The following is a 121896-nucleotide window of genomic DNA, read 5'->3' on the forward strand; positions in this document are numbered from 1 at the left end:
CCAGACACAGACGCCACCGATTAAAAAAGTAATTACAACGTTGAACACAGCCTTAAATATAAAGGAGAATGCAGAGGACGGGAGGGAAAGCAAAATCATAAATCGGGAAAAGGCTGCTTTCCCCAGACAACGCTGTTTGGTAACATTCACAGCCTGTCTTTATTGGCAGCCTGCCTGGGCGCATCCGGAGGGGAGGGGTCGGTGGCTGTGTCCTGTGAAGAGGTGGCACAAAGTTCCCAACTATCAGAGAGCATCTGACTTTTATTTTATTTTATTTTATTTTTAGTTGTAGATGGACACAGTTTCTTTTTTTATTTTTATGTGGTGCTGAGGATCAAACCCAGGGCCTCACACATGCTAGGCAAGTGCTCTACCACTGAGCTACAGCCCCAGCCCCGAACATCTGTCTTTTTGTTTGACGTCTTTCTCCAGTGAGAACTTCTTATCCTCATATTACGACAAGAGACCCACACTCAACCCAACTCAAACTGACTTAAGTGTAAAATGGGTCAGTTCCGGCTCATGATGGTCATCAGTAGCACAAGCTTCAAGCACAGTTGTATCCAGGTGCTCAATATCATGTAGAATCTCTGTCCCTTGGCTCTGATATCCACAGAGTTGACTTTGTTTCCAGTAACACTTTCTCTACCCAGTTCCTAATATAGAATCCTAGCTGCTTACACCCTACCAGATTAGCATCCCCAACAGAAAGGAAGTGATTCTTCTGCCAAAGTTCTAGCAAACATCTCAGGCCAGCCTCTCATTGGCCCTGCTCAGGTCATGTGCTGATCCTTGAACCAATCACTGTAGCCAGGGTGTTTCAATCCACTGATTGGCTAGACCTGGATCAGAGTCCCTCCCCTTTAGAACAGGACAATCCCTACCCAAAGAGTAAGACTGAGAGGTGGGTGAGGTGATCCCCCCAAAATGATCTAGGATCTGTTGAGAGCTGAATGAAAAATTAGACCAATATCTGCCACAGGTATGAATGACTTCTGCCTGTTTCCAGGACCTGCCCTCCCCACATCATCTCCTGACCCCATTCTTAGACTTGTGGGTATAGCAAGGCCCTCTGTGCCCCGTTGTTGAGAGTAGAATAGGATCATCCATTCCCCTGTGGAATATCAAACTTGTGGGTTCCTCCCTCGGCTTTATTAAAAGGATCTGTCGACCACAGCAGAGCATAACTGGGGACAGATGGCATTTTGTAATCACTGGGGGTAGCCTCAGGACAGGTCAAAACAAGTGGCCCAGGATTTACTTCATGATGGCTGACGGAAGTCACAAGGGCTTTCAGGTTTGTGGAATAACTTGTCACATTGTCTAACAGTTGGACCACAAGGAAGACAGGAAGCAGTAGGTATCAGCCTGTCATGTAGCCTGACCTTGGAACTGACCCCAGACCCATGCTCCTGGGTGCCGCTCACAGCCAGGGAGTGACTGTGCTTGTAGACTGACAGAGAAAATTGCAGAAACTGAGATCGGAGGCCAAAGGTGCATCCCTCTGGCCAAGCTCAGCCCCGAAGGAGTCGGCACAGCCTCTCTCAACAGAGAGCCAGAACCTGGGCCAGCACAGAATCAGGCGTTCACAAGACTGCGCCGAACTGAGCTTCCACAGCGACCCCTTTGGCAACAAGAAGCCACTGCAGCCGTGGCCGCCACAGACTCCTGCTCTCGGCTGTATCTGGGCTCTGGGTAGACAGACAGACTCCCTTCTGACTCAGAAAGCCTCATAGACAATTCAAGCTCCACAGATCACCCCAGGGTGCAAGGGGGGAGCATTGGGAGACAGGTAATCAATGGCCTAGTAAGGCAGGAGGTACCAAAGCAATCGATCAGAAAAACGGAAGGGCTTCATCTTTATTGATGCTTCAAGTTTGTGGGCTCCTAGATGAAGACCAGGGGCACGGGCTCCTGGGAACCATTTCTGATACATAGTAAATGCTGTTGCGGTTGTTTCTTTCCGGGTAGCATGGATCATCTTCTGCTCAAAGAAAGCTTGCCTGTGATTCAGTTCTTTCAGAAATCCTGTGAGACAGATAGCAAGGTCATTCATTCCCACATTATAATTTTTTTTAAAAAATAAAGGTTCAGAAAGTTAATATGTCTTGCTATGGTTTGTCCCCCACGTGTTCCTTTGCAGGAGGCTTTGTCCCCAGTGTGATGGTTTTGAGTGAGGGCTCAGTGGGAGGTGACACTGTGGATGCTGCCGTTGGAAGAGATTAACGTGGTGCTCTCAGGACGCCTGTCAGTTCTCACAAGAGTGGCTTGTTGTAAAGTGAGCCCACCCTACATGTGTGGCCTTCTCTGCCCATGACCTTTTCCCTCCCACTTATCTGCCATGTTGTGATGTAACCAGAGTCCAGACAGATGATGCCACCCAATCTTGGACTTTCATCCCCCCAAACTATGAACTACATAAAACTTTTTTCTTTATAAAGCACTCGGCCTCAGGTATTTTGTTGTAGCATCAAAACACAGACTAACACATGCCCAAGGTAACATTATGGTGGAACGAGGACTTACAGCTCAGACTTCCTGCTTCCCCATACTTCCCACACCTGCTATTTTCACAAAGGCCTTTTGTTCTCAAAAACAGGAGTCAAAAAGAGATAGGAATTTATGTTCACTGCACACTTGTTATGGCCAGGCATGGTGCTCAGCCCTGGCACAGGTAACAACTCATTCAATCCTCCGCCGAGTTCCACGGGGCTGCTGTGATATTGCCCTATTTTGGTAGGAGAGAACTGGATGTGTAAAAAGGTGAGGCACATTTCCCTCGGTCACAGCTCCAGCTGGATCCTCCGAAGAGGCTCAGCATAAGGAGGAGCCTGGCTCTTCTCCAGGAGCAGAGCTCCCCGCTCAGCAGGGATGGTGAGCCTCCCCGTCACACTGTCACCAGACTCACTCTCGGGAGACACTGCGGAGCCTGCCCTTCATTTCCCAGGCAGCAGAGTCTGGGCACACTCCAGGGCTCTCAAAGAGGCTCCCATCCCAGAGCAGAGATGAATGGGCTCAAATCGTGACTCCAGGCTTCGCAGCGGTAAAGAGAAGGCACAGAGACGGGGGACACAGAGGAACCAGGAGGACTTGGACAGAACAGGGGAGAGAGAGGGAAAGGGCGGGGTCGCAATGGCGAGGGAGACAGAGGAAGAAGGGAGGAGGCACCTGGGGTGTGAAGATGCGTGACTTAAGGTGGAAGGAAACGTTAAACCGCTTTGTTAGATGAACTCGGTTCCTAATCTGCCCCATCTCTGTAGCAAACATGGCACAACTGAAATATGACCTCTCCGGCATGTACATGAGTAGCTGTTAAATGACGCAGAATCAATGCTCTGATGTGGAGGATCCAAGGTCCCCGGACATCAGATGGGTCTTCCTCTAGCTGTGGGTCGGGGACCGAGAGGGAGCAACACTTCCCCGTGTGGACCTGGGGGAGAGGAATTCTAGACAAAGGGGGCAGCCCGTCCAAGGCCGTGGGACGCTAAGAGAGTGGGCAGAGTTTAGGGACGTCATGGAGCTGGGTTGAAGCTGCCTTGAGACAGGACAGGACCAGAAACAGGTCGGGCTGGAGATGGTTCCTGGGTTGAAGACCATAGTCCCGTTGGCATTGAAGGACCCTGAGAATTTGCTGAGCTACACTTAGGAACTCATGAGTTAGCAAGAACTGAGTAAATGTGGGCGTGCTCGCTAAATAAATGGCGCATCCTGGATCATTTCTCTGACCACCAGCATTGGAATCCATGTGATGTTCATGTGGGCCATCACTTTGGGGTCTAGGGGAAATGTGTCAATTGTCCCAGGACAGGGGGAAAACAAGATGGCGGCAGTGGGGATAGTGCAGCGATGGTGGTAATGGTAGGTACATGTAAGACATGACGATGGGTTTGTGCCACACCAAAGCCATTGATTCATGGCTAACACGGCCAGTTACAGTTCTCAGTAAGGAAGGGGGGAAACTGAGGCTCTCCACCACCCCCAGAAACAAAGGCAATGGAGCGCCACCCTGCGCTAGAGCAGCAATGCACTTGGAGTAAGTGGCAGTTAAGTTTTAGCAAACCAACATCGTCTATCACCTTAAAAAGAGAATGCTAATTTGAATTTAATTACTTTTTGTTGCTTCATTTCTAATTTGTTTTAGTCTTATAGTTGCTTATGAACTCTTCTCCTTGATACTAAACAATTTTTTCACATTTTGACCCTGAAATTGGCATGCATGTTAACGTACACAGCCTCTTACAATTACACCCGACAGCACTGTTGCCCTCTTAATGCACCTAAAATAATAATGCATCTTATAATCGATGGCATTGTAGATTTGGAGTGTGCACGAAATGAGTTAATATCTATTTTTTGTAAATAAGTGACATTGAAATTAAAAACGTCAACATGGCGGTCCACGGGATGCTTTCCACCAAAACTCTCTCTATCACACTGAAGCTGGAGTGTCCCTGATGACAGTAGGGCAATGAGGCTTCATCACAGACGTGACGTGGACAGAAGGTCTTGTCACTCAGATGCTCTAGCACTATTTTGGACTGAAACAGAGACAAGTTTGTGGTAGACCGAGTGAGGAATTGTGAGGGTCTAACTGGAGAAAATCCAGGGAAGATGAGGACAGAACTTACAGGGACACAGAGATGGAGGGAGCAGCATCCCTAAAGCACAGAAGGGTGACAAAGGTTGAGGTGGTGTGGTGTGGCCATGATGATCCTGGCAATGATACAGGTATTGAAAGATGGTGATGGTGGTGATGGTGGTGGTGATGGAGGTGATGGTGATGGTGGTGGTGGTGATGGCGGTGATGATGGTGATGGTGGTAGTGATGGAGGTGATGGAGGTGGTGATGTGGTGGTGATGATGGTGATGGTGGTGGTGGTGGTGGTGGTGATGGTGGTGATGGTGGTGGTGGTGATGAAGGTGGTGGTGGTGGTGATGGTGGTGATGGTGATGGTGGTGGTGGTGATGGTGGTGATGATGGTGATGGTGGTGGTGATGGTGGTGATGGAGGTGGTGATGGTGACGATGATGGTGGTGATCATCATGTTTGGCCTGTGTCTTTATAAGCTAATCGTCCTTATAAGGCAATTAGCTTATAAAGACACAGGCCAAACACCCCCACCCAGAAGACAGCTAGCTACATAACAAGACAAGATCCAGAAAGTTTCTCTCTCCCCAGATGCTTCCTTAATTACTGAGAGGAGACTTTGGCCCTGGCTCATGGAGCTGGATTGCCAATCCCAGAATCCTCTGCACCATTTCTCCCAGGGATCCATGGTGATGATGGTGGTGATGGTGGTGATGGCGGTGATGGTGGTGATGGAGGTGGTGATGGTGGTGGTAACAATGAGCCATGTAAGCATACACCATGGTGATGGTAGTAGTGGAAATGGTGGTGATGATGGTGGTGGTGATCATGGTTGAGGTAGCAATGGTGGTGATGAGGGTGAAGATGATGGTGGTGGTGATGCTGGTGATCATAACGGTGATAATGATGGGTCGCATTAGCATATATAATAGTGATGGTGGTAAATGGTGGTGACTGTGGTGATAATAGTTGAGGTAACAATGGTGGTGATGATGGATGATGGTTTTGATGATGGTGATGGTGGTGGTGATGCTGGTGATACTGGTGATGATACTGGTGGCAATAATGGGTCACATAAGCCTATATCATGGTGATAGTGGTAGTGGTAATTAATGATGGTGATGGTGACAGTGGTGATATTGGTTGAGGCAGTGATGGTGGTGGGGATAATGGTGGTCATATAAGCACATATCACAGTGATGGAGGTGGTGGTAATGGTGTGACGATGGCGGTAGTGATGGTGGTAATGGTAATAGTGGTGCAAACAGTGGTGATGTTGATGGTGGTGTTGATAGTGCTGCATGATGTGATGGCAATATAACTGTCTCGAGTATTGATAAAGATATTGGCGGTGGTGATGGTGTTTTTGGTGGAATTAATGAGGATAATGACAACAATCGAAAAATCATCCTATTTTAACCAGGAGGCCTAGAATAAAGCTAGCCACCCAGGCCCGACCCCGTCATGAAGCACCTGCTAGGGTACATCCTACCACCTCCAGGCCTCGACCCGGAAACGCATCTCCCCCTCCCTTCCTATCAGGACTCTGGTTATCACTCTAATCACTTGATGGAAACTAAATTAGAAGCAAATGCTGAAATCATTGGACTCCCCCACCCCACAGCAGGAAATTCCCATTATTTACCCATAAAAATATTTCAAGGGTTATTAACATGTAAACTGTGATTAATTAAATTCACAAAAAAATCGTTTCTGATGCATGTAAATGAGGTGGCTCCTGCTGGGCGCGACAGAGGCGCCTCCTCCCTCCTGCTGCCGGCGGAGACAATGGGGGAGGTTACTCCATTCTGGTCTCAGCCCCACAAACTTTTTAAAAATAGGACCATAGGACCTACCTCCAATGGGGTCCTACCCTGAGCTCTTCCAGATACACCCTTCTAGGTCAAGTCTACACAATTCAGAATATAAGTCTAGGTGGTGGTTTTTCTGTTTGGGAATTTCTTCACACCCACGTGTTCTGAGAGTCTGGAGATCGTGGAGATAGAAAGAAGACAATGAGCTTTTAGTCCACCCTGACCTCTAAGCCCAGGAAGGTCCATGACGTGCTCAAGGTCACTCTGACACATTTCCAGAAGTATCTGTAGGCCACCCTAAGTTCCGACATGTTTGTCATGAGGTCAACAAGAACGTGAGTTGCACGCTCCAAGGAAGCTGACCCAGAACTTGTGGCCGGAGCAGAGGAGCTCAGGGAGGCTAAGGAACCCGATGGGGTAGAGTGGCCTCCAAGATCTGAAGCTTTGGGCCATTGTCTCTGTCTTTGACTTCTTCAGCAATCCGCCTGGTGGAATCCTTGGGCTCATGAGGGTTATCGTGGACATGTCCCATTATCCTGAGCCCCTGTGCCCACCTGGTGTAGAAGCAGTTCTCAGCGGAGGTCATCCTCCCGACAGCCTCTACAGCCCCAACTGGGGCGGTTCCTTTGGTCATTTACTACAATGATCCCTTAAGCCCATCTCTCCCCTGAACTTTGCATATGGCTGCCCACTGGCCATTTCTACCTGAAGGTCCCCTGGGTTCAACCAACCTCACGATTTTCTGTTGACTTTCACTAGCTTCTCCCCGGCTCCCCGCCTTGTCCACTCAGTTGCCCAAAGACCACCCAGGGCTCTCCTTGGCTCCACCCCCTTCTCCCCGACTTCTGATCACCAAGTCCCCTTGATTCGGTCTCCACCCTCTGACCCACACGGCTACCATCTGACTCCAGTCAACCTCCTCTTTGACTTGAGTGACCAGAGCAGCCTCCTAACTGGACTCTGGGACTCCACATTCACCTTCCCCCTGTTTACCCTTCACAGCACCCTCTGGGGTCATCTCCCCCTCCCCAGCACCTGGCTCTCAGGTCTTTGGTCTCCAGCTCAGTGGCACCACTGGCCTTCATTCTCCAGCTAGAAGACAGCCCAAGGTAGAAGACTCCTCAGCTCCGTCACCACGTGAGTCCGTCCCCAAAAGAAATCCCTTCGGAGAGATCCTCTCTGTTCTGTTCTCTGATGTATTTCTCAAACAGAGAACTCTGGTCTATGAACCCCAGGACCCTGGAGCACCCACTCGGGACGGCCTCCACACAGCTGCAGGGGTCTGCCGCAAAGGAACCTGGACTAGTTCATGTGGTAGACGCCCAACATTCACCACAGGGAGGCCTCATAGTTCAGGGAATGGGAATAAACATGGCGGACCAAGGCAGGAGGCCACTCCAATCTCTCTGTACCCCCGCTGCTCACTCTCTGACATCTTCTCCACGCAGAGGAGCTTCGGGAGTCTTAGAATTGCATCCCGCGTTTCCTCTGGACCCTCTGGGGCCCAGCCAACCTCCTGTCTCCCCAGGTCATTCCCACCCACAGGTCTCGGAGTCCTCTGCTGGAAACCCAGCTCCCTTAATATGGGGGTAACCTGGGATCCTCGCAAACTCAACCCTGAAGTTGACTGAGCTGGTGACGTGGGTGTGGATGGTGGTTCAGAACCTGAGGGTGCCCACGAATCACTCAGTGGTATTTTTTTTTTCTGTTATCCACAAACACAGTATCCATAAGAGACGTCCAGTAGTAAATTAGAGCAATATCAGAGGGCAGAGAGTCAAAAACTAACTTCCACCTGGTTCAGCCTCATTTCCAGTCCCCACCATAACAGTTTTTAGGGGAATCCCTTCTATTGAGAGTCCTGAGGTACAGACGTCCCCTGACTCAAAGATGGTCCAAACTGAGATTGGTTGTTCTCTTTTGTTTTGTTTTGTTTTTACTTTATGGTGGTGTGAAACTGTCCACATACATTCTTTTTTCCGATTTCAGGACAATAGCCAATAAACAACATGAAATACTCAATTCTTTATTACGAAATAAACGTCATGTCGGACGATTCTTCTCAGCCGTAAGCATTCTGGGCCTGCTTAAGCGAGACCGGCTAAGCTCTGGTTCTCAGGAGATCCAGTGTACGGAATGCATTTTCTACTCGTGATATTTTTAATATATAATGGATTTATCAGAGTGTGATCCCATCAAGTGGCATCCGTACGGGCCTACATGTTCATATCCCCCACTTCCCCTCCTCCAACAGACACCACAGGCTCACTCTCCTGAATATTTATTGGAGACTCAACCCCAGTGATCTGTGTAAACCTGTCTCATCACTTTTTGGAATCACAGGTGAGTCACAGCGGGATTAACGGGTCTCCTTCATGATGGACCTATCCCGAGTCACTGGACGCCATGCCTAACCTCCACAGCAGCCCCCAGGACACACCTGTCCCTCCCAGCACGGTGCCACCTACAGTGACGAGACTAGGAGTGGGGACCCTCCATCCTGGCTGAACCCTAGAATGCCCCAGGGGAGCCAGGCTGCACCCCCACCCCGAGGTGCCATCAGAGTGACAGCCTCCCCACTCTCGGTGGCCTCAGCGGCCACCTAAGCAACTCGAAGCCTGCAGAAGGCACCACCGGGTTTTGAAGGAACCCATCCACAAGTTTCTAATTTGTACTGAAGTCTCGATCCCTGACGGCCACCACTACCTCCAGGCCATTTCTCAGGACATTAACCTTTATGGTCTTCATCTGCCATCATCCCTCAGGACTGTATTTGACTCCGCTCGTAGGACCTGGGGACACAGCTGCTACCGCAAGAGTAACTGGGCAGTTAAAACTCCAGGACCCACAAAGGGCTACCCTTCCCAGAGGGACTGGTGGCTTTCGGTTCAGCCCCAAGACTGTGTCCTGAAGCTGGTCACAAATGCAGAGAAGGATAGAGGGAATGGAGACTCGAACTGAGAAAAACAGAGAGAAGAGAGAAGGAAATAGAAAAGGGAGCTATGCCCTCATCCCCAAGTGCCTTTGTCTATTTTGTGCTGCTATAACAAAATACCTCAGGCTAGGTAACCTATAAAGTAAAGAGGTTTGTTCAACTCACAATTCTGATGGCCGGAGGTCCAAACACCATTGCATGGCTTCCTAGCAATGATGTGTGCCACAACACAACAAAGAAACAGAAAAGGAACAGGTCCCACGCAAAAGGGGCCCAGGGATAGTGTTACAACAATCTGCTCTTTCAAGAACTAATCCAGCCTCAGGAGACCTGACCCACTCCCACCAGACAGCATTAATCCACTCATGAGGGTAAAGCCCCCAAGACCTAATTACCAGGTCCCACCTTGTAAAAGTTCCACCACCTTGACACTGCTACCCTGGAGACCAAGTTTCCAGTACATGAATCTTTGAGAGACAAACCACATCCAAACTATATAAAGATGATATGTGTGGATTGGTTCAAGATCATTCTATATCAAATAAATAAATCATGGATTAAGGCACTGCTATCAATAATACTAGCTACAATTGTTAAATGCCTACCATGTGCCAAAGAAAACACGCAGACATCATTTCTGGTCCTCTCTGAATCTCTACAAGGAGATATTGTGGGAAGAAACTACAACTCAGAGAACTAAGTGCGTTTGCCCAGGTGTATCAGTCAGCATAAGTTAGGTCATGCTGCAGCGACAAATATCCCCAGATATCTTGGTGGCATAAAACAAGAGAAGGCAGAAGATTAACTCTCACTTATGTTCTGTGGAGGGCTGGCAGGGACTGTTCCACTGAGCTTCTTTAATGGCCACTGTTCTCCACCACTGAGAAAACCCCTGAAAGACTGAAGGATCTGGTCTATTCCACGGCTGATAAATGTTGATAACAATCTCCTAGGGGAAAACTCTGTGTGTGTGTCTGTGTGTGTGTGTGTGTGTGTTTATTATACATTTTACTGATTTAAAGGATGCACAGTGCATAGATCATACGTAGTAAAATAAACAATAGTCTTCATCATGCATTCAATACAGCCAAAGCGTTTTTACAAAATGCTCTCGTTGGTTTGCACTGAACTCCTGCAGCCATAGGAGTTCAACTCTGGCCCAACAAATCACTTTTTTGTCTGTCACAGCGTAACAGGTTCCAGTTTGGCACTCCTCAGTTTAATGTGTCCTTTTTCCATGTCTTTCTCAGGTCTGAACAACTATCCAAATAGCAAACACAGTCCTCAGTTGTACACGTGCCAATTGCCGCGGTGTAAATGCTTCATGGTGGTCAATTTCAAGCTGTGAAGATGGCTGCAAGCAGAGCTAAAGGAGTGGGACCCACCCTCGGGATCTGGTGGCCTTAAATAAGCTCAAGGACACAAGTTAGGGGGAAATGTAATCAAAACAATTAGCAAGTGATGTGTTTGGGGTATTTGCTTTTCCCTTTGCTTTACATCTTCTAGGTTTTGATGGTGGCCGTATTTAGTGGCTGGCTCACAGAGTCCCCAGCATTCAATGACTTCCTCCCCTGGGCTGAGGGCGGCCAACTCCAGGCCCCTGCGAGCCTCCCCCTCCTGGACTCGCCCCCCACTGAAGAGCTGCGACTCACCCAGCCCTAAGGCACTTCCCCGCAGGAGGTCACACCCATGGAGTGGCTGGCGGGGACACAGGAGCTCAGGCGGGCACCGCAGCTGGGCGTGGCACAGAGCCTCCTCCCCGTCTGCCTCCCCTGCTGGCCTCCCCCCCACACGGGAGTGGGTCCCAGGGGCACTGCCTAGTGTCCCTCATGCAGCTCAGTCTCTATCTAGGGGCTCCCGACCAGGGAGCCCCCCGGGGCCCTTTCCTGTGGGTCCCCAGGCTGACAAAGCAGCAGTACCTAGAACTTTCCAGTTGGTCTTCATAGGAGAGAGACAGAGAGAGGTCTGACGGGCCTCACTTCCGCTCACATGATCCTACCCAAGGCTCCTACCTCATGGTCCCGTACCCGGTCCCCAGCTGGGGAACAGCACTTCTGAGATGGAGCGCCAGGGCTCGCCGACCACCCATCTCTGCTTCTCCCTCCAGGCCACCTGTGGGTTGAGAACCTCCCGGGCCCTAGAGGACACGAAGATGAGTGACGTTCCTTCCCCACCCCGAGCTTCGCCCTGAAGCACTCACAACACTAAAGCTGACATATAGACGGGTCGGGTCGGAAATCCACAAAGCTGCCTAATCTGAGTATCTACAGGAGACCCCTAAAAGGCCATTTGTCAGGGTCAGCAAACACTCTCCACTTCTTTAGCTCACACACATTGCAGACGTCAGTAGTAAATCATGGCACTTTGTCCTCATGAGCCTGGGCCGGGCAAGAATCTCAATCCACTGCTCCGGACAGACATGACCAAACTGAGAAGATGCACGACTTAAAAAACCATTTGCCATTCTGAAACCCGTTGGTTTTACAGATGGAAAAAAAAGTGGGGCCAAAGAAGAAAAGCATAGAGGCCACCCGGTCAGTCTGTTTGGCCACACAACTGACCTTGGGGTACACACATATGTGTAGGCAGAAACCCCAGGTTGCTCACTGCCAAGAGGGAGAAAGCTAACCTTAGCCCAGAAGCCTGCCCAGGCCATCCAACTTGATTGGTTGGTACGAATATTAATAACAAAAAGCAATGACGTTTGCCACTTACAAGAGTGTCAGTCAGTTTCCTGTTACTATAACAAATACTGAAGATGATCAACTTATTAAGAGAAAAGGTTTATGTCGGCTCACAGTTTGGGAGGTTTCAGTCCACGATCAGTTAGTCCCATGGCTTTGGACCTGTGGCGGCACATCATGGTGGGACACATGGAAGAGCACCTCCCTCACTTCCTAAACAGGAAGTGAAAACAAGAGGAAGAGGAAGGGGCGGAGTCCTGCTATGCCCTTCCAGGGAACACCCCCAATGACCTAGTTAAAGGTTCCACCATCTCCTATGAGCATCTTGGGATGGGAAACAAGCCTTTAACACATGGACTGGAAATCCAGACCGTGTCTGTAGGGCACCTCCCATGTGTGACGTCCAGTGCTGGAACACATTTATTGTGTCTTATTCTGAAGTGGCTGTGAGTATCAGGTGGCATAATGTCTGCCCATTTCCAAGATGGAGAGACCGAGACACAGAGAGGTAAAGTGATTTTCCCAACATCACACAGCCAGGAGCGATGCTACTCGGTCACAGTGAGTGAGTGTTTGTGACAGGGAGCTCTTGAAGGAAGGATTTACGTGTCCTGTCTCTAGGGATGGGATGCCTCACCTCCAGTCTCCGGAGAGGAAACTTGGGACTTCGAGAGATCATCTCTCCATGTCTCTTCCTACCAGGTCAGTGATCTCATTCACCAGGACTCGACCCTCCACGTTGCCTAACCATCTCCTAAAGTCCAGCTCCGACAGCTCGACATTAGGTCTGAGGGCTTCACCGCGTGACGTGGTGGGGACACAAACATCCCACCCACGGGCATCGCCGCTTCACAGCACTAAGTGCCGGAGAAGCGAGGACTCCGACACCCTGTTGGTCTGACGCCATCGACCACCAAATGTCCCCACCTTTGAGGCGAGGATAGTCCAGCCGAGCAGGGGCCACGCAGCCAGCAGGAAGCGGAGACCAGGAGGAGGACGGCCTGGACCTCAGGCCCAGCCCTTCCCCTGCACCCAGGCCAAGCGCAGGCCTGGAGCACGTGGGCTCAGACGCGTGGACACACTGCCGACCGCCCAGCGGGTCACCCAGAATACAGTGGCTTCAATCCACGGGCTCTGCGGGTGGCTCACGAGTCCACGGGTTTGCTGGGCTGGCTCCTGGGTTGGAGGTTCCAGGGGCCATCGGCTGGGACACCATCAGAGCACAGGTCCTGTGTCACCCGCAGGCTAGCCCAGGCTCCTCACACAGAGGCCCAGGGGGGCAAGAGGGCACCAGTGTCCAGGGGCAGGTAAGGACTTCGCACGTCCTGTCCCTGGATCCCGCCATCCTGTGGGTGGCGTCCACAGACAGGACACCTGGGACGTCACTCCCCACCGCGGGGTTTGCCGACATCCCGTTGGCCAAGGGCTGACCTGTCACTCGGTCAAAATCACCATTTGGAAAACCAAACTCTACTTCCTGGGGGGAGGAAAGAGACGGCACCCAGCCTGGGGGGGAGTCTGTGCCCATCTTGGGGACGGAGTAAAGGGGTAGCTGAAGCAGCCAAGGCAGAAAGGAAGTGCCGGAGGGTGACGTCAAGGTGAGCCCTTGAGTTCCGCGTGACCTCAGAACCTCTCTTACTACCAGACAGAGAGAGAGAGAGAGAGACCCTCTGTCCATGGCAACAGGGTGCCGTGGTGCAGGCCTATAACCCCAGCAGCTCGGGAGGCTGAGGCAGGAGGATCGCCAAGTTCAAAGCCAGCCTCAGCAAAAGTGAGGCTCTAAGCAGCTCAGGGAGACCCTGTCTCTAAGTAAAATACAAAACAGGGCTGGGGACGTCCCTCAATGGTCGAGTGCCCCTGAGTTCAATCCCCAGCACCCACCCCAACCCCCAAAAACTGAGACTAAGTGACCAGAAAGAAGTCAGCAGAGGCCGTAAGCTGGGAGGTCCATGGGCTCCCTTGAACCTGGACCCTGTGAACTCTTCCCAGAGGCCGGCCCCGGGCGAGACCAGAGAGGCCCATGGAGCCAGCGGGGTCGCCCAGGTCCCTCTGTCCGGAGGCGCACTGCCTGGCTCCTGCGCTGCCCTCCGCCCCCGGGAGGTGGGTGCTGGGTGTCGTCGCCGTCGATTACCCACAGCCATTACATTAAGTTTTAAAATGTTCCCTTCAAATTGAACAATGTTTTTTCAAAGTCAACAGCTGGTTCACAGCTTGAATGCCACCGTTAGGATAAATTAAATAAAAAGGGTAATAAAATCACAGTCTAAATTTAATTTCTGAAGAGTGCACAGGCTCAAAAAAAAAAAAAAGAAAGCCTTTTTTAAATGCCTTTAAAATACAGCCAGAAAAGCAGAAGTGGATCCCCTCCCGATGGCTTCCGCTAATGGACACAGCGGCGCAATTAACCCCTCAGGGCCCTGCCCCAGACACAGCCCTGGGCTGGCTCCTGGGGTTCTGGGGTTCAGACCTCGGGGTCCAGGGGGGAGGGGATTGCTGGACGGGGACTTGTGCAGATGTCCCACGGATGGGCTCAGGAAGGAAGCTCCCGTCCCCTGAAACACAATCATGACACAGGCTATGAGCCAGGCAGCCCCGCCCCAGCGAGTCTCCGCACTGCCTGTGGCCACCTGCAGCCACCTCCACCTCCATGGCAGGGTGGCAGGGTGACAGGAGCCTCTTCACATGTGCTTGTGCGGACTGCAAAGATCGACTTCTGCCCCAAATCAGTGCACTGTGAGATCCACTTAAAAAGACCAGGCAACCCTGCCCTCCCGACTGGATCCCACATCAGCCGTTTATTTGCACCGTGACCCTAGACAGGTGACTGGCTCATTTCTCTGAACCTCTGTGAAAAGGGAACTCGAGTTCAATTGACGGGTACCAAGCACCTGCCCTAAGGGAAGCACTGCACCTGGGAGATGGCAGTGAACCAGCTTGATCTTGTTCCTTATTCCCCTGTTCTGTTCTCATTACTTCCTGATCTTGTTCATTATTCATCCAGCCTACTGGTATACACACTCCTACAGGCAGGATTTCCTGTAGTCCTGACTGTAGGAGTGTATATACCAGGAGGAGAGATGAATAATAAACAAGATCAGGAAGTAACGAGTACAGAACAGGAGAAGATAATTAATGCTTTGGGGAAAATAAAATAGGGAAAGGGAATAAGGAAGGAGGCATAATATGATTTTAAATAAGATGTTCAGGAAACATCTTGTTGAGAAGGCAGGTTAAAGAAGAGTTCTGAAGGAAAGGGAAGCAGCAAGTCACCAAAGTATCTGAGCTAAGAGTGTACAGGTAAAGGGAATGTGCAAAGGTCCTGAGGCAGAAGTATGCCTGGAATGGTCCCCAAATACACAATAAGTGCCCCATAAGGTGTGCCTGCAGCACAGTGATCTGGGAGACTAGCAAGAAATGAAGGCAGAAAGCTAACAGGGAAATATAGTACTCAACTTTTATATGTGGTTTCACTTCCCACAGTCTCAGTTACCCATGGTCAGCTGCAGTCTGAAAATACAGAAGATAATATTCCAGAAATAAACAATTCACAAGTTTTTGGTCACGTGGCATTCTGAGAAGCATGAAGAAATCTCACTCCATCACACCCCATCCTGCCCAGGACAAGAATCAACCCTTTGTTCAATGTATCCATGCTGTATATGGTACCCACCCGTTAGTCACTAAGGAACATCTCAGATTAAGTCACATTTTTAGAGCAACTGCTGTGGTGTCACATTGCTCATGTTTAATAACCCTTATTTTAGTTAATAATGACTCCAAAGTGAAAGAGTAGTATGCCAAGGAGGCACCAGGGCATAAAACAGGCAGAGGAAATCTAGTACTCTGTGACAATGCCAAGGTAGAATAGTCTACATGGAGTTTGATGCCACCGTTTCAGGCATCCACTGGGGTCTTGGGAAGTGTCTCCTGCAGGTAAGTACAGACTACTGTGATAATACCCAGTTCAAAGGCTTCTCCATCAGACAGAGGGTTGTTGTGCCGATTAAATCAAGAGAGAAAGCAAAGTCAGTTTCTGATAGTGCCCCATAGTGTTAGCTGTCAGAGGTGGACTCCCAGCAAGTGGGAACGTGGGCGCTGTTCAGAAGAACCCAGATGCTGGCTCTGCTCTCTTCCCTGGGTGACGATGCCCTGGGAGAATCTGGTTCCAAAACCATCACTGCCCAGGGTGGCAACAGTCTCTTCAACAGAAGTTCCCGGATCATCGGGGTAAGCTCTTCCGGATGTCCATCTGCGCTGTAAGGTCTAGGCCACGGCAAGGACACTGCTGTCCTCTCAGCTCTGGCAGGACCATAACTGCATGGAAAGGGGCCCAGGAAGGGACTCCCATGGAGACCAGGGAAAGTCATGGCAAATAAGTCAAATGTGCTCTGGGGCCCCACATTGGTGTGGCCTTGGCAAAAGAATAGGACACTTTGGGCAGGGTATGCATGCATGTGCGTCTGCATGTGTGTGTGCGCAGGGGTGGGGTGGGGGAGTGGGGGGTGGTATGTAGCCCCTCCGCAGCCTGCAATTATCTCCTTATTTCCTGGGTTACCCCTGCAACCCAAGCGCCTTTCTACTCAGTACCCAGGTGGGCCACCAGGGGGCGCCGCGGCTCCGCTTCCTCTCCCTCCCAGCCAGGCGCTGTGGCCCAGGGGACTGGGTGGACCACAGGATGCAAACCTTCGCCTTCCATAAAACCGGCCTCCCAGCCCGCTCCTCGCCACACACACACCCTGGCTCCTCCTCTCCCAGTCCTGACTCTTTCAAGTCCTGGCTCCTAGACTAGCTTGCTAAGAGGTAGCCTGGGTCCCCTGCTTTGGGGCATCGTGGGGTGGGTGACTTTGTATTTTTCAAAGGCGAGACTAGTTTCAAGTGAGCAATGGGTGACATGTCTCTACTGATGTGCTCACACCCATGTACCACGCCCCTGACAGCCAATGCCCTTTGGGATGAGTGACAGCGAGGGGCCAAGTGATTCTTTTCCCACGACTGTCCCTGGAGGCTGCCTCCCCTCCACTGGGTGACAGGACCTTGAAGAGTCACAGAGACGCCTCTCCTCTGAGGTTCAGGGTGGGTGAGACTCCCTCTTGCCGCCCAGGAGGGAAGTGCCACTCAAACTTTTCAGTGCCTAGGAACTGGGGGGCGGGGGGGGGGTGCTGTTCAATGCAGACTCAAATGCAGCGGGCGTGGGGCCTGAGACGCTGGATGGGTCCAGGGTGGGGACTTATGTGCAGTTTCCATCCTGGTGGCTGCGACAGGATCCATTTCCTTTCCCTTTAGTGATGCACTGAAGACGGCCCATTTATATAAATATACACATGTGCATATATGTTTCAGACAACTCTAGAACTCGAGGATAAAACCCTAGTGCAGAGGCTCCCTCACTTACCCTAGGGTTACCCCCTGATCAACCCATAGTTGTAAACATCTAAAGTCAAAAATGCATTGAGTATGGCCCAGAGCCAGCCACGGCAGTAAAGGACAGAACATGATGTCTGTTGCTCGTATTTGCATAAAGAGCCCCTGGAAGAAAATACAAAAAAGCATTGCACGTGAGCCGGGCGGGGTTGCGCACGCCTGTCGTCCCAGCAGCTCGGGAGGCTGAGGCAGGAGGATCGAGAGTTCGAAGCCAGCCTCAGCAACTTAGCAAGGTCCTAAACAACTCATCGAGACCCTGTCTCAAATTTTAAAAATAAATAAATAAAAGAAGGCTGGGGATGTGGCTCAGTGGCTAAGCACCCCTGGATTCAATCCCTGCTACCCACCCCCCAAAAAAAAAGTGGGGAGAGAGGAAGAGGGAGGAAGACAACAGATGAAGAAAAAGGAGCGGTTGTGCTTTTATAGACGCGCCCGTGGGTATTGTTTTGATTTTCAAACTATGCACATAGAGCCTCGCACTTATTCCAATAAAACTAAATTAAAAAGAATGCATATCAAAATATAATCAGGAGCCCTGGACATTCTTACTGGGGCCACAGGGATGGATGGCCCTAGAGCTCCTGGGGAGCCAGAGAGGCCCCATTTTCTTATATTTCTACATCGACTCACAGCCCCGTTAGTGCGGGCAGTGAAGGCAATCCAGGCTGCTCCGAGTTCTCTCCTCTCTGTGGATCTTACACACATCCCAGGATTTGGTCCAAACTAATTAGAAAGGGCTCAGGCTTCAGTTCTGTGGTCAGCATCCTTCCAGTTTCTGCCTGAGGCTGTAGAGAGGCACGGAGCCAAGAACAGACTGACAGCTCCCTGCCTACACCCAAAGCCTGCCTCTGCCTGTCACTGGCTGTGTGACTTTGAACAAGTTGCTAAACATCTCTGTGCTTCTGCTTCCTCATCTGTAAAACAGGGTCCATAACAAGTGAGAGTAGTTTCAAGTGAGCAATTGGGGACATGTCTCTACTGATGTGCTCACATCGACGTACAATGCCCCCCGACAGCAAACGGGGACCCTTTCCTGGTAGGGTCCCATGCCCAAGAGAGAAAAAGGGAAAACAGACACCAATTAATTTTTCAATAATTCACGCCGGTCCCTGGAATGACTCTGAAATCAGCTGCAATTTTGTTAAAGCAAATCATTCTTCAATGTTGACACATTAACCACTTTTAACACCTAATGACCGTGACCAGCCACCTCTGATGCAGCCACACCGCAGACTTGGGAGGCAAGTACTAGGCTGCAATTTTTTTTTTTTTAATCTCAGAAACCTTCCCGTCCACCCAAGCGTCTCTACGACCCCCCTCCAAAACGGCACATCCCAGTCTAGGCAAATTTGCATGATGTGATTTGGAAATGGGGCGATTTAAAAATATTCATAGAGCCTCTCTGTATGCTCAGATTTTGAAATAATACAGATCTTGCTTTACATTCATCCCTCTGGGAAATGTAGTCTTAAATAATGCAGAGCTTCAAGAAGGAAGTCCGGGTGTAAATTTGAAAGCTGATCTGCTTCGTGGGGAGACGTGGGGCGGGGGGCACCAGATACCCCTCTCTGTCCTGGCTGCCTCATTGTCCCATAGGAAATTGGACCCTGAATATTGCTGGGCTGTTCGCTCCATTTGGGGGTTAGGGGGAGGTGGGTACCCGGGGATTGAACTCAGGGGCACTCAACCACGGAGCCCCATCCCCAGCCCTATTTGGTATTTTATTTAGAGACAGGGTCTCACAGAGTGGCTGAGCGCCTCCTTAAGTGGCTGAGGCTGGCTTTGAACCCGCGATCCTCCTGCCTCAGCCTCCCGCGCCGCTGAGAGCACAGGTGTGCGCCTCTGCGCCGGGTATTCATTCTATTTTTAAGCCAGATTTCCTGGACGTGTCACTCTGCTAAGACCTGTACAAGTGCTCACTGCATACAGACCTGTTAAGCGCCTACTGTGTGCCCTCACTGTGAGGCGGGGAGAAAGGTCAGCAAGTTCTGGCCTCGCGGCAGGTCCGTGGTGCTCTGGACTTTGCTGTTCTGTTCCCAGGCTTGAGGTCACACCTCCAGCCTATTTTTTTGTGCAAGAGCCCAGCTTGAACCCAGATTGCCTGAGTCCAAAGCCCCATCTGCAGGGGGAGGAGGAAACCAGATCCCGACCCCCATCCCTCCCCTCTGCCCCAGGCGTCTCCTGGCTCCAGACGGTTCGCCGGGCGGGAGGGGAAGGGACAGCCGCGCTCGCGTCTCATTGGCCGGGTCTGCATCACGTGCCCCCCTCCCCCTGAGCTCAGGCAGGTTCAGCTGAGCATCTCGCCCACTTCCCTCCCCCCGCCCTACCACTCTGGCTTCAGAAGCGGAAATGGACCCTGGATAGGCACCCCAGAGGGGCTGTCAGAGAGGAGGGATGTGCTGGAATGTTCCAGATGGACAAGGGCGTGGGAAAGACCAAAGGGTGCTGAGAAGCAGGAGGAGGCATCTGGTGACTTTGGAGATCCAGAAAAGGAAGAGGGTGACTGCAGGCTACAGGCAAGACCACAGGAAGGACCGGAAGCTAAGGGTCTTGGGCAGCTCTCTGAGGAATCCTTAGGGGACACTCCCCTTCCCATCAGGCGGGGGCTGGAGAAGGAGGGAAGCCAGTCCAGGGCTCTCCTTGCACGCCCACGTGACTCCTCCTACCAGCGCGTGCACATCAGCGTGATCAGGGCACACGGGCCACCCGGAGGGAGTGGATGCTTAGTGGAGAGGCGAGGATGTTGGGTCAGGGCCGTCCCCAGGCCAGTGAGGCACGGTCAAGCCTCCTCTTCATCAGAGCAGGTGCCTCTCCCTCAGGAAACTCGAGATCTGTGAAAAGCCACGTTCGCTCTGCAAGTTCCCGCTTGGGACTCTCCGCCGACATAGAGCCCAGAACACCATTAAGGGTCAAAAAAAGTGGCCATCTGCCCTGATCTGGCATTTGGGGACAGCGGGGCTTCTCCAGCCCACACCTGGTTGGATGTAGAGTAAGTGGCAATGTGACCTGGAGTCCCCAGCCCTGGTGGCCTGATCAGCGGCCGTGACTCCAATTTACTTTCTTTTAAAAGCACCTCTGGCCTCCGGAGTTCTAATGCTTCCCATCAGAGGCACTCTGGGGTCTCTCCGGGTGCTCACGTCAACTCGAAGGCCCCCCAGAGTCCCCGGGAGCAGCTGGGACCTCGCCAGGCACATGCCCACATCAGACCCCCAATGTCACCGGTGAGTGGTGTTCTGGGGTGGCGAGGGGGGCGCAGAGAAGGAAACTGATTCTCCCTTGAATTTGCCATGTCACTGTGCCCTCGGATCAGAGCCACGGGGCCCAGCGCGGGTCAGGATCTTCCCTTTGGGCCCTTTCCAGACACAGAGTGGAGCCACCAAAAAGATCCCAGTGGCCTCTCTGGCTCTGGAGATAGAAATGTGCGTGGCCAAGGCCGCCTCGGGGGCATGTCCGCCCAGCTGGCCATGAACCCTTCCCTGGAAACCACCCAAGGGACGGGAGGGGACCCACCATCTGGAACTGGGAGGGGGGGGGAGGCGGATGTCATAAAAATTCCAAGAGAGCACATCTGGGGGGTGGAGCACATCTGGGGGGTCCAGGACCAGCTCACGGATGGCTCTCCGCTTACCCACTGCCCCCCGGCTCACGGCTCGGGCACATTCCTGCCCTGAGAGGCCCCTCATGTTGCCTGTGCTGATAAGATTCTTGGTGGCCAGCAACGGGACCCACCACGGCTGGTTTAGGTCACAAGACGAGCCCAGGCATCAAGGTCGGCGTCCCCGAGACCAGGAACGGTCCCCAAATCACACTGCAAGGAGAATATTCCAGCCAAGACCACGGCCACCGGTCACTGCCAGGCCCTCCCTCGCCCCGTGCCCGGGGTCCAGGTCCTGCACCCCAGCTGGAGGGAAGCCTGAGCAACCTCCTGCCTCTAGAGTGGGAAGGAAGGGCCCCAAGGAGAAGGAGGGTTCAGGGAGCTCACGTAGAGCCCTTGCCCAGCAGGGGAGAGGCCCTGGGCGCGCCCGAGCACCAGATAAAGAGACGCAGAGCACTGACATGTCGCTCACCCCTCTCAGGGGCCCCCACAGGGGTCTTGTGATGGGACTGCTCGGCCTGTGACCCCGGAGCAGCCTGGACACTCCTGGCTTCTGAGGAACCAAGGTGACACAGAAGAGCCCCTCACCCTCGGGTTGGTGACAGTGCTGTCCCCTTTTCTGCCTCAGTGGCCTCTCCCTGCTCCAGGCCCCGCTTCCTGTGGTACCCCTGGTTTTCCTAGCACAGAGAGGTTGTACATCTTGCCCAAGGTCACACAGCTAGTAAGCAGCAAAGCTAGGATTTGGACCTCAGTCTCCCCACTGCCCTGTCGGGCCCTCCCAGAGCTCTGGGAGCGGTGGAAAGGACCGTCGTTAACTCATTCAAGACATGTCAGAACGGCCACGGGGCCACTGAATCCCGCCCCTGCATCCGCTGACGATTGTCACGATTAGCACTGGGGTGTTGGCGCTGGTGCAGTCACGATGACCAGGACTGTGAGCAGATTGGGGAAACCGAGGCACCAAAGTCAGCTATGCAGCTGGGTAGTGGGAAAGCAGGTCAGTACCCAGCGGTGGGCAGAGGCATAGGGCAGGGACGAGAGGGGAGCAGGCCAGGAAGGGTCCACCCCGCACCTCCAACCCTCAGCTGCAAGCTCTTGAGATGGCCCAGGCTCAGGCGCGGGCTGGGCTCGGCCCCTCTCCCCTCTGCAGCCCGGGTGGGAGGTCACTTGCTTTCCTCAGAATCCCCACCAGTCCCCCAAAGACAGTGGCCTTCCAGAGGCCCACACAACCTGGGCCGTGGGAAGCACATTCTTCCCATCTTGTGTTTGGAGCCAAGAGGCGTTTACTTAATGAAGGCTCGTACCCCCACGCACATGTGCTAATGATTAGTGACGTCACCGGGCAGGGAGGCCCTGAAGCCAGGAGCAGGACGGCCAACGACAGGCTTCAAAGATCTGGGAAGGAAGGGGCCCGGACGGTGCTGACCCCAAGCAGAGCCCAAGGGGTCTGTCTGCAGGCTCCGCCCCCTGGGGACAATGGGGACGGCAGCAGCAGGGTCCTGTGGCATGTCTGGGTGTTGAGTGACTCAGACATCTCACAAGCTTCTGTGCCACCCAAAGCCACCAGCAGGGAGTGTCCACGAATACATCATTAAAGAGGGCCACCAGCAAGTGGCCTTGGGAATGATGGTGGCCCAGTCCCAGGCTCCATTCACACACTGGACATTCAGCACCAGCCTCGAGTTGCAGAAGAGACTCAAGACTTCCGCCACTTGAGTTGTTTTGGTGACGATCAAATATCAGCCATGGTGGCGTGGCAGAGGGGGTGGGCCGCTCAGCGTTCTGTTGCTGTGACAAAATGCCTGAGAAAAGCCCCTTAGAGCAGGAAGGTGGGCTGGGCTCAGGGCTGCAGAGTTTCCGTCCCTGCTCGGGGGCTCCGTTGTTCCTGGGCCCAAGTGAAGGAGGACGTGATGGCGGAGGGGAAGCCAGTGCACAGGAGGCTGGTCAGCTCCCGGCTGAGGGAGGGAAGGGAAAGGACCAGGGGCAGGAAACGCCTTCCCAGGCCACCTGGGTGTCCCCAGGGACACCCTCCCTCCCGCCCCCTCCCACAGGAGCCCTCCAGTGGATTAACCGCTGCTGAGGTCGCCTTCCAAAGGCCACCTCTAGCCCCGCGGCACCGGGGACCAGGCCTTCCACACAGGAGCCTCTGGGGACCGTCCAGATCCAAACCCTAGCAGCCGAGGTGGCCGCAGTGACCATGGGCAGAGCAGACGGGCAGCGCTGTGAAGGGCGCGGTGAGCCAGAGGGCCGCGGGTTGGTGCTGTGAGGGACAGTGAGGGCCGTGTGCCGGGCTCCCGGGGACACGGAGTGGAGTGAGGGGTCCCAGTGGCACCGACAGCCTGGCCACGGCTTGGTGCTGGTGGTGCTGCTGCCCAGGGTCATTGATGGGCAGCGTCCTGGTCATGACGTAAGGACGGTGAGCCAGCGGTGACCACGGGGACCATGGTGAGCAGGAGGTTATAAAGGACGGGGTGGGGGTGCAGCGATGACCACAGTAAGCAAAACAAATAAGGAGGGTGACAAAGGGGGAGGGGACACTGTGTCACCAGCCTTGTGTTTTATTTTTTTTTTAGTACCAGGGATTGAACCCAGGGTCACTTAACCACTGAGCCACCTCCCCAGCCCCTTTGATATTTTATTTAGAGAGAGGGGGTCTCACTGAGGTGCTTAGGGCCTCGCTAAGTTGCTGAGGCTGACCTCAAACTTTCGATCCTCCTGCCTCAGCCTCCCAAGCCGCTGGATGACAGGCATGCGTCACTCTGCCGGGCTCTTTCCTCAGCCTATGGACAGGAGCTCAGTCTGTTTCTTTCCCTTTGATCACTAGAGAGCAAATGCTTATATTCTCCAGCCCAGGGATCTCTCCACTGCCACCACGCCAGCTGGGATGCACAACCTTGAACAATACACTTCTTAGTAGGAAGATTGGGCCAAATCGAGTGTCATAAATGCCCAGGTGCCCTCCCTCCTTCCAGTGTCTAAATCAGCAAGTGCCCACAGGGGTAAAGAGCTCAGTTAAAGAGTCTGGGCTCTGCAATCCACATAGATTTGAATCTTTGGTTGTGCTGTGTGACCTTGGGTGAGCTAATTAACCTCTCTGAGGCTTGGTTTCTTCATATGTAAAATAAAACTCATATTTTTAGGAGTTTTATCTTATAAAAATCCTACCTCCCAGGATTGTCATGGGGATGAGAGTCATAGGTGACCTGTTCGGACTGTTCTCAGGGCCCCTTGAGGGATTCAACAGTGTTGGTCACCATTATTACAATTGCTATTATTCACCAGCGCTGCTAGACAAGCAGAACTGGGCCTGGACCCAGGGCCAGACTCCAGGTTCTGGGGGGCAAAGGGCGTTGGCCACCGGCTCTCCCCACCCACCCCTGTGCTCCTCGGCGCCCTCTGTCGGTGGGGACACGCCCCACAGGTCAGGAGAGGCCGCGGCTTTCCTCGCAGTTGCCCAGAGATGGCCCCGGGAAACCCGCACCAGGGCCCCGTGAGCCCGGCTGGGTCGCCCCTGGCTGCAGAGGGTAGGAACAGGTGTCCACCTGAGCATGTGGCGGTGGGCCACCTGCCTGGACAGCCCTGGTCTGGCTGCAGCGCTCTAGAACCCGGCCACCTGCCCAGCCATTGTCGTCTCTCTTCCCTAGGGAGCTGGCCGCGCGGGGTTCGCAGGGGACCCTTGGCCCACATGTCTGGACTCGCAGCTTCCGGTCTGTCTCCTCGGACCAGTCGCTGGCCTGGTCCACGCCTTAGGGCTTCCCCTTGGCCCTGGACCCTCCCCAGGCACCGCCCAGGACAGAGGATGGGCCCGGGCAGCGCTTCGTCCAGAATGTCCCCGAGAGCCGGGTCCTCAAGTGCCCGGCCCAGCGCTGGAGAGGGGCTTCCACGGCCACGTGTCACACAAGCTGTGACCAGAGCAGTGACCGAACAGGGAGGCCAGGGCTGGGGTGCAGCTCGGTGGCCGAGCACTTGACTGGCACACAAGACAGACAGACAGACAGAGAGGACCTGACGAGGACGTCGCGTGACCTTGCTGAGCCCCGCCTGCAGCAGGTGCCCTTCCTAAGTCTCCTGATTTACCTTATTCCCACACCACACCATGGGGGGGACCGGATCCTGATTCCCATTTTCCAGATGAGGAATCTGAGGCCGAGGGGAGTGCGTCACTGACCACTTCCAAGTGGTCACTCAACCAGGACTTGAAGCCTCGCAGCCTGACCCAAGCTCAGCTCCTGTCCACGGAGCTCTGCTGACCAAGGCTATTTGGGGACGGATAACAGAACACCCCGTGTTGAGGGACAGAGAGGAAGGGGACTTTGCCCAGAAGCACTGTTGGCCACCCCCCAAGACCCCCAAGAGTCCCAGGGGTCAGTGAACCCAAGAAAAAGGGAAAGAATGTTCTCGGCGGAAGAAACAGCGGCTGTGTGCGAGGCGTGGATGTGGAAGCCAGGCAGCCCTGAGCCACTCCAAGTGTGACTGCGACGGTTTGGATCTGGATGTCACCCAGGGCCCACGCGGTAAAGGCTTGGTCCTGGGCCATGCGTCCCAGCACAGCCCTGGGGACTGAGGCAGGAGGAGGAGGGTCAAGGCCAGCCTGGGCAACTTAGCAAGACCCCACTCAAAGCACCAAACAAAACCCTCTCAGTCCTCAGCTCAGTACAACCGGAAGGTGGTGTGGTTTGCGAGATCGGGCTAAGGAGGTCAGAGGTCACTGGGGGTATGCCCCGCAAAGACATAATGGGAGTCATCCCCCTTCCTGTCTCTCACTTGGCTTCCTGGCTGCCACGAGGCGAAGCTTCCTTCACCCCGCATTCCCTCCATGATGTGCTGTCTCACCACAGGCCCAACAGTATATGAGCCAACCGAAAGTGGCCTGAAACTTCCAAACCATGAGGCCAAAGAAACCTTTTCTCTTTATAAGTTTATCATCATCTCAGCCATCTGTCATAGTAACAGAAAGCTGACTGATACCACGAGAGCATACCGTGAGTATAAAACTACAGCGTCGGGGAAGGAGTTATCATCTGCTTGCTCACAACCTGCCAGGCGTTATATTCATTGCCATAAATAATACCGGTTGCCTTAGTAAGTAAACCACAAGACATCAAAGATTTACATGAAAAAACATGGACTTCTTGCAGCTGGAGACGCCTGGCTGCCACGCAGCCTTCTGGGTGTTACTCAGAACCAGCTCCTCTATCTTCCAGGGCACATTTTTCCTGCAGAGTCACATGGTAAATATGTTTGCTTCTGTGGTCTCTGTCACAGTTGTTTAGCTCTGTGTTGTTTGACGGCAGCAAGAGCAACAGGAAGGACTGGGCGTGTCTACGTTCCCGTGAAACTTCGCTTACAAATACAAGTGGGGGCAGGATCCAGCCCAGGGGCCACAGTTTTCCAGCCCCTGTCTAGGGTGTGATTGCCTGTGCCGCCCTGCACGCAGCCAGCAGACAGGGAGTGAGAAGGAGCAGCTCACGCCCGAGGACGTACCCAGTGACTTAGCAGGAAGTCATGGAATCACTCAAGTTCAGTAACAAGGCCACCTTTACGAGAAGGGGAACATGCTGAAGCCTGGTGCCTCCCCTCCCCTCACCAGTACAGCTCCTGGGTCCAGGCAAGTGGGGCTCACCCTTTAGAGACGTGCACAGTTCTCCTCTGACCAGCCTGCTCCAGCATGGACCCCTGACGCGAGGCTGGCCTTCTGGGTCACTACAAAGAGATACCCCCCAGGTCAGTATAACAGAAGGTGTTTATTCTGTGGGGAGTGAGGGGGCACCAGGGATTGAACTCAGGGGCACTCGACCACTGAACCCCATCCCCAGCCCTATTTTGTATTTTATTTAGAGACAGGGTCTCACTGAGTTGCTTAGCACCTTGATTTTTGCTGAGGCTGGCTTTGAACTCGCGATCCTCCTGCCTCAGCCTCCCAAGCTTCTGGGATGACAGGTGTGTGCCACTGCGCCCAGCAGAACATGTTTCTTTGAATAGCATTGCAAGCTTGAATTATGACTTCTAAATATGAACAGAGGGCATATGAACTTCCAATTCATACACCCTAACAAGTGGGGACAGGGGACTGGTGGTCTCCCTAGGCATTGCGCAGTGACCTTAAAGCCAGATGACCTGGATCTGAATCCCAGCTCTGCCCCACACCAGCCATGGGGTCTTGAGCATTTGGTTTAGCCTCCTCTGTGCCTCAGTTTTCCCATCTGTAACATGGAGATGACTACCTTATCAGGTTATGGCAAGGATTTAATTGAGTTAAAATCTGTAAAACACTCAGAACTGTGCCTGGCTCACAGTGAATATCCTGTTAAATAAATAGATTGTCCCCAGCTTCTTCTTGCTGCCGCAAAGCCCAGTCTCTCCTCACCTCCAGGGAAATACCGCATGAATAACCAGAGTCATCAGCTTGTAGCTTTCCTTCTCTCTCTGAAAGTAATAGCCCCAAGGTGGCAGTTACTGTCTCTTGCTGTTCCTGTAAAGCGACCTGTTCAAATGCCAACTGCCACATGTCACCTTAGCTGGCAGAAAGTTGTTCCACCTGGTAATCACTCAGAAATTATCATGCTTCCCTGTTCTGCATGGAGGCAGGGGCCAGGGCTATCTGTCAGCTTTGGCGCCGTCCACCCTTGGCAGAGCAGAGACAAAACTGCAGGACCAGGCAGGATGGCGAAGAGCTGGCCTTCCGCACAGCGGCACTTTTCCCTGAGATGCACCCGAAGTGTATGGAGCCTTCCCTGCCGCAAACCACGGATGCAATGGGAGGGGTAGGGGGTGACCCAGGAAGGGGCTCAAGGTCAACCTCACCCCCAGCCCAACCTTAGAAGCCTCCTCCCACATTAGAGATCTTGGAACCCTTCCCTCAAAATAAAGGAGAAGCTATTCATTGCTGCATTCTACTAATCGGTTGGGGTTTTTTGTTCTGTTTGTTTGGGTGCTAGGGGTCGAACCCTGGGTGCTTAACCACTTAGCCACCCCTCAGATTTTTTTTTTTTTTTTTTTTTTTTTGATTTTTTTTTGAGACAGGGTCTCACTAAGTTGCTTAGGGCCTCATTAGGTTGCTGAGGCTGGCTGTGAACTTGCAATCCTCCCGCCTCCGCCTCCCGAGTGGCTGGCATCATGGGTCCATTCTGATTGAAAGTCAAAGTCATCGAGGGTGGATCTCAAGCTTGGCAGCACATTAGAGAGACCTGGGAATTTATATGAAATACCCACCTGTGCTCGGACTTCACCTCTATCAAATGAATCAGACCCTTAGGATGGAGACCGGACACGGACCGCGGGTGCAGCGGTGGGTGCGAAGCCCGGACTCGGACGCTCGTTCAGACTGACCCTGCTCGGCCCACGGGGTAGATGATTTTCTCCTTCAAATAACCTGCAAGACCCATGTCACCATCTTGGTATTAGAAGAAACCAAGGCTCGGAGACAAGGGATTGCCCGGGTCGTGCGGCCGACGTGGCAGCCCCCAGTCCAGGGCCGCAGAGCCCGGTCCAGGGCCGGCCGCCATCCAAAGCTGCTCCCGACCTGGGCCCTTCGACACCGTCCGCCTTCCTGCCCTTGATTTCCCCGCTCTTCCCCGGGAGGATGGGAAGCATCGTGCCCAGGGCCAGGAGGCCCGCGCGCACCCAGCTCGGCAGTCCAGCCGCGGTGCTAGCACCTCCTAGAGGTTTAATGACAACCCCGCTCTCGAAAACCCTAGGGAGAGGCCTGGTGTGGCCCGCCAGCCCCACTTCAGGTTTCCACCGGGTACACCTCCCAGGGTCCCTTGCGGTTAGCTGTGCTCACGTGACTGAATTCTGGCCAATGGGACTGAGCAGAAGTGATGTCACCATCTCCAGGCCCCGCCCACTGAAACCTCCCGGATGAGGAGGCTCCTGTCTTCCCTGCTGCTGTCGTGATAGGGTAGAGGGGGCTGTTGTGTGAGGGTCCCGCATGTACAATGAGGACTTAGCGCATGCCACCTCATGAGCCCCATAAAAATGCAAACGCTCCCTCTGTTCTCTGCTCAGGGCTGTGAGGTCAGGGATGTGCTCATGGGTGGGCTGGGCCTCGCTGGAAAGGCACAGGGAGTGGGCCGTGGTTGGGAGCTGGGGTGGACAGACCTACGTCCAAACCTGCTGTGCCACTCAGGGCTCTGTGACCTTGAGCAAGTTAACCTTTTTGGCTTTTTTCTTCTTAAAAAATGACCAATTTTGCATAAGAAGAGTAGAAAAACTAAGAGGATTCTCTATAAAAGAGTGTTTCTTAAAGTGTGGTCCGCAGACCTCATTCAAATGAGGCAAGGGGTCAGGTTTCAGGGGTTGAGTCTAGCTTCATGATGTCTACTGTCAGCAGGTTGACTGACATCTAGGGAGGCCACACCCAAGGGCAGAGCAAGAGAAGGGGACAAACAAAGGGTATTTCCATGGAACATTCTACTCCAAACAGGGCAAAGGGGTAATATCACAAAGGAACAGGTGAGCGTAGCTCAATCCATGGGGCCACACGCCTACGTCTGAAGATGTGTCCTCAACCTCCGTGACTAGGGCAATGTCCAGGTCACTCCAAGATGTAGTGATGGTCAGAGCCTCGCCGCTCAGGGAAGGAGAATGCGAAATCATTCAGCCTGGCTGCCACAGTAATGTATGGCAACAGCCCTGCACGTTGTTTTAGTCAGCTTTTTCACTGTGGAATGTAAAGGAGGAAGAGTTATTTGGGGGCTCCTGGTTTCAGAGGTCTCAATCCACAGACAGCTGGCTCCATTCCTCAGGACTCGAGGTGAGGCAGGACATCATGGCCGAGAGTGCTTTAGAGGGAAGTGGGTCACATGATGGTCAGGAAGCAGAGACTCCACTCCTCAATACAAAAAGTATATCCTACAGCCACGCCCCCCAGTGCCCCACCTTGAACACTGTTGCGTGTCAATTTGGGTCATTCAGTCTTCTCTTTATTGAGCACCTACTATGTGCCAGTCACTGGGATAAGTCCTGGGGAGCTACAGCAATTAGGAAATGGGGTGGTGTCCAGGCAGCTACCCTCAAAGACCTGGGCTTTCTGTGACCCCCAAATTTCAGAAGGGGGAGGAGCAAAAATGGGACAGTGTGTTCCCCCAAAAGAAAAATCCATGCACTGATTCAGTAAATAGTGAAGCACCTACTGTGGGCCAAGCAAGGTTCCACAGGGAGCAGGACAGATGAGACCCCCCATCGTGAAGCTTCCATGAGACAGAAAATCATCCAGGGGGGGAAAGTTGTGTATTGTTAGAAAGGCTGCGAGTGCATTTGAGTATGGATTTGAAAGGGGGTGAGGGTGTGAGCAGCACAGGAGAGGGACAGCGGAGGCCCTGAGGAGGGGTCCTGCCTGGCCTGATCCAGGAGCCGCAGAAACCCTGGGGCAGGAACAGTGAGAGAGGACAGGGCCCCCGCACCATGGGGAGGACTTTGGCTTTCACCCTGGGTGACACTGGGACTCATCAGAGGGCCACCTAGGCAGGGCCCCCTGTCCTCAGCGGCTGCCTCCCTGGGTGCGTCGGTGCCCTTAGGTCCCTGGGGGCTTGGGAGCGACACGCCCGTGGGCCTCTCTCTGGGCCAGCAGCGCCAGCCTCTCCCGGGTTCTGTGTCGGGGCAGCTGTCCCCTTTACTGCCTCCGGCTGGCCGCGGTGCCCCTTCCCAGATCCAGTCGCCGCCTCCCGCCCCGCCAATCCCGACAGCCGGTCAGTGCCGGCGACGCCCCTGCCGCAGTCGCCAAGGGAAGAATTCAAGGCAAATGCGCACAGACGGATGCTGCCGCTTAAAGGACCGATTCATCTCGCAAAATGCCCCACTTAGGACTGAAGTGGCTCGCCGCAGAGCGGGTGTCTTGGTGGCATGTTAATGAAATCGGGAAAACACTGGTGGAGCTGGCTGGGGGGGTCCAAAGGAGCCAGTGGACAAGGACAAGGCGGGGACTCCCGGCCTCCAGGACCAAGAGCCTGTCCTCGCACCTGCCCTCCCACGTCTCCTCCACCTGACGATGGCATCAAATCAGATCCACCCATTCTTACTCTGTGAGACTCGTAAGCCGTGGGATATACTGCGGCCCACTTCATGGTGTCTAGAAAACTAAGGGCTCACAACTGGACACTTCTCCCAGCCTTCCTCGCGGTCAGGAATGTGCTGAGGGGTCAAAATGGGGACAGAAGTGGCCACTGGGAGGCCTGGCCCAGAAAACCTCCCTTATGAGGTGGGTGCCCTGGCTCACCTGTCACTCAGAGACTCAGGAGGCTGAGGCAGGAGGATGGAAAGTTCAAGGCTAGCCTTGGCCATTGAGTGAGACCTTGTCTCAAAAAAAAAAAAAAAAAATTTTTAAAGGGCTGTGGGGCTGGGACTGGCGCTGGGGCTCAGGAGTAGCACACTTGCCTGGCATGTGTGAGGCACTGGGTTGGATTCTCAGCACCACATATAAATAAATAAAGGTCTATCAACAACTAAAAATATATATATGTATATTAAAAAATAACAATAAATAATAATAAAAGGGGCTGGGGATGTAGCTCAGTGGTAGATTATCCCTGGATTCAATCCCTAATACCACAAAAATTGATTAATTAATTAATTATTAAATAATAAATAAAATTTAGCTGAGCAACTACAAAGTTAAGACTACTTGCTCTTTTGATCCCAAAAAGGAGTCTCTAATAAAAAGTTAATTACATTGCATCTTAAAATACCAGCTCATCTCAAAATAGGCCAGCCTTAGAGAACTCAAACCATACATACACACACACACACTTCATAAAGGTTAAAACCATTCCATCAAAATAAAGCATATGGTCACCCACATCTGCATTTATTACGTCTAATTGGAAGAGACACAGTCAAGTACATGAATATTTTAGCAGTTTCCAACCTGCAAATCACCGAGCCAAGACCCAATTGCTTGCTAATCAGCACACGCCCAGCTTTGCTACATCAGGTTGGAACCATGCCCCACCGCTCCCTCGTGGCTGCAGTGTTCCATGGGCTTTCGTTCTAAGTCCCTTGTCATTTGTGCAGCCTTTCAAGAGCACCCCATGCTCAGAAAGATTTGAAAAGCCCCTTCTCGCCAGGTTTATGCCCTTGATTGATGTCTGTGGAACACTATGGGCAACCGCACGTTGTTGGGCCATAAAATCAAATAGAAAATCTGAATCTCTTGATGTAACCTCTGACTGATCAGCTTTAATAAAGAGATTTTGGTGATTGTTGTTTAACCCACTGAATGTACGGTGAACACATGGGAATGAGAAGAGATTTATTTTCTGAGCAATTCTGAAGAAGTCCAGAGTTCTCCTACAGAGAGTAAGATGAGAACAGGATGGTAGTTATTTTCCAAAATATTGGTCATGTGGGTCTTTATGCTCAGTATTTCCACCATGTCAGAATATCACCTATCAAATTATGCCCCTTGGTGTTTTTTTTTCTTTTAAATCAACTCACTTTTTAATTTTTTGGCAAATTTGGCATCATTACATATATGAATAAGTCTAGTATCACTTGCCTTATTTAGCAGGTGTGTTAGTCAGGAAAGGCTAAGCAATGCTGCAATAACGACCAGTCCCAAGAGTTCAGAGGTTTAATATATAATCAATGTTTCATATTCAGTGTCCACTTAGAGAGTTGGGTAGAGGGAGGTGAGGCCATTTTAGGAAATGTGGCCTCCTTGGTCACTGAACAGCAGATGAGAACATTAGAGGGTGATTCACTGGTTTTTAAATCATGTACCCAGAACCCAATGGCCAAGATTAGTCACATGATCCTGCCTAAGGGCACCAGGACCAGGAGATGTGGAGGTGCACCAACAGATGTCTGTGCTGCAGAGGGTGACCACAGAGTCAATCAGACAATGTGACTAAGTTCTCCCCAGAAAGCTTTATGAGAACGCTCTGGGCCAGAACATTAAAAAAGAAGAAATAGCAAGAGACACAAATACGTTCAAGACGTGCGTAGCCCCAAGCTGAAACTTTCTCCTTGACCCACATGAAAGGATTTAGGAAAGCATCAAAACGGAAATGACTTCCTCACCGTGTGACTCAGGGTGATTTAATGTGTGTCCCTGACTCAATTTAAAAATACCTTCAAGAAAACCCAAACCATGGAAAGAGTGTCTCTGCAGCAAAACAGAAACCAGACAAGGATGACAGATGTGTTAAGATAAGAATCCCCGGGAGGATGTGCTGTGCTGCTATGAGAAGATGGCTTCCCTCTCTGTGCCCTTCCTCCCCATCATTCCAGTCTAATAGGGAGAAAAACATTCCAAAAGTTTCCTACTGAGGGACATTCTACAAAACAAAGGGTTTCTAAGAGACTCTCACAGCCTTCCTAAGAGACTGGAGGACCAAATGCCATACGGGTCCTGGACAACGGTAAAAACTAAGGAGGGCTGAAGAAAGCACGCCTGTGGGGTAACTCTGTCTCCATTCTGGTTTGTTAACTGTGACCTGTGAACAAAGCAGAAGCTGAATTTCCTCCCATGGTCCAGCTCCGAGGTCCCACGCATCACCTCTGCCATGTTCTGTTGGCTGAAGCAGCCGCAGCCTGCCGAGCTCAGGGGAGGCATGGAGGCTGCACCTTTCACGGGGAGGCCCTGTCCAGGGTTCCTGGCCATCTTTAACTCTGCGCTGACCTGTGATGTGAGCTCGTGGTTCCTGCTGGGAAAAAAAATCGCAGGAGGCACGGTCTGGACTAAGTTCTTCACCAGGCACCAACCCACCGGGCTAAAAATCAACATGGAGCCACTCACGCCCCAGTTCAGCTCTCCAGGCTGAAAGGAAGCTCTCCTCTGATCTCACGAGAATCAAGGTTCCCAACAGCCCAGTTTCACTGGCACCATGATGAAGTCCCTCTGCTTTAATCCTGATGTCCACCACCAGCGGCTGGGGTCTCCTCTCCCCGTCCCAGCTTGCAGGACAGCGGCTTTGACACGCAGTGACCAACCACTCTTTGCTATTTGCTTCTGCTTTCTCCAGCCTTTCTGTCTATAAAACCAAACTCCTCCTCAGAACATGTGTTCTATCTTAGGGAAGGAAGAGTGGCCCGATTCTAAATGGCAGATGAAGCCAACGAAGGTCTTTAAACGAATTTGTTCTGATTTCATCTTTAGACATTCCCCTTACGTCACCTGCCGGAACAACGCTCGCAGGTATTGCTATTTATGACTCTTTTATTAAGTATCCCTGTACCTGGCTTCTCCTCCACACTGTGAACTCCTCACACCTGCGGTGATGTTGCTCTTCTCTCCCAAACTCCACGTGGCCTCAGCTTCCCGGCCCATCCCCAGGGCTCTCCCAGGTCCTCTTCCAACCTTCGTAGCCTCTGTGCTGTGCCTTTAGACGCCCAGTGAATGTCCTTCTGTTCCCTTGGCCGGAGTCTTTCTTCCCACAGATGAGCACGTGGCTCAGGCTCTCCCTGCCTCAGTCTCTGCTCAGGTGTCACCTTATCAGAGAGGTTTTGAGCGTCCTGTGTAGTGAGTGCAGTTCCCCGACCCACCTGACACGACTGACCTCCCTTCCCACCTTATTTATAATATGGCCAGCCTCCATTATCTAAGGGTTCTGTTTGGTTTTGGTACCAGGGATGGAACCCAGGGGCACTTAACCACTGAGCCACATCCTCAACTCTTTTTATATCTTATTTTAAGACAGGGTCTCACTGAGTTGCTTAGGGCCTTGCTAAGTTGCTGAGACTGGCTTTGAACTCGTGATCCTCCTGCCTCAGCCTCCCAAATTGCTGGGATTACAGGCATGTGTCACCACGTCCGGCCCCCTATCTATGGGTTCTGCGTGCACAAACCAACCTCAGGTAGAAAACCTCATGAAGGAGGTTTTCAGGGGGAAAATAATTGCATCCATACTGAACAAATTCTTTTCTTGTTGTTATTCCCTGAGCAATGTAGAATAATAACTCTTTGCATAACATTTACATTGCATTGGGTGTTTTAAGTAATCTAGAAACGATTTAAAATATGCTGGAGGGGTGTATAAGGAGTATGCAAGTCCTACACCATTTTATATAAAGAACTAGGGCAACATGGATTTTGGTATCTGGTGAAGGGGGTCCCTGGAACCAATCTCCCGCAGATACCAAGAGATGACTGTGTAGATAATTATACATATAATTACGATTTTTTAAAAAATTCTGTTTCCCGGGCTGCAGCTGTAGCTCAGTGGTAGAGTGCTTGCCTGGCTTGTGAGAGGCACTGGGTTCCATCCTCAGCACCACATATAAGTAAATAAATAAAATAAAGTTCCATTGACAACTAAAAAAAAATTTTTTTTAACTTTCTGTTCCCATTGCCAGAATGTGGGCAGGGATGTGTCTGTTTGCTCACTGTGATCATAGCAAAATTTGTCATGACTCTTCAACTTCTCTGTAGCTAAGATTCTTGCGTTGTGACTTCGCGTCTCTGCTCTTCAGCAGTGGATTCTCTTTTAACATTGTGCTAGAGTTTGGATCCTGAATATTCCTAGTGGCACATGTGTTGAAGGGTTAGTCCTAGTTTGGGCTACTGAGAGTCATGGAACAGTTAGGAGGTGGGGCCTAGAGGGACATCTTTGAGTTACTGGGGAGGGGCGTGTCCCCAGCTCTTCCTCTTGACTTCCTGGCTGGCCTGACGTGAACATCGCTGCTGCACCAGGTGCTTCCCCGCCATAGCGTGCTCCCTCACCACAAGCCCCAAGGCAACAGGGCCGACTGACCATGGACTTAAACCTCTCAAAATGTAAGCCAAAACAAACCCTTCTTTCTAAGAGTTGATTCATTTCAGGTATTTGCACAGTGGTGGAAAGTTGGCTAACACACCCTTGTGACTTGTCCGTCCAGTAGAATGTGATTTGATTTAGCCAACAGAAGTAGTTCAAATCATGGATGAGTTAAGAGGCATATAGCACCTGTTCCTTCTTTGAAATCCTGCCACACTTATGTGAACACGTCCTTCGGGTGATAACAGGCTCATGACTCATCGCCTTAGCCAACAACTAGCTGGCCACTCATGTGAGCAAGTCCCACCAAGATCAGCCAAGCCTGCCACAAAGGTTATCTGTAGATTTATTGTTTTAAACCATTGAGTTTGGGAATGGTTTGTTACCCAGCATCACCTGTGGTCCTAGATAACTGATACAAACACTTAGCCCCATTCCTGGTATAGAATCATGCTCAATAAAAATTTGCAACACAGATGAATCAATGAATGAGGAGAAGGAATACATTCACCTTATTGGTCATTATTACTCCAACACCATATACAGTCTTTGATAAATATTTGTTGAATGAATGAGTAGAGAATGATTACAGGGTTCTACTGTGGGGTGGGGTGGGGATGAGAGAGATCAAAGAAGATCCGTCTTTCAAGGGCTTAAAATAGTATCTGAGTGGAGAAAGGCAGTGTCATTCATCTAGAAGGGAACTAATGCTTGTGCCTGTCTGACCAGGAGCTTTGGGCCAGCTGTGGCCCAGGTAAGGGCTCTGTGTGCAACACGAAGAGGTACTACCTGAGAAGTTTTCGAAACAGGAAGAGCTAGGAGCCAGCCCTGGCCACGAGGCTCCAGGCCTGAACCTCAGGTCAGTTTGATGCAGTAGCCAGACCCTCTAGACCCTCTGACTCCCCCTCTCTGGACCTCTATAATCCCCTGGGCTATTTCTCAAGATATGGTTGCCATCCATCTCTGAGCTTCCTAAAATGTTAGTGAAAATTCAGAATCCTGGGTCTGACTTTAGAGCTCCTGAATCAAAATCTCCAGAGGAGATGCCCAAGAACCTGTATTTTAGGAAGCTCTGCACTTGCTTGGGGGTCCTTGAACTTGGAACAGGAAGGGCAGACTGCCGCTACCAGCAGGTGAATGGAGGTTTGGATCATGTGAATTCTGGGACAGGCAGAGCAAGGAGAAGAGCTGGTCTTATCTAACCCTCACAACGTCCTTAGGAGGTAGTGGTCAAACCCATTTCAGGAAGATACTGAGCCCCAGAGACATAGCAAGTATCCCATTTGGAAGGTCTTGCTTGCACCCTAGAGGAATCCACACAATATGGTACCTTGTGTAATAAACTAAGGTCATTTTAGGTCACCAGATCCTAGCTCAAGCAGGGATGGTCACATGCCACAGAGGAATTAAGGCACAGAATAGGTGAGCCACGCCCTGCTGTGTGCAATGGAAGGTCTGGGTGGAGTAGCTGGAGGATCCCGGAGGTGGGAGGTCTCACTCTCCTCTTTAAGCAATTGGAATAAATCCAATGTCTCTTCCGTGGCAAGCTAAATGTTGTTTTTGAGTCTGGAGCCTTGTTTGTATATTTTGAATAAATTTGATAATTAAGCCACACATGCTCCCAGCACACTTGGATATATTTAAATTACAAGCTTTTGATCTAATGAAGAAAAATCACAAATATGGGCCAAAGCAATGGCTCTTTGTGTGTGTGGTGCCTTTCACAACACTCAAATGGGTCCGTGAGCTTAATGGCCAATTCCAAAGCCACCAGGAATGGGGGGAAGGGGTGGGGTGGGGGTGGCAACAAGACTGTGGGAAGTGAAACCCAACCGTGAAAAATCGTGGTTCTTTTCTATTAAGAAAACATCTCTCTTGTGCCCATGATTCATCTCACCAAGCCACTCTTGGAAACAAGCAACCCCGGGGGCGGAGCTCGGTGGTGGGGCAGGCTCAGCCTGCCTGAGGTCCTCTTCAGTCCCCAGCACCAGAAAAACAAAACAAAAACACAAAAGAAATCCGCAAAAGGGTTTGTCTCTGTAAATAGCTGGGCTCCATTCCTGAGCACGGTGGAAGGAGGCCCTGGAAGCAGGGTCCTGGGTTCAAACCTCCTGTGGCCCCCATCGTGGGGCTTGTCTCGGCAACTTGGGGGCCAATGTGCACCCGACTGGGTAATCTCTGAAAAGTAAAAGCCCATGAACTGTCCAGTACACACCAAATTCAGACTCAGCAAAGAGAGATTTCTATTTGAGAGGATTACTAGGAGGAGGAAAGGGTCTATGCTTTGGGGGAGGGAAACTTGGAATAGCGACACTATTGTGGCCATTGCGAATGCAAGCACCCTAGGAATTAGGCAAGAAAAACTTTGCTTTTATAGGGAATAGGCTAGTGGGATTAAACAGAAGAACAGGAGAGGTAAGGAGGTGTGGGCTAGAAAGCCATGAATACTTTATCCTGAGAGCTAAAACATTTGAGGCTGCTTGCTGTCCCAGGCTGAGGGTGGGCCAACTTCCAGGGGCCTGGAGGAAGGGGAGGAGCTAAACCAGAGTTTGGTGCACAAGCACTTTGTTCTGACTTGTGGGGACAAGTAGTTCTGTGCATCACTTGTGAGATACAGTGTTATGGTTTGGATGTGAGGTGTCCCCCAAAAGCTCAGGGGAGAGGCAATGCAAGAAGGTTCAGAAGTGAAATGATCAGGCTACGGGAGCTGTAACCTCATCACTGGATTAATCCACTGATAGGATTAACTGGGTGGTGACTGTAGGCAGGTAGGGTGTAGGCAGAGGAAGCAGGTCACCGGGGTATATATTTACATTTCATTCCTGGCAAGCTGAGCTCTCTGCTTTCTGGCTGTCACATCCTGAGCTGCTTCCCACCATCACACCCTTCTGCCATGATGTTCTGCCTCCCCTTAGGCCAGGGCCATGCAGTCAACCAACAGTGGACCGAACCTCTGAAAACCCATGAGCCAAAGATGAACTTTCCCTCCTGTACATTGCTCTTGCCAGGTCTTCTGCTCACAGTAACAAAAAAAGCTAACTAAACCCGAAGTGTGGTGATCGCGATGGTCTGTGTCTGCCCTTGATGCAGGAAGGTTAGCCCGGGGGGGGGGGGGGGGGGGGGGGGTGCTTCCCGGGTTATCACCAAAATCCTACGAGGAACAATGTTGTGCTTTCAGCGAGTCCTCTGGCTCGCAGACGGCTGAGAGCACTTCCTTTTTGCCTGCACTGTTTTCCAGGGGCACCGAGCAACACTGCGCCGCTCAATGGTGGGGTCATCCCCCGGGGACTCTGGATGTATGACCCTGGAATCAGTCCCCAGCTCCCAGTGAGCCTGACAGGTTATGGGGACGTGCTTCTGGGAGGCCCTGATGACAACAGCTCTCTGACCACATACACACCCCCTGACCACCTCCCAGCCTGTTCTCGGACAAGGTCTCCCTAATTTCCGAGGCTGGCTTTGAACTTGAACTCCTCCTGCCTCCGCCTCCGAAGCCCCTGGACGGCAGGACTGCGCCACCGTCCCGGCTGATTTGGACACTTCCGAGGTGTCCTGAGGCGGTGGCGGCTGCGCTGGCCTGGAGCCTCGGCTCCCCGTTGCTAGATAAGGCTCGGTAACCCACCTCTCGGGTGGGCAGCCGGCGTGGTGAAGGGTCCCCGTGCGGACCGGCCCCAACCCAGGGAGGGCCGCGCTCTGAGCCGCCTCTGCTCACAGGGAGCGCGCCCGAGGCCGAGCGGGGCTCAGGTCCCAGGCCATCTGCCGGGTCCTTCCCGCGGAACCGCCGCGGACGCAGCCTCATTGAGGGTCCAGATTCTAGCGCTATGGCCACTTTATTTCACCCAGCCTGTTTACTTTTCTATAAAATGGAGAATACTCCTCGTTGCGGGAGTCAGAGTAAACGGAGGGTGTGAACCCGGCGGTACGACGCCGCACCTCGGGCCCAAAGGCGCCCTCCCGCCTTCCGTAGGGAGGGCGGGGCCGCCGCATCCATCGCTCGGCGCTCTCCTAGGCAGTCGGTCGTGATCAGACGAGCAGTGAGCGATCGATAGTCCGTGTGCCGGCCTGACCACTGAGAGAGGGCCGCAGTGTCCCGACCAAAGAGGACAAGACATCGTTTACATGTGAGAGAGGTGAGTTTGAGCAATTGGGAAGCGCCGGCACCTCCGGCTTCTAAGAAATGGGGTCGGGAAAGACTGCGCAGGCGTCCAGATAAGGAACCGAAGGGGGGGAGAGGTACGGCATTACGCACGCGAAGCCTCTGGACGCAGCGCGTGCTTTCTGAGAACGCAGTTTAGCTTGCTCGTCCTGCTGTCCTGTGCTGCGGGAGGATTGGGGAAAAACCAAGGCATGCGCAGTGTGCGTCCCGTGGCAGTCTAATTGCACATGCGCCAGACCGACCTCGCGACTGCATTGTTGTGCGCCTGCGCTGTTCTTGAAGCGGTGTGGGTTGCTTTGGTGGAACGCCAGTGCGCCTGCGCGGCTGTTTGTTAGCGTCTATAGAAACGGGTCTTCGCGGTGCTGGGCGGTGGCTGTCCGCGTGGAGATAGGCCCACTGAAGACCCTGCGCTCGGCCCCGAGGACTAGCCACGAGCAGTGCAGCCGCGGGAAGGCGCTGGGGAGCGGGAGGCGGACGGTTGCTGTGGAGCCCGCCTGCAGCCCCGGGAGGAAAGACAACAGTCTGTCACTCGATAGGGTTAATCCAGCATCGTGTCGCCCTGCCCACTCAAGACCCAGCAAAGGGAGGCCCCTGCCCTCGAGTGTCAGGTAGCAAGGTCAAGGCAGGTGTTAGGGCCAGGACGACAACATGGCACACCCGAGACGTCTGCGTGGCCCTTAGAGAGCCGGAGGTGCCCCGTGCAGTGCAGACCTCCCTGCAGGGTGTCACAGAGCTCTTCCTGTGCGATGCTGCCTGGAACTGAAGAAGTTACCAAACTGACCGGCGCCTGGAAAGCCGGACGGAGGCTGGAGGGAGGCTGAGGCAGGAGGATCACAAGTTCAATGTGATCTGGAAGTCCCCCTTCGGAGGCTTCCTCATGGCCCGCGTGGTGCTGGCTATTGCATAAGGCCGGCCTGAGACCTCCGGAACCTTGGTGGGCTTCTCCCCGCACCCCCACCCAGGCCGTCTCACCAGCCTGCTTCAAGGCTGCTGGGGGCGGGGGTGCTCCAGAGCAGTGGGGTTTTAAAAATAATGGCCCCAGTGGTTTCCTAGAAGGCTGTGCCTTATAACCAACCGGAACTTGCTTTGACTGTGTTCCCGCAGCACCATGAACTCTGGATGGCGGGTTTAGGAAGCCGAGACCTGCCCTTGGCTCCTTGGTTTAGTACAAAGCCCCACTGTTTATAAAGCCAAGTAAAACCACTCAGGCTAGCTCACACAATCTTTATCTGACCCTCTTAACAAAAAGGTTTGTACGCCAACAAGCTTTTATTTAAGGCCTTTTAGGGGCTGAATTATTAAGTCTACTGAGAAAAATTGTTGATGCAGCCCGTACCTGACCTTTCCCTATTACATGTGGCACCTGCAGGCCAGTGTGCAAAGCCAGGACACAGGACCACTCAGGTTATTTCTATAACAGAAACCACCACTGCCAAAAAAAAAAAAAAAAAAAAAAACCGAAAGAGGTATTGAAGGCCACTACCTGTTAAGTTCTGGGAGACCGACTTGTTAAGCGAGGACATGGGACCACTGCTGCTTTTTCATAGGTTACATTCTTGGGTGATGGAGGTATCATTTTGCCTGGAGTAACCGCAGCTCTTTCCTTTTCCAGACACTTAAATGAATAACATCCTGGTTTAGATGATGAGTCTTACGTATAGTTAGTGTGCACCTGGCTGTTTATGCAACTCACAGTAAACCCTTTGATGTGAAGCTCTGGGAAGCCAGTCCGCACTGCCATTCTAAAAAGACTTCCACATCTTACACTTGTCTCCCTCCTAGGGAGGGCTGTTGGGTGACTATGACCTTTTCTAAAAGGATCTCACTGAGAAATTCCAGGAAGCCGATCCATGAGGCCAGCTCACCAGGCTACTCAGGCTGGTGCCTTCTGGAAAACGGCTTCAACCATCAAGAAATCTTTTTACCAGATCCACACATGGAGACTGCTCAAAGTTTGTCTCTAAAGCCTGCACAAAAGGCTGTTCAGAACTCTAGCTCCACTGAGCCTGGACTGCCCTGCCCTGCCCTATGGGGCCAGTCCAAGCAGCTGCCTGTGCAGAGCCTGTTTCTTGCAGCCCACATGGGAGACTCTCAGAGCCAACAAAAAAGTGTTGAACCCTATAGTCTAAGGCTCCTCCTTTTTTGGGGGGTGGTACCAGGGATTGAACTCAGGGCCACCCAGCCACTGAGCCACACCCCCAGCCCTATTTTGTATTTTATTTAGAGACAGGGTCTCACTGAGTTGCTTAGCACCTCACTTTTGCTGAGGCTGGCTTTGAACTTGTGATCCTCCTGCCTCAGCCTCCCGAGCTGCGGGGATCACAGATGTGTGCCACCTTGCCCGTCAGGCTCCTCCTCTTGTAAGGCCGTCCGCTAAGCTGACTGGAGCCAACACGAGGCTGCTTCCTGGAGACTCAATAGGTAAAATCAAATGGCACATTTCAGGTGTTTGATTATAAAGCAACCATGAAAGAGTGATTTGTAAAGTGAAGACAAAATCCGATGACACCTGGTCCTCAAGCCTCAATCTATAAGGAGGCTAGTTTTAAAAACAGGTCACAATGCCACTTTGGAAGAGTTCCACTGACCAGGCTTTGGCGCCTCTTGATGTGGCAACATGAGAGCTTGTGGGAAGGCCCTGGAAGCAGACTGGCAAGTCCAGCGTGTCACTTGACTGTGACCGTCTCCTCGTGCTGCCAACAGACAGCCCTGGCTGGGGGTCAAGGGTTCCGTCATCCGTGAGGCCTGTTGGGAGACCTCCAGGTAGCCACAGAGGTGCTCTGAAAGCCATTTTGACTCACCTGGCCTGGAGCTCTGGGCTAATGCCCAACAGGGCTGACCGCTGGCAGACACCACCTCTGCGACTCCACAAGACAAAGACTATCTTATTTGGTCCAGAGGAGACCTGTACGGCCAGCTCGGGACCCCTGTCCCAGAGGGCTGTTCGCGTGGTCTGCAAGCTCCTCCCAGAGGCCAAGGAGCACAGGACACCTGGGGAGGACCAGTGAGAAGACACACGGGCCCCTGGGAAGCTGGCTTTGTAAGGCCCATTGTGACCCTGTAAGGGGCCATTTCAGAATCCACCGTGACACCAGTATACACAGCCCGTAGTCTGCATCCAGGAGACTAGTCCTAGCCCATTGGAAGCCCTCCAGAGACCATTCACGGTGGCTCTGCAGAGCAGCTCACAGAGCTGCCAGGGACGTCCCCAGTGGGGCCGATTTTGTAGTCAGGCGGGGTCTCCTGGGGACCTTCTCACAGACGTGTAGGAGAAGCCGGGGGTGGGGCCTCTGGGATCTTGGGCCCAAGGTGAGGCTTGTGTGAGGCGCTCAGGCCGTGAGTCAGGAGGCCCTGGGGAGGCCAGCTGGTGGGTCCCCTTGTCATGCCAGGGGACGCCATATTGGAGGTTTGGGTGTGACTCTCCTCAAGAAAGCTGAATGGGACCAGCACTAGACCCCCAGGAACTTCCTAGGGGGCTGGCAGTAAGACCCATCCTGGTGGCTTGGCCAGGCCAGCGGGGCTCCCCAAGTCCCCCATCCAGCCACGCCAGCTAGAGGCCCATCCCCTGTGAGCCCAGGACGGCGACAGGCCCTGGTGCAGGTGCCCCGACGCTGACACCCCTGAGGCCGAGGGCTGCTGTGGGCCGTCACTGCCCCTCCTAGTCTTGGACCTCAGACCTCGCTGCCGCTCTGCGGGTGTCACCACAGGGCTGCGGGCTGTGCCACGGTGTCCACGCACTGCTGGCCGGGCAGCGCCATGTCGCTTCTTGCTGGCTTTAGTTCCCTCCTCAGCACGGTGACGGGGTGGGGACGTGAGCACGGCCTCTCCATCTCCCGCTGCACGGGGAGCAAGACCCGAGGGAAGGGCTCGGAGCCGGGGTGCGGGCCGCAGAACCCCAGCAACCTGACGCCACCTGTGACTGGGACAGGAGGAGGGACTGCAGAACACGGAGGCCTTGCGGTGAGGAGCGGGGTGCCCCGTGTGCAGCTGACCCCCGCGCCTCAGATTCCTCGACTCGGTTTCCTCATCCGCAAGGTCGCGGGTCCACGTGCCACCTGGGTGGAGTCTCTGCGGCCCCGGGTCCTTCTCCGCCTCAGCTGATCTGGGACGTGGGGACCATCATTCTCCTCAGGGCTTCAGCGAGTGCTCCGAGTCCCTGGCCTGTGTGTGTCATCAGCTGGGGTCACAGTGAGGGGGTCACGGTGAGGGCTGAACGAGGACATCTGCCGCACTCAGAACCCTGCCCGCGGCGGCTGCTCTCCTTGTCCCCGTCTGCTGCTGGCTGCACTAGTCACATGTGAGCTGAAGGGGGCCATGCCTTCCCGAGCTTCTGTGAGTGGCCCACGAGGCCCAGGCTGCTGCGGAGGATGTGGCTGGGCTGGGTGCAGCAGCGCCGTGGGCGAGCGTTCCCCTGGTGCACAAGGCCCTGGGTTCTGTCCCCAGCACCATAGGGGAAAAAAATGTCTCTGAAAGTCCACGTGTTGGAGACGTGGTCCCAGCGCAGCCGTGTGGAAGTGGGGACCTCTCATGGGGGCTGGCTCACAAAAGCTCTGCACTCGTGGACAGAGTGACCCACTCGTGGACTCTGGGGTTAACGGGTCAGGGAGGGAGCGGGCAGTCACCTCCAGAGCGGGTTTGCTACAAAAGCCAGTTGGCTGTGGCTGGTGGCCTTGTCCTACCCCCAGGTGGAGGAAGTCCCCAGTGGCAGGACAGCCCTCTGCAGGCTGTTCATTTTTTGCTCACCTGGACCTTCTAACCACCGAAGCCATGAGCTAAATGCACCCCTAGTTATAAATGTCCTGTCCTATGATCAGTCACCGCGACAGAACACGAAGACCAGGTGTCCCTGAAATCTGGACCAGCTCTGTCGCTGCACAGCAAGTCACAACTGGGTGGCCTGAAACAGCAACCATTGGGACTTCGGTGTGTGGGGGTCGGGAGTGTGGCATGGTCAGCGAGGTCCTCTGCACGGGGAGCGCTGGCAGAGCTACAGTCATGTGTCAGTCAAGGCCAGTTCCCACCCAAAGGCTCAACTGGACAGGGGTCCAGCTCCTAGTCTGTGCCGTTCCTGCAGGTCTGCTGGGCAGAGGCCTCAGCGCCTCACTGTTGACCATAGGTTCCCCCAGTTGTGGCCACCCAGGCGCCTCCAGCATGGCCTCTGTGTCATCAATGTGTGCAAGCCCAGTGGGCAGAGGGTCTGCTGACAGGGTGCCCCTCAGTCTCATGGAACCTCATCACGGAAGTGGTGCCCCCAGCTTCACCCAGTCCTGTTGGTTAACACGAGTCGTACTGTCCACGACTGCTGGGCAGATCACCACAAGCCTGGAGCTGCCAACAGCACAGATTCATCAGCTGTCACACCTGTGGGTTAGAAGTGTGCCGTGGGTCTCACTGGGCTAAAATCAAGGACTCAGCAGGACCTCCTTTCTGCAGGCCCCAGGGACAATCCATTTCTTTGATTTTCCCAGCATCTGAAAGTTGCTCACGTTCCTGTGGGGAGTGGCCTCTCCCTGTGTTCCCAGCCAGTGCTGCTAGGTACCCCTGTTAGAGACCCTGAGCATGTTTCCAAAATCACAGTTAAAGAAACCATTCCTTAAGGCCTCATGTATTAGGATGGCCTCATCCAAATAACCCAGAATAGTTGCCCCATCTCCAGGTCATTATTCTTAATCACCTACAGAGGCCTTCATGGGTTATAGGGAGTCGGGTGTGGACATCTGCAGGGGGCCATTTTCAGAAATAATAAGCCTGTATCAGGGCAGGGTTACTGTTGTAACAAGCATCACCAGCACCTTCGTGCCTAAACAAGTTTATTTTTTGCTCACGAACCATTCCAGCCTGTCTGTTCCTGGCTGGGTGGCCTTCCCAGGCTTCTTTTCTTAATGTGCCAACTTCCTGCCATCCTGTGGCTCTCTCAGGGAACTTCACTTGCAGCCAGAGGACAGGTAAAGTGTGTGGGATCCTGTGGGAGCTGTTTCTGGGCCAGACCTGGGAGCGGCATACATCCCTGCATTCATAGTCACCAGCACACAGCAGGTGACAACTAATTGCAGGTGAGCCTGGGAGACACAGCCTAACTCTGTGCCTGAAGAAGATGAAGGACTTTGCAGCATACAGGAGGGGTTGGCAAGCCACATCTAGCCCACCATCTGCTTTTGCAAATAAAGTTTTATTGGAACACAGTGATGCCTATCGGTTCATAAATGGTGTATGGCCATTTATATGCTGCTGTGGCAGAGGAGCAGCAACAGCACGTGGCACCCCTAGCCTAAAACATTCTGCAAAGAGCATCATGGCCCCTGTCACTTAGCTCAAATGAGATGAGGGATGCGTCTCATTCTGTTTTGTGTTGCTGTAACAGAATACCTGACACCAGGGAATGTATGAAGAAAAAAGTTTTCATTTGGCTCACTATGCTGGTGACTCTACGTCCAAACAACATGGTGCCAGCATCTGGTGAGGGTCCCTGGCTGCATCACAGCATGGTGGACAAGTGAAGGGGAAGCAGGTGCAGGAGGCCAAACGCAGGGGACCTCACTTAACAACCTGCCCCGTGGTGATGGGCCCACCTTGCAATGGGAGTCCCAGTGACCTTCTCACCTCCCACGGAGCCCCGCCTCTTAAAGGTCCACCACCTGAGCATCGCCACACAGGGACCACGCTGCCTGCAGGGGACCTCTGGGAGGTGGACTCATGCCAATCACGCACAGGAACTGAGGGAGGACTGCAGTCCCGGGGGGGTCTTGTGCTAGCGCCCAGGGGGCTCAAGGCCTGGCGGTGGAGGGGGCTAAGCAAGCGCGAGGGCAGTGGGGACCGGGGACCTGGAGAGCCCTGCAGTCCTCACAGGGGTCGTGGAGGTGGGCCTGAGGTGGGTGGGGGTTTGCCAGGTGTGGGGGGGCTGGGGATCCAGGCTCCGCAGCATCCACCCTCCCTGAGCGTGCACTTATGTAGTGCTGACTGCATACCAGGCCCTGGAAATCGCACACCTGGACGGGGGGCTGCAGAGCCATGGCTAGCAGAGAAGGCCGCTCTGAAGAGGGCCCCTGTGGGCTGCGGGCCAGGCCCCTCCTGGTCCCTAACGCTGGTTTTGTCCCTGTCAGGTGCTGATCTGACCCCGCTGGATGGCCCAGATGACAGAAGGCACCCAGAGTCACGGAGGCCCCGGGGTGGCAGCTGGCGCCCTCTGGGAAGCCCTCAGGGCTCTGCTGCCGGGCACTCAGGAGGAGCTGAGGCTGGAGCTCGGGGACGCGGTGGACAGGAGCGTCGTGCTGCTGCTGCGGCAGGCCACCGCGCACTTGTACGGGGACCGGCGGGCCGAGTGCCTGCAGGACAGCGAGGCGCTCCTGGACGTCGCCTGGGAGAGGCTCAACACGGGGCCCTGGCGGGACGTGCACAAGGACTGGCGGCGGGTCTACGCCTTCGGCTGCCTCCTGAAGGCCCTGTGCCTGTGCCGGGCGCCCCGCGAGGCCACCGCGGTCACTGAGGCCCTGCGGGTGTGCGACATGGGCCTGCTGATGGGGGCGGCCATCCTGGGGGACGCCCTCCTCAGGGCCGCCGCGGTCCTCCAGGCGCACCTCGGCTCTGGAAAGAGGCCCGCCCGCCCCAGCCCGGAGCCGCCCGGCGCCAAGGTACAGGGATGTCCACCCTGCCCCGCTCTCCCTGTCCGCTTCTGCCCCTGGGTGAGGCCCCCCACGGGGACCTGGGCGCCCCGACAGTAGCCTCTCGGCTGATGTGAACGAGCCCCTGGGTTTGTTTTGTCAAAAACCCTTTTTCCCATTTCTGCCAGAGCAGCGCCCTGTGGAGCCGGGGTGGGGACCCTGTGGTGGGAGAAGCAGCTGAGGGGGCCGAGGGGGGCTGGGCGACGTCCCCCAGGCCCAGCGCGGTTGAGTTTACGCAGCAGGCGTCAGAGCCCAGCCCCTCCCAGACCCCGGGCCACCTTGGATGAGCCAGGACGGCTCCGCTCTCAGCCTCCGTCCCCTCCTGGCTGTGACGGGGCAGTTAGGGTCCTGAGCCCCAGAAGGGAAAGGCCAGCTTGTCAGCCACCAGGAGGGGCCTCGTGGCTGTCCCTGTGGCCTGGACATTCCCCACGTGAGCAGGGTTTTACACCAGGTAAGTGAGTGGATGTCCTTGTCACACAGCCCAACGAAAAGGAGATCCCACTGGGAAGAGAGAGGGACCGTCCCTGTCACCCGCCAAGTTAGGTCAGCAGGGCGCGGGAGCCTGCTGGACACCAGGCAGGGGACACACTGCTGATGGCAGGACCGGAGCCGTGGAACCATGCGCCAGCAAGGGGTGACTCCACCTCTGGTTAAAGAGGAGAGAGACGCGGCCGGCACAGCAGCCGGGCAGCCGCAGGCTCCTCCTCAGCCGCAAGGCCACGCAGGTCCCAGTGTCCCTGAGGGTGCCAGGGGCCAAGGGCTGGGCATGGCACCTGGCCTCGAGACAGCAGGACAGGTGCACAGATCAGGAACCAGTATCTGTCCCCTGGATTCCGGGTGCAGCCCCCAGTCCACCATGTGTCCCACGCGAAGGTGGAGGTGACCTGGCCCAAGGTCGTCCTGCTGGGGGGGCGGTGTGTGGCTGAAGGAGCCGGGAGCCGCGTGTGCCCCAGCTGGCCTGGGCACTGTGACCTTGCCCAGCAGATGTGGACAGAGGCCCAGGGACCCAACACTCCTGTCAGGTCCCCAGGTGGGAGAGGCCAAGGAAAGCTGCGTGGCCACATGCTAGTGACCAGGTGCTGGTGACAGGGGACTCTTCATCATGCTGTCACCATGCGGTTCCCAGGGGTGGCTGTGAGGACGGGACACGGTGGTTAAGGTGGCGTCCACGTGGGCAGCACAGCCTGCGAGTCCACAGACGTTTGTCCTGAGATGCGAGGGGCCGGCGGCGCTGGGTCTCCTGGTGGCCACGGCGGCAGCAGCGATCAGGGCTGTGTGGCTGTGGTGTCACCGAGGCCACCTCAGCCGCTGCTACTGTGTGGGTTCCTGGCCGCCGCCTGAGCTGGTGCCTTGTGTTCTGACTTTGAGCAGAGAGCCAGGCGCCACCGCGTCCCCACTCCAGAGCTGGAGCCCGAGAGGGCCGTGCCCCGGCTGCGCCGCCCGTCCCTGCAGCACTTCCGGGAGCAGTTCTTGGTTCCCGAGAGGCCCGTGATCCTGGAAGGCGTGGCTGACCACTGGCCGTGCATGAAGAAGTGGAGGTGGGTGGTCACCGCGGATCACGAGGACTCCCCTCCCTCCCACCCAGTGTCCCCAGGCCTCCCTGAAATCCTCCGGCCACCCACAGGTCACCAGAGTCCCCACAGACACTCACTAGCAAGCCCCCGGGATGGACGACAGGAGGCTCGAGGGGCCGCCAGAGGCCGTGCCACGTCCCTGCCACAGCTCGCTCTGCCCTGAGCCGAGTTTCACAGGGTCCAGGTGGCGGTCTCCAGATAGGTCCACTCTGCCCCTGCAGGGTCCAGGAGTCCCGCAGCCTCCTCAGGGCCCCGAGGCCCAGCCCAGAATAGCCCAGAGACAGCCGCTCCCCAGACTCAGGCCGCTGGACAGTGACCGCGCCCTGGCTGGGCCTGCCCTGGGAAATGAGGTGGCACAGTGGGCCCTCATGGCCGCGGGTTCCGCTCCTCAGTGTCCACCAACCACGGGTCAGGACTGGACGCAGAGCTACCGTGTCGCCTCTGTTGATCACACACAGACTTATTTTCTTGTCACTGTTCCCTAAGCCAGGCAGTGGGACAACTACCCACAGCTTTTACACCACATGCCGTGTGTTGAGTAGTGAGGAAGTGACAGGTCTATGCTGGGTTGTTGTTTTTGTTTTGTTTTGTGCCAGGGATTGAACTCGGGGGCGCTTGACCACTGAGCCACACCCCAGCCCTGTTTTGTATTTTATTTAGAGACAGCATCTCACTCTCCCTTTTGCTGAGGCTGGCTTTGAACTTTCCATCCTCCTGCCTCAGCCTCCCAAGCTGCTGGGATTACACTGTTTTTGTTTTTTAAATAAGGAACTTGAGCATCACTGGATTTTTGGCATCTGCAGGGGACCTGGAACCAATCCCCTGTGGTGCACAGGTCCAACTGTGTAGCTCAAGGGAAGTGGACTGGGGCAGCTTTCCATCACTGTGACAGAACAGCTGAGAAAATCAACCTAAAGGAGAAAAAAAAATGTTTTTTATGGTTCCAGTCCGTGGTCACTTGTCTCTGTTGTTTCTGGGCCTGTGGGGAGGCAGGACATCGTGCAGGGGAGGCAGGACATCGTGCAGGGACACGTGGTGGAGCAGGAAGCAGAGCGAGCCAGCAGGGGGCTGGGGACAAAATACAAATGACCGCTTCCTCCGACCGCCCCTCCTGGCCTCCACCACCCCCAGCAGCCCATTAACACTGCGGATCCCCCCGGGGAATCACCCACTGATGAGGTCGTAGCCCTCAGAGTCCAGTCACCACGGCGTCCGTGGGGGCCAGGCCTTCAGTGCCCTGAGCTTTGAGGTCCAGTCAGCACAGTGGGCACTGAGGGAGTCCGGGGGGACACTGAGGCTGGCGAGGGGGGCGGGGCTGCCGGAGCCGTCGCACAGCAGGCCTCCTGGGTGCTGTCCCTCGGTCCCTGTGCCAGGACAGGCACGTGGCGTGTTGTGCCTGATCTCACTCCCTGTGGGTCAGGCACTGTTGTCACCTCCACCTTGCATGGGCACAGGGACTCAGAGAGGCTGGGCAAATTGCCAAAGGTCCCCTGGTCTGTCATGGTGAGGCCCGGACTCCACCTCAGGCCACCAGAGTTCAGAGCCAGGCACCTCACCCCCACCGCCACCTCATACTGCCCACCATTTGTTAGCTCAGTGACAAGATGAGCAGAGGGAGATTCAGAGGGACCACAACCCACAGGGGAGCGGAGCGGCCCAGCAGACCTGGCTCTGTGCATTTGCTGTGTGACCTTTGGCAAGTAACCTTGCCTCTCTGTGCCTGAGTAGTCTCTGCCTCATGAGGTTTTGTGGGAACTAAAGGAAACCACGGCTGAAGTTTGCTCTGTACCATGCCCAGCAGTCGGTAGTGATGGTGACAGTGACAAGGACAATGCTTGTGTCTCTGACAGTTTGGAGTACATCCAGGAGGTGGCTGGCTGCCGGACGGTGCCCGTGGAAGTTGGCTCCCGGTACACAGACGAGGAATGGTCCCAGAGGCTCATGACCGTTGGGGACTTCATCAGCAAGCACGTCGTGAGCGAGGTGTGCACGGCTGTCCCTGGGGTGCGGCGGTGGGAGGAGCGTCCCTGGGCTGTGGCGGGGCTTGGCCAGAGCAGGCCGGTGGGCTGCGGTGGCACCGGGGCCCCTCTTTCCAGGCCACCTTGTCCTGCTGGTGCCCTGGGGGTCATGCCCCCCCAGGCCCCCCCTCCCCTTCCAGAAGTCTCCCGCCCTGGGGACGCCCCTGCACATTGGTGTCCTTTCCCGTCTCCCTTCCCCCACCCCCGTGACCTCCAGTCGGCTCCCTGTCCCTGTGCATGCGTCCATTCTCTGCACTTCACACCAAGGGATGGCACAGCGCGTGGCCGCTGGGGTGGCCTCTGTCCCTCTCCCTCACTCCTCAAGGCCCTGGGCTGTGCCGTTCCCAGCCGTGGTCCCTGAGAGTGGCTGGGAATCCCATCGTGTGGCCACGTCGGGTTCGCCCTCCACCCGCTGGTGGGCTCCGGGCCGGGTCCCTTCCTCGTTGGCGGGCGGGTTCCTGGGGGTCGTCACTTCCACCCCCGTCGGTGGGTGCACTGGGAGGGGAGTCGAGGCTCACGCCGTGAATCCCACAGGTGACACTCGCACAGGGGCCAGTCAGGGTTCCCAGCCAGCTGTCCCCAGTTCCCACTGGAGATTCGTGGCAGTGAGGCCCGTGGGTGGCAGAGAGTGTGACTGTGGCCTCGTGTGGGCTGAGATCAGGGCCGAGACCCTTAGAGTGAGGGGACAGCTGTGGCCTGTGGGCCTCGGCCTGCATGGAGGGGCTGCGGGGCTGTGCTTCACGTGCCACCAGCCCCCGTCCCCAGCAGCCCGGGCCCAGCCTCTGCCTCTGGAGCAGACTGGATCGTGGATCCTCTCAGAGAAGCCTGCAGACCTGTGGTCGCATGGCCCCCTCCCCGCTGTCCATCTCAGCTGCTCACTGTGAACTCCTGGGGGACCCCAGGGCCCCTCCTCGGTGCCCTTCCTGCCCCATCTTCTCAACCGGGGCCCCAGCCTCATCTGCGGGCACTTGGGGACTCGGCCGCCTTGGCAGCCCGCCTCCTGCTCTCCCTGAGGCCTGGGAGGCAGCATGGGCTAGAGAAGCCCCGTGACACCGGGCACCTGGGTTTCAGGGTCAGCCTGGCCGGGAAGGCCGTGGCTAGGCCCAGGGCAGAGGCAGCACCAGCGCGGGGTTAGACAGGCTGTCCCTCGCTGGCCTGGGCCTCGGCAGTGTCCTGGGCCTCGCCTGTCCTCGGGGCCCGACTTTGGGAAGCTCAGCTTTAGTGTGGTGGGTGACTCAGGGCTGCGGGTGACGATGCCTGTGTCCCCGTGGGGATTAGAGCTCAGTGCTCGGCACCGTGTGGCCAGCATTCACCCGGTGTCCTCCCGACCCGCTGTCCAGGATGGAGATGGCGTCAGGGCTGCTGTGTGTGCTCAGCCTGGGGTCTGGCTTGTTGTAGGGCTCGGTGGTGTTTGTGGAGAGGACGGAAGGACGGAGGCTCTGGGGGCCTCCTGAAGAGGGGCCCCCCTGCTCCGTCACTGCCCGGCCTCAGCTCCCCAGCACCCACTGGCTCCACTCTGCCTGCAGGGGGGTGAGAGGTGCCCTGAGTCCCGTCCCTCCCCTGTTGTGGGACCCCTGAAGAGCTTGGCATCTGAGCAGAACCCCGAGCCCTGGGGGCCCGGGCTGCGAAGGCCTCATCTCCAGCTCATTGGCAAAATTGTCACAGCGTGATGACCCCCAGCGTGGGCCGACTGTCGGGCGACAGGAGCAGGAAGAGTCTAACTTGGGGAAAGAACCTGGCGGAAGTGTGGAGATTTAAATGCACGCACGCGTGCCTAACGGTGCTTTTGGAAGCGCACGTCCCATGAACATGAGCACAGTGTTTGGGGGCTGTTAGTCGAACTGCTATAGCAAAACACCCTGGATGTCCCCGAACGGGCAAACAGTTGAATGCATGCCCTCAAATCCTGTTTATAAAACATCGTGGAGTCTTTAAGAGAAGGAGCCGTTGCCTGCGTGTTGACCTGGGAGAGATTCACGTGGGGTCCAGGTTCTCATCAGTGGGCCAAAAAAATGTAAAAAGGAAACGTCAAGGTCGGGAGGCTGGGGCAGGAGGACGGAGAATTCAAAGCCAGCCTCAGCAATTTAGCGAGTCACTAAGCAACCCATTGAGACCCTGTCTCTAAATAAAACACACAGTAGGACTGGGGACGTGGCTCTGTGGTCTAATGCCCCAGTGTTTCCTGAGTGTCGGGTTCCACCCAGCAAGGTAGAGAAGGTTCAGAGGTGGGTGGTGGCCCTGGCTGTGCAGCGAGGTAGGTGTGCTTAACACCAGGACCGTGTGCCTTAAAGGGATTAAAATACAAATTATGTGTATTTATCAGTTTTTTAAAATGATTTTTTAAACGGAAAAACAAAAATCCTTGTATCCATGGTGGCCTCCATTTTCCCACCAGCAGCCGCCCTGGGGACCAGGTGCTCAGATGGGGCGGAGCCTCGTGGGGAGGGGAGGGGCCTCGTGGGGGCGGGGCCTGGGGCAGCCTCCAGAAGAAGCCCCAGGCTCATGCTAACAGCGCTTTCTCTTGCTCCATGTCTGTCCAGGCCAGTGACATCGGGTACCTTGCGCAGCACCAGCTCTTTGACCAGGTGAGTGAGGCTGGGCCCCTGTCCTTCACCCTCTCCCCATCCCCCAGGGAAGCCTGCTGGCTCACTGCTGCCCACTAGTGCGGGTTCTTGCCCCTCCTCACCAGGGCCAGCAGGAGGCAGGTGAGGCTGCAGGCCTGAGTCCCAGGACCCCCAGTGAGGAGGGGCTCCAGCCTGCAGCAAGGGGAGAGGGAAGCCACTGGCAGTCCCCGGGGGTGGGACACTGTCAGAAGTCCAGGTGCGGCCAGAGCCGAGGAACATGTCCCAAAGGACCAGCGAGGCCTCAAGGCCATGGGACCTGAGCCCCCCAAGAGGGGGAGAGTTGCCGCCTTCATCCGCCCCCACCTGGCCTGCTGCTTCTGGGTCCAGCCCTGGCAGGCCAGATAGATAGACCCTGAGCGCAGACTTGCTGAAGACCAGAGAGGGCAGGACGGTCCCAGTGACAGGTGCCCCCCATATGGGGGCAGCGGGGCCCAGCGCCAGCAGTAGCAGGTGTCTGACAGTTCAGCAGCGGAGGCCCGGGGCAGGCAGAGTGGCGCAGACTGTTCTGGAACCTCTTGGCTTCCGTGCTGCTCAGCAGCTCCCCCCAGGTTCCTGCCCCAGGACCTTGCACTGGTTTCCTCGCAGGGACTGGTTTCTAGGCTTGGCCACCTCTGCAGGCCTGTCTCCAACTGCTTGTCACATCATGAAATCTTTGTTCTCTTGGGGTCTTTGGTCAGTGATTCGGATTGCAGGATCGGTTCAACCAATCACCTCTCAGAAATCCTGATGATGTCATCAGGAACCAATCAGAGTTCTGCTGAGTGTCCCACAGGGCCAGGGCTGGTGCCACCCCAGCCAGAAGCAGCAGTGTGATGTGACGGGGAGCCTGAGGTTACTGGAGGCATTTGAGAATCCTGCAAATGGCCCGAGACCCCCCTGTGGCACTGGGGGGCCTCAGTGCAAGAATCTGTGTCTTAGCTCAAAGCATGGGACACCACTACTCCAGGTCTCTACGCTGGCCCCGGGAGATGGGCTCTCACAGGACAGAAGGGCAGCGTCTGGGCCCAGCTCCCTGCAGGGGGACATTCCTGCCTTCCCAGGTGCTGCTGGCCAAGTGGCAGGTGACGCCCCTGCTTCATTCCTCTCAAGCGGGAAAAATACCAGCAGCTCCAACGGGGTCTGGGGTCGGAGCCTCCAGGGACGGCTGGCCTCTCCCTTGGGCCCTGCCCTGAGCTGGCCCAGTGCCTGCTGAGGGCTGGTCAGGCTGCGGTTGCCTCTGAGCGAGTGGCTTTTCACTCTGAGGCCCTGGGCCGGCGAGGCGACCCTGAGTGCTGGCGACAGTCCTGTGGGGCTCTGGGAAGTCCACCCGATGGTGCTGTGCTCACCCCAGGCCCCTTTCCCCGGAGGCCAGGCCTCGGCTAGGGGCGCCTCGCTGTCCCAGAGGGCGCAGGGGCTGTGGGGGGGGGCTCACGAGGAAGCGCCACAGGGACAGCTTGTGGCCTTGGCCAGCTCTGCCAGGGACGTGTTCAGCACTGCCTGTCCTGGGGCCACCAGGCAAGTGCACTGACAGTGTGGCCCCGTGCACCTGGAAGCCCTCCTATCACGGGCTCCTCCATGTCCCACTGGCCACGAGGGGCCGGGCACCAAGCCACTCCCACTGGTCAGATGCAGACGCTCTTTAGCCCTGATCACGAGCCTGTCGCCGTCACACAGGTTTACCACTCCTTCCACTCCGTGCCCACACGCCAGACGCCACGTCCCGCCACGGCTGGGTTATCATGCTTTCAATCTTTCTTATTTGATTAACGGGGAACGATGACTCATTCTTGGTTTCACTTGGATTTATTTGCTGAGACGGAAGCCCTCTGTCATATTTGTGTCCATCTGCTTCTGTCTTTTGATTTATTTGTGTGACATATGTACTGAGGTCTTCGTGTCTTCTGCACTGTGTCCTGACCTCCCACCTCAGCCAGCAGGGAGGGGCTCTGGCGTTTCAGTCTTTAGAGCCGTTAATTTATAAAATGTAACATAGGGTTTTTGTTTGTTTGAGGCACTTTACTAATGAGCTACATCCCCAGCCCTTTTTATTTTAAGAAAGGGTCTCACCAAGTTGCTGAGGCTGGCCTTAAATTTGTAATCCTCCTGCCTCAGCCTCCTGAATAGCTGAGATTACAGGCAGGCACCACCGCACCTAGCCAATAGGGATTTGTTTACCAGTAGTGAATTTTAGGAAATCCTCTCTGGATTTCCTAAAACTATTTTCTTTTTGTTTTCCTTTTTTTTTTTTTTAACTTTAATGCTAGAGTATGAAAGCTGTTGTGTGTTTTTTGGTTTTAGTATAAAGCATTAATATCAGGTTTTTAAAAGAGAAATAAATAAGAAATCCGTAGACATGGCAAAAGATATGAAAATAAGACTACAACTATTATCTGCTGATTACATATTTGTTTTTTCATTGTTTTTAAATTCTTTTCCATTAAAATATGGCCCTAGCTAGGAGTGGCGTGTGCCCACCTGTCAGGCACTTCCGGCAGCAGGTGCCGGCCTGTCCTCGACCCCCCATCTCTCTCTGACACCCGCAGATCCCGGAGCTGAAACAGGACATCGGCATCCCTGATTACTGCTGCCTGGGCGACGGGGAGGAGGACGAGATCACCATCAATGCCTGGTTCGGTCCCCAAGGAACCGTGTCCCCACTGCACCAGGACCCGCAGCAAAACTTCCTGGTGCAGGTAGGAGCTGCCACCAGACCAGTGGCTCTGCCTCCTGCTGGCCCAGGCACAGGGCTGACCTCAGGGTCCACCTTCAAACTCCAGCTCCTCAAAGAGATGCAGGGACCCTGAAAGGGAGGAGAGCCCAGGCCTGAGGAGGGTCCCCTCCAGGGAGGACAGTCTCCACCTGGGGCCCTGGCGGAGGGGCTGGTCCTGGGAGGTCCCGCAAGGGGAGGGGCACACGGTGCTGCCCAGGAAGCCCCCCTGGCTCTGACGGGCTGAATGAGTGGGAAGGTCGGCATTGCCCGGGGAAGGTGGACAGCCCGCCTAGCAGCCACCAGTGCCATCCCCAGGCAGGTGGCTTTGTGACCCTGGGCTGTTGGTTTAATCTCTCAGTGCTTCATTTTCCTCACCTGGAAATCGGGGGTGCCGATGAACCCCCGAGGCCTGTGTGGGCTAGCCAAGGTGACGCGCTGTGAGCAGCAGCCAGGCTTGAGCCACAGCCACGAGCTGCCCCCCACCGTGTGCTCCGAGGACAACAGCTCTTGGCCTCTGGGCACCTAAGCAGGTGCGGGTCAGGAGGGGCAGTGCAGGCCCAAGGAGCAGTGCGGGGAGGGTCAGGGAGACAGGGACCAAGGGGCCTGCAGCGCGGTGAGGCCACTTAGCAGCCCCGGGCCTTTCCAGGTGATGGGGAGGAAGTACATCCGGCTCTACTCCCCACGGGACTCGGCAGCTTTGTACCCACACGAAACGCACCTTCTTCACAACACCAGCCAGGTGGGCGCGCGGGCACCGGGGTGATGTGGCGGTCCCTGCTGCCGTCCCCAGACTCCAGCAAAATGACATCTTTTGCTTTCTTCAGGTGGACGTGGAGGATCCCGACCTGGAGAAGTTCCCCCGGTTTGCCAAGGCGCCCTTCCTGGCCTGCACCCTGTCCCCTGGAGAGATGCTCTTCATCCCCGCCAAACACTGGCACTACGTGCGGGCCCTGGACCTGAGCTTCTCCGTCAGCTTCTGGTGGTCGTAGCCAGGAGCCACTCGGCGTCCGCTGACCGCTCGCTCGCTCCTGGGCCTGGGCCTGGTGTGGTTCCAGCCCCGGGCTCTGGACGAGCAGAGCTGTGCCCCGGGCCCATTGTGGCACGGGAGGCGAGAGGAGCCCAGGAGGACATTCTGGACTGTCCACCCACATGGAGCTGCCGCGTCAGAAAGCTGGACACGTCTGGGAAAGGGCAGGCGGTGTGTCCAGTGGAAAGCGTGGGGGTGAGCGCAGCTGCAGGGTCCCAGCCGGCCCACTGCTGCACCTCCATGGTGGCCAAGACGCCTGGCCCTGGTGCCCGCCCCTCTAGAACACAGAGCGGTGGTGGCCTCTTCCAGAGGCCGCAGAGGCTCACGCAGTGGCCAGAGCTCCTGGCACTCATCTCAGCTGTGATGTGGACTTCATCATGGCCAGGCCCGGGGAGCACCACAGCCTGCAGGCTCTGGAGAGGTGGGTGAGGCCCTGGGTACAGGGGAGGGTCCTTGTCACCTGCATAGCAGCCTAAACCCAGTGGCAGACTTCTGTCCTCCTTACTGAAGCACAGACTGCTGCCAGTGTCGGTGCTAGGTGGCGGATTTTCCTGAGCACACACCCAGGACAGGTGCCCAGGGAAGGACCAGGGCTGCACCCCTAGGAGAACCTGCTCTCCCTCGGGCCTTCAGGTCAGCAGAGCCGGGCCTCCCGCCTGTGTGGGCCGCCAACTTCCCGCCTCCTACTGCAGACAGGAGAAGGGCAGAGGGTGGGCGTCGTGCAGCAGGGTCTGGACCTGGACAGCATCCATCCACCAGGTGACCATGAGGTGGAGGATCCGCTCCAAACCAATCATAAGAGGAAACTTAAAAACCAAGGAACCTTTATGTAAAACATCTCATTCCTTCAACTAAAAACCTCCAGGTGTTATGCCAACATGTTAATCATATTCAGTTTGGGGTGGCAATATGTGGGGGGTGTTAAAACAAATACAGGGCTGGTTGTGACTGAGTGGTGGAGCACATGCCTAGCACGTGTGAGGCACTGGGGTAAATAAAGGTCCATACATCTAAAAAAGTATTTTGCAAAAATACAACTAATGCTCAGACGTGCAAATTAGACTAAATCAGCACCTCGCGCTCAGTGCTGGGAGGGACAGCGCCCGTGGTGGGCCTTAGCAGGAGGTCAGCAAAAGCAAGCGGCTCCGACACTCAGGCCCACCGTGGGCGGCCCGCCCCACGCTGGGAACCCGCCCTGAGGAAGCAGCAGGAGGATGGAGGTGTACGGCCTGCGGTGGCGTGAGAGACGTGACATCATGGGGTAGAGTGGCCTTCAGGGAAGGAGTGTTGTTCACCCCTGGAACCTAGGACGGTTTTTCTTTTTAATTTTGTTGGTCTTTTTTTTTTCATTTTTGGGTTTTTTTTTTTTTGTTGTTCTGAACAGTTAGAATTGTTAAGGCCATGGAGAGGGGCTGTCCTGTTAAGTGAAATGCATGTTCTTCATTTTTAGCTAGTGACCTCACGTGCATACCTGTCTAGGTGTGCGTCTGTGGGCATGACAGTGTGACTGTGTGCGTGTGCGCATGTGCGCGTGTCCCAAGGGAAAGGCTCCAGGTGAACTGTGGGCACGTCGGGGCCGGCAGGAAGACTATGGGCGTTTACTTTTTATAACATTTCTCAGTGAATCAGTTTTTTTCAATAATATAAATAAACAAGAAAAATATAATTATATTTTAAAAATCATTTGTTCAACCAAATTCCTGTGTGGGCAGGGTGGGCAGCAGAGGAGGCCCCGGGAGGGAAAAGCGGGAGCCCGTCCCTGCCACCAGGGGGCGCGTGGCGTGGGAGCCCTGCATGTCTGTGGCCCCCAGTGCTGGGTGGGGAGCCACAGGAGAGCCCCACAGAGGGAGGAAGGCGGGAAGCAGGGCCAGGGCAGGGAGCATGGATGGAACGATGGGTGGGTCAGGGCCACCGAGCCCAGGACAGGGTGAGGGACGCGGCTGGAGGCCGGGGGCTGTAATCCCAGCGACTCGGGAGGCTGAGGCAGGAGGATCAGGAGTCGGGGCCAGCCTGGGCAAATTAGCAAGATCCTGTCTCAGAATAAAGAGGGCTGGGATGCGGCTCTGTGGGAAAGCGCAGTGTCCCCAGGACTGAAAAATAAACACAAAAGCAATTAAAGATCCAGTAAGTGTAGATGGCGAGGCCGGGCGGGCGCCAGGGTGTCTGGAACCCATCTGGTCGGGATGGAACCCAACTGGAACTGGTTTAGGCAAAAACAAAGAAAAATGGTCCAAATGGACCAGCAGGGCGGCTGGGAACAGGCCTGGCGCAAGGCCTCCACCCGCCCTGCTTCCGGCTTCCCCCTCCCGGGCTCTCTCCTCGGTGCCATTCTTCCCTTTCGCCGGGGAGGGTGGCCCTAGCAGGGTGGACACCCTGACCCTTATGCACTGAGACGCCAGGCTCAGCAGCTGGTCCTGCTAACCAGGAGACCCAGGGAAGAAGCTGGTGGCCAGGCCCGGGACCCACCCCAGCCTGGCACAACCCCGAGCCACAGGGATGTCCACTGACTGGTTGGCCCAGCTCGCAGGCCACTGGTGGCCACTAGGAGAAATGGGAAACTGGACAGTGAGGGTCAAGGGACCTGAACTTTGTCAGCAGGTCCTGGGGCCCCAGAGTTCTGAGCAGAGGCCATCAGAATATGCATTTTAGAACCCGGAAATGAGTATGCTGAGGCCTCCGAGGCCATGAGAACCGCGAGGGGGTCCACAGGCGGGGCAGGCAGAGTGGGTGTGGGGGAGGGGAGGCATGCGACCTGACCTCAGGTGACACTGGCACAGCTCTGATCAGCTGCTCCCAAGGAGACTCTTCGTCCCCTACCTGGGACTTAGGAAGTTCTTTACGTTTTCGTATGAAATTTACACCGAACGTGGCCACTAAAGGTGGTGAGGTATGAGGCAGGAAAGCCACCATTTCCAGGGACAGCGGTTGCTTGGCAGCAGCAGCGTGGCCACCTGGCTCCCCCTCCTAGCCGAGGAACACAGGCCTGGACTCCAGCTCCCACCAGTGGCCCAAACTGCGGCGTCCCCTATTGCGGTGGGCAGGCCTGTGGCTGTCCCGAGCCCCTGCTAGGACGAGCAGCCTGTAATAGTGGGACTCAAAGTCGGGCACCGGAGCCAAGTCGATGCCGCAGGTGGGGGCTGCCGAGGCAGATGTGCGGGGACAGCAGATGGCAGGCTGGGAGAGGAAGCCCTGCCCGGGGCAGAGGTCGCAGGGTGGCTGGAGTCACGCAGGGCGGGCTTCAGCTCTGAGGAACAGGGCCTCAGGCTGGCCGGGAAGCAGAGTGCCAGGGGGCATTCAGAGACGGGAGGCACAGGGACTGGCCTCCCACCGTCACCCATCCCGGTGGCCTGCCCAGGACCACACTGACACAGCGACAAGTGAGTGGAGGTTTTGCCCACCACAGGGACAGTGGCCACGGAGATCAAGAGTGTCGGTGGTAAGGTCCACGAAGACCTCAGAGCAGAGGGCAGCGGAGAACACGGCACAAGGCGGGCACTGGGGGACAGGTTCACTGGTGGCTGACAGGGAGCAGGAAGCGGCTGGAGTGGGCAGAGACCCAGGCCTCCGGGCGCAGCAGGGAGCCACGGTGGGGAAGGAAAGCCCAGCCCCGGTGCCGGTGCCAGTGATGGGAGGGGCTGGGAAGGCCCAGCGGGGAAGTGCCAGTGCCAAGCTGGCGCCACAGCCTGATCGTGCGGCACCTCACAAAGGCCCGGAGGGGGAGGCTGGGGACCAGGAGAGCCGTGAGTCACTCTGGTCCCGTCCATGACTCCCGGAGTGAGTCAGGGCGCCAGGGGAGCAGAGGGCAGCGAAGGACGGGGCGGGGCCTGGGACGCCAGCCGAGGAGCTGGGAGTCACTGAGGGCTTGGCCAGGGAGTGCCACGTGGATGCGGATGGGCACATTGGCAGGTATGCGTCATGGGGGTATGCATCATGCAGGCAGGGTACCAGAGGGCCAGCGAACCAGGCGGCCAGTGACCCAGGCCAAGGTGCTCGAGACCCTTGACGCAGGAATGTGACCACTGGAACCGCGTGACCAAACTCCTGCCAATGCATGTTGGGTGCTGTCCCCGGCCTCTGCGGCAGGGCTGTGACCCCCTGGCTGGGGCCCCCTCCCCCAGGGGCCAGGCCAAGGCCTTTCTCTCTAGACCAGCCTCCTGTCTCCCCCAGCCCCTCCCCTTGCTAGTTAAGTGGCCCAGTGGTGTCGTGGCCCTGCCCTGCTGCCTGAGGCACCACCAAGCCCGGCTCCCTTTTGACAGGGAGGGGACACAGGGCCCAGGAGACAGAACTTGGCGCTTGAAGGGCGAGCCTCTCACGCCACATGTCATTTGCCCACCGCGTCCCAGGTGCCTGCTCTGTGGAGGGAGAAGGCGGAGCTTCCCTCTGCCTTGGGGAGGCCACCTGTACACCGCGTCCTCGTCCTCTCCCCTGGTCTGGCAGAGCACCTGGCGTTGGCTGAGGGAGCCCCTCCCACTCTGCCCCAGGCTTGGCAGGACGCCCTCCCATGGCCCAAGGGTGAGCCTGGATTTTCCCACGCCCATGGCTGGAACTCATCCCAGCTGAGCAGTGTCCACACGGGAGCCAGGACATGTGCAGAGGAGCAGAGCCACTGAATGGGACCCTCCCTCCCACTCCTGGCACCTGGGCACTGAGGTGGGAGGGCAGAGCACGGCGCGCAGAAGTGGCTGTGTTCTGCTCTGGGAGAGCACCTTGCAGGCCCTCAGCACGAGGCCAGCTCACAGAGCAGAGGTAGAAATAAGGTGCCAGGTGAGGCCCCTAGGCCACCAGAGTGAGGCCACAGATCACGCCTCCCCTGAAGGGCTGCTGTGGCCAAGCCCTTCCTAGTTGGAGCCGGTCTGAGGGGTCCTGGCCTGCTGGGGTAGAAAAGAGGCAGGTGGACAGGAAGTCACAGCAGCGTGGCCAGTGTGGTGACCAAGGAAATGCAGGGAAGGGGACAAAGCATCAAGGTGGTGAGGAGAACTGAGACCCAAGGGTGGAGGGCAAGGAGGAGAGCAGACGGGCCACCCAGAAGGCGGGAGGCACACCCCAACCAGCAGGCAGGGGACAGGCACCGGGAGGAAGGTGCAGAGGCCACTTTGGAGCCTCCAGTTGCCCTCCTGTCATTCGGGGAGACCACGCTGGTCTGGCGCAGGGGACAGGAGCACAGGCCCCAGCACAGCCGGGTGGGGAGAGCAGCTGCTGAGGTGGGGCGAGGGGCCGGGATCTGGCCTGGGGGCAGGATGGGGCAATGACCGGACGCAGGAGGGGGCCGACTCAGAGCGCAGGATGGGCAGACTGCCAGTCACCAAGAGGGGACAAAGGAGCCCCAGGGGAAGAGCGAGTCCAGCCAGGCCGCAGGCCTCGCACCCCAGGTCAGAGGAGGGTCCAAACTGAGGAGCAGGGACGCCAAGACTCAAGTGCAGACCAGGGGCTGGCCAGTCCTGCGGGGGTGATTGGCCAAAGCCGGGGGCTGAAGGCAAAGCCACCCCAAGCAAGGACAGAGCTGCCGGGCAGGGGTGGCCCTGGACAGTGCGCCACCAGGCGGGGCAGCCGGCCATCCTCACCAGCTGGAATGCAAACCCAGGGCTCGGAGTCAGGTGAGCTCTGAGAGAGGACAGGCCAGGACGCAGGACCCACGCACCGAGGCCGAGCCGCAGGCAAGGCGGCAGCAACTCCTGGGAACAATTTTATTCCAAACCTGTCACCAACGAACATAAAAAACAGAGAAGCCAGGGAAACGCTGATGCCCTCCATGGACCCGGGCCTCGAAGGGACCTCCAGCAGGACGTGCCAGCTAATGCTGCCTGGACCTCAGGGACTTTTTGTTGGACTTGGAGACGCCAGCTTCCCTCTCCTTCTCAGGGCTGAAGACCTCTGTGCACAGAAAAGACCAGAAGGCACAGTGAACGGCAGCGCTGGCCGCGGTCACCACCAGCGGCGACCATGCTGTGCTTCCCACGCCAAGGACGCCGCCTGTTTCTCCAAAGCACTTCCCTGCGTCCCTCCCCCTGCCCAGGGGCAGGCTGGCATTAGCCCCGTTCACAGAGCAACCACCTCGGGGAGCTGCAGACACTGCTGTCACATCCCTGCCTGAGGTGGCTGCAGGCAGCAGGCCTGGCCCAGAGACACTTGTGCCCAGGGGCCTCACCTGCTGCCTCTGCCCACTGCTCACCCTGCCCTGCACACGCCCTCCCAGGGTTCCCCCGGTGCCAGGCCTACAGCGCCAGGTCAGCCCTGCCCGCCCAGCCCTCCATACGGGCCCTGCGGGCTGCAAACCTGGAATCTCATGGGGCCAGTAGTCATTACAGTGGGGACAGTGCGGTTCAGAGATCGACTGGAAATACTTGGCCACGCAAGGCAGGTGCATCCTGATGCCGCAGGTCTCACAGCTCTGACCCTGCAACAGAAGGCCAGCTCCATGGAGCCCAGGCCCCCAGACCTCCAGTCTCACCAACCTCAGGAGGCTGCGCGCGAACGGCCAGCAGGCTGTCCAGTCTGAGCGTCCAGGCCCCAAAAGAATACTGAAAATAACCCCCAGTCCTCGCCGGGGTTCCACTGGGAACTCTGAGCACATACACCCAGGCAGAGGGGCTGAGGTCCCTGCAGGCCACCTGCGGCACTCGGGCTTCCTGCTCACAGATCCCGCAGGGGAGCCTGTCCCCTCAGCTCTGCAAATTGGCGATGTGCGTCCGCAGCCAAAACACAAGAATGCTCTGTCCCAGAGACGACACTGAAGGAGTCAGAGCTCTGGCAGTGTCCCCAGGGCCGTGGACAGACAGCAGGCGGCACCACAGACCGCACCGAGAACGATGCTGGAGGAGAGGGCAGGAAGCACTGACGTCCAGCCCAGATGGATGGCGGGACAGCCCTACAGCGCACACAGCAGGAACAGACAACTCAGAAAACGACGCTGACACAGAAAGACATTCGCCAAAAGCCTGCCAAGAGGCACCTGTCACCCAAGAATCATCACGGCCTTTCTGGAGAAAGAAACCTAAGCAGGAGCCCTTGGGCTAGGGCAAGGGACGGGGGAGGAGCTGTGTTCCCACGGGCAGCAGAGACGGCCACCACGCCCCGTCCAGGAGGCGGCCTCCCTCAGCTCCGGGCACTCCTGGGGGAGGAGGTCCAGCAGTGCCAGAGCCGGCACCAGGAGGACAGGAGGGCCTGGGGCGGGCCTGGGAGCCGCTGGTACCTGGATGAGGAGGCCGTGGCAGATGTCGCAGACCTTCACGGCGTCGGGGTACGTCTCCCGGATGTACTGCTCCATCTCCAGGATGGCCCGGCCGTGCAGCGTGAACTCCCCTTCTTTCTGCAGGGACAGAGGGGGTGGCGGCCACCTCAGCCAGGGCCTGCCTGGCTCAGTGCCTCTGTCCCTCTGCCGCCCCACAGCCTGCAGCCCAGGAAGACGCCAAGGTCAGACACCCATGGCCACGGCAGCTTTTCACCAGCCCAGCCGGCCAGTGTCAGCGGTGTCCCTTTGGACAGGAAAGGCAAACTGAGGCCAAGAACCCACAAGACAGTGGGAGTGCAGTCCCCGTGCTGTTGTGCTCAGACACGACTGCTCCGTCCGTACAGCAGCCCTGTGGCAAGGGTCTCGGCAGCCTCCGGCAGGGGAGGACAGGGCTGGGCAGGGGGACGCGTCTCCCCGGGATGGACACAGACAAGCCCTGCCAAGTACCTGCTGCCCCCACCCTCGCAGCAGCACCCGCCTCACTCTCTGAAAGCAGGACCGCTTTAGGGACATCTGGCCTCACTCCCAGCCGCGTCACTTTACAAATGGAGCTGGAAGGAATCCAGGCCTCAAGCACGATGGCAGCACCTCCAAAGAAGGCAGGCTGCCTGGGCACAATGACACAACACAGCCCGAGGACCCGGGAGAGCCACGGTGTGGCCAGCTCAGCATCAGCACAGGGAAGAGGCCAGGTCGAGGGAGCCCTGCAGGGTGGGCGAGGCGAGCCAGGGGTGGGCGCTGCAGGGGGCTGGCTCTTCAGCCTGAGCACGAGGGCAGCCCTGGGTGGGCAGAGCCTCAGGGAGGGCCTGTGCCCCAGCGACAGGCGGCTGCAGATGGCAGGAGGGGGCAGCAGAGGATGACGGCATTGCAGGTGGGTGTTTGAGCAGAAGAGCCTGTGACTGAAGAGGCCTGGGGGTCAGTCAGCAGCTCCCCCACAGCTGGAGGGGAATAGCGCCCCTGTCCACCCCGCAGCAGCCCTACCCAGCCTCCTAGGGCTGCCCTCCATGCTCAGGCTGAAGAGCCCAGTCCCTACCGAGCCCGTCCCCCAGTCTTGAGGCTCAGACAGGCCCCCCCCCACCACAGGGCCTTTGCACAGGCTGGCAAGGTGCCCCCCAGGGAACTCCAGCGGCTGCAGCACTGGTGTCACTCCTCAGTTGAGGGCCAGTTCCAGATAGAGCTGTCAGAGAAACCCTATTCCCCTTCCACCTGTCACTACTTCAGTGAGGGGATCAGCGAGCGTCTCTGGGGTCCTCGCCAGTCAGTCCCCTGAGCACCATGGCCAGGTCTGGTTTTGCTCACTCCTGGCACCTAGCACCTGGGTGGGGCCAGCACTGGGCACCCCATGAGGAGCACCTGCAGAAAGTTCAGTGAGCTCGCTTGGACCCCAGGAGCCACGTCCGAGGTCCCGGACATGAACTGAAGCCAACTCGGAGCCCGGAGCAGTTACTCAACACCGCCCCGATGTGGTGGACCAGCACCGCCTCCTCACGCCTCCCCGCAGTGCCCGGGGGCCAGTGGGGGGGGGTAAAGGGGTTACCCCAACCCTCCAGAGAAGACTGAACCCCAAGTGACCTCCCTGGTCTCAGAACACCTCAAGACGGGGGGCTCCGAGGGCTCAGAGACGCAGCCGGTCTATGGGCCAAGCTCACCCCCAGGGCCTCCTCCCAGGGCTCCCCCTGCTCCAGACGCCTGCTCAACAGCCCGGCTGCTGCGGCCTCCACACAGGACAGCACTCTCCCGGCACTGGACAGACCTCCCGTCACCAAGGATAAAGTGTCCCTGGAGAGACGCCCCCCACAGGAGGACTGCAGTCAGCGCGGGCCAGGCTACTCCTGGGGGGAGTCCCGGTTCTGAGGCTGAGGATCAGGCTGTGAAGCGCGGTCCCTCTGACCAACGTGGCCCCTTGAAGGCCCCTCAGCCATCCCCCACAGAACCCCAGGCCCCTGGCCAGGCCGTCCAAGTGACAGCACAGGCCCAGAGGCGGCAGAGGAACCTGGAGGGTCCTTACAAGCCCGTCCATCCCCGGGGTCTGGAGCTTTCTTCGCAGGCCAGACAGTGAACAGGCAGAGCCCCACCTGGAGTGTCCAGTGCCAGGCTGACGAGAAGGTTAGAGATGCCAGGGCCAGGGTGCCAGGGCTGGGGGGGCATCGGGGCCAAGGCCCCACCTGGAAGCTCACAGAACTCCCCGCCTGCCCTCCCCAGCTCGGAGCCACCCCAAAGAAGGCAGCAGAGCACCCCACTCAACGGGGGAAGGCACAGGAAGGGCAGGAGCGCGGTCCAGAGTGCGGCCCCAGCGCCTCTGCTCCCGCCCACAGGCTGCCAGGCGACAGGCCAGGCCAGGGCAGAGCTGCACACAGCCGGCGGGCACCTGCCTACCAGGTTTTGTGCGTTTTAAACAAAGTCTGTGCCTCTGGAACTTCACCACCTGTCCCGCCGCCCACTCAGCAGCAGTTCCTGAGTGTCTGCAGTGCATTCTGCAACAGCGGGAACGAGGGCGCCTAGCCCTAGCCCTGCCCCTACAGTGCTTGACCAGAAAAGAAACCACACCAGACACAACCGCTGGTCACAAGCCAGCCACCCGCGACAATCTCTGATTGCCAAATCCACCCCGAGAGGAAGGACGACTGTGACACAGCGCTGCACCCGCCAGGCCAGGCCTGAACACGGCCACTGTTGGCAGAGTGCCAGCGCAACCAGCCAGAGCTGCAGCCGCGAGCACTCTCACGAGCCTGTCCCGGCAGCAGGACTCTCGGGGCCACGCACAGGACGTGCCCAGCAGACCCAGACACTCTCCAGGAACCCTCAGCCCTGCCCTCGACCCCTGGGGCCTCCCCTGCCCTGTTCTCCAGAGGCACCAGAGAGATGGAATCAGCTCGGACTGCGAGGGGTGGCCACTCCCCACGAAGAAGTGAGGCACTCGGACGGGCCAGGCGGCTCTGTGGGAAGGAACTGGAGGACTGCGGAGGCCACGGCAGCCTCCAGCCACAGTTCCCACCAGACAGGAAGCGGGGGCTGCGTGGGCTCAGCCCCCCAGACGCGGGGCAGGCCCTTCGCGGCAGAGCTGTGGAAACTGGCCACTGAGCCCCTCGGTTGACCTGGGAAACGGTGCTGCCTTCCTAGAAAAAGAGCTGACACGTGGGCCAGCTCTCCCCAGGGGGCCTCGTTACCAAGCCTCGTCCTCTCCCACGTGTCCAGTCACCTCCAAAAGCGTGCCCGCACTTCCTCTCCGCTCCCTCAGAGCTACCGTCTTCAATAAAAGCACCAAGAGCCCCGGCCCTGCACACGCCAATGCTGACACTAACGGGACCCTGCACCTGCTCCCAGCACCACGCCCTTTATTCTTGCCCCTCCTCCTCATTGTTCCTGCTTAAGCCTCGCTCTTGCCTCCCAGGAGGGGACTGTGCCACACCAGTCACAAGTGGTAAAGTAAGTCACCTGGACCAGAGGTCAGGCCCAGGTCAGACGCCACAACTGTGCTCACACCTGCTGCCCTACCCACCTCACTGTCCCCGCTGACCTACCCACCTCAGTGTCCCTGACCCACCCACCTCAGTGTCCCTGCCCTACCCACCTCACTGTCCCCGCTGACCTACCCACCTCACCATCCCCGCTGACCTACCCACTTCACTGTCCATGGACCAGAAACTCAAATGAACCCTGGAGCCCAAACCCTGGGTGCAGTTCCCAGCTCCACCACTTCCGGCTGTGGCATCAAGAGAACATGAGGGGCCCGAGTCCCCCCCACAGGGCCCCCGAGGGCATTAGAGCAACAAGGGTCCCAAAAGGGCCTGGCTCTACAGACATCAGCTGGACACAAATATGGTTTTAAAGAAGAAACCGTCATTTAGTCTAGAAAGTGCCCAGGTGGGAGGCCACGGGCAGTACCTCGATCAGCCACTTGCTCTGCACAAACTTCTGCAGCACGTGCTCCGCCTCCTTCTTCCTCATCTTCTTGCCTTTCAGTTGATCAACCAGGTTCAAGATGTTTGTAGAAGATGCAAAACCAGTTTCCGAGTCAATAATCAGCTCCAGCTGGAAGAGAGCCCAGGCACCTCAGTCATCGATTCAATTGGAAGAACAACTCTCAATTCTGGAAGGACAACCGCTCCGTCCCTGCCACCTGCACACAGCCCTCAGAAAGGCAGTTCCATAATATCCAAAGCCAGAAGCAGGTTCAGTCCTGCGGACTCAGGGCCACTCCTGTAACCATCCCAAATCAATGATCTCCGTGTCCAGAAACCCAGAAGGGTCGCCTCCTTCTCACGCCCCACCCACCTCCCTGAAGGAGAAAAGGCAGGAAAGGAGCGAGAGCTGAATGGGGCAGCGCCTCTCCTCACTGAAGGTGTGTGGGCAGGAAAGGCAGGAGAGTGGGCCACGGCTGGCCAGGGCGAGAGGCCACGCAGACTCAGGGCCAGGCAAGCACTGTGAAACTCCTGCACACAACAGGACAGAAGCCAACAGGAATGTGGCTTCTCACGCACGCAGCTGAGTCCTAGAGCCTGGCTCTCCACTACGGCCGCCAGCAAACCCCCCGGTCTGTAAAGGACTGGCTCAGGCCCCGTCCTCAGAGAGTCGGACTCCACAGAGCTGGAGGGAGGCTGATTGTGGCCTTGTTCACCTCCCCAGTGACCGCCATGGTTGGAGGCTGAGAACCACTGGCTCAGCCAGGTGCCCATCCAGGCGGGTGACTAGAGGGCTGAGCCAGCAGCTCCGCGGCCTGGAGAATGTCGCCTCTCAAGTGTGGCTGTGCAGGTGGCTCCGTGGGCACCTGGTTACCAGGCAAATTCAGGTTTGTCAGTGTGAGTGGACCAGGGGTCTAGAGTCCCCACCAAGCCCCCGGGTGCAGGTGCTGCCATCCCTGGACAGCACCCAGATGGCAGCACTTGTCACTCCCGCAAGGCCCTGCTCATGCAGGCCAGCGCTTCCTTCCCAGGCAGCTGCAGTGGCCTGTGGTGTCCCCCGAGTGACCCTCAAAGACTGTCGTCCCCTTTCTAGAGGTGGAGACAGAGTTTCCCATGAGCAGCACAGGCAACGGAGCCTCTACTTACAGCCTTCCTAAACAGATCAAGTTCATTCTCTGCAAAATCTGTGGCCATTTTTGAAATCGAAGTTGTAGCAAGATTGACCTAAAAAATAAGTCAGCACGATGATCAGGCTGTGCCCTTCACCTGAGGGGCGACGTGTGTCGGTTCTCCCCGTGTCCCTCCCCCTGAGCCCCGTCAAGCAGGGAGCTCCCCACCGCCCAGGGGAAGCAGCCTGTCCAGCTGTTCCAGCTCCTCGCAGCGCCACCAGAGGGCACCGCCTTGCACTTACCAGGGCGTAAATGGGTCTCCCGTCATCTTCAGTGACTCCTTTCTTGATCTCGATATACAAGGACTCCAAGACACTGTTGATGTTGTTGATGAAGTCCTCCAGCTTCTCGACGGTGGCACTGCCTGGGAATCAACACGCAAGTGGTGGAGGGCTTCATCAAAATGTGTGGCCAGTCTCTGCCATTCCATGGCACCTGAACACACAGGCGGCCCAGCAGACAAGAGCGGAGGCCCCGCCCTGCGGGGTGGACGCCCACACCTTGCGGTTTCTGTCTTCTGGAGTACTCAGATAAGCAGAGGCTGGACGGGGGCTGCAGGGAGGCAGAAGGGCCTGGAGGGGGTATCTGAGACCTCCACAACTGCTGGGGTCTTCCTGTCTCTGCTCACGGCCAACAGCTGTGTCCCCCTCACAGTCCCCTGATCCCAATTACTGACCCAATGCACACCTTCAAGACATTGCTCAGTGTGTGCAGAGCCTGCAGTGAGCTCCCACTGCACACAGCATCATGTTCAGATCGTCACCGTGTCCCCACACAAAGCCTGTGTCCCTGCACATTCTCACACGCATGGTAGGCACCTCCTTATCCCTTTGTCCCCTCCTTCAACATCCAAACGTGCACAGAGCACTTGCAGGCCAGGCCTGAGCTGCGTCCTGGGGGTGCAACCGTAAAGAGCAGCTGCCAAGTGAGGAGAAGGCTTGCTGGGTGCCTGTTCTAGACACCTCTCACGCAGTGACCGATGGGTCCCACCAGCCCTTCCAGGTAGGCCTTGGCACCTCCTGAGTACAGGTGACGAGGCTGAGATGGAGACAGGAGTCCAGAGTCACACCACCAGGCCCGTGGAGCCAGCAGTGAGCGCAGAGAGTCTGGACCCAGCCCTGACCTGCCCACTCCTCTGCCTGCAGGAGCAAGAGCCAGAGGGGCCCACGCGCCTGAGAAGGGGGTACCCAGCGCCCAGTACGAGGGGGATGGACATCCATCAGCTGGAGAGGAAGGACAGGGAGGCTGCGGTGGGCCACGAGACAGGTGCCCTTCCTCCTGCAGGCAGAAGGCTGCTTTAAGACTGGCAGCAGAGGAGGGGGCTGGCCAGCTCTGTCGTGGAGTCCCCCTTGGCGCAGGGCTCCCTGTCACACTGGGTGCATTACTGAATGCGATACTGTTTTCATGTATTAAAGCCATTTAAAAAGATCTGTGTGTAAAGATCCTCTGAAAACCACCGCAGGACAAAGCAGACAATGTCTCCCATTCCCATCACAACAGGGACCGCCAACACAGCAGCACTGCGGGCAGCCGTGACTGGGCCACCATGGGCGAGGGTCTGCAATGGGGGTCCTCACAGGGACCCTGAGCGCTGTCCGTATCTGGCTTCTTACAGAGAGAAGGGGTTTCTGAGCTACCTACGTACCTAAAATGAATTAAGTTTAAAAAATAAAAGACCATCTTGGTGGCAGAGGGCACGGCCGCATAGAGGAGTGGACCAGCCCAGGCCCAGGCACCCCAGCAGGGGGGCCGACCTTCTAGGACTGCAGCTCCCAACCGGAGTTCACCTGCCCCACCCAGCACAGTTGCTAAGCCTTGATTTTGTTTTGCTGTTTTTGTTTTCAAGGTGGGACGTGGATGTGGCAAAGTTGAGCAGGAAGCATGAGGACGCCCCCTGGCCCCACAGCTGGACCCTGCTGGGACGGAGGCACACGCCGCGCCTCCCACCTCCTGCCTCCCTCGCGCGCCTTGCTTTCTGGCTCCTTCCTGTGGGCTGCCCTCCCCTCCAGCGCCCATTCCTGCTCCTCATCACAAGCCACGCAAATGGCTCTTTGTCCAGGAAGTGGCTCTTCTGTCCAGGTCACAGTGCCCAGCCGTTCCTTGGAGCAGCCTTCCACACAGCTTCCGCCCCCGGTGAGCAGAAGGCCACAGAACGCCCAGCTCTGGAAACTCAGGTGCGAGGCAGCCAGGCATTCATGACCCACCTAGACTGGGCACAAGGCAGGGAGCACCCGTGTCCACTCAGTATGACACAGTGGCAAATCCTGAGTGGCAATTCACATTTTCCACCCAAGAGGTCCCTCCGGGGTGTCGGGCAGAAGGTGTGCTCCGTGGGCAGATTAGAGGCACCTAAGGCACTGGGCTTTCCGCGTCCGCGTGCGCGTGCAGAGGAGCCGCAGCCCTCGCCCCTGCCCTCCGCCTCTGGCTCACGACCAGCCCCAGGTCTGCCACATGAAGGTTCTTCCTGCATCTTCATTAGAGAGAGAAGAAACGGCAGCTCCGGGCTGGGCTCTGCACAAGGCCCGCAGCAGCGCAGAGGCCCCCTTCCTCCATCTCCAGCCCCTCCTTCCACGCCAGCCCTGCAGCCCACCGTGTCCTCCTCAGCTGGCGACCCGTGGAGGCTCTTCACACAGGCCCTGGTGCCCCACACTGCCCCTTGACCCCGCCCAGGCACAAACTCCTCCACGCAGCCCCCAGCCCCTCACCTGGATGGCTTTCTGGTGGCGACCCTGGCAGCCTGCACTGTGGGCAGCATCAGAGCCGTGGCACAGCCTGCTCTTGCCCTCCCTCTGTGGGCCCTCAGCCTCCTCCTGTCCAGGGCCTTCCTGCCCAGACCAGCTGCGGTCAGCTCTGCCCTCCCCTGGTGGCAAGCACCTCCTCATCACAGGCACTCCAGGTCCCCCGTGTCAGCGTCCCCCACGGCGGTCAGGTGGCAATATCCAGGTGCCTGACAGCCAGCTCCCACCCTGACAAACCCGGCTGCTTTTCTTGGGTTTGTTTTGAACTCTCCCCCACCCGTGGGCTGGGAGAGCAATCCCCAGCGCCCACACCCGGGACCCAGAAAGCTGGAGCTGAGAAGTGCAGAGCCAGCATCAGCCAGGAGTGGGCTCCGAATCGGTTCACCCTGAGCAAGGGACAAAGTGCTGCCTGGAGCTGCTTCCAGCCTCAAAGCTACAGAGGAAAGAGATGTCACTATGCTTCCTGTCCATCCTCAGCCCGTCACCCAGGTGCCAATCAGCCCTACTTCCTTTGCCCAATAGCCTCCCCCAGCAAATTCCTTTCTAAGTTGGCAGAATTGGGGTCTCTTGCTGTGAGCAAGATCCCTGGCATGCCCACAAATGTCAAGGCCACACCAGGTCGGCACTGCCCAACCTCCAGTCTCTAGACCAGCCAATGTCCCCTAATTGGCCCCCACTGCTTCCCTGTCCCTGGAGGCCTTGGTGGAGAAGCTACAGGGTACAGATCTGCAAGGACACACAGGGCTAACGGCATCTGGCCCTGATATCCTATGAGTCCATGGAGATGTCAAGTGCATGAGACAAAGACAACGTCACGTGACCGGGGTAACTGCTTCCAGTCCTAGAAGGACTTTGAGGGATTTAAGAGAATTAATTAGTAACACTGCTCCTCTCTTCAGAATCCCAAATCAAAACACACACATAAAAGTGCACACACACACAAGTGCACACACACCCAGGCTTCAGGAAGTACCAAAATACCTAGCGTCCTGCAGGTCCAGCTGAGGAGAGAAGAGCACTGCGTCTCTCTTCTCAGGGAGCAGACACCCAAACTAGGGCAGCCAGCACTGGGCCTGAGCCAAGCACGGGGTCTGTGCAGCTGGGGTATCACCTGGAGGGCAGCAGCACCAGGCTAGAGCGGGCAGGCCTGCAGCACGGGACGGGACGTGCCCCGCCTCGCCGCGGGCCAGGTGTTACTCATTAGCTCGGCACATTTCACCAGCTGGTTCCAGTAACCCCAGCTGGGAGACGGAAAGCAGGGGGGCAGCAGCGAGGTCAGACGCCCGAGGGCTTCAGAAGGAGGAGGCAGCACTCGACGGGAGACTTGCCAGAAACCAGGCCCAGTGATGTCCTCTTCCCCTGGGTCCAGCCTAGAGCCCTGGGTCAGACCCCCATGTGGTCGGCACACACCAGCAGAGGGGGAGCTGAGGACAGGAAAGGGCCCAGGAGAGGACAGCGGCACTGGCCTGACCGGGAAATGCCTGGCAGTGGGCAGTGAACGCAGGGTCCAGGCAGCTGATGGGTGGCGCCAGCAGCGCCCTCCAGGAGGGGCACCGGCTCCGCTCACTCCGACACACTGCTTTTTCTGGCTACGAACATATCTTCTCCTTTCCTTTTAAAATTAAATCTTACTTTAACGTTACCAGTGAACCGCTCGTTAAAACAGGGCCCTGCTTCCCAGAGGCTTCTGCAGCCTAGGGCTCGCCGTCCACTCAGCAGGCATCAGGAGGCCGGCTGGCCTAACCTCCGACCCCAAAATGGCTCTGTTCTCAACCAGACACCAAAATGGAAAATGCTATTTTTAGGCAGAGAAAATAAGAGCAAATAATAAGCCCCAGGGGCCCGAACCGCGTGCAGGCCAACTTGGTGCTATGACAGCCCTCTCATCTGACTGGACAGGCGGGTGGCCCTGCTGAGTTCCACACTAAGGATGGAGCAAGCCAGATCCTACACGGGACTCAGGTGCTGGGCAGAACTGGCCCCAAGACGCAGAGCCCTGGCTTTGAGGAGAGGCTGGCGGGGGACTCTGGGCCCACTGAGCAGGCAAGGGTCCCACCCACTGGCACTTTTAGAGCACAGCTAGTGCACAGTGATAGGGGGCAGGGCTGGAGGGAAGGCCATTTCCTGTGTGGCAAATAATTGACGCACTGGCAAACCCTCCGTAGAAGCAGGCGCCTCACCACACGCGAGCACCGCCCTCACTCTCGGAGCAGACCCCCAGGGACACCAGCATGGCAGGTGGGGGGACAAGTGTCAGAGAAGTGAAGAACTCACCCAAGATCACAAGGCCACAAAGTAACAGTCCTGACCAGATGACTGGCCACTGGTTTAATGCAATGACAAAGACTTGGGCCCTCATTAAAAATAAAATCTTATTTAGATGAGCAATGATGCCGGAATTCCTGCAAAATGGTGAATCACTTCCAGGGTGTGAGCAGCAGGGGTACAGAGGAGAGCAGGTCAGCCATCGCTCTGACTGGGAGGTGGAGACAGGGCTCTCGGTACTGTTCTCTCTACTTTTCTCTATTTTCTATAGTACATACTTAAAAAAAAAAAAAAATCCTGGTGCCACCAGCCACATAAGCTGACTCCTGAGCCCTCAGGAATCAGTCAAAGGAGAGAAGGATGAGCACCGGGGGCCAGGTGGCCGTGCTCGGGCCCACAGCTCTGGAGGCGCGGACCTCCAGGCTGCTCTGTTGCAGAGGTAGCGCTCTGAGCTCCGAGCCCAGCACACAGACCATTATTTGAAAAATCAAGAGGTCATTTCAGTAGGAAAGTCCACTCTCTGCCGGCTGCAGCGGGGGCATGAACTTAATGCAGTACGCAGCAGGGCTCCTGCATCCTGGCGGCCTGGGTTGAGGGCCCCTAGGAGAGCACCCCTGGCATGGCTGGTGAAGGGACATACCTGCTGCTCTGAATGTAAACCCACCTGGGTGCCTTCCCCCAAGAGAGGGCTGCTGCCTGGTACTGCTGCCTGTTCTCAAGCCACCATTCATACATCGAAGGAAAGTTCTGAGTTATGACACGAATCAGCACAGAAAACGCAAATCGCCCTTGGCAGGACCTCACTGTGGACACTGCTGATACGCATTTTGCTGGAATCACACTCTGAAAACAGGAGGGCCAATATCCTTGAGTGGGTAGCAACTTTGATACCTTCTGTGATGCTCTGTCCCTGCCCCTGCTCACCCCTGAGCCTTCAAGGAGCTGATGAGAGGACTCCATAGGTGAAGGGTCGGAAGCTTCCTGGATGCCCCGACAGCTGAAAGCAGAGCAGCGCGGCTCCTCCTCAGATCCCAGTGGCGCCAAACTTGCTGAAATTAACAACCCCGCCACCGCCAGACAGAAAGCACAGTGAGCAGCCACAAATCCCACCCAAAGACAGGGCTGCTCTGCCCCCAGGTTCTCCAGGAGGCTTTTAGGAAACCTGGTGATTGGTTGTTTTTAACACAAGGAGTAGTTTTGAAAATGAGAAACACCCTAGGGCAAACCAGCCATGCCCTGGGCCAGACTCCAGTACCCCGCCTCACCAGCTTCCCAGTCCTGATTGGGCGGGCTCTGCTCTGAGGAGCTCCCTGGCCCCCAGGCAAGCGCGGCTGTTTCTCAGGCCGGAAGGTGAGCACCTCAAAGGACAGACTGGCCACGCTCCTTCCCTGGAGGGACTGACACACAGGCAGACGGCAAAGGCCAGATCACATAGAAACAGAACTCTGACCCACGATCCGCAGCACCAGCCTAGGAACCCACCATGGCTGCAGTGCCTGCTGGGAGGCCAGCTCCACACCCCAGGCCAGACCACAGGGAGTCAGACCACCACCTCCAGCAACCAGTCCAGGGAGCCCCACGAGAGCCCCGATAATAACTGGATGAATAACTCACCGTTTCCCTGTTCCCAGCCTAGGACCACCAGACAAAGGCAAATGCCCATCCCTAACCGGTCCCACAGGATGGCCACTGATCACCCACCTGCCTCCAGCGTCAGAGCAGCCCAAAGCCTTGCTTCCCTTAGGAGGCCTTCCCGATCTGCCGCCTGACTGTGTCACCACTGAAACACAGGAGTGCGCTGGCTCCCCGCTGGAGAAGGCTCAGGACGGTGGCCTCTGCTTGTCTTCAATCACCGTCTACATGCAGGACCCAGTTCAGGCCCGTTCCCAGGAGAGGCAGTGACCTGCAAGTGCAGCTGTGTGGTCCTGTCGGAGAGATGGCGCCAGCCTGCCACTTCCATGCCAGCCCCTGTACCCAGCCCTCTTCTGAGTCCCCACCTTGAGCCCAAAGTGTGCAACGCCTCCTCTGGTCTCTGGGTGTCCCCTCCATCTGTCCTCCGCAGGCAGCCTAAGCAGAGACAGATGCCAGCATCCCGCCTGCAAGCCACGGTGGCTCCCTGAGCCTTGCACACTGCTGCGAGACCTGCCCCAACTGCTCCCCCACAGGGTCCCTCTCCCACTGCCACAATGACCTTTTAGTCACTTTTGCCTGAGGTTCCCCCCATCTCAGCCCCTCTGCATGTGTCCTTCTGGGGTACAGGGTCTCCCTGGATCTGCAGGGCTGCTCCTGGTCACCAGGCACTCCCCACGGCACCTCCACAGGAGGCCCAGCAGCGGCCACACCCAGGCGCACTCCCCACACCACCAGGTGCCTTCTGCCAGCACTGGCCACCCCGCGCCCTCCCTGCTCTCCAGAGCCCTCACCCTCCACTCTGCTTTCTGCGATGAGGGCTCTGAGGCTGGGCTGCTGTCTTGGTCACCCTGACCTAGAGAACACCCAGGCACAGCCGAGGTCTGACATGCTCACCAACAGAGTCCCATGCTTGGGTCTTGAACGCCCCCCAAAGGTCCATTGCTGAAGGCCTGATCCCCAGAACGTGGGAGATGTGGTACCTGTAGGAGGTGGGGCTGGCAGAGCCAAGTCACCGGGGCCTTGGAGATATGGGACCCCCCATCTCCCATGCTTACAGGGCTTCCTAGACCCAAAGGATCCCGTCTCAGCACGTAACGACTGCCTGCTGTAAATTGGGCATTTAAAAAATTCGAGTCACAGATGTTACTCTTCATGTTCATTTTTTGCCACTTTTCAGTTGTGGTCCTGGATTTGATCCCGATTAACTAGAGAAGCAGCTGGCGCTGACAGTAGTGAGCTGTGTTCCTCGTGGCCAAAGGGGGAAATGAATGATGGAATCATGAAACACAAGGTGGTGTTATTTGGACGGAGATTCTAATCATTACTGAGTCTATCTTGGGAAGAGAAGGTGCTTATAAATGTGATGGCAGACCCAGTAAACTGCTCGTCACCAGCATCGTCACCACCACGACCACATACAGCCTGATGACGCTCACAGGCCTAAAATCATGCGAGGACACTGGAGCCAATGCAGGCAGGGGAGTGAGCATCTGTGTCCTGGGCAGAGCAGATGGAAGATCCCACAGAGACCAGAAAGATCTGCAGACGTCCATGTTCCGGTGACACTGTCCTCACCGACCTACTCTTGTGCACACGCACTTCAGGTGGCTGGGTTTGTTCAAACTTATTACACTCAATGGAAAAATTCCAGATCCTAATTTTTTTAATCTAAACTTTTGGATATGATACCTAATTTGTCTTTAGAACACTAGATAATTCAAAAAAGTCACTAAAATTAACATGAAATATAACAATACAGCAAAACCAGTCACAAAACATTGGAGCTGGAGACTATGGACCGGCACCTCACAGCAGGTGGCAACACGTCTTAAAAAGAAGAAATACCAACAGATGCTAAAACTAGTGGGTCAAGTTGGGAATGCAATACTTGACCTTGTCTCAAAATACCATCCTGCAAAACACTGACCCCAGAGAAAGAGCTTTGCAGTGGAGGATCCTGGCAAGCCCATCCTCCTCCGCATCACGCCCCGGGCAGGGAGAGCACACCACTCTGCAGGCTCCTAAGGCAAAGCCTGACTCTGATCAGGAGGAAGCATCGGACAAACCTAAGCTGAGGAGCACACCAGGGATCAGGCAAGGGGGCCCCCAAGAACTGGGCCAGGAGGCAGGAAGCAACACTTGTGGTAAGCCTGGCACCTGTGAACCACCTGGCTGGCACACCAAACCCTGAGAATTTCTGTTTCCTGGTTTGCAAGGTGAGGGAACTGGACCTGATGATTCCCACCACAAAATTCTGGCTGCCCAAGCTCTTCTATCAAAGAACAGAAGATCAGCTCCCAAACATCTTAAGGCAAATAACTCTGAGGGAGCTGTCACCAGTTGTGGGTTTTGGTGACTTTGTGCCTCTGCCCCTCAGTAAACACACATGATAAACGGAGTAGAGACTCCAATCAAGAGTGGGGCTCACAATTTGGAAAGCAGTATGGAGATTTCTTGGAAAGCTGGGAATGGAGCCACCATTTGACCCAGCTATTCCCCTTCTCGGTCTATTCCCTAAAGACCTAAAAAGAGCATGCTACAGGGACACTGCTACATCGATGTTCATAGCAGCACAATTCACAATAGCTAGACTGTGGAACCAACCTAGATGCCCTTCAATGGATGAATGGATAAAAAAAATGTGGCATTTATACACAATGGAGTATTACTCTGCATTAAAAAATGACAAAATCATAGAATTTACAGGGAAATGGATGGCATTAGAGCAGATTATGCTAAGTGAAGCTAGCCAATCCCTAAAAAACAAATGTCAAATGTCTTCTTTGATATAAGGAGAGTAGCTAAGAACAGAGTAGGGTCGAAGAGCATGAGAAGAAGATTAACATTAAACAGGGATGAGAGGTGGGAGGGAAAGGGAGAGAGAAGGGAAAATGCATGGAAATGGAAGGAGACCCTCAGAGGTATACAAAAGTACATACAAGAGGAAGTGAGGGGAAGGGGAAAAATAATACAAGGGGGACAAACGAATGTCAGTAAAGGGGGCAGAGAGAGAAGAGGGGAGGGGAGGGGAGGGGAGGGGAGGGGAGGGGAGGGGAGGGGGGATAGTAGAGGATAGGAAAGACAGCAGAATACAACAGACACTAGTATGGCAATATGTAAATCAATGGATGTGTAACTGATGTGATTCTGCAATCTGTATATGGGGTAAAAATGGGAGCTCATAACCCACTTGAATCAAATTGTGAAATATGATATATCAAGAACTATGTAATGTTTTGAACAGCCAACAATAAAAAAAAAAAAAAAAAAAGAGTGGGGCTCAGGCTTGAGGGCACACTCAAACCCCACACAGGGACACACCACACAGCTCACTGCAGGGACATTCTACCACAGAATGGGCAGGCCTGAGCACCTGCTCCCCGAGGGGCTTTGGACCCTGGGAAGGCCCCAGAGTCCAGGCTCTCCATGTCTCTTATTCTTACGAAACAGAACAGAAGGCACTTCCGGTAACTAATGTACCTACTGGCTCTCTTCTGAGCAGACTTCAGGAAGGTGCTTCTTGCAGGTGGCCTAGGTCAGGGCCTGCACAAAGCCATTTCCTGATAAGGCACCTGTCCTCCTGGAGTCCCATGCAGACAGCATAGGGTTTGACATTCTAGAATTATCCCATGTGGCTACTGAGCACTTAAAATGTGCCCTATCTAAATTCAGACATGATCTGAAGTATAAAATACACACTGGATTCCAAAGACATATTTTTTTAAATGTGAAATAATTCATCAGTAACCTTTTATGTTGATAATATATAGAAATAGTATTCTTTTGGAAATTCATTTCACCTGTTTCTTTTTACTGGAAACTTACCTACGTGGCTCACATTATATTTCTATCAGACAGTGCTGTCCACACCATAACTAGCCAGTGACAGTTCCTGCCTGCTTTACAGTTGGGGACTTGAAGCACCCATGTATGGGGGCTTGACCAACACTATACAGACACCAAGTAGCAGACTGAGTTTAAGCTCAGATTTTTCGGTTTTGTTGAGGTACAACTGACACAAAATAAACAGTCCACATTTAAAATGTACATTAAAGACTGACATATATACATGAAACCACACCACAGTCAAGATAACACATATATCTGTCACCAACCAAGTTTCCTTGGGCCTCTCTGTAACCCCTCTCTCCCACCTCCCTCCACCCTCCCTTACACCATCCCAGGCAATCGCTGAACTATTTTTTGTTCTGCAGCCTTATGTGTTGCCTAGAATTATACATAATGGGTTTCATATGGTATATGTTTTTTTTTTTTTCCTGGTTTCTTCCACTTAGCAAAACCACTTTGGGATTCTTTCACACGGTACCATGTAGCTTTTTATTGCTAAGTAGCACACCATTGTATGTACATACCATAATCCGTCATCTATTCACCCACTGATGGGCAACTAGTGTTTCTCTGGGGCCATTACAAGTAAACCTATTCTGAATATTTCTGTGTAAGACTTTGCATGCGCTGAGTGCAGTGGCGATTGCCTGTAATCCCAGCAGCGTGAGAAGCTGAGACAGGAGGATGGCGAGTTCAAAGCCAGGCTCAGCAACTTAGCAAGGCCCTAAGCAATTCAGCAAGACCCTGTTTCTAAATAAAATATAAAAGGGGGGTGGGGATGTGGCTCAGTGGTTAACTGCACCTGGATTCAATCCCAGTACCAAAAATTAAAAATAAAAAAGACTTTGCACAGACATGTATCTTCATTTCTCTGAGTAAATACCTAAGAGCGGAATGGCTGGAGCATATGAAACTGTCTGTTTCCCCAAATGGCTGTCACATTTTACACTCCTCACAGTGGTATATGGAAAGTTGAGTTCTTCCTTGTCCTTGCCAATTCTTAGTATTCAACTTCAACCCCTCTCACAGGTGCACAGCAGGGTCTCCCTCTGGGTTTGCACCCCCGATGCCTAATGCTGAGCATCTTTTCATGTGCTCACAGGCCACCTGTATAACTTACTAGAAGTGTCTCTTCAAATCTTCTGCCCATTTTTTATTGGGTTGCATGTTTTATTACTGAGTTTGGAGAGTTCTCCAGATTTTCTGCATGTAAGTCATTTATCAAATACAGAATTTGTAAAGGTTTTCTCCCAGTATTTTGCTTCTCTTTTCATCCGATAAACAGTATATTTTAAAGAACATGAGTTTTTACATCAAAATCTTATTTGTTCTTTTTTTAATTTTTTTTTTTTAGTGGTTGATAGACGTGTATTTCATTTATTTATATGTGGTGCTGAGAATCAAACCCAGTGCCCCCTACATGCCAGGCCAAGTGCGGTACTGCTGAGCCACCATCCCAGCCCCTATTTGTTCTTTTTTTTTACATTTTTTTTTTAGTTGTAGATGGACACAATACTTTTATTTATTTATTTTCATATGGTGCTGAGGATCAAATCCAGTGCCTCACACTTGTGAGGCAAGTACTCTGCCACTGAGCCACAACCCCAGCCCTCTAATTTTTTATGGATCATACTTTTGGTGCTGAGTCTAAGAAATCTTTGCCTAACCCCATGTCACAAAGACTCTTTCAGTTCTGAAAGAAGTTTCAGTTCTAGGTTTTACTTTTAGGCCTCTGGTTCATTCTGAGTTAATTTTTGTACAGGGGGTAAAGCATGGCTCAAATTCATTTTTTAAATCTGGAGATCCCATTACTCCAGCACCATCGTGGAAAAGACTATTTCCACTGACTCGCCTTCACACTTCTTCAAAAACTACGTGTGACCATTTCTAGACTCTGTATTTTGTTCTACTGACCTATGTGTCTCTTTGTACCACTGTCCCGTTGTTACGACGACAGGAGCTACCCGAGTCTTGAAATCAGTGGTGCCAGTCCTCCAAGCTTTCTGAATTGAATTCTTCATAATGACCCAATAAATAGATGTTGCCTGTCCTCCTGAGTCTTGTGAGTCATTCCAACAAATTATCAAACACAGGAGAGGGGCTGTGGAAACCCAAGCTTCACAGATTGTCAGCCACAAGAACAGATGGCCCAGGACTTGCCATCTGAAGTTGTGGCAATCTACAGACTGAGTCCTTTTAACTTGGGGACTCTGGTGCTAACTCTGGGTGGACAGTAAAATAAACTGCTGAATACTCAGCTGGTATCTGGAGAACGGGAGAAGTGGTGTCACAAAAGGTATCGTGTGTTTAAGGTCAAGAGGGAAAACTGCCTGCCTCTCAAGGGACCACTGTCCTTCACTGACTAACGTCCAGGATTTCATACGTTTGCCCACTTCTGGATTGTTTCAGGCGGGTAAGTACACTGGTCCCTGTATTCCCTCTGGGCCAAAAGTGGAAATCCTCAAGCCTGAGTCTTCTTACCCACTGCTCTCTAACTCCTGGGCCTGCTACCACCAAGGGCTTCTGCTGGAACCCTCTGACCCCCTTGTCTGTTGACTCAGGAGACCCAAGGAGAAACAAAAACTAGCAGATACATGAGGCTCTCACACAGCTTTGCTGGCTAAGGGGACACATGCACAGAAGCTAGCTGTGGCTCAAAACCAAAAGTCTCTAGGAATACAGGCCCTCAGCACCGTTCTGAAAGGTCAGACCCAAAGCTTTGCATTGGAACTTCAGAAAAGAATCTAAACTCTTCACTGGCCCGAAGAATCTGGGAATGTTTCCCCTGAAAGACAGGAAGAAGAGAGCCCCAACAAAACCCCAGAACAAGAAGCGCTTTGACAGCTGGACGCACCCCGGGCAATGGCACGTAGACGAGCCTGCAGGTTCAATCACTCCGCAGCCTCCCAGCTCTCCTAGAAGGGAGATGTTTTCCCATTTGATTTGAGGGGATTTTCCTGGGCGTCTCTTCACAACACAGGAGAGTCCTGCAATGAGACTGAGTCTGGGAAGTACTGACTTGATTTTAAATAGCTTCCTCTCATCATTACTTGTTTTAAAATCTCTCTAGTAACAAAAACACATGGGAATAAATATTTTTTGTTTGTCTTTAATGAGGAACAGGAGAAGACAGACTGTTGCTATGTCCTGCTCACCCCGCCATGACCACATTTGGGGCAGAGAAATCGAACATAAAGTGTGAAAAATACAGTAGCCCAGCCCTCACCTCCAATCCACGGTTTCACTTTCCACGGTCTTAGTCACCTGAGGTCAACCACAGTCTGGGTCAGTACAAACAACAGGTATCATGAGAAAGAGAAAGAGACGCTACGTTGACATAATTTTACTCAAGTGTACTGTTTTTTGTTTTGTTTTTGTTTTTTAATATTTATTTTTCAGTGTTTTGAGGGGAACACATTATCTTTATTTTATTTGTATGTGGTGCTGAGGATAGAACCCAGCGCCTCATGCTAGACGAGTGCTCTATCTCTTGAGCCCTAGCCCCAGCCCCTGGAGTGTACTGTTCAAGTTGCTGTCTTTATCATCAGTTGTCCATCACTACTGTCTGACTTATAAATTTTATCACAGGTATATGTATGTCAGTATAGGAGAAACCACACACACACACACACACAGTTCAGTACGACACCTAGTTTCCGGCATCCACCACTGTGGATCGTGCACCATATCCCCTGTTGATAAGGGGGAAACAAACCATAAATCAGTTCCTAGACACAGTCTATAGGACTTTCCTAAATTAGATCATAACTATTTTAAAGGTCAAGAAAAGGCAAAAACACTTTCATTCTGACTACTCAGGCCTCTGTGGCTCCTTGCACTGAACTGTGAAACTTCCCCATCGACAGTGAAGCTCACAAACGGACTTGTGTAAGAAACTAAAAGGGAGAGAAATGAATTGTCACAGAGATAAGAGTCAGTCTCATGCTATCTCTGGAGGACCGAGAGGCCCCTTTAAAGTCCTATTGTGCTTTTAAAGAGAAGGAGAAGCCAGATTGACAAGTATCATATTCCCTTTCAGTACAGAAGTCTCACATTTAAAATCCCTCCCCCCCACAGTTCAGACAGACACAGCATTCAGCACAGATCCTCACGGGACAGTTCTCACCTCAGCGTGGGTTATGCCTCTTCCTCCCTCAAGTTCCCCAAGAGGTCTGCACTGCCCCAGGAATTAAGCCACAGCCCACCACCTGGCTCCGGGCTCTCACAGCTTCACCTGCACTTGAGGAGCGTGCACTCCCTCCCTACAGGTCACAACTGCTCTTCAGGTCCCAAGGCATGTTTTTAGTGGGTCAACGACATCTGGGTACACACAAGTGAGCACAGCTACGCAGGGCTCCTTACTGCAGGACCCTCCAGGTCTCTCACGTGTTCCTGTGCACCGCTGAGCTCCAGGAGGCCCCCAGAGGGGCTCAGCAGGACCAGAGCTCGGGATAACACACCTTCCACCACCTCCTTACACTCCTCCTCCTTCTGCACAATTTGTAGGAACAGTCTCTGTGCCCGCCCACTCCTCTGTGCCCGCCGGCCCACTCCCCTGCTGACCCCGCACTGAGCAGCCACCTGGGACCCGCCTTCTGACTCCATCATGCTGCACCAACTCAGTTCTGGAAGCCTGGCGCCCTCTCCCACGGGCAGGGACCTGTGTGCTGTGCACCCCACACCCCAGCCCCCTTTTCTCACTCCTCCTGCCTTAACTCACCGCTGTTATTTTTCTACTTTTCTCTTGAAAAGGAGAGATGCAAAAAGACAAAAATGCAGAAGAAAGATCACTTAATTCTCACAAATCAGAAGTGGCAGCCATTAGACTGTGCTAGGATGGCACTTGTCCTCAAGTGTTCTTTTTAATAAAAGACACAACAGGATGAAGATTGAAGAGTCCTCCGACTTCCACTGCCCACTCACTCCCTCCTCTCACCAAAAGCAAGTGGCTCCCCAATGCCTGCTCACTCTCTCCAACGCCTTCTCACCCTCCCCAATGCCCGCTCACCCTCCCGGTCTCTGCTTCACTTCCCTTGTGGATGAATTCCAAAACAACAAAAATTATTTTGTACTTTACAAAAAAATGTAACAAATTGACAGCATACAATCAGTATAACTCTTCGACTTCCTTTTCAACAAGATCTACTCATACTGACACTCAGCCAGATCTTGCATTTGTTTGGTTGTTTTGTTTTGGTGCTGGGATTGAACCCAGGGGTGCTTCACAGTCCTTCTGCAACTTCGCCAGCCCTTTGTTTTTAATTGTTCATTTTGAGATAGGATCTCACTAAGGCGCTTAGTCCCTCACCAAGTTGCTGAGTCTGGCCTTGAACCTGTTATCCTCCTGCCTCAGCCTTCCGAACAGCTGGCTGAGATCTGCCAATATTGATTCTACTGATCCCTCAGGATCCACCCTGATGGTTGACTGCTCTCTCCAGGTCCTGAGAACATGAACCAAGCCCTGACTCCAGGGCGCCACACGTTCCCACCGACTCCTCCCAGTGACCCACTGAGAAGGTGTGCTCCCAGCTGGCACAGGGCAAGGACGGCACTCGTTTCAGGTCTTATTGGGTGTAAGGCTGTGCCCGCTGCCTGTGCTACGCTGCCCTCTTGCTAAAGAGAGCACTGAGGTCTTTCCCGTGGTGCTCTGTACGCATCACCTCTCCTGGCGCTCTGAACCACCCTACGAGCTGCATAGAATTACTATCCCCATTTAAGAGTCCAGGAAACTGAGGCCGAGCACATGCTGGTGCCTTGGTGTGAACCACGACTTTACGGCTTCAGAGTCCAAAAGTTCTCCTCTGTTGGGCTGAATGTCAGATTGACTTGGGGGGCTGGGGAGAAGTGGGTGAGGAGATAGAGAGACAGCTGATGGAAGAGACCTGAATGCTCTCGGCAGACTTGCTGGCAACTCGTCACCTGGCATTATACCAGTATCATCAGTCCCAACTGACACACAACCAGGACGTGCTGGGAACAGGGAGGCGGCACTTACTGTCATGGACCCTGTAGCAGTGCTTCTGCAAGCGCCTGACGTCCCACTCTTCCAGCACACCGTGAGTCATGAGCAGCTGCAGGAAGCGTCGATGGACATCGGTCATGACGCCCATTCTCTTCCCGCTTCCCTGCATGTGTGGAGGAGCTGGAAAGAAACAAACGAAACCCAGTCACCCTAAGCACACCACAAGCACTGTCCTGGTTTGTATTAATTCATGTTAATATAACTTCACTATGGTTTTAAAAATCAAGTTTTGCATGCCAACTACTACACAAGGGGCAGAGGCTGGGTCCTAAGGTGGGGAGCAGGCAGGGACTCTGGAGCCAGAGGCCTGGGTTCACAGCCGGCTCCGCCACTTATTAGGTGTGTGCAGTTAGGCCATTTAGAGTCTCCCCGGGCTTCTGTTCCAATCTACAAAGTGGGAATCATGACAGAAATAGCCGCCAAAGAACTGCTACAAAGACTCAATGAGTTCATACATGTAACAGTCTGGGAACACAGTACGCACTAAATCACTGCGAGCCATTTTTACTATTAGATAATTCTGAATCTGACCCTTGGCTCAGCCACTAACCAGATTTATGGCCTTGGAGAAACTTAGCAGAAGCCTTGTTTTCTTCCTATAAAATTATAATAACATTCATTGCTTAGAAAACTGCTAGTAAACACTTAATAAAAGTTAGCTTCCTTTTCCTCTCCACAAACCTCCAATAAATCACCTGTCATGGTCGGGCTGTGGGCTATTCTTAACATCCCTGCTCGCCAATAAAATGGGCTTTTCACAAACCACAGAGAACAAATGACACAAGGCCCGATCCAAACACCTGCTCCCACCACAAAGAGGCAGCACAGTGCAGGGACCAAGAGCAAGGACTTGGAACCAGACAGGCAGCCCTGGGACCTGGGTTGTGTATTCAAATGCAGATTCCAGGGCCCAGTCCTGGAGGGTGCAACTGCAGTGGAACTCAAAATTCTAAGGTGCTAACAGTCACCTTGGGTGAGACCATGACTCAGGACAAGAGATCCGCTGTGACTTCAGGGAATCGACAGCACAGAGACATTTTCAGCTAAGTGCCCAGTGTCCCTAAGGCTAAGTCTACTCAGCTATAAAGCAGGGAGTAGAGTTAAGTACTTTCAAGGCATAAGATGAGGTTCAAGAGGGAGGTGACCAGCAAAGGCTTGCCAAGAATCTGGCACGTGACAGATACACAAAAATGCTGCATCATCAGCTGGACCTCCAGCCCAGGTCCAGCGTCTCTGCCTGCCTGCCTGCCTGCCAGATGGCTTCCAGAATACCTCACCAGCATCTCCGCCTCAAATGAACTGGACCATCCTTTCCTCACAGCACCTCAGCCCCTCTCCCCGCTGAGTCTCTCTGTCAATCATCTGACCTGGAAGGTCCCAGCCACGCAGCCCTAGAGACCACTGACCTCAACTCAGACTCCTGTCCTCCTTTCCCCCAGCCTCAGAACCCAGCAGTCCTCAGGTGCATCACCCACCAAGAGGGTCAGGAGCCTTCGTCCACCTGTTCTGATTTCATGAGTTCAGCACCTTCTGGCTTGCAGGGCACACGGGGATTCGATGTGCCAGGCCAGGGGACTTGGGCTTTTATCCTGGAAACTGCGGAACTGAGGCCTTCCAGACTAAGGGTCTTCAAGGAGGAAGACGACTGAGCCACACTGTGGAGGTGGACTAGCGGGGAAGACACAGAGTCCAGTAAGCAACCTACCCAACACATCCAGCAAGCAGGGACGAGGGTATCAATGAAGTTTGACAGAGGGGACAAAGGATAGGAATCATGATCACAACCATGACATCACCATCAAATCCAAACAGGATGAATTCTAAAATATCTAGCGAAGCACATCCTAGTAAAAGTACAGAAGAACAAAGATTAAAAACAACCAAAGAGTAGGCAAGGTTACTTTCAAAAGAGCAACAAGGAGACTTGACAACTGACTTCACAACAGTAAAAATGGAGTGTGTCACATCTTCACTGTTCTGGGAGGGTGTGTCCTTCAACAGACCATTTGATACCCAGCTAAAGACTGAGGGTGAAATAAAAACATCTCCAAATAACAAAAATAAATAAATAAAAAGGAAGAGTAAGTGAGACCCTCCCTACGGGAAATGCCAAAGTACAAATTTCAGGAAGAAAGGGATAAAAAGTAAAAAGAGGATTTGAGATCTTTTTAAATTAAGATAAATGAAAATAATATCATATAAATTGGGAGGTAACTGGCCACTAGAATTTCTGTTCTAACATCCTTATGATGATTGTGAGAAGAATCAAAACACTTATGAATTGTACACTTGCATTTTACAATTTCTAGCATAACTATTTTAAAAACCAGAAGTAGCATACATTTTCAAAATTAGGAGAAAAATATAATTAATCCTAAGGAATACAACAAAGGAGTAAAGAACAGAGAACAGGCATACATAATAACCATAAAAAATAGATGATATAAATCCAATTAGATTAGTAATCACAATGAACAAAAATCAACTACATATTCTGATTTAAAGAAAAGGACCATCAGACCAATTTAAAAACTTTTAAAGTTAATAATAAACAAAATCTAGCTATATATTACAAGCTACTTGCAAAATGTAAGAATGCTGAAAAACCAAAGGCAAAACAGTCGAGAAAGATATACTCTGCAAACTGACAGAGTTGGTGTGATTTTTAAGATGAGACAAAATCAATTTAAAGGTAAAAAAAGATTACTAGCGATAAAGAAGGTCATCACAAAGTGATAAAAAGTTTCATCAAGAAGATATAACAATCTAAAACGTTTAGGCAGTTAATAACAGAGAATCAAAAACACCCTAGATAAAATTGTCCAACTACAAAGCTAAACTCAGAAGTGCACAGTGGGAGATGTCAACACAGCCTTGGATTAAAGTGGACAGAACAACCAGTACAGAGAGGAGATCTGCAGGACACAGTAAAGCTCTAGCTGACAGGCGAGCATAAACACTGTCCCCGACAGCTAGAATACACGCATCAGCACACCCAAAGTAATCACGCCAACTGCCCAACAAATTGGCAAATTTCAATGAGCCTCCTACTGACTGCGGCTCTGACCCTAAAGAAAGGAAGCTGGAAACCACAAAGACCCTCATTTGTTTAGAATTTAAGAAACACATTCTAAACAATCCATTATCAAAGAGGAATTATTAGTAGGGATCAGGAAATATTTTGAACTGAACAATCACAAAACATTACACAATAAAAAGTGATGGGAAACAAATCAAATAGAAAATAAACAGCATTAAGTATTTGTGTTCTTTTTAAAAGGAGGAAATGAAATAAAGCAAATTATGTTACTTGTATACACAAATGTCACTATGAACACCTCTATTGTGTATAATTATTTACAAATATGTCACTATGAACACATGTGTAATGCACTAATAAAAGGGGGGCTAAAAAATTAATGAGTTAGGAATCCATCTAAATAAGCTATAAAAAGAACAATAAGTGTTAAAGGAAAATAATGCACAGCAAAAATTAATAAAATAAAAAAATAAGCCTATACCTAAGAACAAAACCAAAAATATTCTTTAAAAAACCAACATAGTGAACAGACTCTGATGAGATTTCCCAAGAGAACACTTACAAATAAATAAGCAGTATTTGGAATGAGAAAAGAAAAACTAATTGCAGATGACACAAAGATTTTAAAAGAAAAACAATTTATAACAATCTGAAATTTTAAATAAGTACAAAGTCATAGGAAACTCATTCAAAAGTGATGAAAAAAAAATTGAAAACATAAATAGCCAATATCTTTCAGGATCACAGCTTCAATAGTCCTAAGCAAAATGTTAAACCTAACTCCAGCAACATGAAAATGAAACATTATTATTTATTTGGGTTTATTCCAGCAATGATTATCATTTGAAAATCAATCACTGTGAGTCACCACATTATAAGGGGAAAAGCATACAATTATCTTAATAGATGCAGAAATAATTGACAAATTTCAACATTTATTCATACTAAAAACAACAAATTTGGAATAGAGGGAAACTTCTTTTATATACTGAATGACATCTACAAAAAACCTACAGCAAACATAAAATGTTGAAAACATTTAAAAATCCAAACTAATCCACTGCAATTCAATCAGTGAAATTCCAATCAGAATCCCAGCAGGCTCTGTGTATATGTCAGTATATGATTTGACAAGATGATTCTAAAATGTACATGGAACACCTGGAGGCAAAACAGCAGACATTCTTGGGGAAGAAGGTGGGAGGACCTGTCCTACTGGATATCAAGACTTATCGTATCAATACAATACTTACTGTATGGATATCAAGATATCAAGACCGGAGTAATGAATAGAGATGGCAATGGTATGGGATGTCAGGACAATTGGTCATCCATGTTTAAAAAAAATTAAATATGATCTCATACAATATATAAAAATTGATTCTGGAAAATTAAAAACTAAGGAAAAGCTATAAAACTTTTTAGCTGACAATATAGGAGAATATCTTTTATGTCTCAAGAGTAGGAAAGAATTTCTTTTTTTTAATATTTATTTTTTAGTTTTAGGTGGACACATATCTTTATTTTACAATTATGTGGTGCTGAGGATCCTGCATGATAGGCGGGCACTCTACCAATGAGCCACAATCCCAGCCCCAAGAATAGGAAAGAATTTCTTGACAATTTTCTTTGAAAAGGTACAAACCAGAAACAAATATGCTGATAAATTTGAATGTTCCCCCTGAGGATACTAACCCATAGCAAGGGAGGGTAGGGAGGGGCAGTATAGAAATTCACTGGATTAGACAAAGAGGAATGAAGGAAGGGATGGGGGATGGGAAGAAGAAAGCCGTGGAATGGAATGAATGGGACATTATCATCTGGGGGGAAGGGGTGGCAAAGTGGGAGTGGGAGAGGCACAGACAGACATGCTTGTTCACGCATGTCAGGTGCCTCTATGAAAGACTGTGACAGGGGGATTAAAAGACTGTGACAGGGGGACTAACTGTAGACATGTACTACTGAGCCAAACAATTTAAAAATCAAAATGCTTGTGTGCCACAAAGCGTGCTGGACAAAGCGCTGTGCTTGACTAGCCTCCTTCACTCCTCACTGGAACCTTAGGAAAGCATGATTGACCCCATTTCACAGATAAGGAGACTGAGGCCCAGGTGACAGGGAGGGAGCTGGAGGTTTCCAAGTCCAGGTGAACGTTAAGGGTGAATGCGTGAACAATAAAACCGTGTCCTAGGTCCCTTATCTGCAAGTGTCTGACCTCCGGGAGCCTGAGAACAGCACTTTCTTCTGTGTGAAAACCTGAGGGGACCTGAGAGGGGCTCTGGAGGGTTCTGTCCCCACCACGTGAACACGCAAGGTCCTTGGCCACGGGAACGACTGCGGTGTGGGGCGCGGAGACGCGGCTGTGGCCGGCGGGGTGGGACACGACGGGGAAACGCACGTGCACCGCGGTCCTCGGCCGCCCCCGGGGAGCTCTGGATTCGGAACACGCCCAGCCGCGGGGCTTTCAAGCCGGGGCTGCGCACTCGCGGCCCGGCAGCAGCTCTGCACGCAGGAGCGGGGCCCGGGGCGGGGACGGGCCGGCCCGGCCGGGTGCGCCACAGGTGGGGCCGGCGTGGACCGACCTGTCATCGGGGCCAGTCGGGCCTCCCCGCGTCGGCGGCCCCGCTCGGGCTGCTTCCTCAGCAGCACAGAAGCCCCCGCCCCTCCCGTCGCCAGCCCCGCGCTCCGTCACGGCACACCGGGGCCGACCCCGCCGCCGGACCCGCCCAGCCCCACCTTCCGTCCTCCCCTCTTCCTTCCCCGCGGGCCGCCCGCCCGCGCGCCCCGAATTACCCGCCACAGCACCCCACGCAGCCCAACTACGCCGGCGGCTCTGGCCGGAAGGCGGGCTCGGGCACGCCTACGAGGCGGGGCTAACGCGAACGCCGCGCTCCCATTGGTGGACCCCGGCAAACGTGCCCCGCCCGTTGGATGACGCATTTCCGGTTACCCCGCCCGCGCCGCTGGCCTGGCTTCGCGGAGCCGTGGGCTGGGTCCGGAGTTACGCGGTTTCCCGCTCGGCTCCCGGTTCTTACGGGAAAAGGCTTCCGCTTATCGCCCTGCGGCACCACAGAGGCATCCCCGACCGAGAGCCGGGAAAAGCAGGCTCGCTGCCTGTGCTTCCCCTCAAAGCCGCGATTCCGCAGCTGAACAGACCTCCGTTTCCTCTTCTGGGGACCCACTGGCCTCGTCGCAAACCCTGAGGGCCCTGTGGTCGTGCAGCCTGCGCTAGAATCCCAGCGCTGCCACTTGCTGGTTGCCAAGTCACTGAGCCACTCTGAACCTCAGGGTCTTCTTCTGTTGAATGGAATAACAGTCCCCATTGATGATGCCCCTGAGATTTAAGAGTTACTGCGTGGCCCGTGGTTAGCGCACACTTGGAAAGTGTTGTCAGCAAGTGCTGGTTAAACGTCAGCTAGCATCTTACCTGGGGGCTGTTGCAATAAGTAAACAAGGTTGTAAAGGGAAGTGAAGGAGCTGCTTTGAATTACCAAGGCATTCATTTTTACAAATGTATTCCAGACCCTGGTCTGAGAGCCAGAACGCAGCCTAGCGTGGGACCCAGATGACTATACAATAGTAGTAAGTGCAGGATCTGTCTCACTGAGGATAGCTCAGCAATTGTTACTTGGCACTTACCACCCCACTGATGGGGACAACAACCCCCTCGCCTCTCTGAGCCTCCCTTCCTCATCTGCTGAGTGGGGACAAGTGGATTAAAAGCTGGAACTCTGAGCTGGATGGTCCAGATGGAATCCTGGTCTTTGAAGTCAGAATCTCTGAACCCGGAGAAAGCACTCAAGCCCCGGCCTGTTTATTCATCTGTAAAGCAGGGATGACCACGGCGGCCTGTTGATCAGGTTGTTCTGAAGATTAACTACAAACCACTTAGGTGTCCGGAGCATGGTGACCCCTGAATAAGTGTGAACTACCTTTACTAAGAGAGCACTTTACCAGTTGCCTTCTGGGGCTAAGGAGGAACATGTGTGTTTTGTTTGCCCTCCCAGTTTTGTAAGAATTTCAAGTATTAGTATTTAAAGTTGAGGTGTTTAAACCTGGAGAGATCTGACTGCTCTCAAAGGGAAATCTGGTAACAATGGGCCACCGTCCTCCCTTGGCCGCCTTCTTTTAAGAGCGTGGGAGAAGCTGCCTTCTTTATTACAAAGCCTGTGCTTTCTTGGTGTGTAGAGAGAGGATAGTTGAGGTCAAGACTAGGGAAAGCTGGGAACAGCATATTTTGGGATCCAAGGGCCAGAGAAAGGTAAAGAGAGAAGCTAGAGAATCAGTTCTGGTTTCAGAGACACCCAAGTAGGAGAGACCTTGGAGAAGTAGGGTGTGGTCAGGATTGTCCATGCTCTGGAGAGTTCTAGAAAAAAGTGTCACTGACCTGGATGGTCAAGAAGAGCAGCCTTAATAGAGAGGGGAGGGAGCTAGGTTGGACTCCAAGAGGAATGAAGAGTGGAACTGGGGGAGGGTGCTGGCTACTCTTAGGGTTTAGGAAGATAAGAGTCTTATCTTTCTAAAGAGGGGATAATGGATTCAATAAAAAGTGAGGAGAGGAGAGGTTGAAGGGTGTATGGACACAGGATTACTCCTGTCCTAAAAAGCAAGAGGGACACCTCTAAGCTGGGTGCATTGGTGCACTCCTGTAATCCCAGTGGCTCAGGAGGCTGAGGCAGGAGGATCGTGAGTTCAAAGCCAGCCTCAGCAACTCAGCGAGGCCCTCAGCAACTCAGGGAGGCCCTGTCTCTAAATAAAATATAAAAAGGGCTGAGGATGGCGCTCAGTGGTTAAGCGCCCCTGGGTTCAATCCCTGGTACCAAAAAAGAGAGAGACACACACCTCTGAGAAAAGAGGAAGGTAGGTAAAAAGGATCAAATAAAGGCTCACCCCCAGTGTCTTGTGTTTTCTCCACAGAGGAGCCAGTCATACTCTGCTGAATAAAGGGCTGCGCTGGGCTGGAGGGGAGGGAGCGGAAGGTTCGGGACAGATGCCCAGAGAGCTGCAGAAGGGAGGCTGCAGCTGAGGTTGCAGCCATCAGAGATGCTATCTGCCCCCCTCAGCCCGGGACCCCATCCCAAGGGTCCACAGCAGAACTCATCTGAATTCATCAGCTGACTGCGGTTGGGGTGTCAGAAGGCAAAGCAGCTAGAGGATGTCTTTTTGAAGTGATCCCCCAGGGCACAGAAAGGCAGAAACAGCCAGAAGGGACAGTGCAGCCAGAGGTCTCCAAAAGGTGGCTCCAGCTCAGTGGGAAGAGGTGGTGGGAAGGGATTGGAGTTCCTAATGCAGGTGGCTCCAGCAGGGTGACCGTCCTGCTTCCCGGTGACTCTTGTGGGCTCAGTGAGTATGTACAGGAGCTTTGACATGCCAGGCCTGCTCCTGGACAACTCTTTTTTTGTTCATTTGTTTGTAGCAGGGATTGAACCCCGGGGCACTTAACCACTGAGCCACATCCCCGGCCCTTTTTCATCTTTTATTTTGAGACAGGGTCTCACTAAGTTGCTCAGAGCCTCACTAAATTGCTGAAGCTGGCCTCAAACTTGCAATCCTCCTGGCTCAGCCTCCCGAGCTGCTGGTGGCAGTCATGCGCCACCACACCCGGCTTCTAGACAACTCTTGATAGTTTAAATGTTCTTCTGAAAGCTGGCCCTAACATCAGAGCCACGTGCACATAAATTTGCTGTATGTTGGGGAAGTGGCCAAGGCTCCGGCTTGAGAGGAAGGTCAGGGTCATATAATACGCCAAGAGGGTTGTTCCTTCTCCTGGGACCATAGAAACTATCCTATCAGAGAAGAAATAATGAAATTGGATTCGCATTTTAGAGCAAGAACTTGGTGTATCTAGTTTCAAACATTCTTGGAACATGCACAGAAATTGACTGCATGTTGGGCCACAGGAGAAGCTTTGTTAAATTCCAAAGAATCCGTCGACCACACTCATGAACCACAACACAGCCAAGTTAAAAATCAACAACAAGAAGAGATCCAAAGAGAAACCCACACCACACAGAAAACACACCTTAAATTAGTAACTGCAGTTGCTTCTCAAGAAGGGGCCAGGAAGTCAGGATGATTTATTTTTCTATGCACATCTATAACTCGTGAAAAATAAGGCTAAAAACTGTCAGCATACATTTGAGTTTTCCTTCTTAAGCTAGGTAATAAGTACAGGGGTGTGCACACGAGGGTTCAGTATATTAATTTTTCTACTTTGCTGAAAGTTGGAAGATCTCATCATCCATTTTAAAAAGAAAAAGAATACTCTGGAAACTGAGAAATACAGACAGATTAAAAAGAAAACCAATTATGGAAATTTCAAAATATTCAGAAATGAAGAACAATGAAAGTCTGACATAACACACCAAAATTGTAAGATTCAACTAAAACAATAATGAAAGGGGAATTTAGAGCCTTAAGTGTACTTATTACAGAAAAAAATGTAAAAGGGTCAGAAAAATAACAACTAAATAAACCCAAGGAAAGCAGAAGGAAGGATGTAATAACAACTAAGCAAAAATAAGTTTAAAAAAAAAACTGAAGTTGATGTTAGAAACCAAAAGCTGGTATTCTATTAGAGACTAATAAGCCTACAAAAAACCTCTTATAAGATTGATCAAGAAAATAACACAAATAAACAATATTATAGAGGACGAAGAGAACATTCCAGATAAAGTAAGAATTTTAGAAAATGTGAGCACATACTATGAGCAACTTTATGTTAACATATTTGACAAATTAGACTAAAGAGGTAATTTTTTAAAATTATATTTTAGTTGGTAGTTGGACACAACACCTTTATTTCACTTGTTTATTTTTTTATGTGGTGCTGAGGATCGAACCCAGGGTCTCGCACGTGCAAGGTGAGCGCTCTACCGCTGAGCCACAACCCCAGCCCTAACGAGGTCATTTTTTGACCAAAAGACCAACTTCAAAACTTGAAGAAAAGCGGACTTAATAATCTTTGACGAAATTGAAATGATCTTCCAGAATCTGCTCCAACTCCTAAAATGCCCCGGTCAAGTTTTACAGCAGTGATCCACAAACACAGAGATTGCACTGTGCACACTGCCCTGGAGTCGTGAGGAGAATCTTTCCAGTACGTTCTATGAGGCTAGTCTAGTCTTGATGCTGCAAAGATCAAGCAACAGCAAAGTTAAGGGAAATGGCAGGTCCACTGACATCACAAACTCAGGCAAAAATTGAGTCGACGAGTGTATCAAAAGAATCTCTTACAGAAGAGGAAATTCTAATGGCTAATAATATATTTATATGAAAGGTTGTTAAACCTTATTGGATATGGAAAGTGACAAACCCCCAGATAGTGTGGCCTGGGGAGCTGTGTGGATGAGGGAGAAAGCGATACATGATCCTTTCCCATTACCTTCTTTGGCAATGACAAGACGGCCCCCGGGAGGAGATGTCCACCAAGCCTGGAATGAATCTCTGGGAAGAGGCCAAAGCATTGATTCTTCCCCAAACAAATCCTTTTCAGATGCTGACCACTGACCCCAGACCCCCATCTCTCCCAGTAGGAACAGATCTCAAATTCCTGAGAGCCCAAACTGACATGCTCATTAAAAAAGTCACCCCTCAGTGTAACCTGTATAAGCATAAACTCCCCCTTTGGCCAGTGGCTCATTTTCCACGAGGAAAGTGGGTCCATCAGAGTCGTGACTCCATTTGCTAAATAAAAGCTGTGCTGATCCAAAAAGTTTGCGTCTGGCCTGGTCCTCTTGTGCTAACAAACCTTCCTATTAGTTGGAAATAAAACAAGGAAGCAAAGATACCGATGTTTCCCCCACGAGAATGGCACAATGTCACCGTGGTGAGGTGGGACCAATGTTCTCATATGCACCTACTGGGGTTGTAAGTATTTCTTAGAACCACTCTGAATTGCAATCCATGGTTATTGAAATTGAAAAGGCTCATCTAGCAATTTCATTTCTAGGAATTTAATGAGAGAAAAATGTTTCTCACGCACCCCAGGTTTACTGCGATGATATCAGCAATGCAGTGGGGAAATGGGGCCTACTACATCCCATTAGTAAGGAAACGAAAAAGCCAAATGTGCATGCCCAACAGAATGAGTTAACTCACAGATATCTACCTGAAGGAATCTTGGAAGCACAGAGAGGAGAGGCAGAAAAATACAGAAATGATAAAGCAGTGTTACCGTTCATGCAAATTTGGTAAAATGCAAAATAGTGATTTTAGGTATTTTCAGTGGATATGTGCATACACGTAAAATTATGTTCAAGGCTTGAAAAGATGGTTATAGAATTCAAACTAAAAGGCTCTTAGGGGAATTGCTAGTCGGAATAAAGAATAAAATATCTTCTATCTTATCTGTAATTTCTAGTTCTAAATTAAAGTAATAAAACTATTCTTACAGTGTCTGTGTAATTTTTCCAAATTTGCATTTAGGAAGGGGATGTAGGCAGAGAGGCCAACATGTCAACAGCAATTGGTGTTGGGGGTAGAAAATGGAGGCTCAATTCCTCCCCCCCCCCATTTCTACTCTTCTGTCATTTGTTGTAAATTTCTAATACGAAGAATGAAAACATGAAAAAAATATATTTTTTAAGTGCCCAATAGTAGAGAAGAAAATGGGAAGGGAAAGACTGGAGAGCAGCTCTCGCTGTGGCCTGGTCACTCTCCCCAGGACGGTCCTGGTCAGTATCTGTAACTCACATGATTTGGGATTCAGCACATTTTAAATTTGATCCAGCAGAAATGACGGATCCAAATTGGTGGGAAGAAGGGGAAATTATCCCCTGGGTACGCACTGCCGTCTTCTCCAAAAGTCAAAAAAAATTTATTTAAAGATCCTGATGGGCCTTTTAATTCACAAATCTAAAGCGAGCAGCCCTCTGAAGCAGAACAAGTTCAAAGAACTCCAAGGTCGTAGGCCAGACCAATGACGGACAGAGGATGAAACCCAGATCCAGAGGCAGCTCCCAGGTTAGGACGGGGTGATTGGCTCATGTGAGTCAGCCCTCCTGCCTACCTGTTGCCGGGGCTGGGCTGCTAGACTCAGCCATTTGCTTCCAGAGGGTTCTGCCACATTAGGTACCACACCAGGCTGCAGAAGCCCTTTCTACAGAAGGGCTCAAGCACAATGACTTCCTCTGGTTTAAACCTATCTTAACATCTCAGAAGGATGGTGACAGTGGCCCAAGGTCAACTGTTAGCACACTTCCTGAGTTGAGAGTCGGTGAAGGCTCAACCCTGGGCTCAGAAGCAAGCACACTGCTAGAGGCAGCTTAGATGGGTCCATGTTTCTGCAGGGCTGTGCTCATCAAGAGCCCGGATGCGCCCATGTTCTTTGACCCCGTGATTTCACTTGTGGGAATCCAAGTGATCAGAGATGCCCACAGAGTTTGGTGTATCAGGAAGTGCATGGTGTCTTAGCCAAGTCAGGCAGAAGTGGAAATGTCTCCCTGGGAGAATGTCCAGAAAGGAGAATGGTTGGCGTGAGTCAAATTCTTGTGGAACACTGTGTAGATGAAAAATTGTGTTTCAAAAAAACACTTGATGTCAGAAAAAAAAAGCAACTTAAAGAGAGAGAGAAAATTAGAAGGGCATACATCAAAATATTATAGGCCAACTATCTGATCGAGAGTAACTTAGGTAAAAATGTTTTGTTACCTTTTTATATTGTCTAACTGTTCTCCAAGAACATGTCTCATTTTATAATCATAAGATATGTTATTTTTAAAGTAATTGAGTCAGTGATCATAAATATTTTAATTTCAAGAAATTGATACTATATATGTACATATACATATAAACACAAATAAATGGATGATAGATAGATGAATAGATACAGATATATTGGGGATAATGTTACAGCCATATTTACCTAGTATCCTCTGAGTGTTAACATAAGTGAATTTTCCATGTACCCTTATAAGCCCCAACATTTTAAAAAGCTTATTAATGGTCTGTGTTAATAAGTCTAAAATGTATACGTCAATACACAATATCTCTTCGTGATGAGAACAAACAACTAGAGTATTTTGCCTTTACAGGTTGTCCTAGTCAGCTTTCCGTTACTATAGCAAATACCTGAGATAATCGACTTGTGAAGATAAAAGGTTTGTTTGGGTGGTCTTACTGGTTTTATGCCTCTGCTGGTGGAGGTAGGGGCTGCAGCCCATCTTGGTGATAGCCCGTGGCCCCTTCACCTCTTTAGCTGGAAGTGAAAAAGAAAAAGAGGAAGAGTGCCACTATGGTCTTCAGGGTCATGACCCCAGTGACCTGAAGACCTCCAGGAGGCCCCACCTGTGAAAGTTTCCCCGTCCCCTAATAGCAGCACCCTGAGGAACAAGTCTTTAATACTTGGGTCTTTGAGGGACATTCCAGATCCGAACAGTGGCTCAGGGAATACCCCAAATTACCTGACTTTTTAATTCTGGGGTCAGCTTCTGATAATATTCCATCTCTTTCCTTCCGCCAGCTAGCAGTGGCCTGGTCTCTCCTTACGATCAACAACGTTTTTATTATTATTATTAAGTGGGGCCTCACTATGTGGCCCAGGCCGGCCCTGAACGCCTGGGCTCCAGTGAGATTCCTGCCTCCGGCCTCAGCCCCGGGAGTGGCACCACTAATCTGCCTGCTTTTCATGCTGTATGGACGAAACAAACCAATGGCAGGTCTTTTTAGAAAAGTTGCCAAAAAACATAAAGCTCAATATCAGTCAAGGGCACACGTTCTTAGTTACAGAAAATTCGTTAAGTCTGCTTTTCCTTCTCAGACCTCTGTTTCGCCCACTTCCGTGTTCCTGCCTCTTATCTAAAAAAGATGAGGTTTCCAGAGAATCAATTTGCAGATAAGACACAAGGTCTCAGTGAGTTCCTAACCAACCTGAAGAAAGCGATTGAAGGGTGAAATAGGGCCAGCCGATCAAGACCCCGGATCAGGCCCTGGAAGAGCTCTTGGAATGCAGTGTCTATATCCACAAGAGTTTTCTGCTTTTAATTTCCAAGTATGGCCCATGGGCCAGCAGAATCGGTTTTCCCTGTGACCTTGAGAGACTTCTAGCAAGGTGAATCTGAGGCTCTGCTCTGTCTTTTATTTTATTTTATTTTGGGGGTACCAGGGATGGAACTCAGGGGCCACTCGACCACTGAGCCCCATCCCCAGCCCTATTTTGCATTTTATTTAGAGACAGGGTCTCACTGAGTTGCTTAGCGCCTCACTTTTGCTGAGGCTGGCTGTGAACTCGAGATCCTCCCGCCTCAGCCACCTGAGCCACTGGGATTACAGGCGTGCGCCGCTGCTCTGTTTCAACAGGATCCGCAGGTGAATGACAAGCCTGTGAAGGCTGGGGAAGCTCTGATCTCGAACACACCTACACCCATCCCTTAGACCCGAGTCCCGCGCTCTTAAAGCTTATTCTAGCCAAGCCAGGTCTCTTTCCGCTCTTCTTCCCTCTCTGGGAGCAGGTTGTCAATCATTCCCTCTTCACATGTGTTTCTTTTTAAATGGACAAAAATGTAGTAATTTCCTCTTCTCCATGGTTTATCTTCATGGTTTCAGGGTCCTGGGTTTTGTTTCCTGATTTAATCATGATTTTCAAAGTTTTCAAAAAAAAAAAAAACTTTTCCTTTTGCCAATAATTAGAAGATAGTCATCAGGATTAGGAGTTGGATTGGGTTGGAAGATGGAAGAGTAAAAACCCTCTATATTGTGTCCAACAGATTTAAGAGCTCAGTGAATTTTGTTCTGATGTTTCAAAAGCATTTTACTCTTTTGGCACTTAAAGGTTTTTGAAGTTATGACTATATGTGATTATATATATATATATGTACATATATATGTATGAATGCTGCTATCATAATAATAGAGTTGTAATCTCTTACAAAATCTTTAAAATTATAAAATGATTAAAAATATTTATTATGGCCAGGCCTAGTGGTGCATGCCTATAATCCCAGAGGCTCAGGAGGCTGAGGCAGGAGGATCGTGAGTTCAAAGCCAACCTCAGCGAAAGCAAGGCATCAAGCAACTCAGTGAGACCCTGTCTCTAAATAAAATACAAAATAGGGCTGGGGATGGGGCTCAGTGGTTTAGTGACCCTGAGTTCATCTCCTGGTACCTGCCCCCACACAAAAAAAACATTTATTATGGGAAATGAGGCTGTAGAGCGCTTGCTTAGCACGCATGAGGCACTGGGTTCAATTCTTAGCAGCACATGTAAATAAGTAAAATAAAGGTCCATTGACAACTAAAAAAAATATTGTTAATTTATTATGTATGCCATTTATCATAACACAAGTAGAAGTACAATCATATTTTTAAATCTCTTTTAATTAAAAGTCACTTGAAAATGGATTAAGAAACCACAATTGAAAAGGAAGTATCTAGTTGACTCATCAAATTTTTCATTTTCATTCACTTTTTGTCTTCTTCACAATAAATATTTACCAAGAGCCTTGTAAGTCTACGGCAGCTTGGTTAGATGCAAAGAAAAACTATTTACAATACACAGATTGAACAAAGGGCCTTGCCCATGCTAGACAGGTGCTCTACCACTGACCAATATCCCCCGCCCTGTGAGGATGGACTTTAATAGCCCCTGTGGTCAAGTCATTTTTAGCTGATAAGGAAAAATGAAATAGATGCACTTTAGTAAGTGAGATCAGGAAAGAAATTGTGAAGTGCTGGTAGCGTTTATTTGTTGTTTTAGGTTCAAGAAACTGCCTCCAGATAATTTAAGCTAAAAGAATTTATTGGAAGGGTATTGAGTATCTATTAGTCAGGATAGACTAAGTAATGCTGCTCTAACAAAAATCCCCCGAATCATTATATGTAAGTCATGGTACATAGCCCATGTGGGTCAGCTTAGCTTCACTGTAACACATACCTGAGATAATCAACTTACAAAGAGAAACATTTTATTTTGGCTCACATTTCTGGAAGCCCAACCCATGATTTCTGGACCCCATAACCTTTGGACTTATGGTGAGGCAGAAGAGCTGGAAGAAGCACATAGTGAAGCAAAACCACTGAAGTCCTGTCCAGACAGCAAAAGAGAGGAAGAGGAAGAGAGTGGGGTCCCCCTGTGCCTTCAAGGACATACCCCTGGTGATCCCTAGTGATCTCCCACGAGGCTCACAGCTGACAGTTCCCCTCACCTCCTGCGAGCACCACGGTGGAGACCAGGCCTTCGGAACTAGAGCAAGGAGGCTCTGACCCAGACCCGTGGACGGCCTGCCACCTTGCAGCCACGCCACCGCAGACACGCAGCCCCACGTGACCGCAGGTTTGCACCGGGTTTGTTTGTTTGTTTTTAACAGCTTCAGCCTGAAAGCTAGATGTCATTTTCCACTCTGATATCACGGGTCAGAACTGGTCACATGGCCCGACCTAACAGCCAGGGCCTGGGAAATGCAGAGGAATAAATGGGGTGCGTGGGGAGCACCCCTGTCTGTTCCAGACTGCTTCACGGGCTCACAGGGAAGGCCACAGGTCAGAGGAGCCTGGGAGGCCCCCCAGCAGCAGCCCACGGAGGTCGGCTCAGGCCTGGCATCTGTCTTCAGTTCTCTGTCCCCTCTTCTTAGGATTTGCTCCAGAGAGAGGGAGAGGAAGCAGCTGATTGGCCCAGCCAGGCTTTAGGTCCCACCCAAGGGCCTAAAACGAACAACTTGATTGACAGTTCCACTAATATATATATATATATATATATATATATATATATATATATTTTTTTTTTTTTTTTAAAGAGATAGTTCATCCAAACAAAATTGATGAGCTGTTAAAATAAGAAAGGGCGGGCTCGTGGATTGTGTCTGAAAACACCCAATATTCCCAAACAGGTCAAAATACCCAGCATTCAGAGTGGACAGACTCCAGACTGTTCCACAGAAGAAGTGGCAGCCAAGATGAGTCCCTGAAGAACAGGATCTGTTTGGTGAGGAGGAGAGCTGACCCCAGCTGAGGGCAATGTACACCAAGCGCAGCTGCAGAGGAGTGGCCATCATGGGCAGGGAGGAGAAGGCTCTTGGACTGGACCTGGAGGAGTGACCTGCAGTTGTTCTTTCACCCTGACTCACTCAGCGGGTCTGGCTCCTCTGGGTGTCGGGACACAAGTGGGTGGGACCCATGGGCATGGCTCAGATGACCTCATGGATCTGGAGCCTCTGCCCACGGCGCTGGCCAGGACTCTCAGTTCTCCTCCCCGAGGCTGCGGCCAGTGTGCACTTCCCCATCACACGGTCACCTCGAGGTGGCTGGGTGTCTCGTACCGGAGGCTGAGGGACCCTGAGAATATGATCCTGGGAACCCACCAGGCCTGCTGAAGGCTTCGGTCCAGATCAGCAGCTGCATTTCCTTTGCATTCTATCAGTTAAAGTATCTCAGTGCAGGTTCTGAGGGGGGGTAGGCGGCCCAAGAGCGTGAATCGTGGGCGCCAGGCTCACCTGGGGCCACTGTTGCAGGCAGGACAGCTACTGTGAATGTTGTGCCTGAGTTAGCTCCCAGGCTCCTACCCCTGTCCCAGCATGAGTGTGGGTGAGAAGGCGGATTTACTGATGTTAACAGAATTGAAACTTCTGCCGGGCACAGTGGCATACACCTGTCACTCCAGTGGCTCAGGAGGCTGGGGCAGGAGGATCTCTAGGTGCCCAGGCACCACTGTAGCCTGAATGGAGTGTGAGAGAAGGAGAGAAGCAATGAGTAACTGTGATTCAAGAACAAAACCGTTCAGTGCTGGTAAAGTTTATAATTTAAGCCAAAAGAGTTTATTGGAATGTATTGGGTATCTGTTAGTCAGGATAGGCTAGGTAATGTCGCTCTAACAAACATCCCCCAAATCATTATGTCTAAGTCGTGGTACTGCATAGGAATCTGACAGAGGCTGCCAAAAACAATGAAAAGTAGGGAAAGCAGGTGGGAGGACATCACTCCAGTGCCGGTAAGAGATGGTGAAGGACTAGACCAGGACATGGCTGCAGGGTGGGGAAATCATGGACAGGCCCTGGGGGACCATGACTGTCTTCCATGAGAGAGAACAGGGAAGAGGAAGAGAAGGAAGTCAAAGATGACAACATTATCTCCGGCTTGCTCAATGGGATGGTGACACTGCACTGAGGCTTGGCACAAAGAACCGAGCCTGCAAAGACATCGACTTTGGCCTGAGGCAGGTTTGAGGTTGAGGGGGCTGGAGAGACGTCAAGGGGAAATGCCCACAAAACTACCCACAGAGCTGTCGTGACAAACACCACAGCATCAAATCGTGCCCTGGGAGAACAAGGCCAGCCAACACTCACCGAGGTTCATTCTGGGAAGAAGAGCTGGGGCGAGTGGATCTGGGGGGGAAACACTTGCTGACTCCATCTCCTTGTGTGTTGTGATGGCTTTGATAGTGGTTGTGTGTCCAAGACAGGAAAAGTAAGCGTAGGGATGAGCAGAACAAGGAGAATGTTGTAGGGAAAAGAAAAGGATGTGGCGAATGATGAGATTTAGAAGACAGAGGAGAAGTAAGAGGAAGAGTTGATTAGAGAGGTCAGGAGTGGGGGCCTGGTGCGGTGGTGCACACCTGTGATCCTAGCGGCTCGGGAGGCTAAGGCAGGAGGATCGGGAGTTCAAAGCCAGCAACAGCGAGGCGCTAAACAACTCAATGAGACCCTGTCTCTAAATAAAATACAAAATAGGGCTGGGGATGTGGCTCAGAGGCACTCGACCCCTGAGTTCAATCCCCAGTACCCTCCATCAGAGAGAGAGAGAGAGAGAGAGAGAGAGACCATATTGTGTGAATTAGTAGAAGAGACCGTTTCATGAAAAATGAATGGGTGCAGAGGGAAGGAGGTTGGATGAGAATTTGAAAATTAATCTGGTGATGCTTGTCACTGTTGACTACAGAAAGCAGAGCTGGAGTAGAATGGTCCAGGAGGAGAGGTGACAGGAAGGCACCCATCAGTGTAGGAGATGAACTATGGTCACATGGTACAGAAGTGTGATGACATAAAAGAGAGGACACCAGCCACTGAAAATTTTAGAACAGAGAAATGACATTTCTTGATTCCAGGAGGCCCATCAGATGCTCTAAATGTATTATGACACCATTTGTTATAGTCTGTTTTCTGTTGCTATAACAAAATACCCGAGGCTGAGTTTTATAAAGAAAAGAGATTTGTTTCAATTTTGTAAGTCCAAGACTGGGCAGCCCCATCTGTTCAGCCTCTGGTGAGGGCCTTCCTGTTTGCATCAAAATATGGCAGATGGCATATGCAAGAGGGAGAAGCTAGAGGGACTCAGGGGTCAGGGTTGTGTTTTGTTTTCTGGTGTAGGGGATGGAACCCAGGGCTTTGAACTTGCCAGGCAAGTAGTTCTCGCACTCCCAGACCCTTGCTCCTTGGTCTGGTGGAGACCAACCAAGACTCTCAAACCACATCCAAACACTCCTCACTTTCCAGCTTGTTTTTGACCGTCAGCCTCACTCACCTGTGCAAGGAGCCCACAGCCTTTTCCTGGAACCCCCTGCCCCTCGTGGGACCGGCAGCTGTTGTGGTACAAAGATGCCGTGCAGTGGTCTTTCCCGTGAAATGCCTCCTAGCCACAGAGTTAACCAGAAACAAGCCAAGCAGAGCCCAGCAGCCGCTCCGCAGCCACATGGAGACGGGGTCTGCAGCAGAGAGGAAGGATAAGCAAGGGTCAAGGACAGATAGGGGTTTCTTTGTGGGCCAAGAGCAGACTGTCACCAGGGCTCGACACGGGTTCCAGGTGGCCCAGCGGAACTGGATGGAAGCACAGCCCGAGGATTTCAGATGGTTCATGGTGCTTGTCTCTGTGTCTCCTTTATCTTTTGATCTTTCTTTTTCTTGTTTGAAGTACCAGGGATTGAACTCAGGGGCACTTGACCCCTGAGCCCCATCCCCAGCCCTATTTTGTATTTTATTTAGAGACAGGGTCTCCCTGAGTTGCTTAGCACCTTCAATTGCTGAGGCTGGCTTTGAACTCGCCATCCTCCTGCCTCAGCCTCCCGAGCCACTGGGATGACAGGCGTGCACCACTGTGCCCAGCCTCTTGTTCTTAAATATATGTTTTGTAGTCCTGGAGATTGAACTCTGGGCCTCCTGCATGCTAGGCAAGCGCCCTACCAGCTGTATACTTTATTTTTTGTGTATTCACCCTCTTTTCCATGAAGAAGCTCCATGAGGCCAAGCAGGAGTCTGTGGACCAAGAAGTGTCAGCCTTGACTCTTGGGCAGCCAGCTCTGTGCTGCTCGGAACCTGAACTGGAGAGAGGGGCTGGGTGCAGGGGCACTCACTGACCCACTGAAACTGGGCCTCAGGAGTCCAAGATTTCCATCCTGGTGCTACCACTTTCTTACAACCATTTGTGAGTACAAATTTCTATGACAATGTGCTCCAAAGAATACTTTTGGCCTTCATCATAAAGACATTTCAGATCATTTTTAACAACAACAACAAAAAAATGTTCTAAGGTAGGAAGTTCCGGGGTTGGGGCAGAAATTCAACAGTGTCCCAAGGGGCTCTCTGCCCTCCTGGTCACAAAATGCACCAAGCACCAAGCTTTTCCTTCCTCCATAACAATGTCCAAAGTCTCTCTTTCTATCTCTGTCTCTTTTTAACCAGGGAGGAAAATCTTTCCCAGAAGTCTCCCACACAGTCTCATTCAAGTCCCGTTGGCCCAAGATGGGGGTCACCTGCTAGTGCCCCAGCTGCAAGGGGGGAGGCTGGGAAGGTAAGCACCCTGCATTTTTAGCCTCTATATTGGAAAAGGGAGAGGGAATGGCTGCTCTGTAGGCATCTACAGATCACGGCAAGTCACAATCATGGAAAGAAAAAGCCGTGGTGTAAACTAGTGTGAACTGTGCTCTTGATGCTTGCCGGGTGCCATCCTGAGGGCTTGCTCGGCTCGATCCGAAGATATCAGGGCGTTATTGTTCTCCCCATGTTGACCACAAGGAAGGGGACATCCAGAGAGGCTCACAGAAACGTGTCCTTGTCCCACAGTGAGAAAGACTCTTTGGAGACCAAGATCAATGAGCCTTCCTGGACCTCAAAAGACTCACAGTTCAGAAGAAGGCCAGGCAGGGTGAGAAGGGACGTGGTGAGGTCAGCGCTGGGCCACAGGAGCAGGGTGTTGGCCTCAGTGACCCCGGCCCCCTCCCCTGGGCAGCCAGGCCAAGGTCTGTTTCTAGTGAAACCTCCCAGGGAGGAAAGGGCGGGGGGAAGGGGACATACAGGGCCTCCGATGGGGAGAGCAGGCCCCAAACTGCAGAGAGTAGCAGCAGCAGCGGTGTCCTTGGCAGATCAGTGACCAGAGGCCCCCCTAAGGGTTTCAATAATATGATGCCCTGCCCCCACCCCGTTTCACCCTGGTGACACCGGAGAGCCCAGCCAGCCACGGAGAGTAATTTATTATACTCTGGGGCTCCCGGGCTTAGCTTCAGACTTGATTTTATTTGGAGCCATAAATTCCTAGGGCATTTCGTGAATTTAGAGAGAAACCCAGCCCAACCCCAAGCCGCCAGGGCAGGTTGGTGGAGATGCAGAGAAAAAGAATCTTCCCCTGAGGGGAAGTCCAGCCAGATGCCACGGGTGAGGGCCATTTGAGCAGGGGCACTGGAGGGTGCATAGGAGTTCTCCAGGGTGGGGGTGGGGACAGAGAAAAGGTTTATGGGAAGGGGAAAGAGGTACGGCTCCTCCTCAGAGCTGGAGTGTGCAGGGATGAGGCCGGTGAGGAGGGCATGGTTTTATCTCAGGCTGCAAAACCTTGGCAGGAAGACCAGCTTTTAAAAATAGGGCTGCCCAGCGGCTGCGGAGGCTGAGGCAGGAGGGTCGCGAGTTCAAAGCCAGCCTCAGCCACAGCGAGGCCCTAAGCAGCTCAGGGAGACCCTGACTCTAAATAAAAAGAAAAAATAGGGCTGAAGATGGAATGAGATGGTAGAGCATTTGCCTAGCCCAGTGCAAGGCCCTGAGTTCCACCCCCAGCACCCCCCACCCCCAAAACAAAACAAAGGCAGAAATCGACCCACTGGGGGCTTCCCCAATGGGAACACCTCCTGGTTCACGTCCCCCTTATAAATTGACATTACCCACCACTTCAATAATCTGGCACATACAGGGACGGGTTCCATCAATACATTAAAGTAAGCCTGGCCCTGTGTCCCCCGAGATAAGGCTGGTGAGAAAGGGACCCTCTGTCCCTGTTGGGAAGCCTCTGCTCACCCAGAGAGAAGGGGAGACACCCAAATCTGACCTAGCTGATGGGACAGGGCTCGCCCTTGTCATCCACACTGGTGACTTCCGGGAATCCCTGCCCTCTGCGCTCCACCCAGGCTGACGTGGAGAAAGGATGTGGCATTTCCCTCTAAGGTGCGCCCCTCGGAGGATAGGAAGGAGTAGGGCATGCGCCCCAGCCTCCCATGGGACCTCCACCATCTCGGGGCCTGAAGAGGGGGACATCATCGGCCAGTGCAGTGCACCGACCAGGAGCCCAGGGGAAGGTCAGATGCCACCATCTGGTCTCAAGCAGTCGTTTTCAAAGTCACGGCCAAGCTGGGAAAGGCGGAGTGAGTCGACTCCCGTCTCCGGTGCGTCCTCGGGCATTTCTTTATGCTCAACCGCCACCCAACATCTTTTTGATGTTTTTTTCCACCAAACCTATGATTATGAACGTGTTCAGACCCACTAAGACGTCAAGAGAGTTGTCCAGCGAGTCCCCGTGTCCCCTCCGCGGAGACCCCACCGTGAGTAGGCATTTTTACAATTGAAGTGTGGACAGCCGGGTGCGTCCTCTTGAACGCACGGTCCTTTCTATGGGTCTTGAGAAACCCAGGGCAGCAGCTGCCACCGTAAGCCACCCAGAAGAGTTGACTGCCTCCAGAAAGTTCTCCCATGCCCTGTGCAGCCGACCCTGCCTCCCACCCCTGACCCCCCGCTGCTGGCCTATTTTCTGTCCCTATACTTGGCCCTATAAATAGAGCCACATGGTATGGAGCATGTGAGTGCGGCTTCCCAGGGAATGCGTAATGCATCAAGCATCCGAGATGCGTGCGTGTGGGGTGTCCTCTGTACCACAGATGTCCTTATATTGCCATGTCGCATGCCCTTGGGTGGATGGATCGTTTTCTCTGTCCCGGTTGCTAGCTAAGGGACATCTGAATTGTTTCCGTTTTCGTCACAGTCAAAATCCCTGCGCACCTTTGCAGACAGGGTTTGTGTAGGGGCCTAGGTCTTCCTTTTTCCGGGGTAAGTCCTAGAAGGGGGCAAGGGGCTCGTATTTTACTACGTAAGAAACTTTTCCTAACAACTGTATCCGTTTGCACCCGCATCAGCGCTGTATGGGAATTGGGGTCCCTCCAGTCCTTTACTGTTACCTGGTATTGTCACTATTTAAAAAGTCTCTAGCCATTCGAATATTTGTGCAATGATATCTTATTGTATTTTTTTAAATTTTTTCTTTAGTTAGAGGTGGACACAGCTTCTTTATTTTACTTTATGTGGTGCTGAGGTTCGAACCCAGTGCCTCACACCCGCTAGGCGCCTGCTCTGCCTCCGAGCCCCCGCCCCGGCCCGGGCCCTCTTGCTGTGTTTTTAATGTCCCTAATGGCTAATGATGTGGAGCCTCTGTTCGTGTGTTTATTTGCTGTATGTCCATGTTTGTATGTCTGGGCTTACAAGTTCTGCCCATTTTGAAAAGTGGAGTCTTTGTTTTCTGCTTATTGAGTTTTGAGGTGTTTGTTTGGTTTTTGGTTTTTTTTTTTTTTTTTTTTTTTTTTGGTGCCAGGGATTGAACCCAGGGGTGCTTCACCACTGAGCCACATCCCCAGCCCTTTTTATTTTGAGTCAGGGTCTCTCTAAGTTGCTTAGGGCCATGCTAAATTGCTGAGGCTGGCCTTCAACTCATGATCCTTCTGCCTCAGGCTCCCAAGTTGCAGGGATGACAGGCGTGTGCCACCACACGGGGCGCTTTTTACTGATTTTTGAAAGTTGTTCAATGGCCTTGGTGTGTCCACATCATCACCACCAATTTTAGAACATTTTCTTTCTTTTTCATTTTTTTTTTTGGGGGGGGTGGGGTGGGGTTTGAATTCGGGGGCACTCAGCCACTGAGCCCCAACCCCAGTCCTGTTTTGTATTTTATGTAGAGACAGGGTCTCACTGAGTTGCTTAGGGCCTCGCTGTTGCTGAGGCTGGCTTTGAATCTGTGATCCTCCTGCTTCAGCCTCCCAAGCTGCTGGGATGACAGGTGTGCACCACTGTACGGGGCTGGAACATTTTCATACCCCAAGAAGAAGTCCTGGACCTCTCAACCTTGGTCTCCTAGTCTCCCAGGCCCAGGTAACCACAAACTTACTAGCTGTTGGCATAGATTTGCCCGTCCTGGACATTTTGCATAAATAAAATCATAGAACTGGTGGCCCTTTACCTTGGCCTCTTTCACCCAGTATGATGTTTTAAGGGTTCATCGTATGGCATGTGTCTTTTTATCACCAAATGCTATCTCTGTTGTGGGTAGATCACCTTTTATTTACTGCTGGTGAACATCTGGGTCCTTCCCGCCTCGGCCTGCTGTCAAGCTGCTTGGCCATTTGTATTCAGAACTTTATGTGGGCGTATGTTTTCATTTCTCCAGCTTTACACCTAGGAGCTGAGCTGCTGGCTCACAGCACCGTAGGCAGAACCACGTGAGCACTTGCCAGACCCTTTCCAATCCCAGTGGTCATTTCTCCACTTCCCCACCAACATTTGTTATTACCTGCCGCAGTCCGGCTGCAGCAAAATAACCGGGGGGTGAAGAATAACTTGTGTACATTGATACAGCAGGAGTGGGAGCTGTTTATTGCAGGACAAGAGCAGTATTTATACATTCCACACAGCTTATCTAATTAGCATAAACTAGATACAGCAGTCAACCAATCAGGAATCTCCACACTTAATGGCTCGCTGGTGTTACCTCACAAACCACTCCCTCTGGCATTTTGCCAGGTGCCATCCAGACTTGTTTACAGACTCTAACATTTCCCCCTTTTGTTTAATTTAAATAACGACCATAGTGGTTTTTACACAAACACCATAAATAATCTGCTACAAGCAGAAGGGGAGGATACAAAATGCCACAATACCAAGCCACTTGATGGCTCCATGCAAGAAGCCCTTGGAAAAATTATACCAGCAATGACACCGTTTGCAAAGATACAAAGAGTTACAATTTGTGTAGATTACAGTTTGTTGTCTCAGTCCAGGTAAAGTAGTGTCTCAATAGATTAACTCACAGTCCAGGTAAATCACAGTCCAGGTAAGTTCTGCAGGCAGCTAGCTTAAATGACAGTCCAGGTAAGTTCTGCAGGCAACTAGCTTGATCCGAAGTCTCGTCCGTTTCTCAGCCGAAGTCTCGTCCGGTTTTTAGCAACACTGGAAATTCTTCCATCCTCCTCCTCACCGGCACTGGGACGAAGGCAGGAACTCCAGCAATGATGCTAAAGAAAATCCTGTAGCATTCCACTAAGAAAACAACCTTCTGAACAATTTAGTACATTATCTCAAGGTTTTTTACATTTGAAATAAGCATTAATAGTGCTCATTACTCATTAGCTTCCAGGTGTGGGAGAACCATTGTAGTTACTGGCCTTGGAAATGATCAAACTTCAGGGACTGGACGCAGGCCGTCTTCCGCCCGCAGTGTCCTGGGCAGCCCCAGATGGCCCCGGGGAGAGTCTGGGGAGTGTTCCGGACTCAAACTGCTAAATAGCCATCCTGGTGGGTGTGCCATATGATCTCACTTTGGCTTTCATTTGCATTTCTCTGATGAGGTTAAGCGTTTTTGCATTTTTTTTTTTCTGGACCACTTTGGTATCTTCTTTGGAGAACTGTCTATTCAAGTTCTTTACCCCTTTTAAAATCAGTGGTTTGCATCGTTACTATTGAATTACAGCAGTTTATATATTCTAGATACAAGTCCTTTATTCCATATGTGATTTACAAAAATTGTTTCTCCTGTCCCATGGATTTTCTTTTCACTTGGATGGTGTCTGTATTTGTCCGTTTTCTATTACTACCACAAAATGCCTGAGGCTGGGTAACTTATAAAGAAAAGAAGCTTATTTAACTCATTGTTCTGGAAGTTCAAGGACATGGTGCCAGATTCTCTGATTTCATGTAGATGGTATCATGGCAGGAAGTGTCCACAAGGTGAGACAGGAAGCCAGGGTGAGGAGGAACTGTTATATAACACCCCATTCTGGGAAGAACTAACTCAGGGCTCCAGAAGAACTGCCTTAATCCTTCTCAAGGGCATGTCCCCATGACCTATGGACCTTCCACTAGACCCTGTCTTTTGAAGGTCCTACCACTGGCCAGGTGTGGAGGCACAAACCATTCCAGTGGCTCAGGAGGCTGAAGCAGGAGGATCACAAGTTGGAGGCCAGCCTCAGCAACTTAGCCAGGCCCACAGTCACTTAGTGAGACTCTGTTTCAAAATAAAATATAAAAGGGCTGGGATGTGGCTCAGTGGTGAAGCACTCCTGGGTTCAAGCCCTGGTACCAAAAATAAAATAAAATAAAGCTCCCGCCCCATGAGCACCACCACACCGAGTCAAAGCCTGGGACAAACCACACCCACCATGGTCGAGTCCTGTAAAGCACAAAAGCCTTTAAACTCGATGATCTCTGACTTATCTACATTTTCTTTTATTGCTTTTACTTTTTTTGTCATAATTAAGACAACCTTGCCTAACCCAAGGTCAGGGAGATTTATGTCTACATTTTCCCTAAGAGTTTTAAACTTTAGCTCTTACATTTAGGTCTTTCATATGTTCAGAGTGAACGAGGCCAGGATCCCACTTTGTTCATCTGCGTGAGGGTGGCCCTGCACCATTGATTGAAAAGACTTCTTTTAAAATGCAGTACATAGACACAGTGGAATATTACTCAGCCATGAAGAAGAATGGAATTATGGCATTTGCTGGTAATTGGATGGAACTGGAGACTAGCATGCTAAGTGAAATGAGCCAATCCCCAAAAATCCAGAGGCCAAATATTCTCTCTGATACGTGAATGCTGACTCACAGGGAAGGGGGCGGAGTGGGGAGAAGGGAGGAGGGATGGGAATGGGAAAGACAGTGGAATGAACTGGACATCACTTTCCCGTGTCCGTATATGAACACACGACCAGCGTAACGACACATCATGTACAACCACAAGAATGGGAAGTCGTACTCTGTGTATGTATAATAGGTCAAAATACACTCTACTGGCACAGATAACTAAAGAGAATAAATAAAAATTAAAAAAAAAAGAAAAATCTTCTTTTCTGAGCGAACTGTCTTGACATAAAGTAATGTTTCTAATACGAACTTTGTCATTCCTGGCTGCATTCCTCAGTCGATCTTGCTTCTTAATGCACTTTAAAAGTAAGTTGCATCAAAACTTAACATTCTGCCCTCCTTTTTGGTGTACAGTTTGCCTACAGTGCCCTGCACCCATCCTAAGCGGCCCATTGGGTGCATTTTGACCCGAGGCGCTCACCTGTGCCATGCAAATGCCTCTCAAGATAGAGAACACCGCCACAGCCCCGGGAAGTCCCCTGGTGGCATTTATTTTTATGTATTTATTTTTGATGAAGGCCTGAGCCCTGCGACCGCGGCCGAATCAAGACGGGGAACAGCTCCTCTCCCTTCTTTGTAGTCAACCCAGCCCCAGCCGGTCTGCACCCCAGGCAGCCCCCCTACAGTTTCTACCCCTGGAGGTCAGCTTGGCCGAGTGGGGGACCTCCCATCCGTGAGATCCATACATTTGCTCTTGTTTCGCTCCTGATCAGCATTTTGAGAATAAGATAGAGCAGAATAGAAAATAAAGTGAATAGCTGGTTGCAGGGGAGACAGGGCCTTGTAGATCTTTGCTTCAGACAGAGAGATGTGGAGTGTGTGTATATGTGTGTGTGTGAGAGAGGGGGTGGGGGAGAGGGAGAGGGAGAGGGAGAGGGAGAGATTGATGGAGGCCAAAAATAGAAAGTCCATCTCTCACTGTGGATAACAGGCTCAGATCAGTGACCCAAGGCTTGGTCTCACCTTCAGGTCTTGCTGCTTCTGACTTCTCCCTGGGGCCACCCCGTCCCTGGTCTCAGAATTGAGCTGGAGAAGTCCTGCTCACCCGCCGGGTGCTGCTACTTTTTGTTCTTTTTTTTAAAGTGGCACTGGGGACTGAGCCCAAGCCACGCTAGGCAAAGGCTAAATTAATTACATCCTCTAAATTACATCCTCAGCCTTTTTTATTTTATTTTGAGACAGGGTCTCACTACGTTGTCCAGGCTGGCCTTGAACTTGCGATCCTCCTCCTCAGCCTCCTGAGTCTCTGGGATCACAGGCGTGAGCCACGGTGCCTGGCTATGCCTCGAATCCTTCTGCTGGGCCTCCACTCTCCCTTAGATCACCGTGACACCTGCCAGTCCATCCACAGCCGAGTCTCCCCGTGGTTCACCGTCCACGCCCTCGGCTACCAGAGGAACTGTTCTAAAACCCAAGGTCTTGGCTTGGAACCCTTGGAAGACTTCACACCCTCCAGAGGTTGCTCAAGACCATACGAGTCAACTGTGCCTCACTGGGGCCAAAACACCTGACGGGAACAACTTAGAGGAGGAAAAGTTTATCGGGGGGCTCGCAGTTTCAGAGGTTCGGTCCATGGTGAGCCAAGTCCATTGTCCTGGGCCCGGGGCAGAACATCATGGCGGGAGAGTGTGGTGGAGAGCGGTCCACTCCCGCAGCCAGGAAACAGGGAGAGGAGCCAGGGACAAATATATCATCCCCGAGGTCATGCCCCCAGCGACCTAATTCCTCCGGCCCCACCCCAGCTGCCTACAGTTACCCCCAGCAGAGCCGTCCTTTCAAATTATTAATCCATCAACTGGCTCAATCCCCTGATTAGGTTACAGATCTCCTGATCTAATCATTTCCACCCTCAACATTTCTGCCTCGCACAGGAGATTTTTCCAGATACCCCACGTCCAGACTAGAACAAAGACCTTTTGTAACAAGGCCCTGGGCTGCATGGCTTGTCCTGCCTCCCCCCAACCCTCCCTGAGATACCCCTGTGCACCCCAACCTTTGCTCAGGCAGGCGCCCACCTCCCTCTGCCGCCATCGTAACAGAACCCAATTCAGTCCCCCCTCCTGGGCCCTCCCAGGCTTTCTGTTTACACTCTAGCTTGGTCCTCGTCCCAATTCTGTGTTCCGTGTCACAACTATTGCTTGACCCGTCACTGTTATGAGCGATAGAGGATCCCCAGGGGACGAGAAGGGAGACAAATTGGACAGGGTCTCCGCCATCTGGAAGGGAGAGTCTTCTCAGAGTCCTGAGGTCGATGACATCATGTAGGTCCAAAGTCTGTCGCCTTTAACACAGTCGCTGTAATCCTGGGGATGCTTTGCTCTCCAGGGGATATTTGGCCATGGCTTGTAACTATGGTTGTCGAAACTAAGGGGGATGCTACAGTAGGTAGAGGAGGCCCAGGATCCTGATGGAGAGAGAGCCTGCAGTGCATAGAGGTGCCCACGGTGCTGAGGCTGAGGACCCTGCTGTCACCCCAGTGACAGGCAGCCCCAGGTCGGCTCCCAGCCGAGAGGGACACACTCCACTTTGGGAAGTGTGCCACCTAATCTGGTGGTGGCCTAGAGAAAGTGGGGACAGGAGACCAGCGTAATTCATGAACGTCCCCCCGTCTGTCTCCTGGAAATCAGTGACATAAGCAAGCAGGTGTCCGCCGCTCTTCAGCCAGAATCACTAGGCCTGCGGCGCACTGCTCTGGGGGGGATCTTGCCCATTGCAGCAAGCGAAGGGGACCCCCAGAATCTGTCAGGTTCCAGCAAGAAGCTGTGCCCACTCAACAGTGCCCAACTGTGGGGGCTGAACAAGATCCCCTGGGTTCTCATGTGCAAAATGGAGATGGATTGATATATGGCAAGAGCCTGCGACAGACCAGGCACATAGCAGTGCTGCAGCACGTCAGGTCCTATCACATCGTCACCATCACCACCATCATCACTATCATCACCATCACCATCACCACCACCACCACCATCACCACCACCACCACCACCATCACCATCACCACTACCACCACCACCACCACCATCACCACCACCACCACCACCATCACCACCATCACCACCACCACCACCACCACCACCACCACCATCACCATCACCACCATCACCATCACCACCATCACCACCACCACCATCACCACCACCACCACCACCACCACCACCATCACCATCACCACCATCACCACCACCACCACCATCACCACCATCACCATCACCACCACCACCATCACCATCACCACCATCACCATCACCATCACCATCACCACCACCACCATCACCATCACCACCATCACCATCACCACCATCACCACCACCACCATCACCACCACCACCACCACCACCACCACCATCACCATCACCACCATCACCACCACCACCACCATCACCACCATCACCATCACCATCACCACCACCACCATCACCATCACCACCATCACCATCACCATCACCACCACCACCATCACCATCACCACCATCACCATCACCACCATCACCACCACCACCATCACCACCACCACCATTTCCTTTACAGAAAGCCCGTTTGTGGAACCTGCCTTTCCTAACATAATAAAATAGGAACCACTGTCATTCTGTCCCAAGGATAGCAGCAAAAGGGACAAATCCTCAGCCCCTATGACTAGTCTCTGGCTACGTCCTCAGAGCCTGACTCAGGGTTCTTGGCAGGTCACCCACCAGCGCCCGTTGAGCCGAGTCAGCAGAGAGGTCTCAGATGATTCCAACCGTCAGGAGGTCCCCCGGGTCTGCTCTGTTACAAAGCAAAATTGAAAATGCTCTGTGAACAGAAGCCTAAACAGATCTACGTTTTCTCCAGTTACGTGGAGGCCACAGGTCCATCCTAACTGGCGTGGTTCTGCTGCTCAGAGACACCAGGACTTACAAGAAGGCTAGATGTCGGCTGTGACTGCAGTGGACTCAGGTGGCCCGGATGTCAGGGCTCCCAGCCTGCAGGGGTTTTGTTTGTTTGTTTGTTTGTCTTATTTTGGGATGGAGCCCAGGGGCGCTTAGCCACTGAGCCGCATCCCCAGCCTTATTTATTTATTTTGAGGCCGAGTCTCGCTACGTGGCTTAGGACCTTGCTAAGTTGCTGAGGCTGGCCTTGAACTTGCCATCCTCCTGCCTCAGCCTCCTGAGCTGTTGGGATGACAGGCGTGGGACGATGCTGGGTCCCACTTGGCAGTCACTTGGCCTTCCCTCATGATGATAAGACACTGTGTGAGGACCTTTTCTGTTAGGAAAGCCAACAACGCCCCCAAAGAAGCCCCCACCACACACAGATCTCTGTGTCTTCTCAGTCAGACAAGGTCAGCAGCCATCCCCAGCCCCAGGGAGGCTGAGGAAGCCGGAGCAGGGTCCCCATGATCCAGAGTCCTGGTCCACGGGCTCAGGAGGACACGCTGCCCTCCAGCCACCCCGGGTCTGTGGCAGGCTGAGGGAAGCCGCTCTAGGAGCCCAGCGGACCCAGCTTCGGCGGCTGCACAACAAGCTCCCCCCAAACCCAGCCGCGCTTAATTGCTTATGGGCGCAGCCTGGCGGGGCCAGTGGAGACAGCCTGTCTGGGCTCTGCTCCGCGGCTCCTCGAAACATCAGCAACGTTGATTTCACTCCTGATTCTGCAACTCGGTCAGAGTTCAAAGGGCTCCGCTCATCTCAACGCCCCTCGGAGGCGGCTGGGATGACTCCAGAACTGGCAGCTGGAAGCATCTGGAAGAGGAACTTGTCTCTGGGCCTGGGCTGGGCTGTCCCCAGCAGCTGGGACTCCTCAGGCCTCTCTCTCCAGCCCTGGGCGATCCCTCCAAAGTGCTCAGTCCAGCACGGTTGGCTCCAGGGGAGCTGAGTTCTCACAGGCTGGGGGGGGGTAGGGGAGGGGGGAAAGGGGGAAGGGGGAGGGGAGGGGAGAGGGGGAGGGGAGGGGGGAGGGGGAGGGGGAGGGGAGGGGAGTGGGGGAGGGGAGGAGAGGGGGAGGGGAGAGGAGGCGGAGGGGGAGGGGAGGGGGAGGGGAGAGGAGGCAGAGGGGGAGGGGGAGGGGGAGAGAAGATGGAGGAGAGGCTGAGATAGAGGAGGAAGGAAAGGGAGGAGGGAGGAGAGGGGGAAGGGAGGAAGTGGGAGAGGGGGAAGGGGGAGGGGGAGGAGGGGGAGGGGGAGGGGCACTGCAGGTACAAGTGTAGCTTCTTTCCAGCCCTGGAAGTCACATGATCACCAAGTATCCTCTTCCTTAGGAGAGTCCCAGGGGCCATACCACAGTGCAGAGGAGGGAACCAGACTGTACCTTTCTGTGGGAGAGGTGATAAAGGACAGGACACATTTTAACAGCTAACTGTGCCCTGCCACTCTCCCCTTGACTGACACCTGGGAATTCAACGTACCCAGCATCGTGTCGGGGGAGAATGAGGGATGCTTTAAATACGCTTGGAAATACTTCTTTCTTCAGATCCCACACTTATTCCTCTCCCTCTCCTTCTCTCCGGCCTGTCCATCTCTGGTTCTCGGGGTGGGGGACCCTCCGGACGTCATTCCTCACTTGAGAGACGGAGCAACCTTGCTGTCGATGTTCCTTTGCCGGCATTCCACCACTTTGCCATTTCCCGGGCCAAGAACCACGCTCAACCCGTCGTGGATCATCATTGATCATCTGAGCCAACAACCAATGACTGAGAGAAGTAGGTGTCTCAAGACCCCAGCTCCCGCCCCGCTTGGTGGAATAGGTTTGAGGTGCCCATTCTCCACTGTTTCCCAGAGTTCTCTGGCAAAGTTGAGCCCAGGGGAAAAGAGTGATTCCCTGATCCATAACCCAGGGTGGACTCTTTGCCCTCCCCGTCTGGCTTCCCCGAGGATCACTAGGTCTCTGCTGGTCTTCCCAGGATGGCTGCTTGCATCAGAATCCTGACCTCAGCGTCTGCTCCCCGTGGGAGCCAAACTGTTTACAGCTGGAAGGTGGGGCTCCCGGTACACTTCCCACACGTCCAGAGGTGGCACCCTTCACCGCCCTGCTCCCAGGAGAAACGCTGACGTGGAAAGCCTAACACTTTTCTTAGATCCATTGGAGAATCGAGGACCCAGCAAACGGTCACCCCCCAAAATCCAGATAAGCAGATGAATGTAGGGTATCAGAACCAAATCACTGGTAGGAACCCTTTAATGGCGATTTTGATAAATGGCACGAGGTTGAGTGTGTGAACCAGCTTGGAAAGTTGGAAACTTCTGGGGGACCAAGTCTTTGGAGGAGCCTCCCACCTGCATGGTTCACTTCTAGGTGTCTAGCACGTTCTGAAAGATCAAAGAAAAATATCCTCACGCTTCAGGAAACACAGGGAGGGAATAACCACTTTTAAGTACACTCAGGGGGCGGGAAATGAGATTAGGAAATACACCCAAAGCGTTCTCCTAACAAAGGCCTTCCCTCCAGAGGAAAGTACTCTATCAGAGCCTTATCTGACCCGAGGAGGGAAATGAGGTTAAAGCCAGCGCTCCGTAGCCTTCCTGTCTCAAGTGAGGCAAGAAAAAAAAATGGTCGAAGAAATGATCTTGAAGTCATAGGCCTGGGACTCAGGCCCACTGAGATGGCGAGACCTAATTATATCACAGAGTCTTTCCCTCCCCAACCCCCAACCACCTCATTAACAGGCTCCGGAATAATTCCAGCCGGTGGTGAGTGCGAGAGCCACAGACAGACTTTATTTAAGAAGGAGTCCTTCAGGAAACCCAAACAGAGAGGGGAGGGGAGGAGAAACAAGGAGCAAGCCGTAGCCTCTGACATCGCTGGCCCCAGCAAACAGGGGTCCCAGCCCAGTTCCTAGCCAGAGGGTCCTAAAACCTCCCACTAAAATCCTAACTATCTCAGTTCCTATTACTCAAGTCACCACAACTGGATTTCAGAAAAAAAGAAAATAGATAAAACCTGCTAACAGGCAAGACAGAAAACATAGTCTGCGGAGAAAACTGCAACCAGGCCCAGACTTGGGGGGTGGGGGGAGCTGTCCTGAAGCTTGGGTCAAAGTAAATTATGTCTGTGTTTTAATTTGTGTCACCATAAATTTACACAAGGGACCTTTGTTCAGCTGCCCGCGCGGGTCAGGGGCGGAAGTGGTGTGTATGTGTCATAAAAATATCTCAAGGAGAAGAAAACAAGAAAAGAACATTGATAATTGAAATGGTAACAGCTGAGAATTGTCCAGATGAATGACAAACATCGATCCAGAGGTCCAGGAAACCCAAAGAAGACCGTGCAGAAAAAGTACCCAAAATGTCTCCACCCTAAATATCATGTTTAAAGCTACAGAAAATCAAAAAGAAGGCAAATAAAACTCAATCACACCTAAAAACGGCTTTCTTAAAAAGGAAACACTTGTCTAGGTCAACAGGAGCGAATTATTCCTTTTTTTTTCTTTATTTTTTTAAAGGTTTATTTATTTCTGCTATCAAAGAACAGAATTATGACAGTGGAATTTAACAATCCTAATTGGCTTCATTTTACATTTTAAAATCAGGTAACACTTCATTCCATAAAACAGAATCAGTTTTCCTATGAGCCAAGCATTCAGCAAAAATAATTTGATGAGTCAACATCAGATTATTTGTTTTGCTTACACAAAATAAGGACAAGGGAACTTCACTATTTCGCCAGTGGAGAATGGCTGCTCTCCCCCCAATCCAGATTTCTCTGGGAGGACCAGATGTGTCAGCTTGGTTTGATTGACTCCATGTTGGTTTTTTATTTTTTTCTCCCCTGGAATATTGTCTCTGTTGGAAAACTGGCTTCACAAAGAAGGTGGCAGCAGGAAAATTTCAGAATCCAAAGCTTAAAAATAAGTCTTGGGCAGTGTGGGGTTATTTTCTGTCTCTGGGGAAGGGGGGGGGGATCATGCGGTGTCCGAGGCCTGGGGACAGGCAAAGTCCCCAGCCGCCCATCCAGGAGATGTCACTCTCAGTAGCGTCTGGTGTCCTGACCTTTGCTCGCCCAGGATGACGGTGGGTAAGGAGCAGCAGGTCACAGGGGCCTCCTGACCCTCTGGGAGACAGAGCTCTCCCTGGGCAGACCCTGGGGCTGAGGGTGAGCGGCCAGGGGAGAATCATGTCAACGACTGTCCCCGCCTGTGGTCCCTGAGGTCCTGGGGCAGGGATGCAGGAGGCAGCCAGTGTCACGAGACGTCCCCGTCCCCAGCCAGGCCGGGCACCTGGTTAAGTGAGAAGAAAGATGGTGTCCCTGTGCCTGGTCTCACTTCCTCCCCGGCACCGCCTGGAAGGGGACGAAGTGACACCCAGGGGACGGTCGGGAAGTGAGGCCACCGTCACATTCAAGTTCAGGGTGTGACAGCTCAGTCTGCCCCCCAACAGGCCCCATGCTCAGCTCCCCTTCATGGGCCACGTCCCTTGTGAGAGTCACGCCCTGCCCTTTACAGGCACAAGGACCCAGAAGTTCCAGGGACACATCCATGTTTAGGCCCACGGATCCGGAAGTTCCTCGGGTGCATGTCCATGT

At 53.2% G+C, this 121896-nt stretch overlaps 2 protein-coding genes and 3 long non-coding RNA genes across 9 annotated transcripts; 4 read left to right on the forward strand and 1 right to left on the reverse strand.

Moving 5' to 3' along the window:
* The first annotated feature begins 19809 nt into the window (after nucleotides 1-19809).
* LOC114103159 (uncharacterized) lies at nucleotides 19810-27933 on the forward strand. Its single transcript, XR_011705451.1, has 3 exons — nucleotides 19810-20663; nucleotides 21519-21603; nucleotides 24682-27933. It is a non-coding gene; the product is annotated as an uncharacterized lncRNA (long non-coding RNA).
* An 11721-nt stretch (nucleotides 27934-39654) lies between these two features.
* Kdm8 (lysine demethylase 8) lies at nucleotides 39655-59142 on the forward strand. Of its 3 annotated transcripts, none has more exons than XM_027948619.3 (8): nucleotides 39698-39860; nucleotides 46987-47514; nucleotides 48913-49082; nucleotides 50969-51101; nucleotides 53677-53721; nucleotides 56283-56432; nucleotides 57096-57188; nucleotides 57274-59142. In XM_027948619.3, the coding sequence occupies exons 2-8, from the start codon at nucleotides 47008-47010 to the stop codon at nucleotides 57436-57438; spliced, it is 1263 nt and encodes a 420-aa protein (XP_027804420.3). In that variant the 5' UTR covers nucleotides 39698-39860; nucleotides 46987-47007; the 3' UTR covers nucleotides 57439-59142. The 3 variants fall into 3 exon arrangements, with proteins under 3 accessions (XP_027804422.3, XP_027804420.3, XP_027804421.3); XM_027948620.3 differs by having other exon boundaries at nucleotides 48916-49082; XM_027948621.3 differs by lacking the exon at nucleotides 57096-57188 and having other exon boundaries at nucleotides 39655-39860.
* Nucleotides 59143-63146: 4004 nt separating this feature from the next.
* Nucleotides 63147-92200, reverse strand: Nsmce1 (NSE1 homolog, SMC5-SMC6 complex component). 2 transcript variants are annotated; one of them, XM_027948654.2, is made up of 8 exons: nucleotides 92115-92200; nucleotides 86255-86401; nucleotides 70018-70139; nucleotides 69753-69830; nucleotides 68590-68736; nucleotides 64666-64782; nucleotides 63750-63870; nucleotides 63147-63347 (listed from the first exon to the last, which is right to left on the reverse strand). In XM_027948654.2, the coding sequence occupies exons 2-8, from the start codon at nucleotides 86388-86390 to the stop codon at nucleotides 63268-63270; spliced, it is 801 nt and encodes a 266-aa protein (XP_027804455.1). In that variant the 5' UTR covers nucleotides 86391-86401; nucleotides 92115-92200; the 3' UTR covers nucleotides 63147-63267. The 2 variants fall into 2 exon arrangements, with proteins under 2 accessions (XP_027804455.1, XP_071461875.1); XM_071605774.1 differs by lacking the exon at nucleotides 92115-92200 and adding an exon at nucleotides 91904-91923.
* Nucleotides 92201-106477: 14277 nt separating this feature from the next.
* On the forward strand, nucleotides 106478-118256 carry LOC114103049 (uncharacterized). 2 transcript variants are annotated; one of them, XR_003584594.3, is made up of 4 exons: nucleotides 106478-106667; nucleotides 106925-107033; nucleotides 114586-114978; nucleotides 117084-118256. It is a non-coding gene; the product is annotated as an uncharacterized lncRNA (long non-coding RNA). The 2 variants fall into 2 exon arrangements; XR_003584592.3 differs by lacking the exon at nucleotides 117084-118256 and having other exon boundaries at nucleotides 114586-115553.
* A 311-nt stretch (nucleotides 118257-118567) lies between these two features.
* On the forward strand, nucleotides 118568-120435 carry LOC117794809 (uncharacterized). Its single transcript, XR_004618681.2, has 2 exons — nucleotides 118568-119077; nucleotides 119279-120435. It is a non-coding gene; the product is annotated as an uncharacterized lncRNA (long non-coding RNA).
* The last annotated feature ends 1461 nt before the right edge of the window (nucleotides 120436-121896 follow it).

This window comes from Marmota flaviventris, chromosome 19, assembly GCF_047511675.1.
Source record: "Marmota flaviventris isolate mMarFla1 chromosome 19, mMarFla1.hap1, whole genome shotgun sequence".
Taxonomy (NCBI): Eukaryota; Metazoa; Chordata; class Mammalia; order Rodentia; family Sciuridae; genus Marmota; species Marmota flaviventris.

What these genes read in the sequence shown, in the direction of transcription:
- Kdm8 (XM_027948619.3), top strand. Translation starts at nt 47,008, where the DNA reads ATGGCCCAGATGACAGAAGGCACCCAGAGTCACGGAGGCCCCGGGGTG. An exon ending in CGGAGCCGCCCGGCGCCAAG is followed by an intron (nt 47,515 to 48,912) that starts GTACAGGGATGT and finishes TCTGACTTTGAG; the next exon opens with CAGAGAGCCAGGCGCCACCG. An exon ending in GCAAGCACGTCGTGAGCGAG is followed by an intron (nt 51,102 to 53,676) that starts GTGTGCACGGCT and finishes ATGTCTGTCCAG; the next exon opens with GCCAGTGACATCGGGTACCT.
- Nsmce1 (XM_071605774.1), bottom strand. An exon ending in TTGATCTGTTTAGGAAGGCT is followed by an intron (nt 68,737 to 69,752) that starts GTAAGTAGAGGC and finishes GCTCTCTTCCAG; the next exon opens with CTGGAGCTGATTATTGACTC. An exon ending in CTGGCCCCATGAGATTCCAG is followed by an intron (nt 63,348 to 63,749) that starts GTTTGCAGCCCG and finishes TTCTGTGCACAG; the next exon opens with AGGTCTTCAGCCCTGAGAAG.